The sequence below is a fragment of the Phasianus colchicus genome, chromosome 32 (genome assembly GCF_987193195.1).
Source record: "Phasianus colchicus chromosome 32, bPhaCol1.hap1.1, whole genome shotgun sequence".
Classification (NCBI taxonomy): domain Eukaryota; kingdom Metazoa; phylum Chordata; class Aves; order Galliformes; family Phasianidae; genus Phasianus; species Phasianus colchicus.
In genome coordinates, this window is record NC_143467.1 from 693080 (window position 1) to 809394 (window position 116315).

Sequence of the window (116315 nt, forward strand, 5' to 3'; positions counted from 1 at the left end):
AAGCACCTGAAGCCCTTTTCTTTCTGGATTGCTGAAATATCCTGGGGAGTCTGCAGGGAGAGGAAGGGAAGGAAGAAAAATACAACAAAGAAACAAAAAAAGAAAGAAGAAAGAAAAGAAAAACGCCTATGGAAGACACAGGTAAAGGAATCTGTCAAGTTACCTAGCTCAAATTTTCATTGAGAAGGAAATAAATACTGGGAATAATTTCAGTTTATTTTCTTAGCTTCTATTTGTGCAAAAAGGGAATCCAAGCGTGCATTTGGTTTGCCTGTGCGCTGGAAGCTCTGTTGCTGCTTTTTTGCTTCCAACATAACCTCTGTTCACGTTTCTGGTTGCCCTTCAGAACCTGCTGTGCATAAGTAAAACAGAGCCAGCACGTTGGATTCAGTCTCTAACCAAAGAGGCCTTAAGCTGACCAGAAGCAGCAGTGGAGGCATTTCATGGCGAGTAGCAGCAAAAGCCAAGAGAGTCAAGAAGTCAGTGAAGAGCAGGAAAGGTAAGCTGGGGCTTGGATGGGTATTGGGTGGGAAGGGTTGTTAAAAATAAATAAATACATAATAATGAAAATGAGTTAAGTGAAGAAAGAAATGAGCTGAATAATAACAATTAAAAACAGTGGATTGCAACAAATTCAGGGCAGGCAAATATGAAAGCTTACTGTGTAGCAGTTACCTGAGGCCCCTGACTGATGAGTGATCCTGGGATGGAAGAAGGAGTTCAGCCAGTTTGATGGGGGCTGATAGTTGTAGCTGTAGTCACAAGTAACTGGTTCTGTAGTGAGAGCTGAGCTTGGCAGTTCATCTTGTTGGTGCCAAGACTTGTTTTGCAAGCAGGTTTTCCACTTCGGATGAGTGGGTATGGAGTGGAAAAAACCCTTCAGAGCCAGGTGAGAACCAAAGCAGGAGAGAGGAAAAGTGCCCTTTGCAGCAGGGATGCCGTGGTCCTTCTCTGTCCAAGCACGTGAGCCAAGCACGTGGCCTGGTGCGTGTCCCTCCCTCCTTCCTTGCTCTCCATCCCTCCCCTTATCCATCCCTTCACTTCTGTCCACCCCTCCTTCCACGTTCTCCGTCCATCCTCTTCTCCGTCCATCCTTTCACCCCTCTTCTCCATCCCACTCTCCTCCCCCCCATCCTCCCACCTCCAACCCCTACATGCCCCACTCCAACCCTTCCATCTCCCCATCGCCCATTGCCCCCCATTCCCTCCCCGCCATCTCCTCCTCCTCTGGCTTTAACACAAACTGGGAAAAACAAGGTTGTACCCCCAGAACTTACCGAGATCTTAAATCCTAAATTACTTAGGAGTGTGGCTATCAGGGATGCCTGGCAGAGCCAAAATGCAGCCCCAAAGGAAGTAAAGTTAAAAGCAGGAGCCAGCCCAGTCAGCGTAAAGCAGTGCCCTCTGAGGATACGAGACTGTAGAAGGACAGAAATCATAAATAACTTTTGGAGTTTCGATTGCTAAGTGAATGTGAGTCCAAACACAGCACCCCAATCTTCTGATGAAAAACTGGACGGCAAGAGCTGCAGTTTGGTACAAGACTTGAGGGCAAGTGATAGGACTGCTGAATGTATGCACCCAGCGGTAGCAAATCCATACACTTCATTAACCAACTTATGAATGAGGAGGTGGAGTTTCCCTTCTGGATTTGAAGGATGCCTTTTTATTATTTTATTTTTGCCTGCTTTGACCAAATGCAACCTAAAACCATTTGCCTTGGAAGAGGAGAACCCCAATACGGGGAGAAAAGAGCCAGTTACCCTGGACAGTGTTAGCCAGGGCTGTGAGAACAGCCCAGTGATCTGTGAGAACTGGTCAACTCGTGAGCCTGAGACTTGGGTGCCTCCATCCCAGGGTGGAACCTTACTGCAGTTTGTGGATGACACAGCAACAGAAGAGGACTGTGTGCATGGACTGTGAATTTCCTCCAATTCTTGGTGTAAACGATTATCAGGCTTCTCACCAGACAGCCCGAGTGATCAAAAGGAAGGAAGCAATCTGCTGAATGCCCAGAGTGCTTTTCTCCCACACACATGTGGAGGTGCATGAAAAAGGTAGCTTTTAATTCAGGGCTGACTGACTTGAGTGTGTGTGGTGAGTGAGGCCTTGGTTCTTCTTTTTCTTTGCTTGGGGGTTGGGTAACTGGGTGGGCCTTCCAAAGACAAGGGTTTGCACTCTTGTTTTTCAGGCTGTTTGAGCTCTTGTGGTTCTGAAATGGTAGAAAGTACAACAAACATGCCAGCAGGACAGACATGCAAGAAAATGAACGCAGAATCTGTTTCCTGTGCTTGTGATTCAGTTCTGCTGTCTCATTTAGCTTTTTCAACTGCATATCTAGAGTTCATGATAATCCTATGAAAGTGACAATAAGATGCATTAAGTATTAAACTGGAAAGCATTCTAAGCAGAAATCTGTTCTCACCATTCCTCCCTGTTCCACTGCTGTTACTAGCAACGTTCTGCAGATTCTGAGATGTTTTGCTGGAGAACAAATGCCTATTCAGCAGTGTTGAAACCAGGCTGCAAATTGGCTGACAAAATCCATGAGCATTCCGTGGTTTCCAGGATTACAGCAGCACTTTGGCAGTGTACTGCTATTCCAGTGAACCGATGGGCTGATCCCTAGAGGTGCTGACATGGTGATCAATGAAATGCAGAAAGAGCATTTTCCAGCTGTGTGCAAAGATAGAATCTATTGCTCTTAAATAGACTCCTAGTCAGTGTCCTTCTGCAGTGTTTAGGCTTATGATGTGTTTTCCAAATGCATTTTTGTTGAAGATCTCTAATGTACTGGGAAGTACCTCACCTTCATTGTAACTCGTATTTCTGAGTCAGAAGAAATGCACACCCAGAAAAGTGCAATACAAAACTCAGTAAGAAGCAGAGGCACATCTACTCTCACAGGTCACATTCTGGGCTCTCCTGTTGCCTTCAAGGCACTCAACAACAGGCAGTTTAGAAACTCCCTTTATACTCTGTTTTATGACTTCATTCACCGTGGATCAAAGCGGCTAGATATAAGCAAAAATGCAACTTTCCTTACAGACTTTGCAAAAAATGGTTTAAATTAGGTCGAGCTCCAATTCTCAAATAAAATTGCACAGGAATCAAGGAAGCTAACTGTAGTGAAGTCTTCCTGCTGGTCAGATTAAACAGTAGACTGAAGGTCTTGTAATTGGAATGCTCCATCTCAGAAGAGTGCTGAGATAAGAATATCCGTAATCTGCATTTGTGCAGTCTGTTTTAGCTAGGAGCTCCAAACTGCACGTACAGAGATCCACTGGCTGTGTTTGACAGCGAGTCAGTAAGAAGATAACCATCACACAGGGACCGTTTAAGGCCACTGAAATCAAGTCGTTTCTGAGAGGTGACACATCTGCCTCTTGACCTGACCAGATGTTTGTTCAGAAAGCAATGGTTAGAAGGCAATTAACCAATTAAGGTATCTGTGTTTGGATGGCAAAGATTTGTGTTCACTTGGCATATGTGTGATTAGTGAAGCATCACGAAACAGTGTGAACCTGCAGTACTCAGCCAATGAGGAACCAGGGCAGAAGGAGATCAGCGTTGGGCAGTAGGGGATAAAAGGTGGAACACTGTTTTCTGCGCGCTCCTGCTTGCAGGAGGCCCAACACTGCCATTGTAAATAAAATCTGCTTTATCAGAGATACCGTCCTGGAAAATTATGACAAGCTGGAGCTTTGCAAGGACGTGGAGATCACTTGGTGATCTCTGCTTTCCATGCTGGAGCTGCAGCCAGGTGTACTTAGGTTTCTGAAGTCCCTTTCAGTCTCAGGAGGGAATAAAACAGCCCGAATGGAATGGGTGCAATGGGGCTCTCTCCAGGACACCTGCTGCCTCAGAGGAGTTCCCATCTACTGAACACCTACGGAGCTCCTACAAAAGCACCACGCACAAACGAGGAAGGAAAGAAAAACCCAGGACACGGCAGAGGGGTCCTACCTCTCAGTAGGTGATCCCTGTTCCGTGTACAGAGGATGGACCTAACTGCACCTCATCTGTTCCCCACTTCTTCTCCCCCGCTTCGTACAGGCACTTACAGACATCATGGATGGCAAAGTAAGGCTCGTGGAGAAGACTGGGCGTACAGGAGATCTTTAATTCCTCGGAGCTAGAGCACTGCTGGCCCGTACTTGTCTAGATCATGGGTATTTTCCAACAAGCACCAACCAGGCACAGCAACCCACAACCAAAAGTCATTGCCCCTGCCAAGTAACCAGCCTGGCTAGAGACCTCTCATTAGAGACTTGGAAACAAGACTAGAACCATTATTCCCATTTCACACGTTGTCTTCTCTTCACCACGCATCACGCAGACACAAACAGGTTGGAAGTAAGCATGTTACTACACACCTGAGCATCCTGCTGAGCAAGGCCATCATCCACATACATTCCCTCAACTCAGCTTCCCTGCAAAGACACAAGGATAGAAGACTCAGTTCACCAGAGCATCTACTGGAAACAACTCCTGAGAACTCCCCATTCAGGACCAGCTGCTGGAGATGGATAATGGAGTCTGTCAAAGGGAATACCAGCTTACAAACACAGCGAAACACAGCTCAGGTGTGCTTCGGGCTTCCTTCTGAAACAAGCAGCAACCCACTTTACTGGGATGTTTAAAGAAGGGCCCACACCACTCATGCACACCCAGAGTCAGAGTCTCCTCCCTGCAGAATCTGCATGTGAGGAGCAGGCCATGGGACACACAGGGTCCCATGTGAAAAAGCCAGCCTGGAGATCCTCACCACTGAGTGCAGAGCTGTGCCCACAGCTCTGAAGATTCACCCCCTTCTCCCCTCAGCGTGGCTCACTGCTGCGAGGGACACGAGGACCCTTCGAAACATGGACAATGTGTCAGATACAATGTTATCCTCAAGGGAGCAGCCACATTCTAGCAAGAACACACACACAGCATCTACTAGGAACAGGGCCACCACCTGGGTGCTGCCCACAGCATTTGCCAGCCATAACCTGCTAAGTACAGAACTGGGCCCAGGGCTCTCAGCATCACTGCAGCACTGCAGCCGTCATCAGTAGTGCTACAGCCTCCAATTAAGAAGCGCAGACAGTAAGAAACTGGCAAGAGAGCCACACGTCCTGCTGACAGACAGAATGCTCCTCCCCATTTTATTTACACCAGCTCAGATGCTGGTGAAATGCTAGTCTAGCTTCTCTCTGGACAAACAGCAACACCGAGGCTGGCCAGTGCATCACACCTAAAAGCTCCCCAGACTCCTTCCTCTTCACGTCTGCCTGCACACACACAGACTGACTGTCAGACAGCAGGACAAGGCCTGGCCTTTTGCTCTACTTACAAAGCTTGTAGTTCTCATCAATGCGACGAATCTCTTCCTTGGTGTGAGAAGCCACAATTTCAATCAGGCAACCTTCATCTGTTCCTGCTCCCTAGGGAATCGCCAAGGCAAGATTTAAGGTACCAACAACTGCTCGTGACGTGCAACCAGGTTTCTTTAAGAGTTCATATAAAATAAGAAGACATACATAACAAAGCAGTAAGTCCTTGGCCAGAACTTAAGCAACACGAAAGGAAGACTTCCAAACCTTCACAGCCCTCCTTAGTTCGTGCACATCATACGTGGTGGTGGGAGTCATCACCCCAATGATCACCCTCTCAAAACTCCCACTCAGCTCCGACTTCAAGTCATCAATCAAATCCTAGAAGGCCAAGAGAGGAGAAAGGAGTTGGCAGAAGGTACGGCCTTCGAGGACAGAAGGAACATCTTCATCCGTGCCTGCAAGAAACAAATGGAAGCTAGTCAGGCTGCTTGCACAAGAATCACAAGTGCCCTCTGCTCTTGGGCCACCTCCAGTCCCCTACACAGCCAGCTCTCAACAGCCCCAGGACTACAGCTATGCACACAAAGTGCCACGACCCACACCACCAGAGCAGCTGCATTTCGGGACATCTGTGTTCAGTCCCACCAGGCCCTCTTCCTAGCAGTTCTCCATGTCAATCATAAAGCAGTGTGCTCCCATCATAGCCCCAGTCCTGACTTGTAGCAGGTAAGGACCATTATTCTGCACCATTACTTTTGCTCTGCTCGGCACTGGTGAGGCTGCACCTGGAGAACAGCGTCCAGGTCTGGGCTCCCAGTACAAGAGACAGCTGGACGTACTGGAAAGAGTCCAATGGAGGGCTACCAAGGTGGTGAAGGGACTGAACACCTCTGCCATGACAAGAGGCTGAGAGAGAGGGGGCTGCTCAGCCTGGAGAAGGGCAGCTCAGGGGGATCCCACCCACGGCCATCAAGCCCTGCAGGGAGGGGCAGAGAGGACGGGGCCAGGCTGCATCCAGTGGAGCCCAGTGCCAGAACCAGAGGTTGCCACCAAACATCAGGAGCACTCCTGCACTGTAAGCGCCGCAGCACTGCCACAGGGACCAGAGAGGTTGCGGTGTCTCCTCCTGGAGATCTCCAAACCCATCTGGATGTGTCCCGGCACCAGCTCTGGTGGTCCTGTTGGAGCAGGGCTGGACCAGATGGACCCAGAGGTCCCTTCCATCATCAGCCATCCTGTGCTTCCACAGCGCACCGCGACGTGCTGTGTTTGGCTCAAAACGGCCATTCACAAACGGGTTTCTCCTGCCTCCTGCTCGGCGCATCTCTGTGGGATCGCACTGCCTCCTACGATCCACAGCTGTTCCAACAAAGATAACAGCGAAACAGTGCTGCCTTCACGGCGCCGGGGCTTTGGAAAACAGGCACAGGAATAACCACTGCATGGGCGGAACCCTGTGGGCTGAACCAGGAGGGAGCAGTTCGCCCAGAGAGCTTACCTGGAAAAATCCTTTTTCCAGAGAAGCTGCGCCGAGTTCCTGCAACACGACGACCGCAGGCATCGCCGCGGGCAGCCGCGCCGGGGCCGTCCGGGGCGCGCGGTGATGACGCAATGACGGCGCGGCCGCGGACGGAAAGGACCCCGCGCGCAGCACACGCCCCGCTCGGCACGCCGACCAATGGCAGAGCGGAGGAGGCGGGGCCGAGCGCGGGCTCTCCGCCAATGGCGGCCGCGGCCGCGGGCACCGCCACCGCCCCCGTCCGTCCCCAGCTGTTCTCGGAGGGGGAACCGCGCCGCCCTCCGTCGTGGCGGCGAGGCGCTGCCGGGCTGCGAGAAGCGGCGGCTGACCGCGAGCGGCGGGACCCGCCCGGTGCCCGGGAGCGGCTCCCGGCTGAGCCGGGCGGCCCCGAAAGAGAGGGAGCGATCCCACGGATCGACTCGCGTTCGAGCCCGGCACGGAGTCCGGCGGGCGCCTTCGCTTCTCGCTCGGCTCCGATCGTCGGCAGCGCCGTGCTGAGCTGCTGCCCCGCAGCTGCCGTCTCCAAGCGCCGCTTTCCGTCTGTCCGTCTGTCCCCGCGCGGAGCTCCCGGAGCTGCGTGAAGCCGACGTGGAGCCGCTTCGTGTTGGCCCCGAGGAGGGAAGCTGTGAGGGGGCAACGATCGTTCGGATGGGAGCCGGTTGGGAATGCGGTCATTTCTCTGTTGGTTGCTCTGTGTGTTAAGCGATTCAATGTTTACCGTTCGTTTTGCTACGTTTCTGCCCGCGGTCGTTCCTGCAGCTCCAATTAACCCCCCCGTCCCCGTGCCCACCGCTGGGGAAGGACGGGCAGCACAAACGGCCGTGTCGTAGGACTGCGACCGCCGGCGCCGTTCCTCCCCCCGCGTCCCCTGCCCTCCTCAGCACCGCGTGGGAAATGTTGGGTGGGATTCCGGGAGAGCTGGGGCGGCTCGGCCTGCAGAAGAGGCTCGGGGGGATCCCGGGCGCGGCCATCGGTCCCCGCACGGAGGTGCGGCGAGGACGGAGCCGGGCTGTGCCCGGCGGTGCCCAGCAGAGGACCGGAGGCTCGCGCTGCGGCACAGCGGGTTTCCCCGCAGTGCTGCCACCGCCGCGCCGCTTCCCCCTGCTTGCGCTACGCATGCTGCAGAGCCCGTGCAGACGGTGCATGCCACAATCCCGCAGTTTCCCTGTTCCACCCTTTCTCCAACTCCAGACCCTCTTTCCACCTGATAGAAGCCCCACTCACACCTTTCCCCCCGTAGATTCCCCACAACCCCCCTACCCACCCCCAGACTTTCTTTCCACCCATAGAAGCCTCACTAACTCATTTCTCCCTCCCACAACCTCCCCTGTCCAACCCTGGAGTCATGCAGAAGAATCTGGAGATGTCCTAGAATGATCTGGAGCATGCGGCGGGCCCCCAGGTGGGTCCAGGGAGTGCTTGGATTCATCCAGAAGGGTCTGGAGATGTCCAGGTAGGGTCTTGAGGGCGTCCAGAGGGTCTCCAGGATAGTCCCGGGGATCCCTTGAAGGATCTGGAAGCACCGAGGATGGGCCAGGAGTTCCAAGGAGCCACTGGGATGATCTGGAGATGTCCCACCAGTAGAGTCTGGTAGGTTCCAGAGAATCGTTGTGTGGGGCTGAGTGGTCCTGGAGTCATCCAGAAGGGTCTGGGGATGTCCCAGAGGGGTCTCGGGGTGTCTAGGGGGGTCCTGAACTCATCCAGAAGGGTCTGGAGATGGCCCAGAGTGGTGTCAGGGTGACCAGAGTGTCCCTAGTGGTTCCTGGTGTGCTCCAGAGTTCTCGAGTGGGGATTTTCAGGACAACCTCACATAGTGACACGTTCTCGGGCTGCTCTGTTCCCATGAGATCGCCCCCAAAAACGTCTGTTTCCATTAAAATAAATACTATGTCAATTTTGTTGTATTTTATTGTATTTTGATATGGAACAGCGTCACGGCTGTTCCACATCGAGGTCACCCTGTGTCACGGTGTCACCTGAAGACAGTGATAGTGACACCCAGTGCCATCCAGTGAAGGTGACGCCACCAACCCCATGTCACACCCCACGTGTCCCCCGAATGCCCCCAGCCCCCCTCCCTGAACCCCTCCTCGTCACCTCTTCAATGAGGATGTCACCGCGCTGCAGTTGTGCCACCATGGCAGGGGAGACAGCTGGGGACAGTCATGGACAGCCAGGGTGACAGTGTCACCCAGCTCCAGGAGCTGCAGGATGCTGATGGGGCTCTCGAGGTACGTTGGTACGCCCCGGGTTCCACGGTTACAGTGACAGGGAGAACTTTGGGGACAGGCGGTTGTCCCACTGCTGGCACTGCCAGTGGTTGTGCTGGTGTCACCCGATGGCCTGGGGAGAGTTGTTTCCGTGGTGCCTAGCACAGGGGATTGGCAAGAAACATCCATTTCTGAAAGGAAGTAGGGAAAAAAATACAACAAAATTAACATAGAATTTATTTTAATGGAAACAGACATTTTTGGGGGCGATCTCATGGGGACAAAGTAGCCCGAGAACGTGTCACTACGTGAGGCTATCCTAAAATTCCCCACTCGAGAACTCTGGAGCACATCAGGAACCACTAGGGACACTCTGGTCACCCCGACACCCCTCTGGGACATGGCCAGACCCTTCTGGATGAATCCAAGCACTCCCTGGACCCACCTGGGGACACCCCGCATGCCCCAAACCCCTCTAGGACATCTCCAGATTCTTCTGCATGACTCCAGGGCTGGATAGGGGAGGTTGTGTGGGGGTGAAAGGGGTTAGTGAGGCTTCTATGGGTGGAAAGAAAGTCTGTGGGTGGACAGGGGGGGTGTAGGGAATCTACGGGGGGAAAGGTGTGAGTGAGGCTTCTACCAGGTGGAAAGAGGGTCTGGAGTTGGAGAAAGGGTGGAACAGGGAAACTGGGGGATTGTAGTGAGCCAGAAGCCCTGTGATGTGGAAAGGGGGCCTGGGGGTAGAGAGAGGGGATTTTGAGGGGGAAAGGGGAGAAAGAGGCTTCTGTGAGTGGAAAGGGGGCCTGGGGGTGGAGAGGTACATTGTGGTGGGGAATAGTATGGAGGGGAACTTGAGGGGTTGAAAGGGGAAAAGGGGGCTTTTGTAGGGCAGAAAAGGGGGTCTGGGAGTGGATGGGGGATTGTGAGGGGGAAAGAAAGGTGAGTGGGGTCTCTACTGGGAGGAAAGGGGGTCTAGGAGTGGAGACGGGGTGGCAGGGGAAATCTGGGGAGTTGTGGGGGGCTTCTACGGGTTGGAAGGGGAGTCTGGGGTAGACCTCAGGGGACTATTTGGGGGGAGAAGAGGGGAGTGGGCTGCCTTATGGGGTTGAAAAAGAGTTGGAGGGGGACTTAGTGGGCTGTGGAAGGGAAAGGGGTGAACAGAGCCTCTACAAGGCAGAAAGTGCATCTGAGGCTGGAGGGAGGGGTGGGAAGAGAGAGACAGGGGTTGTGGGGGGCTTCTATTGGGCAGAAAAGGAGTCCGGCTGGGGGGGACTGGAGGTCAAAGTGGGGGAAACAGACTCCAGGGGTCAGGGAGGAGTACACGGGGGGGTACAGGGGACTCTAGGGGTCAGAAAAAGGGGTCAGGAGGTGGGGCGACAACAGAGGACACGGGACCCTGGCGGTGAAAGAGAGGGGAATAGGGGGTGGTAGGAGACTCTGTGGATCAGAATGGGGGAATTGGAGTGGGAGCACCTGGGGGGAGGAGAGGGGATTCTGGGGGTCAGATAGAGGGGACTGGGAAAGTGGGGGGACTCTAGGGGACAGAATGGGGAGACTCGTGAGGGGCTGGGGGGACACTAGGGACCAGAACGGGGGGCTAGGGAGGGATGGGGGGGGGGGAGTGCAGACAGGTGGACCCTGGGGGTCAGAATGGGGGGGGCTCGGAGTGGTGGAAGAGGACTACAGTGATCAGAATGGGGAACTGGAAGGGGGGCAAACGGGGGGGGGAGAGGCGCAACCCCGGGGGTCACACAGAGGGACGGGGGGGTTGTGGGCGACCAGCGGCAGGGGGAGGGGAGGAGGGCAGTGAAACACGCGGGGTGGGGGAGGCGGGGAGGCACAGGGCAGCCGCCCCCGCCGAGCGGAAGCCCCGAGCACCACGGAGACCCCACGGGGCCCCCAACCCCCTTCACCCCGGCCCCGGTGCCCCCCCCGAACACCCACCCGTCGAAGCCGAGGCGGCGCTCGGAGCCCCGCGGTGCCCCGCCCCGCTTCCGCACGGCCGCCTCCGGCTCGGGTCGCGGCGCTGATGACGTCACTCGGCGCGGACGGCGCGGCGCCACGGCAACGGAGCGGCGCAGGCGCGCTGAGGCGCCGTCGCTATGGCGACGCCGCCGCGCATGCGCTGTCGCTTCGCGCGCTGCAACGAGGGAGGGCGCGCCGTCGCCACGGCAACGCGGCGTGAAGCCTGAGTGGGGCTCGAGGGACGGCGGGGGGCGGAGATGAGTGGGGGGGAACGGAGAGCCCTCAGGGATCTCCTGCGGAGCTGGGGGAGGGGAAGGGAGAGGGCGGAGCTCCGCGGATGGCGGCCCGGAGGGAGTGGGGCTGTGGGGTGGGAGATCCGCAGGGAGACGCAGTGGAACGCCGGGATCCGGGCAGAACGTGGAGATATGGGAAAAGGAGCACCGGGATCTGGACAACACGGTGAGAGCTAGGCTGAAAGGGAGCAGGGAAAGGAAGGAAAGAAAGTAAAAAGAGAAGCAAGAAGGGCAAAGAAAGACAAGAAAGGGAGGAAAGAAGAGAAGGGGAGGGGAGGGAAGGGAAGGGAAGGGAGTCGAAGAAAGAAAGGAAGAAAGAAAGGAAGAAAGAAAGAGAGAGAAAGAAGGAAAAGACAGAAGGGAAGGAAGAAAGGAGAACCTTCTCCCCTGTTGGACGCAGGGGGAACGCAGTGAGCAAGGATCAGGATCAGGCTGAGGTACTCAGTGCCTTCTTTGCCTCAGTCTTTCCTAGTAAGGCGGGTTGTTCCCTGGGCACACAGCCCTTTGTGCTGGTAGATGGGGATGGGGAACAGAACAGGCATAACCCACGGTGAGATGGCTTTGGACCTGCTCCGAAAGCTGCACACCCACAAGTCCATGGGGCCGGATGGATTGCACCCTGGGGTGCTGAGGGCGTTGGCAGATGTGGCTGCAAAGCCGCTCTCCATCGTCCTTCAGCAGCCCTGGCTAAGCGGGGATGTGTCCCTGACCGTCCCTGAATGCGTCCAAAAGACGTCTGGCTGTGGTGCTCAGGGACATGATTTAGTGGTGGGTTGTTAGAGGGGGGGAGTATGGTCAGCTTGCGGTTGGACTCGGTGATCTTTAATGTCTTTTCCAACCTGAGCAATTCTATGATTCTGTGCGATTTAACACCACCGCTCTTGTGGGAGCTGCGTTGAGACTTGCAGTGTCTCTGGCTTCCCCAGAATTACTTTCTCCAGGCTGATTCCTGGGTCCTGGCACTTCTCTAAAGCCAAGTACACATCTGCGTCCAGTTTTCTCACCAGCTCCTGCAGTGACATCTCTGACAGCTTTCTCCTCCAGGGAAGAACCAAGCAGTAGCCCGGCTGGGCTTGGTGGATGGGAAGTGAGAAGAGCACAGTCTGAACCAGGACTTGAATAACGAGCTCAACCAAAGGCTGGCACTTGTTCTGTAGTCCCCCAGGTCCTGCAGAGCGGCGCTGGATGCACTGAGCAGCACGGCGTGGTGCAGGGGATGTACCGCCTGTCCGGCGTCGCGTCCAGCATCCACAACCTGCAGTAAGAGGGCTGCGACTGGCACAGCTGTCAGCAGGGCTGGAATGGGGCACGTGCCATGTGCTGTGCGTTCAGAGGCCTGCGCTGTGGGGCAGCTCTGTGCAGGCAGTGTGCACTCAGCGGTGCTGTGCCCGGCTTGCCGCTGTTCCATAGAACACAGGGTGCTCAGTAGACTTGCTGGTACAGGAAGTCCTCCTTCGGGATGGAGCATTGGAAGGCTGTGGGACTGCGGCGTCACCTCTGTCAGCTCTCGTTCCAGTTCCCTCCTGTTTGCAGAGTCCTTCTGAGCAGCCCCTGATTCTCCTTGCTGCTTTGGGATCCGGGGGTGCGATTGTAGACGAGGCGGCCAGTTGTCAGGGTAACTGGAAATGCCTTAGCAAAAAGAAAAGGTCTCCTTTTGGAAACACCTCATCTGGCACGGCTCATGTGGTGTTGGTGCCTAAGTGTTTGTTTTTTCCTGTAAGTCAGGAACCCCTTCCTTTTCTTGACTGTATTTTGTATTTGCTTTTCACTTGTAGTTTTCCTATTTTTCACCCCCTCTGCCCATTGCTGTGTCCTTCTCTCCAGCCCTGGATTCGACTCCGAGCAGATTCCTGACCTAACCCAGCACAGCTCTGTCTTTGACATTTGCAGCGTGAGCTCCCTCTGCAAAATGTACTTCAGGGAGCTCCCAAACCCCCTGCTGACCGTATGAGAAGTTCTCAGTAAGCACAAGGCAATGAAAGCACCTACGTCTTCCCTGGGCCTCTTGGCACGGCCTGTCACGTACACATACATCTGCACAGCTTTTCTGGTCTTCTTTCTGTTTAAATTGGGTTTTTTAGAGAGTTCCAAAGGGTGAATCTGTAAAACAGAATGGTTATTTTGACATCATCTTCCAGTGGCTAGGGTAGCCAAGACTTGGAAAAATACAGCACCTCCCCCACATCTGCCATGGCTGTGCTGCTGCTTGCTGATCCTCCCTCTTATCTGTGGTTTTCCTTTACAGGACACAGTTCTTTATTACGGCCAAGTCCCTGTCTTCTCCTTCCACAAAGCTGCTCACACCGGAGGAGGCACAGGCACGGACACGAGGCCACAGCAGCTCTCCCGTTGTGTCAGACAGCAGAGACACTGAAGTGGAAGAAGGCGCCACGGTTTTACAGGAGAAATTGCACGCAGTCGTTGACTATCTGAAGAGGAGTTTCTTTTGCAGCACCTATCATAATTGTTTGGGTGTTGTTTTTTTTTTCCATTATTGGAAACACAAAACTTGCTGGAACTAAGTTACCCTAATTGTGCCTGGAGTGTTGTAGTGAATTTCCACTCGCTTTGGACTCCGAGGACTCAACTAACAGACATTTGCCCGATGGGCTCAGTTTAGCCACACAGTGGTGCTGTTCCTTCCTGGTTAGGCAGGCAGCCATCTGACTCTATCCTTGCCTGCACTGCCTGCACTGGAACCATCGGGGTTTTCCAGCATTTCAGGACACGTGCCTGAAACAAATTTTGGTTCTCCTCTGAGCAGAGCTGTTGGACAGACCTGTTGGCTCTAGAAGTTAAACATGGCAGTGAGATGAGGTCAATGATGTAAGAGTAAGAGATGCTTTGGAATGCCTTTTATGGCTTTACAGCTCCTCAGGAAGCAGTTACACCTGCCAGCTAAATAAAAGCTGTCCCTTAGATGCTGTGCTGTACCGCTGTGGAGCCACAGTGCTCCACACCAGGTATAATGTGTCCTGATTAAAACATAATGATAATAAAATAAAAATTTGGAAATTGGTACAAAACACAGCAGCGTCACTTTAAAATGCAATTTGTGTTTTCATTGTCAGGGGTATTGCAGCCCAAAGGTTATAATAAAGTTCATATAAAGGAGGGTAAAATACGGATGTTCCATACACAAAAGCAAAGAGGAAAGGTTGTGAGGGGTTTCCCAATGAGAAGTAAGATTCCAGAAAGGGACACGTACAGAGAACCCAGAGGGATACTGAGGCAAAGGTAACAGTGACTGCTACAGAACCAGTGGTACAGAGAGAGAATTCCCTGCCAGGAGTAGCTCACAGTCCAGTGATAAAGATTCACAGCACTGGCTGCAAGGTTGTGTTTTAATTAAAAACGCCTATTAAAAACAACCTGGATTTCTGAGCTATCTGTACTTTTAGTAGGGGGGGATGGCTAAACTGTGCTGCAAAAGAGGGGTGCAACAAGGGGCACAGCGATGGCAGGTTGTGCACAAAGGAAGCGATGCAAAGCCTCGTGCAAACCGGAGGGCTGCGGGGGGTGGCAGGCTATTGGGGCCACAGCAACGAAGCGGGGGGGCACGGGAAGGGAAGCAGGAATGGGAACTGGTGGGGGGAGGAGGAGGAAGGCAACATGGCTGAAGCGTGCAAGATGGGACGGTGTGTTTGCACAGCGGGTGGAAGGGTGGTGGGCTGCACACGTGTGTGTGGCACAGGGGGTGGAGCAGAGCGCAGTGGCCGAGTCCTCCCTGGGCAACATCAGGTGTCAGCAACAGCAGGAGAACTTGGAGCACTGCCTCCAACAAGAGCAGTGCCAGGATGGCAGCTTGGTGGTCCAAAGCTGCGTAGTTTCTACTCCGGACCAGCAGTAGTGCAGCAGCTCACGGAATGCCACTGGACAAATCAGGCCGTGCGCTCTCTGTCAATCTCTAATTGTGGCTGTTTTTTATTGACTACAGCCAAAGTTGGAGCGCCAAGCTGGGCAGCACTCAGAACGCTTCCCTGTAACGCCGCGCACTGCGGCCGCTGCCTTCTGACCAATCAGAGACCAGAGGCGGGCCACAACTGCCGCCGACCAATGAGAGGCACAAACGGACCGGAAGTGCTCCTAACCAATGAGGGGCTGGGGGCGTGGCGGAGAGACTGTGGGGGAGGGGCCTCGGGGTTCTCTCTATTGCCATAGGGGATGGGATTGGGATCGGAATTGGGATCGGGGATGTGGGATTGCGATTGGGATGAGGGATTGAGATTGACGGGTGGGTGATGGGTTTGGGATGAGGGATTGGGAATGAGATTTGGAACTGGGATTGGGATGTGGGCTATAGGATGTGGGACAGGGATGTTGAATGTGGGCTTGGAATGTGAGATTTGGGACTGGGCTGTGGGAATATGGATATGGGATGTCAGGAATGGGAATATGTATGGGATGGGCTCTGGATATGGGACAGACTTGGAATGGATATGGGATCATAGAACCGTACAATCACTCAGGTTGGCGAAGAGCTTCAAGATCACCGAATCCAACCCTACAATCGATCGGGTCTATCCAGGTCCCTCTGCAGTGCCTTTCCCTCCGGCAGATCAGCGCTCCCTCCCAGCCTGGTGCTGTCTGTGAACGCACTGAGGGTGCCCTCAATCCCCTCATCAAGATCATTGGTAAAGGTGCTCAATAGGAGCAGCCCCAGTGCTGAGCCCTGGGGGGCAGCACTCGTGAGCGGCAGCCAGATGGCAAATCCTGCTGTGTGTGTACGGAGTTGGTTGGGTCCCTGTCTGAAGACAAAACTGGCAGGACCCAAACAAGGTGGGGGCAGAAGAGCCATGGCATGGGAGCTATCTTTGTGCCTATCTGCACATCAGGCCCAGCTGCCCCTGCTTCACCCCTCCATGGGAAATGCCCCTGCCGGAGTCTCTTCTGGCACAGTGAGCCAGGGCAATTCCCCTCCATCCGCCCGTGCCTGCTGCCCATCCCCACAGCAATGCATGGTACTGGGCAGCACAGGCGAGCTGTGTGAAACACCCTCTGCATCCTGCTGCACAAAGGAGTGCAGGGAGAGAGGAACGCTGGGGCTGGTGGTGGCAGCTGAGGGACACGGCCATCTGTGGTGCCCCATCCTGCCCCAGAGGCGGGTATGGGGAGCAGGGGGGCTGTGACACAGCACAAATGACTGCAGGCAGAGGGACACAGCAAAGGGAGCACAAAGCTTTTAATAACGTAACATAGAAAACAAGGAGTAACAGTAAGGACGATAACCCTAAAATTCCCATCCCACAAGAGTTCATTGCCAGATGACGTCCCATCCCACTGCCACGATGACTCCGGAGGACAGCTTGGTTCTGGAAAGGAGGGATGGGGCCGCTGGCGGTGCCTCTGGAACGCTGCCACTGCTGCCTGGTGCTGTGGGGCCAGCGAGGAGCGCAGGGTTACGGGTAGCCATACTGGTCGGCTATGGCCATGTCTATCTCCCGCTGCACCAGGAACTGCACGGGGCCGATCTTCATCTGCTGGGCCGCCCGCTGCCGCTCCTCCTGGGCCAGCTTCTTCATGCGCTCCCGCTCGGGCCGCTGCTCGGCTGTGATGGGCAGCGACTCCTCCATCACTATGGGTACCGCACCGCCGCCCGCCCGTGGCCCCACGCAGGGCACAAAGTCCCCGGGGCGCTGCGGCCGAGGCTGCTGCTGGTGCAGCACTGCTGGTGGTGGTGGTGGTGGTGGTGGTGATGGTGGGTCCCTCCGCAGCGGTGAGCTCCTCTGCGGGGACGGGCGCAGGCAGCTCGGCGCCGTCTTCTCGGCAGTGCCCCCCTCTTGCCCCGTGCTGCCTGGAGATGCCGGCGCTGCCTGGTCTGTGCCGCTGTGCTGGGGCCGGAGGGCAGCAGGGCCGGTGCTGGCTGAGGGTTGGGGCTGCACGGAGGGTGGCTGGCGCGCCGGGCCCACCACAGTCACCCTCTGCCCCAGCGGGTGCACGACCTGGATGGATTTACACAAGTGCACGCGCAGCTCGCTGGCAGTGCCCGCTTGCCCGCTGCTGCTGGCTCCTGCGCTGGCTCCAGACAGCTCCGCTTGGCACGGGCCTTTGCGGCCTTTTCTCTCTGTTCTTTCCCTGCGCGGCGGCAGCTTCCTTTTCTTGGCTGGAGCGCTGGTGGTGGGCTGCTCCTGCTGGGAGCTCTCCCGTTTCTGGGGGGTGCCGGCAGGCGCAGGGCGCTTGGCCCGCTTGGTGCTGCCCCTCTTCTTCTTTTCTGCCACCCGGCTGGGGACAGAGCCCGGTGACGGGGGCGAGTGAGCCTCACCCACCTGCGGCTCCCTTTGCTGCACCTCCTCGGTGGGCTGTGCGCTTTGGGCTGAGGGAGGCGTGGTGACAGCCAAGGCGGTCGGCTGTGGACTGAGCCGGGCACTCGCAGGTGCCGTGATGGGGCGCAGCTGCGACAACCCACAGTGCAGCTCAGGCAGGAACCCGGGGGATGGTGGGAGCCCCCAGAAGGGGTCGGCGGGCGTCCCGGAGGCAGCCTGTGTGCTGAGCTCTCTGCTGTCCCTGGGGTTGTCAGGGAGCTCAGCCATGAAGCATCCTGGGGCAGGGCTGCTGGGGTTCTCATGGGGGACCTCAACAGCTCTTGCCACGTCTGAAAATGCAAGAACATCCCCAACAATGGCGATGATAGCCTTCCCACACCCGCTCTGCGCAAACACGCACCTGCAGCTCTGCAGCCCCCAAACTCACCATCGATCCAAGACAGCAAACCCTGGATGTCCGTGATGTCCTCCGGCACATCTGAGCTGGTCGCCACTGCAGGGAAAAGCAAAAAAATCCCAAAGAGTGAATGCCAGCTCTCCCGGACCATGTTCACAGAACGGGATCTAGGACGAACATCGGCTTCCCATTATAAATCAGGACAGGAAAGGTAACTGTAAATCCCAGGGATTAAGACCCCAAGCAACACGCAATGAGAACAGTCCCAGGAAAGAACAGGCAGAAAGCCTAACGAGAAAGACAGTGCACCAAACCCCGATGCCTGCTGTGTGTCCGCACCTCTCTTGGGTGCTGTGCCACACTCCGTGCTCCTGCCCTGGCTTTCCACCTGGCTGCGCTTCAGAGGAAGGCCACTTGCATCAGCTTCTGACAGCAAAGAGACAAGACAGACATGAAGAGCATCTCTTTGGAGGAAGATTGGAGCACTGCCAACCACAAACTTCTGGTCTTCAAGAGCAGTTTTGTCAGTTGGCCATTCTGCTGCTGCAGCCTTGTGCCACTTCTGCAGTCAGCACAGAACTGCAGTGTCCTTTCCTCTCTCCTCCATCACACACAGCCCTGCACGCAGCCCTGTTTAGAGGCAGGTACCCACACCGCAGCTCACAAGAGCTTCTTCCCTGCGGAGGCTTTCCGTTTCCCCCCTTGCCCCGCACCATTCCACAGATGCACTGGTTTTGTCCCTACAACAACAGACCGTATGTTGATTTCACAGACACCAGCAGGCAGAGAAGTATTGTCCAGTAAGCCCACGTCTCCCCCAAAAACAGAAAGATGCTACTTTGATAGCCCAAACACAAACTGACACAAACTCTTCTCACTGCCCCTTCCTGCACTCCAAACGGATGCTTACTTGACATCGCCTACAGCACTGCAACTGCAGTCTTCAGCTGCCTTGATTCCTGAGTTCTCCTTTTGGACAGGAACCCTACACAAAGTATGAACAAGTGAAAAATCATGAGGAAGAAGCGTTTTCCCAGCTTTCTTCTGCCATGCAATGTAGCCTCTGGAGGAGGGCAATGCTTGGACATCAGCTGGCTGCAACAGCTGCCCATCACTAGCTCCAGCTTGTGTCTGACTGCCATGGCTTCTGTCAGCAAGTGCCCCCAGGTCCCCTTTTCCCCCACAGCTGTGCTGATCGTCCACGGCCACAGCTGAGCAGCTGGCTCTCTGCCGTGACTGCAGCGCGGTTTGGGGAAACACCTGCTGGGTATGGCACACCAAGCAATCCATGGAGCAGTGAGCCACAAGTTGCACTCTATGGAGCCTGCGCTCTGCTTCCTTGGAAAGGTCTGACACGAAGGTGGGGGCTCGGCAGCAGTTTTCCAGGGGAGGAATGACGTTTCATCATCCTCACCGAATCGTGGGATGGAATCTCAACAAGAGCCCATTTCCTGTGGGTACAGCCAGAAGGGCACTGTGTGAGCTGGGAAATCCTCCCCAGCCCAGCTTTTCTGCTGAGACACCTCCCGGCAACCAGCCAGCACCCAACCCAGCTCACCTGGTCAGCCTGCTCAGCCTGAGCTGTGCCCAGCTCACACACACGCCGCAGCGGTGCTTCCAGTGGGCTCTCACAGGGTGATCTCTCTCAAGAAAAGCACAGAGCTCAGTCTCCGCGTGCAGCACGCTCACGAGAGCACCAGCTCTGCTCACCAGCTGTGGCACAAACGCTCCCAGCCTGGCAACGACTGTGACCTCAGCGAGTGCCCGCATCACTTCTGTGCTTTCATCACAGGCAAAGGGAGTGGTCACCTCCTAGACCCACATTTTAGGAAACCAACACCAGGGCCGCCCAGTGGGCTGAATGGGGGTAATTGAAGGGGGGTTAATTGAAGTAAAGCAACAGAGAAGTGAAGATGACTCTTGTGCCGCCCAGTAAAAACTCAGTATGGCCTCGTAGTGGTCAGTGGAGTCCCAGAGGAACTAGTGGGAACTGGGAGGAGTGCACAGCAGTATGGACCAGAAAAGTCCAGTATGGCTAAGTAAAAACCAGCGAGGACCAGTATGGCCTCAGAGTGGTCAGTGGAGTCCTATAGCAATCAGTAGAAACCAACAGGAAGGCACATCTGTGTGCCCCAGGGCCGGTGCCGGCCTCTGCCTCTGGCTTTGGGCCCCAGGGCTGGTGCTGGGCTCTCTGGCTGGAGCTTCAGACTTCAGGGCCGGCACCAGCCTCTCAGGCTGTGGCTTCAGGCCTGAAGCTGGTGCTGGCTTCTTGTGTTGTGGCTTCAGGTTTAGGCCCAGGACTCGTGCCAGCCTCTCAGGCTGGGGCTGGGCTTTAAGGGAGGGAATGGCCTCAAGTTGCACCAGGGCAGATTCAGGCTGGACGTTAGGAAATATTACTGCTGCAACAGAGTGGTCGGGTGCTGGAATGGGCTGCACTGGGAGTGGTGGAGTCACCAACCCTGGAGGTGTTCAAGGAACATTGAGACGTTGTGTTGAGGGACGCGGATTAGTGAGAGCTATTGGTGATTTCAACCTGGTGATTGTGTGATTGTGTGATTCTGGATGGGGGATTCAGGGAGTACGCTGGGGGGGAGAGGGAGGAAGGAGGGGAGGAGGAGCATCAGAATGGGAGAATAGGAGGGGTGGGTCGGGGGAAGGGGAGGAGGAAAGGCACCCTGGGGGTCAGAATGGGGAATGGGGAGGGAACTGAGAAGGGGGCAGTGAGGTGGGGGGTGGAGGAGGACTGCAGGGATGAGAATGGGGGAACTGGAGTTGGGAGGGTGCTCCAGTAGTCAGATGGGAAGGGGACCACAGAGGAGGGTGTGACCCTGGAGGTCAGAAAGAGGGACTGCGGGGGTTGCGGGCGAACCATTGGGGGGGACACAGAGCACCTCCTGCCACCGAGCTGAGGCCCTGAGGGACACAGAAGCCCCACGGGGCCAAAGCAGAGCAGCACGTGGCCCCTGGCTCCCTTAGCCCCGGTCCCCATCTCGGTGCATCCTCCCCCAGACACCCACATGTAGAAGCTGAGGCAGCATGTACTCCCCCTCTGGAGTACTGTGTCCAGGTCTAGGGCCCTCAATACAAGGAAGGCAGAGAGATGTTGAGAAGGTGCAGAGGAGTGCCACAAAGATGATCAGAATGCTGCAGCACCTCCCCTACAAAGACAGGCTAAGGGAGCTGGGCTTGTTCCACTTGGAGAAAAGAAGGCTGTGGGGTGAGCGAATGGCAGCCTTTCGGGACCTAAAGGGAGCCTACAAACAGGAGGGAAGTCAACTCTTTGAAAGGGTAAAGAACAGCAGGACAAGGGGAAATGGTTTGAAGCTGAGGCAGGGAAGATTTAGCTTGGATGTCAGGGAGAAATTCTTTACTATGAGAGTGGTGAGGTGCTGGAACAGCTGCCCAGAGAGGCTGTGGATGCCCCATCCATCCCTGGAGGTGTTCAAGGCCAGGTTGGATGGGGCCCTGGGCAGCCTGGTCTGGTATGAAATGGGGAGGTTGGTGGCCCTGCCTGTGGTGGGAGGGTGTTAAAGATGATGCTTAGAGTCCATTCCAACCTGGGCCATTCTGTGTGATTCTGTGATTCTATCCTGCTCCTATCAGCGCTCCAGGCCATCCTGCAGGCTGTTGTGCAGAGCGCAGAGCTGCAGAGCTCTGCTTCCTGGCCCTGTGCTCTCCAGCACTCTCCTGTGAGTTCCGCCTCTTCCAGGAACCTCCACTGCTCCCCTGCACACACATCTGTGTGCACATTCGTGTGCAGAACCACACACCCATGTGCAAAGACTTCCCCGCACACATACTTGTGCATTCACACGCACGTGTAAGCACATCCTTGCACAGCCCTGTGTGCACACTCCATCCACGTGCATGCAAATGTGTGCAAAACCACACGGTCTTGTGCAAAGACCTGGATGCACACAACTGTGTTCATGCACACGTGTGCAAATTCACCCCTTTGCACATCAACATGCATGAAGACACGAGCGCAGCGGCAGCCTTGCACACAGCCATGCACGCACACACACATGGAAAAGTAAAAACCCTGGCCATTCTAGGATTCTACAATCTCTGCACACCCTGTATGCACACATACCTGCACTCACTGCTCTGTAACCAAACGCCACTCACATGGCACAGCCAACGTGCAGAGGATGGGAAATGTCAGGAGGAAAGATGCCCCGTTACGCTCCTTCATTCTCCTCTCTTTAATGAAGGCACTGGGGCACAGCTGCAGCCCATCCTGAGATGCGGGTTGCTGCGGGATTCCTCGTTTGGACGCTGCAGGGTTAACCCGGAGACGCAGCCTGAGGGACGCTCCTCATGTGCTCTGCAGATGGAAGTTGTGCCAGGAGCCAAGACAAGACTTTCACAGACAGCGCAGGGATGGCGCTCCTGGGCCGGGCGGTGACTGCGGAGCAGTGCCCACTGCCCTGGGATCTGCAGCACTGCACAAGGGCTCAGGGTGCAGCACTGCAGCACCGCTCACTGAGGACGCTGGGCTCAGCACCAGAGCCCTGGGTGAGCTATGGGGGTCCTGGGACGGTGATGGGGGTCCTGTCAGGGACTGTGGGAGTCTGTGAGATCCCAAGGGTGAGCTGAGGGGGTAAGGGAGGACAGCAGGAAAAAATAGCTGGGTTCTGGGGGAGCCCAGAGCAGGGACAGGGGGTGTTGATGGAGACTGTGGGTCTCTGTGAGGTCCTCGGCTGGCTGTGGGGGAGATGCACCAGGTCTGAGGAGGTCCTTGAGGAGCTATGGGGCTCTGTGGGGGGGGGGTGGGGGGGATACAGGCACCTGGGATGGATATGGCAACACAACCTGCAGGAGCAGGATGCTGCTCTGGTGAAAACAAGATGACGGCTGCAGGTGGGACACTGGGATATGGGGAGGTCTGGGGACAGTGGGGGTGCAGGAGAATGCGGGGAGTGGTTGGAGTTAGAAGGGGGTTGGGGGGGGTGTGGGGTGCTGTTGGAGTGGTTTTATTTCTTCCTGAGAGGGAACCGGGGGTCCCTGTGGCCCAAAGGTGAGGCCCTGAGCCATGACCCCACAGGAGCCATAACCCAAGATGACCACATAACCCTGTATGTGCGCGATCCCATGGCTGCACGTGAGCCACAGCCCTGTGTGAACCATACCCCCACACGACCCTGGGACTCCCTGACCCTGCCTGCCCCCATCATGCTGTGACCTGACACTGAATGACCTCATCTGGAGAAACAGCAAAGCGGATGCGTGGCATAGACTGTGAGCCTGCAGTCCCCAGCCAAGAGGGAACAGGAGAGCAGGGACTGCCACGGGAGGAGAGCAACAGGAGCAGAAGGAGCTCAGTGAGCAGCTGTGCCTTTTGTCCCTCACCACGAGGAGGGAGAGTGCAGTCATGCCATAGCAACAACAGATGAGCTTTGCTGCTGCACCGAGCTGTGCCAGGTGGAACAGCAGTGATGAGAGCGTTCCTCGCACTCCCCATGGGCACTGGGGGGATCTGCTGGGATGGGGAGAAGCCCTACAAACTTGTGGGACGGCTAAAGGACACCTATGGGAGGACCCCAAAGGAGCACTTTGGAGCAGCTATGGAGCAGAGCCACACCTGGGAGCTGCCTTTAGCCAACACACCGCTGGGGGTGGAACTGCTGCTGGCCACAGGCCGTGGGCAGCGATGGGGCTGTTCTGGGCTGCTCTAGGATGGCTCTGGGGCTGCTATGGGGCAGCTATGAAACACAGCCACAGCTCAGTGGGGTTGATGTTCCCCCACACGGAGCTGGCGGTGAATCCGCTCTGATCATGGAACCTCTCCCATAGCCCCCCATCGCCCCCTGGACGCCCATCTTGCCCAGCAAGATGGGGGAGAGCTGGGGGTCAGCAGATGTTATAGGCAGCTGATCTACAGCGACCCCAGAGCCACCCTAGAGTGTCCCCTGAACGACACAAGAACAGACCCATCACTGTCCACAGCCCCATCTGGGATTATGATGCCCATAGGGTTATGGGTCATGTGGAGCCGAAGATCGCCGCTTCGGAGCTGTTTCAGCCAGAGCCGCAGCGGCTGATCGCGAAGAACACGTGGATCTCGATCGGTTCCCTCTTCCGGGGGTCCCCGAGACAACAGAGAAGCCCGGCAGCTCTCGCGAGAGCGGCTGACGCAGCGGGGGCGTTGCCAGGGCAACAGCGGGGGATTTAAACGGGCGCAAACCCTGAAGAAGCCCTTGATCGCCGAGGATCGCCGCTTCGGAGCTGTTTCAGCCAGAGCCGCAGCGGCTGATCGCGAAGAACACGTGGATCTCGATCGGTTCCCTCTTCCGGGGGTCCCCGAGACAACAGAGAAGCCCGGCAGCTCTCGCGAGAGCGGCTGACGCAGCGGGGGCGTTGCCAGGGCAACGCCTAGAAAAAACCTCGGGAGGGCAGCGACGCGTCGCTGCCCACCAGGGCGGAGAGGAGAGGCGTTATCACTGTGAGGTAAGTGGCAGGTGCGGGGTCACCCATTAACGACCTGGTAAGGGGGCGAGGGCAGAGCCAGCACTATCAGCAGCAGGGTAGGGCTTATCGGTCACGCCCTGTTAAGGCTATTCTAGTTGTGCTAATTAGTCTTCAGGTTCTCCATGGCTCCACCCCGGCGGAAGGCTACTGTCTCTAAAAATAATGTGGGGACCCAGACAGAGGCCCCCTGCACATGTAAAAGAAAGACTGCCAAGAAGAATGCAGAGACGCAGACTGAGGTCCCAAAACAACATGCTAGTGTGCAGGTCACTGGCTGTGATGAGTGCCAGAGCCTGGCCCTTGCAGTGCCAGGCGATGGAGGCAGCACTTGTGTAAGATGTGACCAGCTAAAGGACTTACTTTGCCTTGTGGTCAACCTGAAGGAGGAGGTGGAGAGGCTAAGGACCATAAAGGAATGTGAGAGGGAGATTGATTGGTGGTGCCAGTCCCTGTCAGCTCCGAGATCTTGGCACACAGCTGAGGCTCTGCGTGGAGCGTGTCACCCCCTGCCGCCTTGCAAACAGGTAGTAGAGGGGAACCGGCAGGTAGACTGTGTTCCTGCTGCAGTGCAAGGCAATTTGAGAGCAGAGCAAGGCAATCTAAGGGAGGAGGAGGAGTGGAAAAGGATACCGGCTCGGCGAAGTGGGCGTCCTCCATCCCGACCATCCTCGCCTCCCCAGGTGCCTCTGCAAAATAGGTTTGAGGCCCTGAATCTCGAGGGAGAGGTGAGTGAGGGGGTGGAGGGAGGTCCACCTGTAAGGTTGCCTCGGGCGAAGCGGTCGACCCCACGCCTCAAGACTGCCTCCACCCGGAAGGACAGAAGGGTGGTTGTCATAGGTGACTCCCTGCTGAGAGGAACAGAAGGCCCTATATGTCGGCCTGACCCTACCCGTAGGGAGGTGTGCTGCCTCCCTGGGGCAAGGGTCAGGGACATTGCTAGGAAACTTCCTGGTCTGATTGGCCCTTCTGATTATTACCCATTATTGATAGTTCAGGCTGGCAGTGATGAAGTCGCTGAGAGAAGCCTGAGGTCTATCAAGGAAGACTTCAGGGGACTGGGGCGGGCAGTTGAAGGAACAGGTGTGCAGGTGGTTTTTTCTTCCCTACCTTCAGTGGCAGGGAAGGATGCCGAGAGCATCCAAAAAACCCGCCTCATAAATAAATGGCTAAGAAGTTGGTGCAAGCACAGGAACTTCGGTTTTTTTGACCACGGGGCAATTTACTCTGCGCCTGGCATGATGGGTGCAGATGGAAGTAGCCTGTCTCCAAGGGGTAAGAGGATCCTAGCCCAGGAACTGGCAGGGCTCATTGAAAGGTGTTTAAACTAGGTATGAAGGGGGAAGGGGACAGAATGAGGGCCACTGGGGTTGAGCGGGTAGTTCGTGGCTCAAAATGGAGTTTGATGGGTGAAAAGGGTGGAGTTCAAAGGGATGGAGAGAGGCAGGGGGGTGCTGCTTCCCTAAAGTGTCTATACACTAATGCGCGCAGCATGGGAAATAAACAGGAAGAGTTGGAGATCTGTGTGCGGTCGCAAGGCCATGATCTCATTGCGATCACGGAGACGTGGTGGGACAGCTCGCATGACTGGAATGTTGTCATGGAGGGCTATGTGCTTTTTAGGAAAGATCGGCTGGCGAGGCGGGGTGGTGGAGTTGCTCTTTATGTGAGAGAGCAGCTAGAATGTATTGAACTCCACCTGGGGGAGGGTGATGTAGCAGTGGAGAGCTTGTGGGTGAGAATCAAGGGGCAGGCTGGTATGGGTGACACCGTTGTGGGTGTGTACTACAGGCCCCCTGATCAGGAGGAGGAGGTTGACGAGGCCTTCCACAAGCAACTGAAAGTAGCGTCGCAATCCCAGGCGCTAGTGCTTATGGGGGACTTCAATTATCCAGATATTTGCTGGAAAAGCAACGTGGCCAGGCACGCGCGGTCCAGACGGTTCCTGCAATGTGTCGAAGACAACTTTCTGATGCAGATGGTGGAGGAACCGACGAGGGGAGGGGTGTTACTGGACCTTATTCTCACAAATAAGGACGGGTTTGTTAAGGAAGTAAAAGTTGGGGGTAGCTTGGGTTGTAGTGACCACGAGATGGTGGAGTTCAAGATCTTGAGTGGAAGGAGCAAAGCAAAAAGTAGGATTGCTACCCTGGACTTTAGGAGAGCCAACTTTGATCTCTTCCGGGACCTACTTGGAGCTATCCCGTGGGCTAGGGTGTTAGAAGGTAAGGGGGCCTGTGATAGCTGGTTGGCATTTAAACAGCTCTTCTTCCAAGCCCAGGATCGGTGCGTCCCTGTGAGCAAGAAATCAGGAAAGGGTGGCAGGAGACCTGTGTGGATGAGCAAGGAGCTCATGCACAAACTCAAAGGGAAAAAGAAGGTCCATGAAATGTGGAAAAAGGGTCTGACCACTCGGGAAGAATATAGAAATGTTGTCAGGGCCTGCAGGGATGCGACGAGGAAGGCTAAAGCCCACCTGGAATTGAATCTAGCAAAGGTGGTAAAGGATAATAAAAAAGGCTTTTTTAAGTATGTTAACAGTAAAAGGAAGACTAGGGAGAATGTAGGTCCCCTACTAAGTGAGGGGGGTGTTCTGGTAACGGGGGATGCTGAGAAGGCGGAGATACTGAACGCCTTCTTTGCTTCTGTCTTCAGTGAAAAAGCTCCCCCTCGGGAATCCCAGGCCCTGGTGGTTAGTGAGAAGGTCTGGGGAATGGAAGACTTCCCTTTAGTCAGGGAAGAGGTGGTCCGAGAGCGCCTAGGCAACACCAATGTTCATAAATCCATGGGACCCGATGGGGTGCATCCACGGGTGCTGAGGGAGCTGGCAGAGGTGATTGCTGAACCGCTCTCTATCATCTTTGAGAGGTCTTGGAGAATGGGGGAGGTGCCTGAAGACTGGAGGATAGCCAATGTCACTCCGGTCTTCAAAAAGGGCAAGAAGGAAGATCCAGGTAATTACAGGCCAGTCAGCCTCACCTCTGTCCCTGGAAAGGTGATGGAACAGATTGTGCTGGATGCCATCTCCAGACAACTGGAAGAAAAGGAGGTTATCAGGAGTAGTCAGCACGGGTTCACCAGGGGGAGGTCGTGCTTGACCAACCTGGTAGCCTTCTATGATGTTGTCACTGGCTGGGTGGATGGGGGGAGAGCAGTGGATGTAGTCTACCTTGATTTCAGCAAGGCATTTGACACTGTCTCCCACAACATCCTTATAACGAAGCTGAGGAAGTGCGGGATAGATGAGTGGACAGTGAGGTGGGTTGAGAACTGGCTGACTGGCAGAGCACAGAGGGTTGTCATTGGCGGTGCAGAGTCTGGTTGGAGACCTGTAACCAGCGGTGTTCCCCAGGGGTCGGTGCTGGGACCGGTCCTGTTCAACATCTTCATCAATGACCTTGATGAGGGGGTAGTGGCCACCCTCAGCAAGTTTGCTGATGATACGAAGTTGGGAGGATTGGCTGACACGCCTGAAGGCTGTGCTGCCATTCAGCGAGACCTGGACAAGCTGGAGAGCTGGACAGTAAGGAACCAGATGAGGTTTAACAAAAGCAAGTGTAGAGTCTTGCACCTAGGGAGGAATAATTGCATGCACCGGTACAGGTTGGGGGATGACCTGCTGGAGAGGAGCTCTGCGGAGAGGGACCTGGGTGTCCTGGTGGACGACAGGTTGGCCATGAGCCAGCAGTGTGCCCTTGTGGCCAAAAAGGCCAATGGCATTCTGGGGTGCATTAAAAGGAGCGTGGCCAGCAGGTCGAGGGAGGTGATCCTCCCCCTCTACTCTGCCCTGGTAAGGCCTCATCTGGAGTACTGTGTCCAGTTCTGGGCTCCCCAGTACAAAAAAGACAGGGATATCTTGGAAAGAGTCCAGCGGAGAGCCACAAAGATGGTGAAGGGCCTGGAGCATCTCCCCTATGAGGAAAGGCTAAGTGATCTGGGTCTGTTTAGCCTTGAGAAGAGAAGACTGAGAGGGGACCTGATCCAGGTCTATAAATATCTAAGGTGTGGGGGGCAAAGTGGCGAGGCCAGACTCTTTTCAGCAGTGTGCGGAGACAGGACAAGGGGAAATGGCCAGAAGCTGGAGCATAGGAAGTTCCGCACCAATGTGCGCAAGAACTTCTTTACGGTGAGGGTGACGGAGCACTGGAACAGGCTGCCCAGGGAGGTGGTGGAGTCTCCTTCTCTGGAGATATTCAAGACCCGCCTGGACGCCTGCCTGTGTGACCTGGTGTAGGGAACCTGCTTTGGCAGGGGGGTTGGACTCGATGATCTCTGGAGGTCCCTTCCAACCCCTACGATTCTGTGATTCTGTGATTCTGTGTGAGCCTTGGGGTCACGCCAAGTTATGTGGGGTTATGGGGTCATATGGGGTTTTGGATCAGGACCCCACCTTTGGGCCACAGGGAACCCCAATCCCCTCTCAGGAAGGAATCAATAAATACATTCCAACACCTCCCCACATCCCCCATTCTCACCCAAACCCCTCCCCACGTGCCCCCAGACCCCCTACATCCCCATGCCAACCCACGTCCCCACAGCCACAAGTCCCACCTTTACCTCACATGTTGCCTTCTCCTGCACAGCACTCTGCTCCCACTGCCTGTGGCCCACATCCCCAGTGCCCCCACATCACTTTCACCCACATCTGTGTTGTGTAGGTGCTGCTCCAGCTCCACATTCCTCTCCTGCTGCAGCCACCCCTGCCCCAGTACTATTCGGTTGTTTGGGTGCTGGAGGGAGAAGGGGGTGAGGAGGGGCCCCAAGTGGGCTACTGGGGTCCTGGAATAGTGACGGGGCTCCTGTCAGGGACCTGTGGGTTCTCTGAGGTTGCTAAGGAGCCCTGGAGGTGGTAAGGGAGATCTGAGGGAGGAAATAGTGGTGTTCAGTTGGGGTCTAGTGGGGGATATGCGGTGCTGCTGGGGACTACGGAGGTCTGTGAGGTTTTGGGCCAGCTATGGTGGAGAAGTACCAGGTCTGAGGAGGTCATTAAGGGGCAATGGGGTTCTGTGGTGGGCTGTAGGGTGGCTACTGGGGTCTTGCAGGGAAGGTATTGAGGGAGGTATCAGTGCTCTGAGGGAATTATGGGTGGGCTGTAATGGAAAGGTAATGGGTTACCTTGGGGAAAGCAAGGGGCAGCCAGGGGGATGGAAGGGACACGCACTGGATTGCAAGGGAATCCAGCTGAGGCAAGGGGACAGCTAGGGGAAGAACTGGGGAACGTCCCAGGAACTGAGTTCTTTCCAATCCACATCTTCTGCTTCCTGACGTAGCTGCAAAACTGCCAGAGGAGCTGCAGTACCGCTGCCCGTCTCCTGCCTGTGTCAGAAAGAGCTGCACGTTAGCGGGCTGCAATTGCCATTAAAAAGCCAACTCCATAATATATATATATATATATGTATATATTAAGCGTGATGTAGTGATGTGGAATATTGAAAATCAAATAAGCAAAAACCAAAACCATGACATTCCACCCCTTATTCTACATCACTACATCACGCTTTATATATATATATATATATATATATATATATACACACACACATATATATATATACACATATACAAACAAACAAAATGATTACAAATGCATCACACGCACACGTCTATATACATATACATGGAATTACTGTCTGCACTCCCCCAGCATCAAATTTCCTTGTGGTACACATTGAACATCCCCATTTTCCTGCATTACCCACCAAGTGGATCCAGGTCCCTGGGCAAAAACAGTACCGCGGAGAGGTTTGCCCTTTCCAGAAGCTGGAAGAACCCAAACTGCTTTTCCCAACATGCTCTTTACATGTACAACAGGGACCTTATCTCCCTCTACGGTATGTAGAGAGCTGGATTGGGTAGGACCATCACGATTGATAGATCCTCTGGTATTGACTAACCAGGTGGCTTCTGCCAAATGCTTCTCCCAGTGCTTAAATGTTCCGCCACCCATTGCTTTCAGCATTGTTTTTAACAACCCATTGTATCGTTCGATTTTACCAGAGGCTGGTGCATGGTAGGGAATATGGTAAATCCACTCAATGCCATGATCTTTGGCCCAAGTATTTACAAGAGAATTTTTGAAATGAGTCCCATTATCTGACTCAATTCTTTCTGGGGTGCCATGTCGCCACAGGACTTGTTTCTCAAGACCTAATATGGTGTTTCGGGCGGCAGCATGGGGTACTGCATATGTTTCAAGCCACCCAGTGGTCGCCTCTACCATGGTAAGCACATAACACTTACCACTGCGGGATCGTGGCAAGGTGATAGAATCAACCTGCCATGCCTCCCCATAGTTATTCATTTGCCATCGCCCTTCCTCCCAGAGTGGTTTCATCTTCTTGGCTTGTTTGATTATAGCACATGTTTCACAGTCATGAATAACCTGTGCAATAGCATCCACAGTTAAGTCCACCCCTCGGTCTCTAGCCCACTTATATGTTGCATCTCTCCCCTGATGGCCCGAGGTCTCATGAGCCCACTGAGCTAGAAAAAATTCACCCTTGTTCTGCCAGTCCAGGTCTACCTGAGCCACCTCAATTTTGGCAGCTCGGTCCACCTGGTGGTTATTTTGCTGTTCTTCAGTAGCCCGTCTCTTGGGCACATGAGCATCTACATGGCGCACCTTCACGGCCATATTCTTTATTTGGGCAGCAATATCTTTCCACAGTTCAGCAGCCCAAATAGGTTTACCCCTTCTTTGCCAGTTATTTTGCTCCCACTGCTGTAACCACCCCCACAAAGCATTTGCCACCATCCACGAGTCAGTGTAAAGATAAAGCATTGGCCACCTCTCCCGTTCAGCCACATCCAAGGCCAGTTGGACAGCCTTTACCTCTGCAAATTGGCTTGATTCTCCTTTCCCTTCAGTGGCCTCTGCAACTTGTCGTGTGGGGCTCCACACAGCAGATTTCCATCTGCGATGCTTTCCCACAATACGACACGATCCATCAGTGAACAGGGCATACTTTCTTTCATTTTCTGGTAATTCGTTGTATGGTGGGGCCTCTTTAGCTCGTGATACTTCTTCTGCTGGTGTTCCAAACTTTTTACCTTCAGGCCAGTCCATGATGACCTCTAGGATTCCTGGACAGCTGAGGTTCCCCATCCGCGCTTGTTGCGTAATCAACGCAATCCACTTACTCCAAGTGGCATCAGTTGCGTGATGGGTAGGGGGAACCTTTCCTTTAAACATCCAGTTCAGCACTGGTAGTCGAGGTGCCAGAAGGAGCTGTGTTTCAGTACCGACCACTTCAGAAGCAGCCTGAACCCCCTCATACGCGGCTAAGATCTCCTTTTCAGTTGCCGTGTAGCCCTCTTCCGACCCCCTGTAGGCCTGACTCCAGAATCCCAGGGGTCGGCCTCGGGTCTCTCCTGAGGCTCTCTGCCACAAACTCCAAGTGGGGCCTTTCTCTCCAGCAGCAGTGTAGAGGATGTTCTTTGTATCCTGCCCTGTCCGTACTGGCCCTAAGGCCACGGCACGGGCTATCTCCTGTTTAATCTGTTCAAAAGCCTGCTGCTGCTCAGGGCCCCATGTAAACTCATTCTTCATTCGCGTCACATGATAAAGGGGGCTTACAATGAAGCTATAGTTTGGAACATGCATTCTCCAAAAGCCCACTACACCCAAAAAAGATTGTGTCTCTTTCTTACTAGTGGGTGGAGACATAGTGGTGATTTTGTTGATCACATCTGTTGGGATGTGACGACGGCCATCTTGCCACTTTATACCTAGGAACTGAATCTCCTGAGCAGGTCCTTTCACTTTGCTCCGCTTAACAGCAAAACCAGCACGCAGAAGAATCTGGATTATTCGCTCTCCTTTTGTGAAGACTTCTTCTGCTGTATCGCCCCACACAACGACATCATCAATGTACTGCAAGTGCTCAGGGGCACTGCCCTGTTCTAATGCAGTTTGGATCAACCCGTGGCAAATGGTTGGGCTGTGTTTCCACCCCTGGGGCAAACCCCTGGAGGGGGAACCAAGACGCATGGAGGTCTGACATCTTTGTACAGAACCACGGCCACAAACTCTGAGAACTACAAACACAGGGAAATTCTGCATGCACGCAGATCAAACGGCATTACAGATCAACACCGCTTTACCTCCTCCGCACCAACAGGCTCTGCAGTGCCCCAAACGTCTGTCAGTGGCAGTCTGTGAGGAACGGCCCTGCAGAACACGCAGAGTCACACAGGCTCTCCTCCTCCTGCCCAGCTGCTGCTGCTGCAGGCAGTGCTTTCCTTGCCTCCCCAGCCTAAAGCCAGCAGACAACGTCAGCGGATGCCTGGTGCTCACATACAAGCACATGTGCTGGTGGAAAACCACCGCAAAGCACAGACCGAGTCGCTGGTACCTTGCAGTGAGGAAAGGCTGAGATGCACAACGTCCTCACCTGCTTGCTTGGTGCAAGTGGAGGTTCAGCAGCAGCTCCACTCGTGATTAAGGCCTCCAGAAACCTTCTTCTTTCTTCTTGATCAGGAGACTAAATAGCGAAACCTTCTCCAAAGTCATTATTAAACAATATCTCTACCTGAAGCCCAAGGAGAAAACACGTTTCATATTTAAGACCACAGAACATATTCTATTCCAATACAACTTCAATTGGAATTTAAATTTCATGACTAGCATTTCACCCACCCTGCTACGGAAGGGGGAAAGGGAGGGAGCAAAGGAAGGGAGCAAAGGAAGGGAGAGCCTTTTAGCCCCACATCTGCTTATAGCCCACCCTATAGCCCCGTATCACCCTATGACCCCCACAGTCCCTTATAGATCCAGATTTCCCATACACACTCTATAGCCCCATTTCTCCCTATATCCACCAATAGCTTCCCACAGCCACCCTATATCTGCCCACAGCCCCCCTCACAACACAACCCTTATAGCACAACATCCCTCTCTGTAGCCCCCCCACCCCCTATTGTCCCAGACCCTCCCACAGCCCACCACAACCCCTCATAACTCTATAACCCCCTATAACACCCCCCGATTGCCCCATATCTCCCTATATCCCTCCACAACCCCCTATAGCTCCCCAATAGAATTGTATAGCTCCCTACAGCCCCCATATCCCCCCAGATCCCAAAAGCCCCACAGCCTCCGATTGCCCCCTACAGCCCTAAAACCTTCCCTACAGCCCCCCCAGCCCCACATCGGCCCTATACCTCCACAGCCCCCCACAATCCCCTGTATTACCCCCACAGCCCCCTCTTCTTCCATATCCTCTTATTCCCCTTCTATAGTCCCCCATAGCTTTCTATAGCCCCATATCCCCCCAGAGCCCCCGACAGCCCCCATCATCCCCTCTATTCCCCTCACAACTACCTGTTTCCTCATAGCCCCCACTATCCCCCCAGAGCCCACTGTTACCCCGTATCCTCCAATATCCACCCCTACAGACCCCCCACAGCCCCCCATAGCCCCACATCACCCTATACCCCCCCTGTAGCCCCACATCCCCCCATTTCCCCCCATATCCCCCACCTCCCCTAACCTCCCACATCCCCAAGTTTCTCCCCCCCGCCCCCCGGACCCACAGCCCACCTCAGCCCCGGGGGCACCGGGAGCAGCGCTGGAGGGCTCGGGGGGGCACGGCCCGGACGCGGGCAGCAGCGCTGCGGCGGTGGGGGCCCCGAGTCCTTCAGCCGTCCCAAATCCCCGCATCCCGCGGCGGACGGGAGGGGAGCGGAGGGGAGCGGAGGGCGGGGCGGCTCGGGCCGCGCACGGTTCCTCTCCCCGGCCCCGGCCCGGAGCCGTTCTCCCGCACACCTCCGGCGCCGCTGTCCTCAGCACCGCTCCCGTCGTGCCGCGGTTCCGGCTCGGTGCTGCCCGGAAAGCTCCGGCGCGCAGCGGCTGCAGCGGCGGTGCCGCGCGGGGCTGCCCAGGCTGCGGGACCGGCGTCGTCTGAGGGGAGAGCCGGCTGCCAACGGCCGCTCCCGCGCGCTGCGCCTCGGCCAATCGGAGCCGGCGTCGCTGCCGCTGACCAATGAGAGGCGCGAAAGGGCCGGAACTGCCGCTCACCGATCGGAGACCGGAGGCGGGCCGGAGCCGCCGCTGACCAATGAGAGGACGAGGGGCCGGAAGTGCCCGTGACCAATGAGAGGCCGGGGGCGGGCCGGAGCGGCGCTGGGGGAAGAGGGGGCTGGGGGTGCGCCCTGTTGCTCTAGGGATGGGATTTGGGATCGGGATCGGGGTTAGGGATGTGGGATTGGGATGAGGGATTGGGAATGAGATTTGGAACTGGGGTTGGGATGTGGGATATAGGGTGTGGGGTTGGGACGTGGGGTTGGGGTGTCGGATGTGGGATTGGAATTGAGATGTGGGATTGGGATGTGGGGTGTGGGGATATGGATGTGGGATGGATACGGAATGGGATATCGGGAAATGGGGCATAGATGGGATGGGCTCTGGATATGGGATGGACCTGGAATGGATATGGGATCGTAGAATCGTAGAATCATAGAATGGCTCAGGTTGGAAAGGAGCTTCAAGATCATCGAGTCCAACCACAGCCTGACCATCCTACCCTAACTAACAGCCCTGCGCTAAATCACGTCCCTGAGCACCGCATCCATGAGGTTTTGAAACACAGCCGGGGATGCTGACTCAACCACCTCCCTGGGCAGCCCATTCCAGTGCCTGACAGCCTTTTCTGTAAAGCAGTTTTCCAACCTGGGTATCCGACCTTTACGTCCTCTTTCACAACTCGAGGCCATTTCCCCTCGTCCCGTCATCTGTCACCAGTGAGAAGAGACCAACCCCGCTCTGCTGCAATCACCTTTCAGCTGCTGAAAGAGAGAATAAGGTCTCCCCTCGGCCTCCTCTTCCCCAGACTCTCTGCTCCAAGCAGAGATGAGGGTCCAGTTTCCCTTGTACTGCCTGTCACTGTGGTCTGTCACTGCAGGCTTGGACGCCAGCTCAGCTTCTTCCCCTTGCGGGGACGTCAGACAGAGCAGTCGGTCTGCTGATGTCAGTGTACAGCACCAGGCATTCATCTCTTGCTCAGACTCCTCAGCACTGTGCTGCCTGCTGATTTTCTCTTGCAACCTTAACATTTACTCAAACATGTCACGGAGCTGAGCACACTCGCTCTCACAACAACCAGCTCTGCCCTCAGGCCCCAGCAGGGCTGCCAGATTCCGGAGTTCCTCACAGCCGAAGGTCTGAGCAGCACTTCCACTCCTCAGCAGGTCTGTGGAGGGAAGCTGGTGGCCCCTCTGGTCTCGCTTCCCACCTCAGTCCAGCCCTCGTGGCGAGTGGTCACCATATGTGTTTATTCCTGGAAAAGACAAGATGGGCCCCACTGCCCTCCCTGTGCACCTCTGCATGAACTATTGCAGACATTGGCCTGTGCCAGACCAGAGGCAAAGAGTAAGCCAGGGCATCTGAGGTCTTGGCCCCAAGCTGAACTGTCAGTTCAAGCGTGGAGGACAACCTGCTTCTGTACTTCCCATTTTACTTCTGTGCAAGTGCCCACTCTGCCTTGAGACAGAGCCCGAGGGAACAACACAGTCTGTGCAGAAATTGTGCTGCCCTGCTCAAATCCGTATCTCCTCCTCCATCCTTGCATCTTGAGGTGTTCTCTTCTTGGACTCATCTGTTGCACTTCTTTCTATGTCTGGCCATAAACTGAAAGGTAAAGGAGAAGAAGTCAGTCTTGACTGCTATGTTTTAGATCTGCTTCCTTCTCTGAAATGTTTATTTTGATTTTCAGAAGAGAGTAATTTACCAATGACACCAGAGACTTGAGACTTCAGTAATGAGTTTCATCTATTTCTCCGCAGTGCTTCTGAGAATTTGCTTTCCCCAAGCTCGCTCTCCAGTCAATGGAGACAAGAGAAAGAGCCAGCCTATAGATGCCCTGCAAAATAAAGCTTATCCATTTCTACTCTTCTCTCACTCTGCACTGACTGCATGGGAGGAAGTTAACTTGCTCAGCCTGAAGTGTCTGCACAGCAGTACCTTTTGTGAGCCTCCTCCTAGTTTTTCTAACACGGACCATCCTTAAGGACTTTAAGGTGAATTTTATTTCCCCTCAGAAATGTAAGGCGCTTAGATTGGGATGTTTGGTAGAAATAACAATTAGAAACTCTCTGGAAACTACTGCATTTCTGTGCAGAATAGCAGCAGGTGGGAGCGTGTGACAGATCCACTTCCGCAGTGTCTTTGTCTGTGATGTACAGGAGGCCTGCCAGCAAGGGAGAAGACGAGAAGGGAGGATAAAGTCTTCCATCCAGACTGTGAGATCACTGCACTTCTTTTTGCCGGGTTCTTCTCTCAGGAGGATGAACTGGAGTTGGCCACAGGACAAGGAAATGAAACTGCCGTTCCTGAATTCATCCTCAAGGGTTTCTCAGGGCTGAATCAAAGGCTACAGCTATTCCTCTCTCTGGTCCTTCTGCTCATATACCTGGCGACAGTGATGGGGAATACAGCCATCATTGTCCTCGTGTGTGTGGATAACCGCCTGCAAATCCCTATGTACTTTTTCACTGGCAATCTGGCATTCCTGGGAATCTGGTTTACCTCCTGCACAAGCATCAAATTGCTGGTGATTCCGAGCTCTGGCAGGAGAACAGTCTCTGTAAGCGGCTGCTTTGCCAGTCCTATTTCTGTTTTGCCCTGGGTTGTATGGTGTTGATTCTCCTTGTGCTCATGTCCTTTGAGCACATTTGGAAGCTTCCCTGTTCTCTATTCACAGCCCTCAGAACATGTTTCTTTGGAGAACAACAAAACTGGCTTTACTGAGCACTGTCCTGTACCCGTTCTTAAACCCTTTCATCTACAGCCTTAGAAACAAGCTTGTGGCACTGGTCCTGAAGGATGCCATTGCCCATGCAAGAGCGCAGCTTTTCCCTCAGTCGTGATGCATTTCAGGACAGCAATTTGAATTACCTGCTGTTGTATATAATGCTGCTGGGGGTGTAGGACACACTAGGTAGAGGAGAAGCATTTTTGGATTGCAGAAGAAAACAAGGGGTTAGGAGATGGAAAGTGCTTGTCAAGTATGCATTTATCTGGTACTGCCCTGCACCTGATCTGCAGTTTGTCTTGTCTTCCATTTAACTCCATTCTTCTGTCTTCCATTAACCTCAATTTCTACCTCTTTCCTGAGTGAAGCTCTCTTCTGCATGACGTGTACATGGGAGTGCAGCCATCGGACAGAACAAGGTGGGGACGGAATGAATTTAGGTGTGTGTGTGCCGGGGGTGGTCTGTGCCCACAGCTGGACTGCAGCTATGGCCATGGAGGCTTATAGATCTAGGTGCCCACAACCGGGGCCCAGAGTGGAGCCCTGGGGCAGATCCTGGACAGACTGAGAGTCTGAGCCCAGCTGCTAAAGGTATGAACCCCAGATAGATAGATAGACAGATAGACAAATAAACAGATAGATAGACAGACAGACAACAAATGCCTGTAGCATATATGTATATTCTACATATCTCACTAGCTATTTCTCCATCCTGTTCAGCTAGAGAGGAGACTGTGGTAAGGCTGCTGCTGCTGCTAATTCTGTTTGCCTACAGGAATTATTCCATGGTCCTACGGTAAATGGAGCACTGCCTGTTCTGACTTGTAGTTCCCCTCTCTTGAAAGTCTGCAAAAGAAGACAAAGACCTTTGCATAGAGGAAGGGAAGGGGGAGAGTCCGACATCACTGGTAGAGTTCCAGTCAGGAATATGTCCCTCATACCAGACTGCAATTTCGCTTCTTGCCCCTGATCTACCTGCTGACTGCATTTGCAGTGTCTTCACCACCGCATCTCAGATGGTTTCAGAGCAAGCAGATGTGAATGAGAATAAGAACTGAAGCCCTGCAAAAGTAAAATTGGCTTATGCTGCATTAGTCCATTTCAAAAATTCATCCGGAAGTCCCAGAGTGATCTCTGGCATCACTGTGACCAACTTCTGTCCCATGTCCTTCTTCGAGGCACTGGGCAGAGAAGACGGGCTGCCATGGACAGTAAAAGGACCACAATTCCAACAGGGGAATGTCCTGGTAAATTTGGGTGGGAAGCATCAAGATGCTTTGAAGGCAGGGAAAAGGACAGCCTCCTGCTATGAACAGCACTTCCATTCTCATTTTCCCGTGTGCCGGCACTTCAAGGCAGACCCCAGGGGGACAACCCTACACACTTCTGCTGTGGCCTGACCCAAGCCTGGTTCTCTGCATCCTTACCAGCAGAACTGACAAGGAAGCCCTGTTGGCAACACACTGACAGGTGGGAGTTCCTTTAGTTCCTGCCCGTCTATGCACCTCATATCCAGAAGGTACCCCTATCTCTGCTGGGGCTTATAAGCCCCCCACCAGTTTCATGGCAAAACCAAACACCGGGGTCACTTCCTGAGGCCAAACCTGAGGCCAAGCCCTGTTAAGGAAATCCAGGAGAGGCTGGGTCCTCTATTGTTTTACATTCACCAGTAACAGGGATGAAAGGATAGAGTGCCTGCTCTGTCCAGAAAAGCCCAGAAATTCATTGATTTATAAGGACAAGTGGAGTGTGAGAATGTTAATTTCAGGAGAGCTGTCTGATTGAAGTCTTCAGATTGGCAGATTGGATGAGGCCCTGGGCAGCCTGGTTAGCATTAAATGGGGAGGTTGGTGGCCCTGCATGTGGCAGGGGGTTGGAGATTTGTGATCCTTGGGGTCCCTTCCAACCCTGGCCACTCTGTGATTCTGTGATTCAGAAGTGGCACGATAAGGAAAAACCAGTAAGTAAATACGATGGAACGTCGATCTGAATTCATGAACACGAAGACAGCTCCATATCCTTTGGTCATTAGTGCAGGACATACACAAGAGTGTCTGTCAAACAGTCGGCATAATTCTTGCCAGTGATTGATGCCTTCTGGGTCTGGCTGGGATGGATATCCTCTTCCCCACTGCAGCCCACTGCAGCAGTGCTTTGTTTCCTATAGCATCCCTACAGCCCGCGAGCTCTCAGCATAAGCTGTGCCACATCACTGCCGTTACCCCATGGCCATGTGTCTCAGCGCCGTTGGCCGTTGTGGTCAGTGGGATGTCCCAGGGGTCAGGACCCTGCCCCGTGCCCGTGAGGCCGAAGGAGCAGCCCCGCAGCCCTGGCTGGTGCAGCCGTGGTGAAGGTGGCTCGGGGACACCGCAGTGACGTGCCTGGGCACAGAGCCAGGAGGAAACCACCGTCTTCCTGCCTGAGCGCTGTGACACGGGGCTGTGGTTTGTGCACCTGCAGCGGTGGGTGGGCTCCAACTCCCAGTCCTCTGTGAGGAATAACGGCCCCTGGTGACACGCTGAGTGCTGGGGACGCTTCTGAGCCCCTAGACTCAGTCTGCAGATCCTAGTCTGCTGCCAGGGCAGGACCTGTCCCAGCTCCAGCTCCTTCTGGGGACCCGACACGGGGCCCATCGTGGAAGAATGGCTGAGCCAGCACTTCCAATATGGGAGCCCAAGGACCTTTCCCAGCTGCTGCTCCTGGTACAGCAGGTCTGCAGCAGGCCCAGGGGCTGTTCCCCTGCCTTACGGACACAGCCCTGGTGCAGTCCCAACCCTGTGGTTCCTGCAGCGTGGGGCCAGCTGGACATTCCCATCTTGGTCTGTTGGGCATTCCCGGCACAAGAGATGCTCAGCGCTCCTGCAGAGTGCAAGTGGTGAGATGGTGATAGAGCCACGTCCTCCTACAGCCAACGCGGTGATTCCCATCACAGCGACATGACACCCACAGCGGAGCCGTCCCTCATATATGGTCATGAAGAGCTCTGGAGAAGTTCATTGGAGGGCTGGGCTGCCTTGGAGGGGAGACAACTTCTGAGAAGGTCTAAAAAGGAGACTGCTGCTTTGATTGGCTTCTTCTGCATCTGCGTCATCAGCTGCAGAGATATATTGCTCTCCTGCTGTCATTGTCCCCAAAGCCCCCGGGAGCTGCGGCAGGGAGTTGGGCGCTGCAGGGCTGTGCCAGCAGGACGGGAGGTTCAGGATGGGGACAGAAGGACTCCTATGCCCTCGGGTGCTGTGGCTCCTCCTCTGGCTGCAGCCGTGCAGAGGTAAGTGCCAGCTGCCTTGACCAGCAGTCCAAGCTGACCGAGGGCCAGTGAGCGTCACCGAGATCCCTCTGGGAAGGAGATTTCTTTCTAAGAACCACTGAAACAAGGGCAGTTTAAGTTCTTTACAGAGAGAGTGGTGAGATGCTGGAACAGATGCCCAGAGAGGCTGTGGATCCCCGTCCATCCCTGGAGGTGTTCGAGGCCAGGCTGGATGGGGCCCTGGGCAGCCTGGTCTGGTATGAAATGTGGAGGACGGTGGCCCTGCATGTGGCAGGGGGTTGGCGATTCGTGATCCTTGAGGTCCCTTCCAACCCTGGCCATTCTGTGATTCTGTGATTCTCTGATTCTGTGAATCTGTGGCAGAAGTTGCTGAAGTACATGGATCCTTTGCTTTGTTCTGTGTCTCTCCGGGTGGATGAGTGTATCATAATTTTCCAGGACTACTGAATTTATGGCAGCCCTGGTTATATGCCTGGTTATATTTCCAGACAATGAAGCATCCTTCTGTGACCCCTTGCTCACCAGCACAGTGCTCTTGCTGTGCTGGTGGCCCAGCTGGTAACGGTGGCACACAGAAATCCCCAGAGCACAGCCAGACTCCTCAGGGTCATCCCTGGGGACCCTGGTCAAGAAGGGTCTGATCCACTGGGTTGGGGTGATCCTCAGGATCAGCTCGGTGCTTCCTGGGAACATGGAAAGCCCTGAGGATGGTAGTGAGTCTGGAGATGTAGAGACAGGCAGTGGGAAGTCTCCCACCCCAAATCTTGTGACTGTGCCAGCCTGGGGGTCTAGGATCCCCCAGTTTGGGGCCTGGGCCTCTCCTGACAGATCCTGTGTTGATGTTTGAAGGGGCAGCAGAGGTCAGGCTGGCGGATGGCAGCGGGCACTGCGATGGGAGAGTGGAGGTGAAACACCAGGAGCAGTGGGGGACCGTGTGTGATTACAACTGGGACAAGGAAGATGCAGCAGTGGTTTGTAAGCAGCTGAGATGTGGGTCAGCAATCAGTGCTACACGGAATGAAAGATTTGTGCTAGGATCTGGCCCCATTTGGATGGCTGATGTCCAGTGTCAAGGCACCGAGTCTGCCCTGTCTGACTGCACACACGATGAAGAGATTGTTCAATACTGCGGACACAGTGAGGATGCTGGAGTTACATGTACAGGTGAGGAACTAGCCATTTGCAACCTCCATGGCCAGATTTGGGGGATCAGTAAATAGATATCATACGTGGCCAGTTGTGCTGCCATTGCTGGTCCCTGGGGAATTGCCATTGGGTCCTGCTTGGTCCCCAGCTGAGGAGGAGGTGAGGAGGGACATGGAATTGCCAGAGGGCTCTGGGACCCCACAGGTGCCTTTGTTCACTCCAGGATTTGTCCGTCTGGTCGGAGGGGACAGCCGCTGCTCAGGACGAGTGGAGATCCATGACGGGGATGGGTGGAAATCTGTCTGTGACTCACGCTTTGGTCCCAAAGCTGCTGATGTGGTCTGCAGAGATCTTCAGTGTGGCGCAGCCCTGCCCGTCCCCAGAGCAAGTCCCTTTGGAGAAGGGACCGGTGCCATCTGGGACAGAGAGCTGCGGTGTGTGGGGAACGAATCCAGCCTCTCCTCCTGCCCCACGGGGACGCCTCAGGACCAGCCCTGCACCCAGACAAGCATTGCTGCTGTCACCTGCACACGTAAGGGCTCAGGGAGGGCTGCTGGACACTGACTGTGTGCCAGGGCCAGGGACGGGGCTGTGCCGGGTGTGAGGACAGGAGAGTGATGTGGTATTCTGCAGCCCTAAGGTAGAGCTGAAGGAAGTGGCGTTGTGTTGTCCCTTTGGCTTCTCCTCTCTGTCCTGAGGGAACCAGAGCACAAACCACCCCCCTCCATCCTCCTCTGTCCTCAATCCACAGGGTTCAGGCTGGTGAATGGCAGCACGGCGTGCGAGGGCAGGGTGGAAGTGGAGGTGCAGGGAACATGGGGCAGCCTTTGTGCCTCCCGCTGGGACCTCTTGGACGCCCACGTTCTCTGTCATCACCTGGGCTGCGGGTTTGCGGTGTCCGTTCCTGGAGGAGGGCATTTTGGGAGAGGAAGTGGCCCGGTGTGGAATGACTGGTTCCACTGTGCAGGGACTGAGAGCAGCCCGGATCAGTGCCCGGTGAGCGCCCTGGGGGCCTCTCCGTGCTCCCATGAGAACGACGCTGCCGTCATTTGCTCAGGTGTGCGTCAGGATAACGCTGCAGGAATTGCGCCTCGTGTGCCACACGGCCACCTCCAAGTCCCCTGGGGATCCCACGGCATCACCAGGCTGAACCCGTCCCCGGAGCAGTCCTGCAGCGTGCAGGACTTCTGGCATTTCTGCTCTCCCCAGGCCCGCCTCACAGCGCATCTCTAAGGCTGGTGGGTGGAGGGAGCCGGTGCGACGGGCGCGTGGAGATGTTGCAGCGCGGGACGTGGGGCAGAGTCCTGGATGATCAGTGGGACATGGAGGACGCGAGCGTGGTGTGCTGGCAGCTGCGCTGCGAGGAGGCAGAGGCAGCCTACACTGTGCCGAGGGCCGAGCGAGGGACGGGCCCCGTGGGGCTGCGCGGGGTGCGGTGTGCAGGCCACGAGGCCGGCCTGAGCCTCTGCAACACCTCCCTGCCTGAGGCCGCGGGCATCATGGAGGACGTGGGGGCCGTGTGCCGGGGTGAGCAGCGCGTCCTCTGGATGCGGGATCGGGTGCGCGGCCGGCCTCTGACAGCCCGGGCTTCCCCCCACTGCAGGGAGCCGCCAGGTCCGGCTGGTGGACGGGGCTGGGCGATGTGCAGGGAGAGTGGAGATCTACTACCGGGGGCAGTGGGGCACGGTCTGCGACGATGCCTGGGACACGGCCGACGCCAACGTGGTTTGCCGCCAGCTGAGCTGCGGATGGGCCGTGGAGGCGGCCGGCTCGGCTCACTTTGGGGAGGGCTCCGGGCACATCTGGCTGGATGGCGTCAACTGCTCTGGGGCCGAATCTGCTCTCTGGAACTGCTCTGCTGAGGCCTGGGGACAGCACGACTGCGGGCACAAGGAGGATGCGGGAGTCGTCTGCTCAGGTCTGTGCTGGGAGCCCAGGACAGGGAGGCGGCCGGGGGGCTGAGGCCACCAAAGGCCGCTTCCCGAGCCCGGCCTGGGGACACCCCATCCACCGGTGCGGCTGGGGGCAGTGGGGAGCACGGCCAGCCTAACACTGAGCAGGGAGCACAGGGGGCTTCCTCTCTCCAGCCCCCAACCAGCGACTTCCCCCTGGGGCCTTTCCTCCTGCCAGAATTCATGGCCCTGAGGCTGGAGAACAGCGATGGCTGCTCCGGGCGCCTGCAAGTTTCCTACAATGGCATGTGGGGGAGCGTTTGCTCCAACTCGATGACTCCCTACACGGCGCCACTGGTGTGCAAGGAGCTGGGCTGCGGGGACACAGGGACCCTGGAAACCAGCATCTACTACAGCAGGGTGAATGGCACCGCGTGGCTGGATCGCGTGCAGTGTGGGGAGAGCAACAGCTCCTTCTGGCAGTGTCCCTCTGATCCCTGGCAGCTGCAGTCCTACGATGATGTGCGAGACGAGGCCAGCATCACCTGCAATGGTAAGTGAGCCACCTGGGCACCAGATCCTGCCCCCCTCACCACGACCAAGGTGTCACGGCGAGGTGCAAGCAGAGGCCCGCCCTGCACAGCTTCCTTCACTGCTACGTTTCCCTCCGCAGGGAGAAAGCCGGAAAGGACGCCGGCAGCTGCGTGCCCCAATTCCACGAGCTGCACAGGTGGGAGCTCCTTCTCCGTGTGACTCCTCACCCAGTCGTGCCGGTGCCATGGGAGGTCACTGCCTCTGCAGACAGGGAGAAGATCCGTGCTGTGGGAGGCAAGGACGGGTGCTCGGGCAGAGTGGAGGTGTGGCACCGTGGCTCCTGGGGAACTGTGTGCGACGACTCGTGGGACATGCAGGACGCCCAGGTGGCATGCAGGCAGCTGGGCTGTGGCCCTGCGCTGTCTGCCCTGGCCGAGGCTGCCTTTGGGGAGGGGACAGGACCCATCTGGCTGGAGCAGGTGGAGTGCAGGGGCACGGAGCCATCTCTGCAGGATTGCTGGGCCCGGACTGCGGGTGGCGGTGCCTGCCAGCATAAGGAAGATGCAGCTGTGAACTGCTCGGGTGAGTAGCTGGGGTTACTCAGGCTCTGCTCACAGCCCAGAGCTAAGCAGAGCTCTGGGCTGTGTTCCAGCCTGGAGGAAAGGATAATCTGGGTGGGACGTGTTGGCTGCATCAGCCACTGGTCTGCCTGGTACCGCAAACCCACCTCTCAGCTCAGCTTTTCTCTGCAGCTGCACCCAGGATGACAGCTTCCCCCCCACAAAGAGGTAACATCTCCTCCCACTGGAGCTGGGTCTCCCCCCGACACAGAACTGGGGCTTCTTACTGGGCATTTCATACCCCAGGAAAAAGCACCAGGCTGGGGGATATATGGGGAGGGCCATCATGTACCCAGTAGGGTGGGAGGTTTCCCATCATCCACCCCCTGCCCCTCTACCCCTTACTGCCCCCAACTCTCACGCACGTGCCTGGTGCTGCTCCTGCCACATTTGTTCCCTGCAGACCCCATCCTGGGCTATGCGACCGTCAGCAGGAGAGTCTCGGTGCCTGTCATCATCTGCATCATCCTGGGGCTCCTTATTTGCCTGCTCCTGGCCCTCCTGGCAAGGCAGATGCAAAGCGCCAGAGCTCGGCGCAGAGGTAGGTCCTGACTCAGCGGTGCGTGGGATGTGCCGTGTCACTCCATTGGCATCCAGCAACAAGCAATAGAGAGAGCCCAGTGGTGGGGGAGTTCATGGTGGAGCGAGGGGAGAAGTGGCAGAAGGAGGCTGGGGAAGCACAGCAGGGTCTCGTCTCTGTCCCCAGACTCCAGGAGATCTGGGGAGCCCTTCTCTGAAGCCGTCTATGAGGAGATCGAGTACAGCCCAGTCAGGGAGAAGAAAATGAGATACAGTTTCTCAGGTGGGTGCAGGTCCCTGCAGGAACACATTTGACAACACTTTTTTCCAGCCCCAGCCCACAGCTCACACCACAGCACGTGCTGCGCCTCTTTCCAGGCTCCTATTTGGAGTGCTCCCTGACCAAACTGCAGCCCTACCTCGGGAAATGTGAGGAGGAGGATCTTATCACTGTTATCTGCTCCCCTCTCTCTTACAGACATCCCTGTTGTGCCCGGTGATTCCCCAGTAGAGGGCTATGATGATGCTGGGGAGGTTTCTGACCCTGGAGAGCATCCTGTCCCAGGGCAGGGAGACTGGCAAGAGCCTGGGGCACAGGAGGAGGGAGAGGGACCCAGGGATGCTGCCAGAGGTGAGAAGGAAATGCAGTGCTGCAGCTTGCTGGGTGCCATCCCTGGTGCAGTAATGAGAGCCACACCTCGTGGGTTGAGGAACTTTCCTCGGGAGGTTTCATGGGGAGAAAGGGACTGGGAGAACGGGCTGAATGTCCCACCGAGGAGACAAGTGATGGACCACCCAGGAGGAGCACCCCATGGGGCAAACAGTTGTCTTTGCTGCTGGCAGGAGAGAGTCTGCACTCCTGGAGAAGTGCCGGAGCCCCTGAAGCTGATGGAGACACCTCACCTCTGTCCCTTGCGAGCACGGGCTATGATGATGCTGATGAGATGTCTCTCTCATAACCCCACTGGACACAAAGGCTGTGACACCAGAGCACTGGGATGCCTGAGCTCTGGGACAAGAGACTCTGTCCCTGCCATGAAGTTGGGTGTAGACACAAAGGAGAGGTCAGTGCCGCTGGGAGAGCCGTGAGTGCCAGGAGCTCTTTTCACAGGGGCATCAGAAACAGCCAAGCAATTCCTCGAAGTTTTATCCCTCTGCTTTTATGCTGTGCATCCGTATTGGTTCCTATTAAAAGCCCGTGAGAACTTTGACCCAGAGCTTTTGCTTCCCTGCCCATATTTTGGGACATCTCTCTGAGGCTGACTGGATAAGCAGAGCACAAGGGCACAGTGTTGGGCTGGGGCACTTCTTGGGGACAGTGGGCTTGGGCTCAGGGCCATGGTGCCTGGGAAGTATTCCTGCTGAATCTACTCCAACCAGGGCAGCCAATGTGACCCTCTGCAAAGTCCCACGATGCTCCCCAGTAGGAGGGACTGACTGCTGCTGCCTTGGAGCCTGTGGACTCCAAGCACTTCAAGAATGGGAAGATCTTTCCTTCTAGATTGTTGGAAGCAGAGGACAGAGGGACGGAAATCATCCCCACAAGATGTGGGCTGCGGCCCTAGGTCATGGCAAAGCCCCTGGCCAGCAGAAGGGCCCCACTCCAGTTCTTCTACCAGGTATGCCAGACAGTGGGGTGAATAAAAAAACAAATCACCCAAATGGAAAAAAATGAGCTATAGATATAGGAAGGTCTAAAAACAGTGTGGCTTTATGTAACAGCGAAGGAATAAAACAAAACAGGTTATGCACAATGCAGTTGCTCGCTGCCAGTTTACCAGTACCTGGCCACTCATCGAGCAATGGTAATGCCCTCAGTCACCTCATCCCAGTTTCATTGTTCAGCATGATGCCACAGGGTAGGGAATCAGAGAATCAGAGAATCAGAGAATCACTAAGGTTGGAAAAGGCATGTCCCTTTGGCCAGCTTAAATTTCTGTCCCCTCCCAGCTTCCTGTGCATCCTCAGCACAACACAAAATTTCTTTACTTGAGGGTAAAGGCTTCCAACTGAGTTGGTTCCATGCCTGTTTTAGTTCCAGAGACATTTGCACAATGCCTTCCATAATATGCTTTAGCTTAGGCTATCCCTACAGCAGTGAGACAGTTGGACCAGGTGACCTTTGAAGGCCACTTTCAGCAATTCTCTTCCATTGCATTCCTTTCTATTTTGTTCCATTCTCTTCTTCCTGGTGCAACCAGGGACACAGGAGCCTCTTCCAGGGCAAACAACCACGTCCCACAGCACTCAGGTGCCTTTCTGGGCACCCAAGCAATTGCTTTGGCACACAAGCTACATCAAGCCATGGAAAACAACAGTGTGCCCAGGGTACCCAAGCAGTGACCAGGGGCACCCAGCCACCTTCCAGGAGCACTGAAACAACTCACTGGGTGCTGTGGTTTAACTTGGCAGGCAGCAGAACCCCACACAGTCTTTTGCTCGCTCTCCTCTCTCCCAGTGGGAACAGGGGGAGAGAATTGGAAAAAAAGGTGTAGAACTGATAGGTGAAGATAAAAACTATGCACTAGAATAGAAAAAAAAGAATGGAAGCAATAATGTGATGATAACAGTATCTATCTATCTATCCACAATGCAATGACTTAGCATCGCAGTGAATAGCTTGCAGTGCTGCACCTGTGTCGGGGCAATCCCAGATATGAGGGCAGACTGGGAGAATAACTCTTGGAGAGAATCCCCGCAGAGAAGGACTTGGGGGTCCTGGTAGATGAAAAACTGATCATGAGCCAGCAGCGTGTGCTTGCAGCCTGGCAGGGCAATGGTATTCTGGGTTCCATCAGAAGAGGGAGGGTAGTGGGGTAGCACAGTAGAGGGGGTAGCCAACAATTTACAGCCCTTTGGTTCATCCCCTCACCATCCCATGAGAAGACCCCTCTGTCAGGGGTCTGAATATTTTCACAGACCATCCCTCGTACAGACCTACCTCCACCACCAAGTGCTGCTGCTTTGGCTGCCCTTAGCACTTCAGTTCAAGGTGTGGGAGTCCTGAAGCACAGCATCAAGACTGTCACCTGGCCTGTCCCCATGCCTGAATTTCTGTTGTTCGCAAGGACGCAGTCTTTTAAGGGTCCCTAGTGGTCCCTAAGGAGCCTCAGCTCCTTAGGAGAGGAAAAAGTGAAGGAACTCCAGGCCTCCTTGGGTCAGGAACTTATCTGAGCATCCTGGAGCACACTGAGCCCCTGTTCCACTGGCAGTCATGGTGGTTGTCAGGAAGCTGTACGCTGTGATCAGGTCTCCCCTCAGTCTCCTCCTCCCCACGATGCACAAACCAAGAGACTTCAGCTCATGCTTCTCTTCTGAACGCTTCACTGTTTCCATAGCTCTCCTAGGGAGGCTCTCCAATGGTTTGGTGTCCTTCTTGCATTGTGACACTCAAACTGCACACGACACTGGAGGTGAGGCTGCAGCAGTGCAGGACAGAGCAGGACAATCTCTTGCTTTGCCTGGATGGCAGTGCAGGACCTGGCTCACCCCAGGGCACTGCCGGCCCTTTGGCTTCCAGGGCACGCTGCTGACTCATGTTCAACTTGCCAAGAACCAGAACCCTCAGATCCCTTTCCTTAGTGTCATTTGTGTTCATTATTCTTGAGGTAAGGGATTTTCATTCATTTCAGTTCTATGGAGGAGTGAATCTGCTTTGTTTGTATTTTCAGTGCATAAATGCACGTCTGAATGTAGGCCACTGCAGTCTCTCTCAGCATCTGTTTAATAAGATGGGATTTCCACACTGCGCTGCCTGAAGTTTGCTTGAAGACTGCAGAGAGGCTTTCTATGTGGAGAACGTTCATTCAGCTACATCACACGAGCTACACTTCATGATGTTGAGTTTTCCACGAGGGCCTCTGCTCTCCTTCTCTTGAGGAAGCAATCTTGTCCCCAAGAGTGGATGGGAATATGGGGGTGGTCACGGGGACAGGTTTTCTTTTCAGAATTTCTCAGATTAAACAACTCTGAATGCAGAAGTGCTTGTCACCTTTTGCACTCCAAAACTAAAAATATGTGGATTCCAAATATGTGTTTTTTCTGCACCCCTGCTTCCCCCTCAACATGCCCAAGGAGTGTTCGATGAAGTCAGAATTCCTAAGCACTTCAGTGCCCTCAATGTGAATGGCTGTGAGACCTGAGAATCCAAGGGATTCACTTCAGTTTAGTGCAGATAAGAGGAGCTGGTTGGATTTGTTCCCAGTTGTCTTCAGCTTGCCAATTTTATGGATGGAGGATGACCCCTGAAAAGAAGCCAGACTGCTGAGAGCAGAAGAATCCACTGCCCATCACTGCGTGTCCAACCTAGCTCAAGGTACCTGAGCAAGGTCTCAGCACCACAATTTTAGCCAAGGACACCTTGTAAGAAGCTGGATCGATTTCTGGCTCAAAGCTTGTTCAGTGGCACCCACCCAAGACATAACCTGCTTAACAAGCTTCTGAGGTTAATGGTTACCATGAGCACTGCAGGAAGAGAACAATATGTGGATGGGCAACCAGGAGAAACCCTTTTGGCTGTTGCTTCCTGTGGGCATTCAAGCTGACTTATGGAGGGCGTCTCGGGGCAGAGGACCACCATGCAGTCGAGGTGCATACCTAGCAGCCCACCATGAGACCATCGCGTCATCAGCTGCTGATTTCCCAATGGGAAGGGCGTGTACTGTAGACATGCTGTTGCCCAACGAACAAAACATAACTAGCCCTGGTGACTACTGTCACCCCTGAACCAAACAGAAGCACCCCTGACAACCAGCTGCTGCCCTGGCAAACAAAAGGACGCTATGGAGAAGATAAAAACCCAAGAATTCCGAGGAAGAACGGGTAACCCCTCCACTGAACTGCAGCCGTGCGTGTCAACAAGACGTCGCTGACCGACTCGCTGCCTCCCTACGGACCAACAAGACGTTGCTGGATCCCTGCTGGTGACTATCCGCACTTTGTAAACTGTTTGCTAGGGTTCCTCTCTTTACTATCGCTGACTTCCCCATCTTCCCCACATTCCTCAGTAGCGCCGAATTTGTAATAAATCCATGGGCAGCATTTGGTCTTGTTTGCTGCCTTCATCTCCCTCCAGGTCCATAGATGTCAAACCATCTCCTCCAATAATTGAAATGAGTCACATTCCAGAAGGACTTTGGACAACTCTTGGACTCGGCAAACAAAAACCTCAGAAGTTTTACAAGGAGAAGGAATCCTTTCCTTCCAATCATCTATGGCACCAGAGGGGTAGCAATCTCTACTACATCCATGCAGGCTCCAGCCTGACCGGATGAGGATCAACCTGAAGCAGAATGGCATTATCAAGGGCATGAAGAACGATGCCACAGAAGCCAGAGGCCATAAATATAAACATGGGCATGAGTTTATTGGGCTGCAGTGTGAGAAGTGCAGCCACCCAGGTGAGGGGAGTGACCACGGCCCTTGGTTCAGGACCAGCATGGCAACATTGGTCAGAGTGTGAGCCAGCGTGGGGCTCTTCGCCTTGGAAGAGTGGGAAGGACCTGGGGCAGATCCAACAGAGGTTTGCAACAGGATTGTTTGGGGCCAGGGGTAAGCAAGCAGAGAGGCCTGGGCTTAGGCCTGGTGAAGCAGAAGCTCACATGAGTGCAATTGTAGCCCACGACACTGCGGTGGGAAGCAGGCTTGGTGCCTACATCCTGCAGGGAAACAGGTGCAGACTGCATGGGGCAGTGTAGGACAGCACGTGGTGGAGATGGCTGAGGGGCTGGCAACGCTGAAGGCCCTGACAGAGCCAAGGTCTTTGTCCAGCAGGCTGTGGGTGGTGTCTGTGCTACAGAGAACTGTGAGGGGACACGCTGTCCTCGTGGCACTGGGCTCTCGTGGCCTCCTTGTGCCCCGTGCAAAGGCTCCCACTGCCCCAGGAATAGTCTCGATCCTGCATAGGGGACAGGATCTCCCTTCCAAAGGCCCAGGCATCAGGGCTTGGCCTTTCTGCCTCATAGGGCAAAGGATGCTGTTCTCAGCATCACAGCCACCAGCACAGTGCCTTTGTCTCCCTGCAATCATGGCTTCCAATTATCTGCTCTAACGACTCCCTGGGGGCTGTGTTGGCAATGGCTCTCAGCGGGGCCCATTCATACTCCCGGAAACTTCCTTCCAGCTTTATCTTCCTGAGCACTTTGTGCAATCTTCTCTCAGCACTGGAGGATGATGGACTCAGCACCAAACACCCCAAGGAGACCAGATCAACCCAGAGAGCCCTCAAGTGCTTTGCGCCTTCCTGACATCTTCCTCAAGTCTTCAGAACCTGTACAGATAGCTGGAGAGCTATCAGGAGTGCACGTAAAGAGGAAGAGCCCAAAGTACATTTAATGAGTCAATTTATTATTTATATTTCCCCCGGCATTAATAGCACATGAAGGCAGCACTCTGCAGTCCAGATTCATCCAAGGCGTCTCCTAATGAGGTCTGCTCTTTCACTGTGTGGACAAACTTTCTCCTCAACCTCCCCAAGCCCATTACTGCTCACATTGGCCCCGTGGGATTTTCATCCCTTTTCCTCACATCAGTCGCCTCCTCTGAAATTTGCAGCTCAGTGTTGCTTTTCCTTGGCATCAACTCCCACTTGCTTTCCTCAGAGAACCAGCTGCACATGGGCACACAGGGATTCCTCCTTGTTGCCAACAAACGGGAAGAAACACAATGCAAGTGAATGAACAGTAAAACACTCTCCTCAGCTGGATGCCATGTTCAAGCTGTCTGCCTTCCGGGCGGAATTTCGGTGCCAGAAGAACTTTTGACAGAGAACGGAAGGGGTCCATATAAATACAATGAAGAAGTTGGCTAAAGAGTTCGTGAGACTTTTGAGATGGCACCAATTTCCAACTCCCTGAAGATCTTAGAGTGACCAGATAACCTGGGAGGCATCTGAAAGAACAAAGAGCAAAGGGAGGGGGAAACCTGGAGAGCAGTGGGAAGGGCACAGGTCCACACTGCCTGCAGAAAACACGCCCTTAGCCATGGCCATTCATTCAGGAGAGCTGGAAACATCTGCAGGGAGAGGGAGATGAAATACAGAGATGAGACCAAGCAGGGTAGCAGCTGCCTGTGTCCCAGCACCTGAATGCTTTTGTGTCCTCCAAACACAGTTCTGGGAAACAGTGACACAATCAATCTCCTCAAAGACTAGTATTTCCAATAAGGAGAGAAACCAGGCCCCAAAGCACTATAGAAATTGAAACGTGTGTTGGCACATTTTCTTTGATCTGATCTTTCTCTTCAATTCTTTGTTCCGGTTTTATTGACATTACATAACACCTTTCACACCTACAGCCTCAAAACCAACAAAGAAACAAACAAAACAGAACAACAACAACAAAACCCATCTATTTTGACTTGCATGCTGCCAGGTAGCCCCTGACTGTCCCTGAACAGATTAGCCATGATGTCCCTCAATCTCTGCACTGAATGATTCACATGAGGTTCTGATAACTCTCTTCTTTTTTAAATCTTTTCTTGGATGGTGATCACCACAGGATTTTCCATGCCCCCTAAACATCTGCTCTCTTCCCATCAGCAACAGACCGTGAGGTCGTAGGATCACCAGGTAATCCAGGCTGGAAGGGAACTCTGGGAATGTGTGCTGTCCAACCTGCCAGAACTGGGCCAGAACAGCGTGTTCACATCCTGACCCTGTTGACCTTGGAAAACCTCCATGGGCGCAGATTGTAGAGTTTGTTGGGTGACCTATCCCAACTCACTTTTTGCACAGCTTGACAGTGATAGGCCAAAGGGAAATGGTTACACACCAAAAGAGAAAGTTAGATTAGACTTAAAAGTTAGGAGGAAATTCCTAGTGTTCTTAACATCAGGTTGGGAGGCAATGGAACAGATTGCCCAGAGGAGCTGTGGATGCCCCATGTCCAAGGCAAGGTCCCACGGAGCCCTGCACAGCCTGATTTCCTGGGTGGCAACTCTGACAATGACACAGGGGGTGGAACTTGATGGGCTTGAAGGTCCCGACCAATCCAAGCTATTCAATGATTCCATCACCCGTGTGGTTCCTTTCCAATCAGGATTCCCTGCATCCTGTTTGCTTGAGCATTCCCTGATCACTTCCTCTTCCACCACAGGTACGTTGGAAATATCCAAACTATTTATCAGCACGGTATCTCTGATAAAGCAGCTTTTATTCGCAATTGCAATGGTGGGCCTCCTGCAAGCAGGACAGCACTCAGAAAACAGCATTACATCTTTCATTCCCTATTGCCCGATGCTTCTCTCTTTCTCCCCCACTTCCTCACTGGCTGAGTACTTTAGGTTCCCAATCTTCTCTACGCTTCTCTAAACATACAAACACTGGACAAACAGAGATCTCTGCTGGCTAAGCGTAAACTTCTAATTAATTAATTAACTTCTGACCCTCACTCCACACTTGGTTATTGTTTCTGGATATCTGCTTGACCTCCCTTGCATAGAGATAAGCTCAGAAGGAGGAAAGCTCTTCTTCTTCAACCAGTTGCCCTTCTTAGTATCCAATGCAGAAACAACATTCCATTCCCACAGACACCACAGAGTGACATCCGCTCAGAAATTGTACAAATACAAGTGAGAGTTGGCAACCTACTGCTGGGAACCTGTTTTGGCAGGGGTGGTGGACTTGGGGACCTTCCAACCCCTATGATTCTGGCTTCTACCTTCTGCTCACAAATCCGATACCGTCCAATCCAACGTCCCGCTTTCTCAACTCAGCCGATATCCCCTCTACGTTCCTCTTCCCTTCCTTCAGGTGATCCTGCCCACAGTGTCCACGCGAAATGTTTCATCCCGCTTGGAAGGCTGTGAGGAAAGCGAATCCCTGGGATCCCCCAAACAAAGCCCTCCCTGCCCGGCAGTGACGCAGGGGATCAATGCCGGCTAATTTATGCAGCGTTCTAACAAGGAATCAACGACTTCCAGGCAAAACGAAGCAACTTTCTGACCACAGGTCATCAGCGTTACGGGTAGAGTACTTTGGAACAGTACTTGTTTCTGTATCCCCTACTTGAAGAGCAATTCGGGCAACGGCCACTAAAGGAAAACAAGTAATACTGCATGGAGAGCAAAGAAAAGAGAGAGAAAACAGAGAGGGCTCAGCACCCCCAGCCGGGCCGGGCAGCAGGCTGCTGGTGCCAGCATCACAATGGGCAGCAGCCAGCACCTGCCACACTGTCATCACGTCGCCGTGGCGACGTTTGTGACACGGGCACCCAGGAGGGGTATGAAGGCGGAGCACGGAGGTGGGTCCTGCATCCTGAAGGAGCATCTGGCAGAGAGCAGACGCATCTGAAGGATGAGCTCCGGCATGGCTGTTGCCAACAGGGAGCATCGCGCTGGTGTGAAGCAGACCGAGATGAAATTCTGGGAGGATGGCCCCGCCACACAGCGGGGCTACAGAATGCCAGAGGTCACCGCCAAAGGTACGCGGGCCCACAGCCGGCACGGGGACCGTCTCAGGGCTGCCTCCGTGTGGGGCTGGGGACAGGGACGACATTTTCCATCTGCCACCTCCCTCCTGCCCTGAGCCAGCAGGAGAAGCGGCAGAAGCAGAGCGTGACCTGCTTTTCCTTTGCCCTGCAGAGCAAGTTGCTGTCTGGGATGCGGTGGCCGTCTATGTCCAAGAGCAGCTCCTGCTGCGCAAGGTGGGTCGGCGCCTTCTTCCCACTTGTCTGCTTGCAGGGGTGGGGAGTCCCCTCGCCTTGGGCCACAGAACGCAATGACTCTTCCCCTCCACAGAAAGCAGGTTATTCACCCCCAAAATGCCTCTCGGGTACCAGTGGGCCTCCCGCATGCGTGGTATGACTGCACCAAGTGTGCTGGGGCTGCTCACAAGCTCTGCAAGCTTCTGGATTCCACGAGGCTGCTTCTGCCCTGACTGCTGTGCCGCGTTTTTGGAGGGCGAAGGGAGGGGGAGGAGCGGGCAGCTCCTTCCCAAAGCTCTCCCACCGCCCTGCCTGAGCTTCCGAACAGTGGGAGAGGGCACAGCAGGACCCAAAGCACCGTCCGTGGACGGGGCAACCTTCAGCTCTTCCTCCAGCCTTCACACTTCAGCCCTTCCCTTCTCTTCCACGTGCAGGGAGTCCGAATTCCCACCCTCGGTTCCTTCAGCATTGCCTCCGAGCGGATCGAGGCTGAGGATGGAACCATGACTCTTCAGTGGCCTGCGTTTCACCTGGCCAGGAACCTTGCGGGCATCCGTAACCTCGCGGATAACAAGGATTACCTGCCAGGTACGAGGAGGCTTAAACCCCTTCTTGCTGCACAGACAGGACGAATGGAGCCATCCATTGCAAAAGCAAACCTCACCCACCCTGCATGGAGTCCGTGCAAATATGGGGCTGTCCTGGGTGGTGACTGCAAGAAGCAGCACTTGGGAAGCAGCCGTGGAAGAGCCGCCGCATGACAAACTCTGCCGTGTGATTTTCCAGGCCATAAGGAGGTGGAGGCCCTCAAATACTCTCAGGTGGCCGCGGCCGCATCTGTGAGCCGGCAGACTGCGAAGGCCTGCATATTCGGCACCACGTCCCTCGTCTCCCACTGCCTGAAGAAGGGGGAGAACATCGCCTTTGTCCTGAAGGACATCGGAGTGCTCCTCATCGAGGGAACGAGAGTCCACGTCAAGTTCTACTACGACTTCCTGGAGAGGATCAGCGGGAAGGAGAACCTAGAGAAAGTTGTTTTCAAGGTGAGCTGTAGGTTTCTCCGTGGCCTGGGCAGTCCCACGAGCCCAGAGCTGCCTGCACATGGCTCACCAGGCGCTGGCCGGCTGCTTGGGCCGTGCGAGAGCTGTGCTGCCGTCAGCTCCTCGTGTCCCCAGTGCCTCAGCCGTGACGAGGACGTCCCGCATCCTCCCCTGCTCCTCCCCTGCAGGTCCCCTGGCTGCTGAACATGCTGGAGTCTCGGATGGCAGCTGTAGCCTCGCTGACCTCCTCAGGCCGAGTCATCGTCTTTCCCAGGTGAGGATGTTTGTGGCTGCAGCCCCTGCTTCCCCACTTGCCTACGGCATCCTTCCACCCCCCCGTATTCCTTCTCTCTCATGCCGTTTTATACCACTTCTTACTTTCGGGTAGAGCTTGAGTCTCCCAAGTCAAATATACCTTTGTCCTGCAGAGTGTACTTGAAAACATGTAAGGTGGAAAGCCTTGGCTCAGGGTGGGCCAGGAAAACAGGGTAGCTTATCTGCTCCAATAGCGTCATCAAGTCCCCATCCTTGCAGAGCGGTCATGGAATGTGGCCACGCGAATCCACCCTGCTCCACACTCCATGCTTTCTTAGAGGCAGCGTGCCAGGCTCCCCTGGTGCTCGCTAACACCTCAGGTCACAGGTCACGGTGCTTAGGGAACTCAGGGAAGGCTGACCTTCTCTCGAGAGGTAGATCTGGGGGAAGAGATGAAGGGATGTAGGTGACATTTTCATCCCATTGTGGCCGGGTGACTCCGTTTCCCAGGACAGTCCTTGGTTCTGGGGCTCAGTCGATCCTGGGGAAGGATGGCCTTCAGGCGATGTGAGAATCTGCCTGTGAGCAGGGTGATCCCAGCCAGCAGAAAGGGCCGCCGGAGCCCTGGCTCACACCGCGTCTTCTCCTTTTGTACAGGTTTAAACGGGAGTTTGCGCCCAAACCACCGCCCGGGAAACCCTGCAAGGCCTCAAAAGTCCCTTTGCTACGTCTTGGCCGGGGGAAGAAAGGTAAAGCAGCTGCCAGTCCCTCTCTATACCACACGCAACCAACACGTGATGGCAAAATCCCCATCCCACCATCACCCACAGGATCTGACTTGTGAAACCATTCGCACCAGCTCAGCACTGCCTCTCCTCCCGACCACACGTCGTCCTCATCAAATCTGCGATGCTGGCTGCCACGTTCCCACAAGTGCTCCCATCCCAGGGGATGGCAAGAGCACGGGGGGTCCTCGGCCCTGTCCTTTCCCCCAGGAAATGAGCCCCCAAAAGACACTGTCACCGCACAGGCGCCACCCAGCTCCTCTTTCCCAAAGCAAAGCCCTTAATGCAGTCCCAAAACAGAGCTGCAGCCTGGGGAGGAGGAGCTGGGCACGAGGCACGGAGGGCACAGAGGGAGACTGCATCTGCAAGGGGGGCAGAGCAGCCCTCTCGGGTGCTTTGGGAGAGACCTGAGCACCCCTGTGTGTCACCGGGCCAGCAGGTCCACAGTCAGTCTCCTCTGACGAGATCTGTCCTTCTCAATTGCAGGGAAATTTCCTGAACTGCATCCCCTCCCCAGCTGGATCCACATCACCTCTGTAGTGGAGTCTGAGGAGGGAACAAGCGAGGACAAGAGGAAGGCAAGGTGAGACTGCAGGCTCAGGGTACAGATCTGCACGCTGTGTTTCCCCACCCCAACAAGAGCCCATTCCCCAATGCCAGGCAGGCACTGTCCAGGGCACGTGAATGCAGCAGTGGAGGGGTGGGATGGGGCTGCTGGGAGCCCCCACCTCACAGGACTGGCCCCTCTCCAGCCCTCAGGAAAGCACCAGTGCAACCCGAGAGCTATGTGTAGGGAAGGCTGCGTTGCAGCCAGGGGTCCTGGCTCGGGGTTGCAGGATACGGCCCCAAAGCCATCCCCCACTCAGGCAGACCTCTCCCACTCTGTCCTTTCAGTCAGCTGCCAGCGATCCCGGGGGCATCTTCTGCCCAAGAGGAGCCCCAGGAAGAGAAGGGAACGTGCTCCACCATAAGAAAAGGATCAAAGATGCACAAGAGGACTGGATCTCTGCAGACTCTGCCACCAATCAAAGTGGAGCTCCCCAGGCGGGGGATGTCCTGTCCAGTCCTGCCCACGCTGAGCAGGGCGTGGGGTGCCCAGGAGGAGCAGAGCCCCACCTGAGGCTGACAGACAGGTTTGCAATTCCTGTCTGTGCCATTCCTGGGTGCCTGCCTGAACCCTTCTTTGTTGGTGGCTGAAAGTTTGCTTTCTCAGGCACTTCTTGCAGTAAGACGCTGACTTCTGCAGCAGGTGAGAAGTGTCCATGTGGCAGCAACCAACATCCATTTGTGGACAATTTTACATTTCAAAGCATTTCTTGGGAGCTGTTTGCCTTCAGAAGAGGGCTCAGGAGTGTTTACTGGCAGAGTATCTGGCCTGTGACCAGAAACTCCAGCTTGGTATGGGAGAAGTGGGGAAGGACACCATCGTATCTCATGAAAAACAGGATGCAGGTGGGCACCTCCCTGCTCCATCTGATCTGCTGGCAAGGCCCGGGAGGTGGGAACAAAGGAGTTTCTGCTGAGATCCTAAGGCCAGAAGCTGCCACTCCAAGGAAGGCTGACTCAACCACTTTTGGACTTAGAAATAAGTTTGTGCAGTCGTCAACCAAACAGCAACCCTTCAAGACCCACCACTGAAGATCAACATCTGGAGATCAACATCTGAACCATCTTTTCTATCGCCCGTCTTCCCTTCCCCATCTCCCCAGATGACCAGCATTTGCAATAAACTGGACGGGCTAACATCTACCCTTTGTGTATTAATCTCACCGTCAGGTATACGTAGATTAGCAGCTCCTCTCGCTCTGATAATAGCAGCGAGACAGTGCCATCTCCTTGAAGAGAAGCAGAGGGACGATGGGGACTCTTCCAAGACCCCTTGGCTCTGACAGATGGGGTGGCTACGTTCCTTGGAGCCCTGGGACCCCGAGTTCCTCATTTTCCAATGCGGTGCTCTCTTCCGGTGACACGCAGAGCATAGCAAAGCCCACGGTTTTGCAGCAGCTCAAAGGTGTAGCTAAGTGTGAGGCCAGAGAGGAGACTCTTTCCTTCCAGCTCGCTGCTCCTTTAGATCCCTGGTGGGAAGACAAGGGCTTTTGGGGAGGTGCTGGCATAGCTTAGGAGCAAAACACTGCAGCTGGGCGACTTGTAGGGAAGGGATAAAGAGAGGCAGAGAAATGGCTGCCTCCCCTCAGCGTTCTGACCTGCAGGGGGAAGCAGGCACATCAAGCCAACAAGACCTGCGCCGAGCACCGGGAACCAAACACGTGCGCTTCCTTGATGAAGTGCAGGAAGCAGGAAAAGCCCATCGTGAGCGTGCGGTGCGAAAACTGCAGACAGCCAAGGCCTCACCCCATCACATCACCTTCAGGCCAACAACACCTTTCAGAAGTGAGTCGAGAAGATCTTCCTCGAGGGCTGAGTCTATGGAGCCTCAAGGCAGACCATCCCGGCTCCCACTTCTGGCATGTGACTCAGCGAAACTTCTCAGGCAGAGGGCAAGAAAGATCAGGCCAGTGCTGGACGCACTGAAGCAGATGGCAGCATCACCACTTCGTGGGGAAACCAGCCTGCCTGAGGAGTCTTGCATCAACCGCTCTGGATTGCTGCCACCGATAAGAGAAGAAACGGGGTCTCCCACGTGTCAGCCTCCAAAGACCAAAGCCCCACTCCGCAGGAAGGGCACACACACCCTACCCACGCTGATGCGAGCATGGGGTGCCCAGGACAGACAGAGCAACAATGGAGGCTGCAACACAGATGCATCAATCCCATCTGCATCATATCTACTCCTAAACCAGGCTGCCCAGGGCCCCATCCAACCTGGCCTTGAACACCTCCAGGGACGGGGCATCCACAACTGACATCTCTGGGCATCCGCTTCCAGCATCTCTCCACTCTCTCTGGAAAGAACAAGCCAATCTGACATCCTCAACTCAAAACCGCTTCCCCTTGGCCTGACAGTAGCTACACTATCACAGAGTTGACTCCCCTCCTGTTTGTAGGCTCCCTTTACGTAACGGAAGGCTGCAATGAGGTCACCCCGCTGCCTTCCCTTCCCCAGGCCAAACAAGGAGATCTAGGGTGAAATGTAGAGGGGCAAAACTGTCAATAAAGCCTTACCATGGCCTATCCCTTAAAAATCTCCAGAACGCCTGTGACAGTGTCATTGCGTCTTTTGACGCCAGCTCTTGTGCTGGTGGAGGGAGAAGGAATTGTGAGAGGGCATCAGAGCGTCTCACGGTGCTTTACTTGATGCCAAAGGAAATCCAGCGTCTCTTTTGTCTTATCTGGGCCACAAGCTTATCGGCTTTTGACCCGGCAGGGCCCCCCAGGCCGGCTGGGAGTCTTCTGGCCCCCCGACTGGCCTGCCAGCTTTTAACCTGGCAGGGCCATCTGGCCTTTGGTCTGGTCGGGCCCTTCCGACCACCTAGCCAGTTTATAACAAGGATTCCGGATCTTCCCCAGGGCCGAGTCCACCCTGTACACGGAATCCCAGGGCAGACCATGCAGGCTGAATCTTCCGGCTTCCGAATCACTGAAGCTTTTCAGGCAGAGGGCTAAGGGGATTCGGCCTGGCAGGGCCCACCCAGCCAGCTGGCTTTAGGCCTGGCAGGGCCCCACAGGCCAGCCTGGTGGGTTCTGGCCTGGCAGGGCATCCTGGTCAGCTGGAAGTCTTCTGGCCTGGCAATGCTACCTGGGTCAGTTGGCAGGACGGCTTTTGGCCAGGTGGGTCTTACCCCATTTTGGCTGGCCAACCAGCTATTGGCCTGGTAGGGCACACCCGGGCTGCCAGGATGCTTCTGGCCAGGCAGGATTACCCAGGCCAGCCGATCAACTGTCTTTTAACCCTGCTGGCCCCCCCCGCCCGGCCAGCAGGCGTTTAACCTGGCAGGTACCCCCAGGTTGGCTGGCATGCTCAGGGCCTAGCAGGGCTACCTGGGTCAGTTGGCTTGCCAGCTTTTGGCCTGGCACGGCTTCCTCGGCCAGCTGGCCAGCCAGCTATTGGCCTGGCAGGGTGTCTGGCTGGCCAGCCGTCTTTTTTCCTGGTTGTGTCCCCACGGTTGGCCACCTATTGGCCTGGCCGGGGCTCCCAGGGCTGCAAAACGTGTGAGCTTCCCTGGTGAAGACCAGGGAGCAGAAAAATCCCACTGTGAGGGTGCTGTGCCCAAATTGCAGAAAGCCAAGGCCTCACACCATCACATCACCTTGAGGCAGACAACAACTTTCATAAATGAGTCAAGAAGATCTTCCTCAAGGGCTGAGTCCTGCCTGTCTACGGAGCCTCAAGGCAGACCATCCAGGCTCCCACTGGCTTGCGACTCAGTGAAACTTCTCAGGCAGAGGGTAAGGAAGATCAGGCCAGTGCTGGATGCACTGAAGCAGATGGCAGCATCACCACGTCGTGGGGAAACCAGCCTGCCTGAGGAGACTTGCATCACCCGCTCTGGATTGCTGCCACTGATAAGAGAAGAAACGGGGTCTGCCAAGTGTCAGCCTCTGAAGACCAAAGCCCCAGACCACAGGAAGTACACATCCTACCAACGCCTTGGTCCAGCTTTTGACCTGGCCGGCCAGCTTTTGGCCTGGCAGGGTCTCAAGGGCTAGCCCATTTTAAACCTCACAGGGCCCCCCTGGCCAGCCGGTTGGCCGGCTCTGGGCCTGGCAGCATCTGCTGGGCTGGCTGGCCAGCCTTTGGCCCGGCACGGCCCTCTCAAGCCGCTGGCCTGCTTTTGGCCTGGCTGGGACCCTGGCTGGCCAGCTTTTGGCCTGGTACGTTCTCCCAGCCGGCCGGGATAGCGTGGCAGGACTACCTGGGTCAGTCAGCCTGACATCTTTTGGCCTGGCTGGGCCCCCCTGGCCGACCTGCCAGCTTTTTGCAAGCAGCGCCTGACAGGCCAGCCGGCTTTTGCTTGGCAGGGCCCCCTGGCCGGCCGGGAGTCTTATGGCCTGGCAGTGCAACCCGAGTCAGTCAGCTTGCCAGGTTTTGGCCTGGCAGGGTTCCCCATTTTGGCGGGCCAGCGAGCTATTGGCCTGGCAGGGTCTCAGGCCGACCAGCCGGCTCTTTTCCTGGCAGGGTCCCCCTGGTCGGTTGGCTATTGGCCTGGCCAGGCCTCCCAGGCCAGCTGGTCTGCCAGCTTTTGGCCTGTCAGTGCCTTTCTGACCGGCCAGCCGGCTTTCGGCCTGGCCCAACTGGCCGGCCAGGAGGCTTCAGGCCTCGGAAGGGTTCCCCAGCCAGTCAGCCAGCTTTACCAAAGATTCCGGATCTCCCTCAAGGGCTGAGTGCAGCCGCTCCACGCAGCCCCAAGGCAGACCAGCCAGGGCTGCCACATCTGCCTTGTGGATCACTCAAACTCCTCAGGCAGAGGACTAAGAAGAAAAGATCACATCAGCCCAGCCCAAGCTGCCAATGTAGGTCCCCCTCCCCAGCCAACTGCTCTTTCATCTTCATGAGCCCTTGTTCTGCTGGGGAGGACAGGTGGAAGCAATTCACCTGTCTGGCAAAGGGGTGGAGCCTGGTGCCACCCCTCCCTAACCTCATTTCAGGGCTGGCTGCCCCCTGTAAGGGCTCTCTGCATGGAGGTGTGTTCTTTGTTGTGTTGTGTGTGCCTGGTCTTCAGAATGGGTTCAGCAGTGTTGTCTTTGTGTTCTGGATTGAGTTCTTTTCCTTTTGGGGGTAATACCTTCTGAAAGGGCACTGCAGTTGAGAAATCAGTTAGGTTTGGCAGTGGAAATGCTGTGTTGGAAGGACTGTTGGTGCCATGAGCTGACAGCACAAGCCTTGTATTGGCAACTGTTTTCTGTGACATGGATTAATTGTAGCTCATTTTAGGGGAGGAGCCTGGGATTTGATTGAATCGTGTTGAGGAAGGGGGGAGGGGAGAGCCTCTGTGGGTAAGGAGGTGTTGTGAGCTGCAGTGCTGTAGCACTGTCTGTCTGCCTAGGCTTTCTGTTTGTTCTTTCGTGGGACTTTTGTCTCTTTCCCTCTTCTACTCTTACCTGAAGATCGTTGTGCTGATGACTGCCTGTGTTGTTGTGTAGGCTAAAATAGTTAAAGCAAACTGGGGCTGGAAGTGCAGCAGGCAGCTCCGTGCTGTTTAATGACTATGTGAGTAAATAAATGCATTGCTGATTCTGCCTAAAGATGCCATAAATGAAGAGGGTATGTTTTATTATTGTTCTTAATTTTATGTTGTTGGAGTTGGTAATAACCTGAAGAGTCTGGGAACCTCTGGGTGGAATAGTTTGTTGTTGTGTTTAGCTTGCTGGCTGTTGTTGGAGAGCGAATTCACACAAGGAGCCAAGTAGAAAGGACTGTGTACTGCTGGGCCCTGCACTGTCATGATCCCTCTTGCTTGGAGCTGCTGTGAACCAATGAGGGAGTCTGACTTTGAAGTAAACGAAGTCATATACCTCTAAGAAAGTATAAGCGGGGAATGTTTAAAAAGAAAAGGTTATTTAAGAGGATTTCAGTGATGTAAGTCATGCTGGAGGCCATGAATGACAGGAGTTCCTGAGAGGTCAGTAGTGGGTCCTGTTCTAATATCTTCCCTCAGGATCTGGATAGCAGGGCAGAGTGAACCCTCCGGAGGTGCCAGCTGTCCCAAAAGTGGGGGCAGTGACTGACTGAGCAGAGGCCATGCAGCCATCCAGAGTGCACTCAGCAGGCTGTGAGGTGGCTGACACAGGATCACGGAATCGTAGAACTGTAGGGGCTGGAAAGAACCTCTGGAGATCGCCTAGTCCAACCCCCCTGCTAAAACAGGATCCCTCCAGGGGTAACTTCATTATAGAGAGTCTCATGGAGTTCCTTGAGAAGTGCAGAGTCCTGCATCTGGGGCGAAACCAGCCCAGGCACCAGTGTATGCTGGTGGCACTCGGCTGGAGAGCAGCTCTGCAGGAAAGAGCCTGGGGCTCCTGGTGGACACCAAGTGGAACGTGAGCTAGCACTGTGTCCTTGCCGCTAAGAAGGCTGATGGCTTCCTGGCTGCATTAGGCAGAATATTGCCTGTGAGTGCTGGGAGGTGATTCTTCCCCTATGCTCAGTGTTGGTGAGTCTGCACCTGAAGCACTGGGTCCAATTCTGACTCCCCAGTATAAAAGACACGTGAACGAAGAAGAAAGACTCCAAAACAGGGCTACCAAGGTGATGAAAGCCCTGGAGCGCCCCTTGTAGGAGGCAAGGCTGAGAGAGTTGGGATGTCTCCGTGTGGAATGTCTATAGAGGCCTGAAGAGAGCGTGCAGAGAGGTCAGAGACAGGCTCATTTGGGTGGTGCCCAGTGCCAGGACAAGAGGCAGTAGGCACAACCTGGAACACAGGTTCTGTCTGACCAGCAGGAAGCACTTCTGTGCTGTGCAGATGTCAGAGCAGTGGCAAAGGCTGCCTGGAGAGGTTGTGGGGTGGATCCGTGGGGATCTCCAAAAGCAGTCTAGACGTGGTCCCAGGAACCCTGCCCTGAGTCTGCTGAGCACAAGGATCCAGAGGTGTCTCCAACCTCAACCATTCTGTGATTTAGTTATTTTTATTGAGTACTCCAAAACCCATATGTTTGTTGGCAGAGTTGGTTTTCACAGCCGTGTTTAAAGCTTTGTGTCTCTATGTGGTCAGCTCTTTAGAAACCAGTTGTACAATTTCAAATTCACTCATCCTCGAGCTTTCAAAGATAAGCACCTGAAGCCCTTTTCTTTCCGGACTGCTGAAATATCCTGGGGAGTCTGCAGGGAGAGGAAGGGAAGGAAGAAAAATGCAACAAAGAAACAAAAAAAGAAAGAAGAAAGAAAAGAAAAACACCTGTGGAAGACACAGGTAAAGGAATCTGTCAAGTTACCTAGCTCAAATTTTCATTGAGAAGGAAATAAATACTGGGAATAATTTCAGTTTATTTTCTTAGCTTCTATTTGTGCAAAAAGGGAATCCAAGCGTGCATTTGGTTTGCCTGTGCGCTGGAAGCTCTGTTGCTGCTTTTTTGCTTCCAACATAACCTCTGTTCACGTTTCTGGTTGCCCTTCAGAACCTGCTGTGCATAAGTAAAACAGAGCCAGCACGTTGGATTCAGTCTCTAACCAAAGAGGCCTTAAGCTGACCAGAAGCAGCAGTGGAGGCATTTCATGGTGAGTAGGCACAGAAGTACAATTCTGTGCCCAGGTGTTAAGGGCACGTAACAACTCTTCAGAAGTTACATACCTTAAGTGTGAATGAAGAGCTTTGCACTGCTTCTGGATTTTGCTGCGTGATTCAGGAACTTGTGTCTGATGGCAAACTCCTGCATGTTAGATTCCATGGTCGTTAGGTACCGTGTCTGTTTGCCAGGTACTGTACTCTCCTTCAAATCCCTCTCTAAAACCCACGTCTGTCAGAAAGCTCTAGAAGTAAACTAATTGAAATGCTACTGTGAAATAATCCTGCTCCTGATTAAACAGAGGCAGGAAATTCTTGTATCAGTACGATACTGCAGCATTTTAAGCCCGGCTGTCCATCATCTCAGCTTCGCTGGGCTCTTGAATAGAGTTCAGAACTACAGTGCACAAATCTTAGGTGCCTTTCAGATCCCTAGGGCAGCTGTGGTCCAGACGTGATCTCTAGTACCAACTAATGGAAATGTAGTTGAGTATTTCAAAAGTGAATGTCCCTTTATTAATATCAGTCAATTAATATAATGTGTGTTACATTTAGCTTCATCACTTTTGTACTTATTTGACGTATAGAAGATGAATGCTTCTATTTATTTTCTCACAGTCTCTCAGCTCTCAAACTGCTATTGTAAACTTTAATCCATTTGGCAGAGCAGCGAGCAGAGCAGGCAAGTGTTGAGATTGGGCATCAAGGTAGCAGCAAAAGCCAAGAGCATCAAGGAGGAGGAAGTGAGGAGAAGGTAAGTGAAAGGCAGGGAAGGTAATGGTAGGCTAAGGCAGGGGGAAGGGGAGGAGCAAGGGAGGTAAGGGTAAGGGAGAAAAGAGGGGAGGGGATGGGAGAAGAGGAAATGAAGGGGGGCTTAAAGGAAAACCTATGATTTAAAAAAAAAAAAAAAAACAGGAAAAAAATGAGAAAAAAAATGGAAAAAAAATGAGAAAAAAAAAAGAAAAAGAGAAAAAAGAGAAAAGAAGAAAAAGAAAAATAATATATGAAAAAAGACAAAAAGGAAAACCAAATAAAGCAAAGAGACAAAAGGTAAAGCGAAAAGACAAAAGAAGTCAAGTAAGAAGTAAAGAACACCACCGAAGAAAAGAATGGGTGGCAACAAATAGAGAGAGAGCAATGCATGGCACTGCAAAGGAAAGCAAGGTGAGAGTAGCAGCAAAAGCCAAGAGAGTCAAGAAGTCAGTGAAGAGCAGGAAAGGTAAGCTGGGGCTTGGATGGGTATTGGGTGGGAAGGGTTGTTAAAAATAAATAAATACATAATAATGAAAATGAGTTAAGTGAAGAAAGAAATGAGCTGAATAATAACAATTAAAAACAGTGGATTGCAACAAATTCAGGGCAGGCAAATATGAAAGCTTACTGTGTAGCAGTTACCTGAGGCCCCTGACTGATGAGTGATCCTGGGATGGAAGAAGCAGTTTAGCCAGTTTGATGGGGGCTGATAGTTGTAGCTGTAGTCACAAGTAACTGGTTCTGTAGTGAGAGCTGAGCTTGGCAGTTCATCTTGTTGGTGCCAAGACTTGTTTTGCAAGCAGGTTTTCCACGTTGGCTCTGCATGACGCTTTGGATGAGCGGGTATGGAGTGGAAGAAACCCTGCAGAGCCAGGTGAGAACCAAAGCAGGAGAGAGGAAAAGTGCCCTTTGCAGCAGGGATGCCGTGGTCCTTCTCTGTCCAAGCACGTGAGCCAAGCACGTGGCCTGGTGCGTGTCCCTCCCTCCTTCCTTGCTCTCCATCCCTCCCCTTATCCATCCCTTCACTTCTGTCCACCCCTCCTTCCACGTTCTCCATCCATCCTCTTCTCCGTCCATCCTTTCACCTCTCTTCTTCATCCCACTCTCCTCCCCCCCATCCTCCCACCTCCAACCCCTACATGCCCCACTCCAACCCTTCCATCTCCCCATCGCCCATTGCCCCCCATTCCCTCCCCGCCATCTCCTCCTCCTCTGGCTTTAACACAAACTGGGAAAAACAAGGTTGTACCCCCAGAAGTTACCGAGATCTTAAATCCTAATTACTTAGGAGTGTGGCTATCAGGGATGCCTGGCAGAGCCAAAATGCAGCCCCAGAGGAAGTGAAGTTAAAAGCAGGAGCCAGCCCAGTCAGCGTAAAGCAGTGCCCTCTGAGGATACGAGACTGTAGAAGGACAGAAATCATAAATAACTTTTGGAGTTAGGATTGCTAACTGAATGTGAGTCCAAACACAGCACCCCAATCCTGCCGATGAAAAACTGGATGGCAAGAGCTGCAGTTTGGTACAAGACTTGAGGGCAAGTGATAGGACTGCTGAATGTATGCACCCAGCGGTAGCAAATCCATACACTTCATTAACCAACTTATGAATGAGGAGGTGGAGTTTCCCTTCTGGATTTGAAGGATGCCTTTTTATTATTTTATTTTTGCCTGCTTTGACCAAATGCAACCTAAAACCATTTGCCTTGGAAGAGGAGAACCCCAATACGGGGAGAAAAGAGCCAGTTACCCTGGACAGTGTTAGCCAGGGCTGTGAGAACAGCCCAGTGATCTGTGAGAACTGGTCAACTCGTGAGCCTGAGACTTGGGTGCCTCCATCCCAGGGTGGAACCTTACTGCAGTTTGTGGATGCCACGGCAACAGAAGAGGACTGTGTGCATGGACTGTGAATTTGCTCCATTTCTTGGTGTAAACGATTATCAGGCTTCTCACCAGACAGCCCGAGTGATCAAAAGGAAGGAAGCAATCTGCTGAATGCCCAGAGTGCTTTTCTCCCACACACATGTGGAGGTGCATGAAAAAGGTAGCTTTTAGTTCAGGGCTGACTGACTTGAGTGTGTGTGGTGAGTGAGGCCTTGGTTCTTCTTTTTCTTTGCTTGGGGGTTGGGTAACTGGGTGGGCCTTCCAAAGACAAGGGTTTGGACTCTTGTTTTTCAGGCTGTTGGAGTTCCTGTGGTTCTGAAATGGTAGAAAGTACAACGAACATGCCAGCAGGACAGACATGCAAGAAAATGAACGCAGAACCTGTTTCCTGTGCTTGTGATTCAGTTCTGCTGTCTCATTTAGCTTTTTCAACTGCATATCTAGAGTTCATGATAATCCTATGAAAGTGACAATAAGATGCATTAAGTATTAAATTGGAAAGCATTCTAAGCAGAAATCTGTTCTCACCATTCCTCCCTGTTCCACTGCTGTTACTAGCAACGTTCTGCAGATTCTGAGATGTTTTGCTGGAGAACAAATGCCTATTCAGCAGTGTTGAAACCAGGCTGTAAATTGGCTGACAAAATCCATGAGCATTCCGTGGTTTCCAGGATTACAGCAGCACTTTGGCAGTGTACTGCTATTCCAGTGAACTGATGGGCTGATCCCTAGAGGTGCTGACATGGTGATCAATGAAATGCAGAAAGAGCATTTTCCAGCTGTGTGCAAAGATAGAATCTATTGCTCTTAAATAGACTCCTAGTCAGTGTCCTTCTGCAGTGTTTAGGCTTATGATGTGTTTTCCAAATGCATTTTTGTTGAAGATCTCTAATGTACTGGGAAGTACCTCACCTTCATTGTAACTCGTATTTCTGAGTCAGAAGAAATGCACACCCAGAAAAGTGCAATACAAAACTCAGTAAGAAGCAGAGGCACATCTACTCTCACAGGTCACATTCTGGGCTCTCCTGTTGCCTTCAATGCACTCAACAACAGGCAGTTTAGAAACTCCCTTTATACTCTGTTTTATGATTTCCACTCACCGTGGATCAAAGCAGCAAGATATAAGCAAAAATGCAACTTTCCTTACAGACTTTGCAAAAAATGGTTTAAATTAGGTCGAGCTCCAATTCTCAAATAAAATTGCACAGGAATCAAGGAAAATAACTGTAGTGAAGTCTTCCTGCTGGTCAGATTAAACAGTAGACTGAAGGTCTTGTAATTGGAATGCTCATCTCAGAAGAGTGCTGAGATAAGAATATCCGTAATCTGCATTTGTGCAGTCTGTTTTAGCTAGGAGCTCCAAACTGCACGTACAGAGATCCACTGGCTGTGTTTGACAGCGAGTCAGTAAGAAGATAACCATCACACAGGGACCGTTTAAGGCCACTGAAATCAAGTCGTTTCTGAGAGGTGACACATCTGCCTCTTGACCTGACCAGATGTTTGTTCAGAAAGCAATGGTTAGAAGGCAATTAACCAATTAAGGTATCTGTGTTTGGATGGCAAAGATTTGTGTTCACTTGGCATATGTGTGATTAGTGAAGCATCACGAAACAGTGTGAACCTGCAGTACTCAGCCAATGAGGAACCAGGGCAGAAAGAGATCAGCGTTGGGCAGTAGGGGATAAAAGGTGGAACACTGTTTTCTGCGCGCTCCTGCTTGCAGGAGGCCCAACACTGCCATTGTAAAGAAAATCTGCTTTATCAGAGATACCGTCCTGGAAAATTATGACAAGCTGGAGCTTTGCAAGGACGTGGAGATCACTTGGTGATCTCTGCTTTCCATGCTGGAGCTGCAGCCAGGTGTACTTAGGTTTCTGAAGTCCCTTTCAGTCTCAGGAGGGAATAAAACAGCCCGAATGGAATGGGTGCAATGGGGCTCTCTCCAGGACACCTGCTGCCTCAGAGGAGTTTCCATCTACTGAACACCTACGGAGCTCCTACAAAAGCACCACGCACAAACGAGGAAGGAAAGAAAAACCCAGGACACGGCGGAGGGGTCCTACCTCTCAGTAGGTGATCCCTGTTCCGTGTACAGAGGATGGACCTAACTGCACCTCATCTGTTCCCCACTTCTTCTCCCCCGCTTCGTACAGGCACTTACAGACATCATGGATGGCAAAGTAAGGCTCGTGGAGAAGACTGGGTGTACAGGAGATCTTTAATTCCTCGGAGCTAGAGCACTGCTGGCCCGTACTTGTCTAGATCATGGATATTTTCCAACAAGCACCAACCAGGCACAGCAACCCACAACCAAAAGTCATTGCCCCTGCCAAGGAACCAGCCTGGCTAAAGACCTCTCATTAGAGACTTGGAAACAAGGCTAGAACCATTATTCCCATTTCACACGTTGTCTTCTCTTCACTATGCATCATGCAGACACAAACAGGTTGGAAGTAAGCATGTTACTACACACCTGAGTATCCTGCTGAGCAAGGCCATCATCCACATACATTAACTCAACTCAGTTTCCCTGCAAAGACACAAGGATAGAAGACTCAGTTCACCAGAGCATCTACTGGAAACAACTCCTGAGAACTCCCCATTCAGGACCAGCTGCTGGAGATGGATAATGGAGTCTGTCAAAGGGAATACCAGCTTACAAACACAGCGAAACACAGCTCAGGTGTGCTTCGGGCTTCCTTCTGAAACAAGCAGCAACCCACTTTACTGGGATGTTTAAAGAAGGGCCCACACCACTCATGCACACCCAGAGTCAGAGTCTCCTCCCTGCAGAAGCTGGGTTAGAGGAGCAGGCCATGGGACACACAGGGTCCCATGTGGAAAAGCCAGCCTGGAGCTCCTCACCACTGAGTGCAGAGCTGTGCCCACAGCTCTGAAGATTCACCCCCTTCTCCCCTCAACGTGGCTCACTGCTGCGAGGGACACGAGGACCCTTCGAAACATGGACAATGTGTCAGATACAATGTCATCCTCAAGGGAGCAGCCACATTCTAGCAAGAACACACACACAGCATCTGCTAGGAGCAGGGCCACCACCTGGGTGCTGCCCACAGCATTTGCCAGCCATAACCTGCTAAGTACAGAACTGAGCCCAGGGCTCTCAGCATCACTGCAGCACTCCAGCCATCATCAGTAGTGCTACAGCCTCCAATTAAGAAGCGCAGACAGTAAGAAACTGGCAAGAGAGCCACACGTCCTGCTGACAGACAGAATGCTCTTCCCCATTTTATTTACACCAGCTCAGATGCTGGTGAAATTCTAGTCTAGCTTCTCTCTGGACAAACAGCAACACCCAGGTTGGCCAGTGCATCACACCTAAAAGCTCCCCAGACTCCTTCCTCTTCACGTCTGCCTGCACACACACAGACTGACTGTCAGACAGCAGGACAAGGCCTGGCCTTTTGCTCTACTTACAAAGCTTGTAGTTCTCATCAATGCGACGAATCTCTTCCTTGGTGTGAGAAGCCACAATTTCAATCAGGCAGCCTTCATCTGTTCCTGCTCCCTAGGGAATCGCCAAGGCAAGACTTAAGATACCAACAACTGCTCGTGACGTGCAACCAGGTTTCTTTAAGAGTTAATGTAAAATAAGAAGACATACATAACAAAGCAGTAAGTCCTTGGCCAGAACTTAAGCAACACGAAAGGAAGACTTCCAAACCTTCACAGCCCTCCTTAGTTCGTGCACATCATACGTGGTGGTGGGAGTCATCATTCCAGTGATCACCCTCTCAAAACTCCCACTCAGCTCCGACTTCAAGTCATCAGTCAAATCCTAGAAGGCCAAGAGAGGAGAAAGGAGTTGGCAGAAGGTACGGCCTTTGAGGACAGAAGGAACTGAGCTGTTCACCACTTCCCTTCAGGCTCCAACCCTCCTTGCATCAACAACTGCTCTGAACTGAACAAGAACCAAACAGCCTTGGTCAGGCAAAGTCTCTGCTGACCTTTCTCTTATGGAGATGGCGTCGTTTTTCGCTTTTCACCCAAGTGACACAACCACGTTCACACATCTCTGCAGACCACCTACCCTGCCACTGGTGCTCTTATAGGTGATCAGAACTCGCTGACCTTGGGAAACATTTAGTTTGGTCAAGACATCAATGCTGGCATCTTCATCCGTGCCTGCAAGAAACAAATAAAAGCTAGTCAGGCTGCTTGCACAAGAATCAGAAGTGCCCTCTGCTCTTGGGCCACCTCCAGTCCCCTACACAGCCAGCTCTCAACAGCCCCAGGACTACAGCTATGCACACAAAGTGCCACGACCCACACCACCAGAGCAGCTGCATTTCGGGACATGAAGGGCAGTTCTGTTTCCACTCTCCAATGATTTTTAGGGCAGTTGTGCAGCAGAGCAATGCAAGCAGCTACGCTTCCCTCTAACAAACCACCAGAGCAGCCCTTCCCAGTGCTGGGGAAAAAATAAAAGTTGACCTGAGGAGGGAGGGAGATCAACTTGGCAAAGCCCTTCATGGCTTTCCTGAGTGCCTGCGCTTCTTGTTCAGCACTAAAAACTTGAGACCCCCTTGATTGTTGCCTAAGGCCACAAGAAAAGGATTGAGCAAGGGCAGACTCGCACCGATGCACACATACATAGAGTTGAAATGAAACAAACAAACATAAAAGATGGACAAGGAGATAGTAAAACTCCACCCACACAAGTGATGCTGTATCAGGCCTCTGTCTCATGCAGCAGCCTATTCCAGTGGGAGTTTCCACACACATCAGAAAGAAGCCACAGGGGAACAACTGCAAGGAGAACATATCTCCACATTGTTGCCCATGGAGTATCTGGTTTCCAGTGAAACAAAAGCTGGACCACCTGCCATCTTGTTCAGTCCCACCAGGCCCTCTTCCTAGCAGTTCTCCATGTCAATCATAAAGCAGTGTGCTCCCATCATAGCCCCAGTCCTGACTTGTAGCAGGTAAGGATCATTATTCTGCACCATTACTTTTGCTCTGCTCGGCACTGGTGAGGCTGCACCTGGAGAACAGCGTCCAGGTCTGGGCTCCCAGTACAAGAGACAGCTGGACGTACTGGAAAGAGTCCAATGGAGGGCTACCAAGGTGGTGAAGGGACTGAACACCTCTGCCATGACAGGAGGCTGAGAGAGAGGGAGCTGCTCAGCCTGGAGAAGGGCAGCTCAGGGGGATCCCACCCACGGCCATCAAGCCCTGCAGGGAGGGGTAGAGAGGACGGGGCCAGGCTGCATCCAGTGGAGCCCAGTGCCAGGACCAGAGGTTGCCACCAAACATCAGGAGCACTCCTGCACTGTAAGCGCCGCAGCACTGCCACAGGGACCAGAGAGGTTGCGGTGTCTCCTCCTGGAGATCTCCAAACCCATCTGGATGTGTCCCGGCACCAGCTCTGGTGGTCCTGTTGGAGCAGGGCTGGACCAGATGGACCCAGAGGTCCCTTCCATCATCAGCCATCCTGTGCTTCCACAGCGCACCGCGACGTGCTGTGTTTGGCTCAAAACGGCCATTCACAAACGGGTTTCTCCTGCCTCCTGCTCGGCGCATCTCTGTGGGATCACACTGCCTCCTGCAATCCATCTTTCTAGTCACTCTCTTATCGTTCAGGTCCACCAGCAGCTGGCAACTGCAATAAAAAACAGAGAGAGCATTGGTTTTCTAGCAAACAGTTCTGAGAACGTACCACCCCTGCCATTTCACGGTGCTGGTGAAGAGATTGGGACTGTAAAGCACGACGAGAAGCAGGAAGCAGGGCTATTAAACAAGCAGATCGCAGCACAAAAGAAAGGTCAGTGCAAAAGGGAGAGGGAGGCAGAAGTGTTCTGAGTGCAAAGGAGCCGGCAGAAAGAAAACCAAACGCAGGGCCATCTGTCTGTGCTGCGGCCGGACTGACTGCGGCCGCCTCACGGCGCCTTCGTGCTGCCTCCAGTCACTGCCCCTCAGTCAGCGCCATCCCCTCCATCTCTGCTACAGCAGGAGACACGCACACCTCCACGCAGCTACAAACACGTGGAGATGTTTCCTGGTACCACCTGAGGAGCCCACGGCCGCACACTGCCCTCACCACCCCCATCATCCCAGTCCCCAGTCCTGCCCTGTGCTGGTGCTCTGCAAAGAACAGCAATCCAACACACAGCGTCCCCGCAGAACCACAGAGTCACTCAGGTAGGAAAAGACCTTCAAGATCATCGAGTCCACCCACGACCTAAGCATACCCTAACTCTAACAACCGAATCACAGAATGGCCAGGGTTGGAAGGGCCCTCAAGGATCACGGATCTCCAACCCCCTGCCACACGCAGGGCCACCAACCTCCCCATTTCATACCAGACCAGCAGCCCAGGGCCCCATCCAGCCTGGCCTCGAGCACCTCCAGGGATGGACGGGGATCCACAGCCTCTCTGGGCAGCTGTTCCAGCACCTCACCGCTCTCTCTGTAAAGAATTTCCCCTGACATCCAACCTAAATCTCCCCGCCCTCAACGTCAAACCATTTCCCCTCGTCCTGCTGTTATCTCCCCTTTCAAAGAGTTGATTCCCCTGCTGCTTGCAGGCTCCCTTCAGGTACTGAAGGCTGCAATGAGCTCACCCCGCAGCCTTCTTTTCTCCAGGCGGAACGAGCCCAGCTCCCTCAGCCTGTCTTCGTAGGGGAGGCGCTGCAGTCCGCCGATCATCTTCGTGGCTCTCCTCTGGACCCTCTCCAGCAGCTCTCTGTCTTTCTTCTTCTGGGGGCTGCAGACCCGGACACAGTGCTGCCGGACCGCTCCGTGCAGGGCTGCGCTGAGCTCCTGCTGCTGCAGCCAGAACCGCAGCTCCCGTGCTGCCGGATGGCGGAGCGGGCGCACGGCGACAGGCATCGGCGCGGGCAGCCGGGCCGGGGCCACGAGGGCCGCGCGCGGCGATGACGCAACGACGGCGCGACCGCGGGCGGAAAGGACCCCCCGCCCCGCAGCGCCCGCCCCGTTCCGCCGGCCGACCAATGGCAGCGCGGCGGAGGCGGGGCCGAGCGCGGGCTCTCCGCCGATGGCGGCCGCGGCCGCGGGGCTCCGTGCGGGGCGAGCGGCGCTCCGCCGCCCCGCGTCCCCGCCGCCGCCCGCCCCGTGCCTCGGGGACGCCGGGCGGTCAGGGGAAGGCGGCGCGGCGGCCCGTCCGTCCCCCGTCGGCGCCGAGCCGTCCTCCGGAGTCGCCGTTCGGCCGGGAGCCGGTTGGGAACGCGCTCGTTTCCCCGTTCGTTGCTCCGCGCGCTCGTTGATGACACGCTTAGCGTTCGTTTCTCGGCGCTTCTGCCCGCGGTCGTTTCCGCAGCTCCAGCAGCCCGCCCCGTCCCCGTGCCCACCGCTGGGGAAGGACGGGCAGCACAAACGGCCGTGTCGTAGGACTGCGACCGCCGGCGCCGTTCCTCCCCCCGCGTCCCCTGCCCTCCTCAGCACCGCGTGGGAAATGTTGGGTGGGATTCCGGGAGAGCTGGGGCGGCTCGGCCTGCAGAAGAGGCTCGGGGGGATCCCGGGCGCGGCCATCGGTCCCCGCACGGAGGTGCGGCGAGGACGGAGCCGGGCTGCGCCCGGCGGTGCCCAGCAGAGGACCGGAGGCTCGCGCTGCGGCACAGCGGGTTTCCCCGCAGTGCTGCCACCGCCGCGCCGCTTCCCCCTGCTTGCGCTAGGCAGGCTGCGCAGCCCGTGCAGACGGTGCGCACCCAGAGGCGCCCGTCCCGTGCAGCACGTCCGGCAGCTGGGGGACGTTGGGGTGGTTGCTGCGAGCCTGTGGAAAGTGAAAGTGTTGTTTCTGCAGTGAACAATGGAGAAGGGCAATTGATCTAAAGAATTAAGTTGTAGCATATTCTTAGAAATAATTAGTACGAAAAGTAAGAATAATATACACATATTGGTAACATTTTTAGAAACTTAATTACTGAATTACCTAACAAATTCGTTCTCACAGCAGATTTTGAATGTTCTAAACAATGTGTGTATAGTGTTTGGAACTAGAGAATATATTGTAACGTTGTTCATTAGACCGGCAGAAGTGAAATACATTTAACAAACTTACAAAGAGTCAGGGCCTTTACACAAAGCAAAACTGTCACACTCTGTGGGAATGTCAGGATGCCATAAGCAGGCTCCAGGATACTCCCTTCTATCCTCCTTCCGAGCTTATCTCTATGGAAGGACAGATGAATGACCAGAACAATGACTTAGTGTAAAGGGGTACAAATGTTAAAGGGGGGGTCATAAAACAATCAAGGGGCTATGTTTATGTTATAAAACAGATATCCAAAAACCGTGACCAAATGTCTGTTGAGAAAACAACTGTTAGAAGGTAATTAAACAATTAAGATATATGTTTAGGCGTCAGGAGATTTGTATTTACTCGGTATTTGTATAACTAGTGGAGCGTCGCGAAGAGCGTGAACCTACAGTACTCAGCCAATGAGGAACCAGGGCAGAAGGAGGTAAGTGTCGGGCAGTAGGGGATAAAAAGATGTAACCCTGTTTTCTCGGGGCTCTCCTGCTTGCAGGAGGCCCGCCATTGCAATTGCGAATAAAACCTGCTTTATCAGAGATACCGTCCTAGAAAATTATTTGGATATTTCCTACAAGCCGAGAGCTGCAGCTCGTCCAGCTCAGGTTTCCCTGTATGTCACCGCTGAGCCCCCAGCTCGGGTCAGCGCCGTTGGATATTTCTGCCGATGATCACGGCGCAGGAGATGAGTGCATCCTCGTGAAATCCAGCGGGCATCCTAAGGCACGAGGTGCTGCTGGCACTCCCGAGGTTTTTAAGGGGCAGCAGGGAACACCGGAGGGCTCAGGGCAGTAGCTGGGGGCTCCTGAAGGTGCTGCGGGTTCAGAATTGCGTTTTTAACTCAAGTTTCACACGGAAGGTGGCAGTTTGGCTCAGCACCTCGAGGTGGCAGCAGGACCCCCAGCAACAGAAACGCCCGCTGCCCAGAGCCCCGTGGATGGCTGTGGGAAAGATGGAGGGTGGAATAAACGTAGAACGTGCACAGGAGGTTATCAGATGAATTCAGTGTTGGCACCAAGCTTCTCCCAGCAGCCCTTTGCAGGCAGCTCAGTCATCGTGTTTTATTCTCTCCTCACCTCGGTCCCAAAGCATTTTCCTCCTCTGCCAGCAGGTGTTACCTCCGACCTTGTCACTGGGCAGTGCTTCAACAGCACCAAGTTGCCCCTGTGGCAACACCTCATTCACCTCGCTGCGTTAGCACTCAAATGTTGTTCTCATTAAACTACATTCTCTCTTTCCTCCTCCGAGTAAAGTATTTGTCAGACCAGAGAAATAGAAGGCTGAATCTGGGACAGCCACAGTCTGCAAAATGGTTTGCCCAAGGAAACAATGCTGCAGGCCGAGAGGGGTCTGTGCCAAGGAGCGCATCTGCAAGCCACAAGAGAAATATCACCCTGCAGCCCTTCTCCTCTGAAACAGAAGGGAACACCTCAGAAAGACAGAGCACGCTTCAAAAGCTCAAAATCCAACACGTGAAGCTGGCAAGAGAGGACTCTGAGCTGCCATCCTTTACGCTTCCCTCCACATGGGGTCCGTCACGCAGAGGACCTCACTGGCACTGGCAGGGCCCTTTCTTGCAGCACTCGTGATACTTAGGATTAAATGTACACAGAAATCATAACAGAAGTTCACTGTGAAAACTACACATAACGTTGTTCCTTCCACAAGCAAACAAGCCCAATACATGCTGGTAAAGATACCTGCACAATAAGAAACAAAGATGGCACGGCAGGACAGAAACAGGTAGTGTGCGTGTTTAAAGGCATTTCAGAGCCTGATGGTTCTTGCTGCAGCACACCTGACTCGTGTTAAAAGCTGAACAGTCACAAGAATACCTGTTGCCATCAGCTGCCATCATCCAGAAAAGCCAGACTTCTGAGGTCACCTGGCCCAGACATTCTTTTTGCTCAGCACTTTATTCCCGCAAGAGAGATTTGATCACAGCACGTGCATCAGTCTTCAAACAGCCCATCCTAGCAGCAAGGAGCAAGGAGTGGCACTAATACTTCTTCACTGGTGGGAATCTCAACAGAAGGTGTTGTGCTAAAGGTGTGAGGTGAAGGGAACATCCCTATCAAGGTATAAGCCTTAGTATGGAAGGTTTAGTTATGGCATGCTGACTAGAAGAAAAAAACACGACTATTACCTTGTACTTTTTCTTTTTGTAGAGATTGCTGTATTCAACCAAGCACGCTCTCCTGTCTCTGTCCCAGTTCTAGAAATACCCAGAAGAGCTCAGTGCTCTCCTGCTTTCATTTACTGACATGAACTATTTTGAAATGCACGTTGTTATAGGCTGGCACAAGCTTTAGTGCCTAAAGCCAGAGCTTGAGAGGCCAACACCAGTCGTGGGGCCTGAGAGACTGGCACTGGCCCCAGGACCTGAAGGCACAGCCACAGCCAGTGAGGCCGGCACAGGCCCTGGGGTGAAGAGACACAGCCACAGCCTGAGAGGCTGGAAGGGTCCCGGGGCCTAAAGCCACAGAGAGGCCGGCACCAGCCCTGGGCTTAAAGCTCCAACCACAGCCAGCCAGACAGCACCAGCCCTGGGCCTAAAGCCACAGTCAGAGGCCAGCACCGGCCCTGGGGCATCCAGATGTGCGTTCCTGTTGCTTCCTGCTAGTTCCCCTGGGACTCCATCGACCACGGGAGGCCGTACTGGCCTTTCCCGGTTTTTATTGGGCTGCGCAGAAGTCATCCTCACTTCTCCGTTATTTTACGTCCCATAGCCCCACTGGGTGACCAGGGTGTTGGTTTCCTAGAATTTGGATCTGGGAGGCGTCCATCTCCTTCACTTACGATGAAGGCACAGAAGCGATGCGGGCACTCGCTGAGGTCACAGTGGCTGCTGGGCTGGGAGCGTTTGTGCCACAGCTGGTGAGCAGAGCTGGTGCTCTGGTGAGCGTGCTGCACGCAGAGACTGAGCTGTTATTGAGCCTTCCTTGAGAGAGATCACCCTGCGAGAGCCCGTCGGAAGCAGCGCTGCGGCGTGTGTGTGAGCTGGGCACAGCTCGGGCTGAGCAGTGAGCAGGTGAGCTGGGTTTGCTGCTGGCTGGTTGCCGGGAGGTGTCTCAGCAGAAAAGCTGGGCTGGGGAGGAGTTCCCAGCTCCAGCGGTGCCCCTCAGCACGGCTGTTTCCGGGGGAAATGGGTTCTTGCTGAGATTCCATCCCACCATGCGATGAGGGCGATGAAATGTCATTACTGCCTTGGAAATCCACTGCTGGGCACAGAGGGACGCGATGGGGACGGGCCGTCCTTACTGCCATGCAAAAGTGAGTTTCTTCAGTCCTGTGTCATGGAGTATGTAGGAATGAATGTTGAGTATTACTTCTGGGCAGGTGCAGTGCTGTAGGGGATGTCAAGTGACCATTGTTACTTTACATTAGAGACGCCAACAGTGGCAGTGGATGGCAGTAGTGAGACAGATGTTTGTGCATAAACCGTGGTGCTCAGAGCTGGGTGAATTCCTTTTAGGGCCAAAAAATACCTTCCTCAGCTTCTGCACCTTCTGTTTGCTGGTGCCCCTTTGCTCTGCAGAATGCAGAGCTGCCAGGCAGACCGGGGTTCCTCTGCTGCCCTCTGAGCAGGAATGAGAGCAGTAATGCTTTGTGTGAGCGCACTGCAGTTTAAACATCAGTTTCTGTTTTGGCTGTAGAACAGTGTCCTTTGGTTTTTGCGGGGTGGACGTGGGCTCACAGGACAATGCTGCTCCTGGTGTCTGTGAAATCGACACACGATCTGTTGTTGTAGGGACGGAGCCTGCGTGTCCGTGGAATGGTGCTGGGCATGGGGGGAAACGGAAAGCCTCCGCAGGTAAGAAGCTCTTGTGAGCTGTGGTGTGGGTACCTGCCTCTAAATAGGGCAGCATGAAGGGCAGTGTGTGATGGAGGAGAGAAGAAAGGGCAGTTCTGTGCAGTTCTGTGCTGACTGCAGAAGTGGCACAACGCTGTAGCAGCGGAAAGGCCAATTGAAGAAACTACGCTTGAGGACCAGAAGTTTGTGGCGACTGTGCTGAAGTCTTCCTCCAAGGAGATGCTCTTCATGTCTTCCTTGTTTTCTTTCTGTCAGAAGCTGATGCCAGTGGCCTTCCTCTGAAGCGCAGCCATGCGGAAAGGCAGAGGGGGAGCACCGAGTGTGACATGGCACCCAAGAGAGGTCCAGGCACACAACAGGCATCGGGGTTTGGTGCACCGTCTTTCTAGTTAGGCTTTCTGTCTGTCCCTTGCTGGGACTGTTTTTGTCGTGTGTTGGCTGTGGTCATAATCACATTAGCATTCCTGTACTGATTAGAAATGTGAACCACGGTTCACCCGAGATCCTAAGATCCATGACCGTGAACACTCCAGATGAGATGTCCTAGCATTGTGGCCCATTTTGCAGACTGAAAGTAGCGTTGGGCTCTTGCTAAATCTTGTTGCTTCTCCTTTCTTAACAGAGATTGGTGCTGAGCCAAATGGCAATATCTCTGTGAAAGTGGTGCAGCAGGTGCGTTCTGAGAGAGCTTGTCACCAAACAGCAGCTGAAGCTCCTCTCCGGGCTGGAGGGCTTCCTAGAAGAGCAGGTCCAGCACAGGGGGAAGACCTTCCCCTGCTGTGTGCCCCCGCTCCGTCTCCAAGGCCCAGGCTGGATGTAAACGCAAGGGCTTGGAAGAAGGGAGACCAACAGCAGCGCAGCTGCCTGCCAAAAAGAGAGCGAGGGGTCAGAGCGGAGACAGCGTGCCGGCTCCAGCAGCACAGCCTGGGCCTGCCGCAGCGCGGAGCTCCAGGCGAAGAGGTGAGCAGGTGCTGTGGTACCGCCGTGCTGAGCTGCTTCCCTTTTCAAGCACCCCGAGTTTGCTTAGGGTTTGCTTTGCTTTTTCCTTCTCTGTATGGGGGCAATGGGTTGAAGGCTACAAAGTCCAAGGGCAGTGAGGTGCCAGAATGCGCAAGCCCGCCTCTTTCCGTTAGCTCCATGGTGGTGGTCTGCACGTCCCATGGAAATGTCATTCACTGAGAGGCTTCCTAGTCCAACTCCCTTTGTCTTTTTTCTGCCATCTGCTTTTACGGTACCCATGTTTCTGCAGTTTTGCTGTCGACAAAACAAATTCATCTTTTCTCTTGCCTTACAGCAAGAAGACAGCGACGAAAAGAGAGGAGCGTGGAACTGAAGAAGGCTTCTCAGAGAGCTGCTGCTGCACGAGCAGAGGTGAGTCCTTGGTGAGCACAGACACGGCTCCTGTTGTTCCCAGGGCCTCCGTCTGTCGGACACGGAAGAGATTTCCCGAGGGAAGTGGTGTCCTCTTCCTACACTCGCCTTGTTTCTTTCCAGTCCTGTGCAACGAAAAGCCTTGTGGAGATGATGCAGAAGCTGCAGCTGAAGGACCGAGAGGAGGAGCGTCAGAAGGCAGCGGCTGCCTTCCAATCAGACAATGGCTCCCATTTCACCGCAGAGGTGTAGGAGAATGGGCCAGAGAGGAAGGCATTCGTTGGATCTTTCACATCCCCTGCTACAGCCAAGCTAGTGGCATTGTGGAATGATCCAACGTCCTCCTTCAGAAATTCCTGAGACTGGAAGAACCCCATTGGACCACCAGCACCTCTGAGGCAGTCAGAAGAATTAACGATTGCTGGGGAATTAATGGCTGTCCTCGATTTAATGCCTTCTGTCCCAAGGCCCCACCACTCTTGCCCGTCACTCTCGATCCAGATGCAGATAAGCCAGGGAAGCCCTCTTATCTCCCTGGCCAGCCTGTGTTGGTTGACTTGCCTAGTGTGGGGCCAGTCCCCCTGACCCTAACGGAATAATAAATATGCTTGCAAGGCTAACGATGTCCAGGAACAGGAATATAAAATTAACACTCGCTGGATTATTCCCTCATTTTAACCGTATTAACAAAGCTCAAAAGGGCAAGCCGATGTCTGTTTTATTTTACAGAAGACTCCTGAGGGACCGTGACTGAACACAGGGAGGCCGACAGCTGACTTTAATCATTGGTGCTTTGGTGATTAGTCTTGCAACGTTTGACCAAAATGTCATTTTTGTTATTTTGCTGGATAGTATGTGTTGCAACTCCTGTCACAGTTGGTCATCTTCCCCAAAACTTCAGGGATGGGAAGGGGTGGGATAGAAAAAACCCTTTTTCTTCCAACTGGCTGAGCAAATAGCAAATGTCTATAGGCTGAGTAACTGTTGGGTCTGCGGAGGACCCATGGGACTTGAAACCTGACCCTGGGTTTCAACTCCTATCGCCCCTAAATGGCTGGCAAGCAGCTACAGCAGAATCAACCGCGCTACCCGCTGGGAAGAATCCATCTCCATGGCCAATGCAAAATCCCACTGTGGGGTTTTTTTGTCTGAATCGTACTCAGCCAGGTGGTATCTACGTTGGGACAAGCAATTGCACTTGGGTTTATCGTAAAATGGGTTTTGAAAAGGGACCTCGAGCAGGAAGCCCCACTGTGCATCAATGGGGGTGGTACATACAATCAGTTGGGACTGGGACAAGGGTTCTCTCACTTCTAGTCCTCCGCCAACAACACCCTGTTGACTGAAGCTGGAGGTATGAGATGCTCCTGGAGGCCTGACGCCTCCAGGGAGCTTGGAGGTGAAAGTGGAGCAGGAATGAGAGTGATACTGGTCATGGCTGGAACTGCAATGTGGCAGGACGTCCTTTTGGACCTCTCACCACCACATACTTTCAAGCTCATAAACTGGCTGATGAATGGGATGGACCCTTTGATCAGTAGCACTAAAGGGACCTGATTGGATTTGTGGCCATTGTGCACACAAAGAACTGCCAGCAAATTGTGGATGTGGCTCTGGGCAGCCTGGTCTGGTGGTTGGCGACCCTGCAAGGGTGGAAACGAGATGATCTTTGAGGTCCTTTTCAACCCAGGCCATTCTATGGTTCTGTGATGATTCTGTGAAATACATCCATCACACGTGCCAATGGCCAAGGGGTTTTGGAGGAGTCTGCAGGAACGGTTGGTCCTGGTCTCTTCTCCCAGAAGCCATACCTTCAGCCTCCTGCTACCAAAACCTTGGCATAAACCCAACCGACCCTGTTTCTTTGTGTGTGCTTCCTGTCCTTTGGATTCTGTATGAGAATAATGTCGATGCTTTGGCTGTTGCTGGGCAGTTCTTCCACTCAGCCAAGGCGTCTTCAGCTCTTCAGACTGCCTTGCCAGTGAGGAGCTGGGGAGGCACGAGGAGCTGGGAGGGGACAGAACCAGGACTGCCGACCCAGAAGGGCCAAAGCAATATTCCACACCACATGGCACCAGGCTGAACAGTAGAACGGGGCTCATGAACTGGCTGGGCAGTTCAGCAGATGGTGAGCAATGGCACTGTGCATCTCTTGTTCCCAATATTATTCTTTCATCATTCTTACTCTTCTTGCAATGATGATCACCCTCCTTGTTTTTCTTACTATTAATTATCTGCCTTTTCTCTCATAATGAACTCTCTTCATCTCAGCCCACGGGTTTTTACACATTTAATTTGGATTCTGTCCCCCATCTCACTGTGGAGAGCGGGTGAATGGCTGCGTGGTGCTGAGCTGCCTGCTTCTCCCTAATAAACCGAATGAATGAGAGGGTGAGTGTCCAGAACCAAAGGCTTTATGCTAAAGCTGAAGGCAAGACGGCTGGGGAGCCGTGTCATAAAACCACGACACTTTAGTGATTAACTTTTGCGTTGTTATGCTAACAGCATTCACTGAGATAACCTCCCAAACTCACCTATGAAAAGAGTAAAGGTTTCCTATGCGATCACAAGAAATTCATTGGCTGGGGGAAAATAGTTCTAACTGTAAAATTGCAGGTCTTATTCTTTGAGCTTATTCTTTGAGAGCTACTGCATATTCTATTGAGAGGGAAGAAACAGATGAAGATTGTGAACACCTTTGTGAAGGAATTAAAGAACCTTTAAGAAAAGAGAGGTGTTTCAGGTGGGATGTTAGGAAAAACTTCTCCGAGAGAGTGGTCAGGGGCTGGAACGGGCTGCCCAGGGAGGAATTGGAGTCAGCATCTTTGGAGGTGGTCAAGAAGAGTTTAGATGCCGTGCTGAGGGACGTGGTTTAGTGGTGAATATTGGTGATAGGGGGGTGGTTGGACCGGATGGTCTTGGAGGTCTTTTCCAACCGTGGTGATTCCATCATTCTATGCATTTTGATGCCAAGGATTTTGCCTCTGTGTTCCTAACCAAAAGCACAAAAATCACAGAATCACAGAATGGCCAGGGTTGGAAGGGACCTCAAGGATCACGAATCTCCAACCCCCTGCCACACACAGGGCCACCAACCTCCCCATTTCATACCAGACCAGCAGCCCAGGGCCCCATCCAGCCTGGCCTCGAGCACCTCCAGGGATGGACGGGGATCCACAGCCTCTCTGGGCAGCTGTTCCAGCACCTCACCGCTCTCTCTGTAAAGAATTTCCCCTGACATCCAACCTAAATCTCCCCTCCCTCAACTTCAAACCATTTCCCCTTGTCCTGCAGTTATCTCCCCTTCCAAAGAGTTGATTCCCGTCCTGTTTGCAGGCTCCCTTTAGGTACTGAAAGGCTGCAATCCTTGCTATCTGTTCTTCATTACAAGGTTGCAGCTCTTCACAGTGCACTCCGTGCTACTTCTACGTGATGCCAAAGCCGACATCTACTGTTTTGTCTCCGTGAACATCAGTGAAGGTCAGTGGGTGCCATTTTTTCTGCACGAAGGAGCTCAGGTCCACACCTTTGCTCCACACACACTTCCATGCCAGGTGCCAGTTTGTCAGATTGCCCCATCTGTCGCATGGCAACACCATGGAACGGGGCACTGGTGGGAAGGCGCAGGCTCCCTGACACGCAGGCTCCATGGAGAATAACTGCACTTTAGCACTTAATAGAAGCGTTTGCATTTTTCTCTTCTAAACTGTATTGTGACCAAAAACTAGTCCCACGTCCAAACTGGTTTTCAAGGTATCGCATTTCCTGTGAAGCGCTCTTTGAGATGAAATTTCCTTCCTCTTGCTCTTAGAGAAGCTCACTTTAGAAGGAAAACAGAGAACAGGCGCCTGCTGCCAAGCTCCCTGGAAATGCTGGTTCTCTCTCCCCCACTCTCCAGGCATTCAGCTGGCCATCTCTAAGAGGGCGCGGGTGTTCCGGGGCGGTCTGCTGCCTGAAAAGCATCCAGCCAAACTAACGTGGAACCCAAGGCCAAGCAGCAGACCTGCACTGAGTAAAGGCAGCCAAACCCACCCCGTGGTCTTTGTGGAGCTCGAAGGCCAGCCTGCCCTCGGTGCCCAGAGGGAGCAAGCGAGCGCTGCAGCCACCGAGCTCCAGCTCAGCCAAATGCCTGAAGTTTAGGGCGAAGGAGTTCAGGCCAGCACAGGGAGAACCTCCGAAGATTGCAGACTCAGCATCTGACGGTGAGGCCAGCCTGCCCGAGGGGCCGCCGGCAACACCTCTGGTGTGGTGCTGCTGGCACACCAGGGCTCCGGGTCTGGGCAGTGCCAGCCACCAAGGCGCAGAGCTGGGCTCCTGCCGCGGCAGGGCGGGCAGCAGGCTGCTGTGCCAGCATCATAATGGGCAGCAGGCAGCACCGGCCACACTGTAATCACGTCACTGTGGCAACGTTTGTGACACGGGCACCCAGGAGGCGTATGAAGGCGGAGCACGGAGGTGGGTCCTGCATCCTGAAGGAGCATCTGGCAGAGAGCAGACGCATCTGAAGGATGAGCTCCGGCATGGCTGTTGCCAACAGGGAGCATCGCGGTGGTGTGAAGCAGACCGAGATGAAATTCTGGGAGGATGGCCCCGCCACACAGCGGGGCTACAGAATGCCAGAGGTCACCGCCAAAGGTACGCGGGCCCACAGCCGGCACGGGGACCGTCTCAGAGCTGCCTCCGTGTGGGGCTGGGGACAGGGACGACATTTTCCATCTGCCACCTCCCTCCTGCCCTGAGCCAGCAGGAGAAGCGGCAGAAGCAGAGCGTGACCTGCTTTTCCTTTGCCCTGCAGAGCAAGTTGCTGTCTGGGATGCGGTGGCCGTCTATGTCCAAGAGCAGCTCCTGCTGCGCAAGGTGGGTCGGCGCCTTCTTCCCACTTGTCTGCTTGCAGGGGTGGGGAGTCCCCTCGCCTTGGGCCACAGAACGCAATGACTCTTCCCCTCCACGGAAAGCAGGCTATTCACCCCCAAAATGCCTCTCGGGTACCAGTGGGCCTCCCGCATGCGTGGTATGACTGCACCAAGTGTGCTGGGGCTGATCACAAGCTCTGCAAGCTTCTGGATTCCACGAGGCTGCTTCTGCCCTGACTGCTGTGCCGCGTTTTTGGAGGGCGAAGGGAGGGGGAGGAGCGGGCAGCTCCTTCCCAAAGCTCTCCCACTGCCCTGCCTGAGCTTCCGAACAGTGGGAGAGGGCACAGCAGGACCCAAAGCACCGTCCGTGGACGGGGCAACCTTCAGCTCTTCCTCCAGCCTTCACACTTCAGCCCTTCCCTTCTCTTCCACGTGCAGGGAGTCCGAATTCCCACCCTCGGCTCCTTCAGCATTGCCTCCGAGCAGATCGAGGCTGAGGATGGAACCATGACTCTTCAGTGGCCTGCGTTTCACCTGGCCAGGAACCTTGCGGGCATCCGTAACCTCGCGGATAACAAGGATTACCTGCCAGGTACGAGGAGGCTTAAACCCCTTCTTGCTGCACAGACAGGACGAATGGAGCCATCCATTGCAAAAGCAAACCTCACCCTCCCTGCATGGAGTCCGTGCAAATATGGGGCTGTCCTGGGTGGTGACTGCAAGAAGCAGCACTTGGGAAGCAGCCGTGGAAGAGCCGCCGCATGACAAACTCTGCCGTGTGATTTTCCAGGCCATAAGGAGGTGGAGGCCCTCAAATACTCTCAGGTGGCCACGGCCGCATCTGTGAGCCGGCAGACTGCGAAGGCCTGCATATTCGGCACCACGTCCCTCGTCTCCCACTGCCTGAAGAAGGGGGAGAACATCGCCTTTGTCCTGAAGGACATCGGAGTGCTCCTCATCGAGGGAACGAGAGTCCACGTCAAGTTCTACTATGACTTCCTGGAGAGGATCAGCGGGAAGGAGAACCTAGAGAAAGTTGTTTTCAAGGTGAGCTGTAGGTTTCTCCGTGGCCTGGGCAGTCCCACGAGCCCAGAGCTGCCTGCACATGGCTCACCAGGCGCTGGCCGGCTGCTTGGGCCGTGCGAGAGCTGTGCTGCCGTCAGCTCCTCGTGTCCCCAGTGCCTCAGCCGTGACGAGGACGTCCCGCATCCTCCCCTGCTCCTCCCCTGCAGGTCCCCTGGCTGCTGAACATGCTGGTGTCCCGGATGGCAGCTGTAGCCTCGCTGACCTCCTCAGGCCGAGTCATCGTCTTTCCCAGGTGAGGATGTTTGTGGCTGCAGCCCCTGCTTCCCCACTTGCCTACGGCATCCTTCCACCCCCCCGTATTCCTTCTCTCTCATGCCGTTTTATACCACTTCTTACTTTCGGGTAGAGCTTGAGTCTCCCAAGTCAAATATACCTTTGTCCTGCAGAGTGTACTTGAAAACATGTAAGGTGGAAAGCCTTGGCTCAGGGTGGGCCAGGAAAACAGGGTAGCTTATCTGCTCCAATAGTGTCATCAAGTCCCCATCCTTGCAGGGCGGTCATGGAATGTGGCCACGCAAATCCACCCTGCTCCACACTCCATGCTTTCTTAGAGGCAGCGTGCCAGGCTCCCCTGGTGCTCGCTAACACCTCAGGTCACAGGTCACGGTGCTTAGGGAACTCAGGGAAGGCTGACCTTCTCTCGAGAGGTAGATCTGGGGGAAGAGATGAAGGGATGTAGGTGACATTTTCATCCCATCGTGGCCGGGTGACTCCGTTTCCCAGGACAGTCCTTGGTACTGGGGCTCAGTCGATCCTGGGGAAGGATGGCCTTCAGGCGATGTGAGAATCTGCCTGTGAGCAGGGTGATCCCAGCCAGCAGAAAGGGCAGCCGGAGCCCTGGCTCACACCGCGTCTTCTCCTTTTGTACAGGTTTAAACGGGAGTTTGCGCCCAAACCACCGCCCGGGAAACCCTGCAAGGCCTCAAAAGTCCCTTTGCTACGTCTTGGCCGGGGGAAGAAAGGTAAAGCAGCTGCCAGTCCCTCTCCATACCACACGCAACCAACACGTGATGGCAAAATCCCCATCCCACCATCACCCAATGGCTCTGACTTGTGAAACCATTCGCACCAGCTCAGCACTGCCTCTCCTCCCAACCACACGTCTTCCTCATCAAATCTGAGATGCTGGCTGCCACGTTCCCACAAGTGCTCCCATCCCAGGGGATGGCAAGAGCAGGGGGGGTCCTCGTCCCTGTCCTTTCCCCCAGGAAATGAGCCCCCAAAAGACACTGTCACCGCACAGGCGCCACCCAGCTCCTCTTTCCCAAAGCAAAGCCATTAATGCAGAGCTGCAGCCTGGGGAGGAGGAGCTGGGCATGAGGCACGGAGGGCACAGAGGGAGACTGCATCTGCAAGGGGGGCAGAGCAGCCCTCTTGGGTGCTCTGGGAGACCTGAGCACCCCTGCGTGTCACCGGGCCAGCAGGTCCACAGTCAGTCTCCTCTGACGAGATCTGTCCTTCTCAATTGCAGGGAAATTTCCTGAACTGCATCCCCTCCCCAGCTGGATCCACGTCACCTCTGTAGTGGAGTCTGAGGAGGGAACAAGCGAGGACAAGAGGAAGGCAAGGTGAGACTGCAGGCTCAGGGTACAGATCTGCACGCTGTGTTTCCCCACCCCAACAAGAGCCCATTCCCCAATGCCAGGCAGGCACTGTTCAGGGCACGTGAATGCAGCAGTGGAGGGGTGGGATGGGGCTGCTGGGAGCCCCCAGCTCACAGGGCTGGCCCCTCTCCAGCCCTCAGGAAAGCACCAGTGCAACCCGAGAGCTATGTGTAGGCAAGGCTGCGTTGCAGCCAGGGGTCCTGCCTCGGGGTTGCAGGATACGGCCCCAAAGCCGTCCCCCACTCAGGCAGACCTCTCCCACTCTGTCCTTTCAGTCAGCTGCCAGCGATCCCGGGGGCATCTTCTGCCCAAGAGGAGCCCCAGGAAGAGAAGGGAACGTGCTCCACCGTAAGAAGAGGAGCAAAGATGCACAAGAGGACTGGATCTCTGCAGACTCTGCCACCAATCAAAGTGGAGCTCCCCAGGCGGGGGATGTCCTGTCCAGTCCTGCCCACGCTGAGCAGGGCGTGGGGTGCCCAGGAGGAGCAGAGCCCCACCTGAGGCTGACAGACAGGTTTGCAATTCCTGTCTGTGCCATTCCTGGGTGCCTGCCTGAACCCTTCTTTGTTGGTGGCTGAAAGTTTGCTTTCTCAGGCACTTCTTGCAGTAAGACGCTGACTTCTGCAGCAGGTGAGAAGTGTCCATGTGGCAGCAACCAACATCCATTTGTGGACAATTTTACATTTCAAAGCATTTCTTGGGAGCTGTTTGCCTTCAGAAGAGGGCTCAGGAGTGTTTACTGGCAGAGTATCTGGCCTGTGACCAGAAACTCCAGCTTGGTATGGGAGAAGTGGGGAAGGACACCATCGTATCTCATGAAAAACAGGATGCAGGTGGGCACCTCCCTGCTCCATCTGATCTGCTGGCAAGGCCCGGGAGGTGGGAACAAAGGAGTTTCTGCTGAGATCCTAAGGCCAGAAGCTGCCACTCCAAGGAAGGCTGACTCAACCACTTTTGGACTTAGAAATAAGTTTGTGCAGTCGTCAACCAAACAGCAACCCTTCAAGACCCACCACTGAAGATCAACATCTGGAGATCAACATCTGAACCATCTTTTCTATCGCCCGTCTTCCCTTCCCCATCTCCCCAGATGACCAGCATTTGCAATAAACTGGACGGGCTAACATCTACCCTTTGTGTATTAATCTCACCGTCAGGTATACGTAGATTAGCAGCTCCTCTCGCTCTGATAATAGCAGCGAGACAGTGCCATCTCCTTGAAGAGAAGCAGAGGGACGATGGGGACTCTTCCAAGACCCCTTGGCTCTGACAGATGGGGTGGCTACGTTCCTTGGAGCCCTGGGACCCCGAGTTCCTCATTTTCCAATGCGGTGCTCTCTTCCGGTGACACGCAGAGCATAGCAAAGCCCACGGTTTTGCAGCAGCTCAAAGGTGTAGCTAAGTGTGAGGCCAGAGAGGAGACTCTTTCCTTCCAGCTCGCTGCTCCTTTAGATCCCTGGTGGGAAGACAAGGGCTTTTGGGGAGGTGCTGGCATAGCTTAGGAGCAAAACACTGCAGCTGGGCGACTTGTAGGGAAGGGATAAAGAGAGGCAGAGAAATGGCTGCCTCCCCTCAGCGTTCTGACCTGCAGGGGGAAGCAGGCACATCAAGCCAACAAGACCTGCGCCGAGCACCGGGAACCAAACACGTGCGCTTCCTTGATGAAGTGCAGGAAGCAGGAAAAGCCCATCGTGAGCGTGCGGTGCGAAAACTGCAGACAGCCAAGGCCTCACCCCATCACATCACCTTCAGGCCAACAACACCTTTCAGAAGTGAGTCGAGAAGATCTTCCTCGAGGGCTGAGTCTATGGAGCCTCAAGGCAGACCATCCCGGCTCCCACTTCTGGCATGTGACTCAGCGAAACTTCTCAGGCAGAGGGCAAGAAAGATCAGGCCAGTGCTGGACGCACTGAAGCAGATGGCAGCATCACCACTTCGTGGGGAAACCAGCCTGCCTGAGGAGTCTTGCATCAACCGCTCTGGATTGCTGCCACCGATAAGAGAAGAAACGGGGTCTCCCACGTGTCAGCCTCCAAAGACCAAAGCCCCACTCCGCAGGAAGGGCACACACACCCTACCCACGCTGATGCGAGCATGGGGTGCCCAGGACAGACAGAGCAACAATGGAGGCTGCAACACAGATGCATCAATCCCATCTGCATCATATCTACTCCTAAACCAGGCTGCCCAGGGCCCCATCCAACCTGGCCTTGAACACCTCCAGGGACGGGGCATCCACAACTGACATCTCTGGGCATCCGCTTCCAGCATCTCTCCACTCTCTCTGGAAAGAACAAGCCAATCTGACATCCTCAACTCAAAACCGCTTCCCCTTGGCCTGACAGTAGCTACACTATCACAGAGTTGACTCCCCTCCTGTTTGTAGGCTCCCTTTACGTAACGGAAGGCTGCAATGAGGTCACCCCGCTGCCTTCCCTTCCCCAGGCCAAACAAGGAGATCTAGGGTGAAATGTAGAGGGGCAAAACTGTCAATAAAGCCTTACCATGGCCTATCCCTTAAAAATCTCCAGAACGCCTGTGACAGTGTCATTGCGTCTTTTGACGCCAGCTCTTGTGCTGGTGGAGGGAGAAGGAATTGTGAGAGGGCATCAGAGCGTCTCACGGTGCTTTACTTGATGCCAAAGGAAATCCAGCGTCTCTTTTGTCCTATCTGGGCCACAAGCTTATCGGCTTTTGACCCGGCAGGGCCCCCCAGGCCGGCTGGGAGTCTTCTGGCCCCCCGACTGGCCTGCCAGCTTTTAACCTGGCAGGGCCATCTGGGCCAGCCAGCTGGCCTTTGGTCTGGTCGGGCCCTTCCGACCACCTAGCCAGTTTATAACAAGGATTCCGGATCTTCCCCAGGGCCGAGTCCACCCTGTACACGGAATCCCAGGGCAGACCATGCAGGCTGAATCTTCCGGCTTCCGAATCACTGAAGCTTTTCAGGCAGAGGGCTAAGGGGATTCGGCCTGGCAGGGCCCCACAGGCCAGCCTGGTGGGTTCTGGCCTGGCAGGGCATCCTGGTCAGCTGGAAGTCTTCTGGCCTGGCAATGCTACCTGGGTCAGTTGGCAGGACGGCTTTTGGCCAGGTGGGTCTTACCCCATTTTGGCTGGCCAACCAGCTATTGGCCTGGTAGGGCACACCCGGGCTGCCAGGATGCTTCTGGCCAGGCAGGATTACCCAGGCCAGCCGATCAACTCTCTTTTAACCCTGCTGGCCCCCCCCGCCCGGCCAGCAGGCGTTTAACCTGGCAGGTACCCCCAGGTTGGCTGGCATGCTCAGGGCCTAGCAGGGCTACCTGGGTCAGTTGGCTTGCCAGCTTTTGGCCTGGCACGGCTTCCTCGGCCAGCTGGCCAGCCAGCTATTGGCCTGGCAGGGTGTCTGGCTGGCCAGCCGTCTTTTTTCCTGGTAGTGTCTCCACGGTTGGCCAACTATTGGCCTGGCCGGGGCTCCCAGGGCTGCAAAACGTGTGAGCTTCCCTGGTGAAGACCAGGGAGCAGAAAAATCCCACTGTGAGGGTGCTGTGCCCAAATTGCAGATAGCCAAGGCCTCACACCATCACATCACCTTGAGGCAGACAACAGCTTTCATAAATGAGTCAAGAAGATCTTCCTCAAGGGCTGAGTCCTGCCTGTCTACGGAGCCTCAAGGCAAACCATCCCGGCTCCCACTTCTGGCTTTCGGCCTGGCCCAACTGGCCGGCCAGGAGGCTTCAGGCCTCGGAAGGGTTCCCCAGCCAGTCAGCCAGCTTTACCAAAGATTCCGGATCTCCCTCAAGGGCTGAGTGCAGCCGCTCCACGCAGCCCCAAGGCAGACCAGCCAGGGCTGCCACATCTGCCTTGTGGATCACTCAAACTCCTCAGGCAGAGGACTAAGAAGAAAAGATCACATCAGCCCAGCCCAAGCTGCCAATGTAGGTCCCCCTCCCCAGCCAACTGCTCTTTCATCTTCATGAGCCCTTGTTCTGCTGGGGAGGACAGGTGGAAGCAATTCACCTGTCTGGCAAAGGGGTGGAGCCTGGTGCCACCCCTCCCTAACCTCATTTCAGGGCTGGCTGCCCCCTGTAAGGGCTCTCTGCATGGAGGTGTGTTCTTTGTTGTGTTGTGTGTGCCTGGTCTTCAGAATGGGTTCAGCAGTGTTGTCTTTGTGTTCTGGATTGAGTTCTTTTCCTTTTGGGGGTAATACCTTCTGAAAGGGCACTGCAGTTGAGAAATCAGTTAGGTTTGGCAGTGGAAATGCTGTGTTGGAGGGACTGTTGGTGCCATGAGCTGACAGCACAAGCCTTGTATTGGCAACTGTTTTCTGTGACATGGATTAATTGTAGCTCATTTTAGGGGAGGAGCCTGGGATTTGATTGAATCGTGTTGAGGAAGGGGGGGAGGGGAGAGCCTCTGTGGGTAAGGAGGTGTTGTGAGCTGCAGTGCTGTAGCACTGTCTGTCTGCCTAGGCTTTCTGTTTGTTCTTTCGTGGGACTTTTGTCTCTTTCCCTCTTCTACTCTTACCTGAAGATCGTTGTGCTGATGACTGCCTGTGTTGTTGTGTAGGCTAAAATAGTTAAAGCAAACTGGGGCTGGAAGTGCAGCAGGCAGCTCCGTGCTGTTTAATGACTATGTGAGTAAATAAATGCATTGCTGATTCTGCCTAAAGATGCCATAAATGAAGAGGGTATGTTTTATTATTGTTCTTAATTTTATGTTGTTGGAGTTGGTAATAACCTGAAGAGTCTGGGAACCTCTGGGTGGAATAGTTTGTTGTTGTGTTTAGCTTGCTGGCTGTTGTTGGAGAGCGAATTCACACAAGGAGCCAAGTAGAAAGGACTGTGTACTGCTGGGCCCTGCACTGTCATGATCCCTCTTGCTTGGAGCTGCTGTGAACCAATGAGGGAGTCTGACTTTGAAGTAAACGAAGTCATATACCTCTAAGAAAGTATAAGCGGGGAATGTTTAAAAAGAAAAGGTTATTTAAGAGGATTTCAGTGATGTAAGTCATGCTGGAGGCCATGAATGACAGGAGTTCCTGAGAGGTCAGTAGTGGGTCCTGTTCTAATATCTTCCCTCAGGATCTGGATAGCAGGGCAGAGTGAACCCTCCGGAGGTGCCAGCTGTCCCAAAAGTGGGGGCAGTGACTGACTGAGCAGAGGCCATGCAGCCATCCAGAGTGCACTCAGCAGGCTGTGAGGTGGCTGACACAGGATCACGGAATCGTAGAACTGTAGGGGCTGGAAAGAACCTCTGGAGATCGCCTAGTCCAACCCCCCTGCTAAAACAGGATCCCTCCAGGGGTAACTTCATTATAGAGAGTCTCATGGAGTTCCTTGAGAAGTGCAGAGTCCTGCATCTGGGGCGAAACCAGCCCAGGCACCAGTGTATGCTGGTGGCACTCGGCTGGAGAGCAGCTCTGCAGGAAAGAGCCTGGGGCTCCTGGTGGACACCAAGTGGAACGTGAGCTAGCACTGTGTCCTTGCCGCTAAGAAGGCTGATGGCTTCCTGGCTGCATTAGGCAGAATATTGCCTGTGAGTGCTGGGAGGTGATTCTTCCCCTATGCTCAGTGTTGGTGAGTCTGCACCTGAAGCACTGGGTCCAATTCTGACTCCCCAGTATAAAAGACACGTGAACGAAGAAGAAAGACTCCAAAACAGGGCTACCAAGGTGATGAAAGCCCTGGAGCGCCCCTTGTAGGAGGCAAGGCTGAGAGAGTTGGGATGTCTCCGTGTGGAATGTCTATAGAGGCCTGAAGAGAGCGTGCAGAGAGGTCAGAGACAGGCTCATTTGGGTGGTGCCCAGTGCCAGGACAAGAGGCAGTAGGCACAACCTGGAACACAGGTTCTGTCTGACCAGCAGGAAGCACTTCTGTGCTGTGCAGATGTCAGAGCAGTGGCAAAGGCTGCCTGGAGAGGTTGTGGGGTGGATCCGTGGGGATCTCCAAAAGCAGTCTAGACGTGGTCCCAGGAACCCTGCCCTGAGTCTGCTGAGCACAAGGATCCAGAGGTGTCTCCAACCTCAACCATTCTGTGATTTAGTTATTTTTATTGAGTACTCCAAAACCCATATGTTTGTTGGCAGAGTTGGTTTTCACAGCCGTGTTTAAAGCTTTGTGTCTCTATGTGGTCAGCTCTTTAGAAACCAGTTGTACAATTTCAAATTCACTCATCCTCGAGCTTTCAAAGATAAGCACCTGAAGCCCTTTTCTTTCCGGACTGCTGAAATATCCTGGGGAGTCTGCAGGGAGAGGAAGGGAAGGAAGAAAAATGCAACAAAGAAACAAAAAAAGAAAGAAGAAAGAAAAGAAAAACACCTGTGGAAGACACAGGTAAAGGAATCTGTCAAGTTACCTAGCTCAAATTTTCATTGAGAAGGAAATAAATACTGGGAATAATTTCAGTTTATTTTCTTAGCTTCTATTTGTGCAAAAAGGGAATCCAAGCGTGCATTTGGTTTGCCTGTGCGCTGGAAGCTCTGTTGCTGCTTTTTTGCTTCCAACATAACCTCTGTTCACGTTTCTGGTTGCCCTTCAGAACCTGCTGTGCATAAGTAAAACAGAGCCAGCACGTTGGATTCAGTCTCTAACCAAAGAGGCCTTAAGCTGACCAGAAGCAGCAGTGGAGGCATTTCATGGTGAGTAGGCACAGAAGTACAATTCTGTGCCCAGGTGTTAAGGGCACGTAACAACTCTTCAGAAGTTACATACCTTAAGTGTGAATGAAGAGCTTCGCACTGCTTCTGGATTTTGCTGCGTGATTCAGGAACTTGTGTCTGATGGCAAACTCCTGCATGTTAGATTCCATGGTCGTTAGGTACCGTGTCTGTTTGCCAGGTACTGTACTCTCCTTCAAATCCCTCTCTAAAACCCACGTCTGTCAGAAAGCTCTAGAAGTAAACTAATTGAAATGCTACTGTGAAATAATCCTGCTCCTGATTAAACAGAGGCAGGAAATTCTTGTATCAGTACGATACTGCAGCATTTTAAGCCCGGCTGTCCATCATCTCAGCTTCGCTGGGCTCTTGAATAGAGTTCAGAACTACAGTGCACAAATCTTAGGTGCCTTTCAGATCCCTAGGGCAGCTGTGGTCCAGACGTGATCTCTAGTACCAACTAATGGAAATGTAGTTGAGTATTTCAAAAGTGAATGTCCCTTTATTAATATCAGTCAATTAATATAATGTGTGTTACATTTAGCTTCATCACTTTTGTACTTATTTGACGTATAGAAGATGAATGCTTCTATTTATTTTCTCACAGTCTCTCAGCTCTCAAACTGCTATTGTAAACTTTAATCCATTTGGCAGAGCAGCGAGCAGAGCAGGCAAGTGTTGAGATTGGGCATCAAGGTAGCAGCAAAAGCCAAGAGCATCAAGGAGGAGGAAGTGAGGAGAAGGTAAGTGAAAGGCAGGGAAGGTAATGGTAGGCTAAGGCAGGGGGAAGGGGAGGAGCAAGGGAGGTGAGGGTAAGGGAGAAAAGAGGGGAGGGGATGGGAGAAGAGGAAATGAAGGGGGGCTTAAAGGAAAACCTATGATTAAAAAAAAAAAAAAAAAACAGGAAAAAAATGAGAAAAAAAATGGAAAAAAATGAGAAAAAAAAAAGAAAAAGAGAAAAAAGAGAAAAGAAGAAAAAGAAAAATAATATATGAAAAAAGACAAAAAGGAAAACCAAATAAAGCAAAGAGACAAAAGGTAAAGCGAAAAGAAAAAAGAAGTCAAGTAAGAAGTAAAGAACACCACCGAAGAAAAGAATGGGTGGCAACAAATAGAGAGAGAGCAATGCATGGCACTGCAAAGGAAAGCAAGGCGAGAGTAGCAGCAAAAGCCAAGAGAGTCAAGAAGTCAGTGAAGAGCAGGAAAGGTAAGCTGGGGCTTGGATGGGTATTGGGTGGGAAAGGTTGTTTAAAAAAAAAAAAAAAAAAAAACAGAAAAAATAATGAAAGAAGCACAAAGTGAGGAAAGAAATGTTGCAATCCATTGTTTTTAATTATTTAGCTCAAGTACAGGGCAGGCAAATATGAAAGCTTACTGTGTAGCAGTTACCTGAGGCCCCTGACTGATGAGTGATCCTGGGATGGAAGAAGGAGTTTTGCCAGTTTGATGGGGGCTGATAGTTGTAGCTGTAGTCACAAATAACTGGTTCTGTAGTGAGAGCTGAGCCTGGCAGTTCATCTTGTTGGTGACAAGACTTGTTTTGCAAGCAGGTTTTCCACGTTGGCTCTGCATGACGCTTTGGATGAGCGGGTATGGAGTGGAAGAAACCCTGCAGAGCCAGGTGAGAACCAAAGCAGGAGAGAGGAAAAGTGCCCTTTGCAGCAGGGATGCCGTGGTCCTTCTCTGTCCAAGCACGTGAGCCAAGCACGTGGCCTGGTGCGTGTCCCTCCCCCCTTCCTTGCTCTCCATCCCTCCCCTTATCCATCCTTTCACTTCTGTCCACCCCTCCTTCCACGTTCTCCGTCCATCCTTTCACCTCTCTTCTCCATCCCACTCTCCTCCCCCCCATCCTCCCACCTCCAACCCCTATTTGCCCCACTCCAACCCTTCCATCTCCTCATTGCCCATTGCCCCCCATTCCCTCCCCGCCATCTCCTCCTCCTCTGGCTTTAACAGAAGCTGGGGAAAAACAAGGTTGTACCCGCAGAAGTTGGTGCTGATAGCTTCTTAGGGTGGCTGCAGGCATTCCCTTGTAGAATTAATAAGGCACAGGAGGTAACTGAAGTATTGCTACAGGAGGTTACTCCAAGATGCCTGGGAACTACTTGCACTGTCAAGGAAAGTGCAGGACTGAAAGTTCAACTCCTAAAGAAAAGATGAGTCCGTGACTCGTTTGCTTTTTCTCAATGTAGGTGGGAGGGGTTTTAGCCTGGGAAGAGACCTCCTTTTACAGTGTAACTCGTTTGACATGTTCAGGGTTCTGTAGCAGCCCAGGGAGTGGCTTCTGACAATGGGTCGTGGCTCCTGTACCCCCAGGGCCACCCCCACTGGTGCACATGGAGGGAGTGGGGCCTGGGGGCACACTGCTCTTTGAGGCAGAAATCATATTTTCCTGTTGATCCCTCCATCCACCTGTATTTGCATCCATCCTTTCATCCAACAATCGTTCCATCCATCCAATGATTCTTCAATCCCTTTTTCCATCCATCCCTCCTCCATTGGTCCCTCTGTCCATCTGTTCCTCGCTCCCAGCAGCCTCCCCCTGTTACCCACCAGAACCTCCTCTGGAGCTTTGGGGGATCTCCCCATAGTGGTGCCTTCAGGCATTTCCTTGCCACCCTGCAAGTGCTCATTTTCTGTTGCTTGTCCCTTGCATCACCCCATCCCTTTGCTCAGCAGCCCTCCCAATTCTTAGTTTAAAGCCTCCCTTGCAAGGCTGCCATCCTACTGACAAAAATATCCTCACCTCCCTTAAGGAGGTGGGTCCCATCCCTTCCAAGCAGACACCAATCCACAAATAGGTGCTGCAGACACAGAACCCAAGGCCCTGCCACCAGCACCAGTCCTGCAGCCAAGGACTGGCACGCACCACCAGTGCCCTCCTTTCACTCCTGTCCCACAGCACCACCTGGGCCCCCCCAGCCTGGACTACCAGCCCGAGAGCTCTGCAGTCACTCTGGATGCAGTGTGACCTGTGCCCACCCTTCTTCCTGCTGGCCTTGCACGGTGAACCACACGAGCTGGAAGGTTGGGTGGACCGCATCCATCGCTTGGAGGCACCTCAGCCTCCTCTCCAGCACTGAGGGCACCGGAGCTGCGATGGAGCCGCGAGCCCTTCTGTGGGGCAGGAGCGTCCTCTGCTGCCAGGCTTCTCCAGCTTCAGTCCGTCACCAGCTGTGAGGCTGTGCCGTGGGGCTGAACAGTAGAACGGGGCTCATGAACTGGCTGGGCAGTTCAGCAGATGGTGAGCAATGGCACCGTGCATCTCTTGTTCCATATATTATTCTTTCATCATTCTTACTCTCCTTGCATGATGATGATCACCCTCCTTGTTTTTCTTACTATTAGTTATCTGCCTTTTCTCTCATGATGAACTCTCTTCATCTCAGCCCATGGGTTTTTACACATTCAATTTGGATTCTGTCCCCCATCTCACTGTGGAGAGCGGGTGAATGGCTGCGTGGTGCTGAGCTGCCTGCTTCTCCCTAATAAACCGAATGAATGAGAGGGTGAGTGTCCAGAACCAAAGGCTTTATGCTAAAGCTGAAGGCAAGACGGCTGGGGAGCCGTGTCATAAAACCACGACACTTTAGTGATTAACTTTTGCGTTGTTATGCTAACAGCATTCACTGAGATAACCTCCCAAACTCACCTATGAAAAGAGTAAAGGTTTCCTATGCGATCACAAGAAATTCATTGGCTGGGGGAAAATAGTTCTAACTGTAAAATTGCAGGTCTTATTCTTTGAGCTTATTCTTTGAGAGCTACTGCATATTCTATTGAGAGGGAAGAAACAGATGAAGATTGTGAACACCTTTGTGAAGGAATTAAAGAACCTTTAAGAAAAGAGAGGTGTTTCAGGTGGGATGTTAGGAAAACCTTCTCCGAGAGAGTGGTCAGGGGCTGGAACGGGCTGCCCAGGGAGGAATTGGAGTCAGCATCTTTGGAGGTGGTCAAGAAGAGTTTAGATGCCGTGCTGAGGGACGTGGTTTAGTGGTGAATATTGGTGACAGGGGGGTGGTTGGGTCGGATGGTCTTGGAGGTCTTTTCCAACCGTGGTGATTCCATCATTCTATGCATTTTGATGCCAAGGATTTTGCCTCTGTGTTCCTAACCAAAAGCACAAAAATCACAGAATCACAGAATGGCCAGGGTTGGAAGGGACCTCAAGGATCACGAATCTCCAGCCCCCTGCCACACGCAGGGCCACCAACCTCCCCATTTCATACCAGACCAGGCTGCCCAGGGCCCCATCCAGCCTGGCCTCGAACACCTCCAGGGATGGACGGGGATCCACAGCCTCTCTGGGCAGCTGTTCCAGCACCTCACCACTCTCATAGTAAAGAATTTCCCCTGACATCCAACCTAAATCTCCCCTCCCTCAACTTCAAACCATTTCCCCTCGTCCTGCAGTTATCTCCCCTTCCAAAGAGTTGATTCCCGTCCTGTTTGCAGGCTCCCTTCAGGTACTGAAAGGCTGCAATCCTTGCTATCTGTTCTTCATTACAAGGTTGCAGCTCTTCACAGTGCACTCCGTGCTACTTCTACGTGATGCCAAAGCCGACATCTACTGTTTTGTCTCCGTGAACATCAGTGAAGGTCAGTGGGTGCCATTTTTTCTGCACGAAGGAGCTCAGGTCCACACCTTTGCTCCACACACACTTCCATGCCAGGTGCCAGTTTGTCAGATTGCCCCATCTGTCGCATGGCAACACCATGGAACGGGGCACTGGTGGGAAGGCGCAGGCTCCCTGACACGCAGGCTCCATGGAGAATAACTGCACTTTAGCACTTAATAGAAGCGTTTGCATTTTTCTCTTCTAAACTGTATTGTGACCAAAAACTAGTCCCACGTCCAAACTGGTTTTCAAGGTATCGCATTTCCTGTGAAGCGCTCTTTGAGATGAAATTTCCTTCCTCTTGCTCTTAGAGAAGCTCACTTTAGAAGGAAAACAGAGAACAGGCGCCTGCTGCCAAGCTCCCTGGAAATGCTGGTTCTCTCTCGCCCCCTCTCCAGGCATTCAGCTGGCCATCTCTAAGAGGGCGCGGGTGTTCCGGGGCGGTCTGCTGCCTGAAAAGCATCCAGCCAAACTAACGTGGAACCCAAGGCCAAGCAGCAGACCTGCACTGAGTAAAGGCAGCCAAACCCACCCCGTGGTCTTTATGGAGCTCGAAGGCCAGCCTGCCCTCGGTGCCCAGAGGGAGCAAGCGAGCGCTGCAGCCACCGAGCTCCAGCTCAGCCAAATGCCTGAAGTTTAGGGCGAAGGAGTTCAGGCCAGCACAGGGAGAACCTTCGAAGATTGCAGACTCAGCATCTGACTGTGAGGCCAGCCTGCCCGAGGGGCCGCCGGCAACACCTCTGGTGTGGTGCTGCTGGCACACCAGGGCTCCGGGTCTGGGCATTGCCAGCCACCAAGGCGCAGAGCTGGGCTCCTGCCGCGGCAGGGCGGGCAGCAGGCTGCTGTGCCAGCGTCATAATGGGCAGCAGGCAGCACCGGCCACGCTGTCACCGTGTCACCACGGCGACGTTTGTGACACGGCCGCCTGGGAGGAGTATGAAGGCGGAGCACGGAGGTGGGTCCTGCATCCTGAAGGAGCATCTGGCAGAGAGCAGACGCATCTGAAGGATGAGCTCCGGCATGGCTGTTGCCAACAGGGAGCATCGCGCTGGTGTGAAGCAGACCGAGATGAAATTCTGGGAGGATGGCCCCGCCACACAGCGGGGCTACAGAATGCCAGAGGTCACCGCCAAAGGTACGCAGGCCCACAGCCGACACGGGGACCGTCTCAGGACTGCCTCCATGTGGGGCTGGGGACAGGGACGACATTTTCCATCTGCCACCTCCCTCCTGCCCTGAGCCAGCAGGAGAAGCGGCAGAAGCAGAGCGTGACCTGCTTTTCCTTTGCCCTGCAGAGCAAGTTGCTGTCTGGGATGCGGTGGCCGTCTATGTCCAAGAGCAGCTCCTGCTGCGCAAGGTGGGTCGGCGCCTTCTTCCCACTTGTCTGCTTGCAGGGGTGGGGAGTCCCCTCGCCTTGGGCCACAGAACGCAATGACTCTTCCCCTCCACGGAAAGCAGGCTATTCACCCCCAAAATGCCTCTCGGGTACCAGTGGGCCTCCCACATGCGTGGTATGGCTGCACCAAGTGTGCTGGGGCTGCTCACAAGCTCTGCAAGCTTCTGGATTCCACGAGGCTGCTTCTGCCCTGACTGCTGTGCCGCGTTTTTGGAGGGCGAAGGGAGGGGGAGGAGCGGGCAGCTCCTTCCCAAAGCTCTCCCACCGCCCTGCCTGAGCTTCCGAACAGTGGGAGAGGGCACAGCAGGACCCAAAGCACCGTCCGTGGACGGGGCAACCTTCAGCTCTTCCTCCAGCCTTCACACTTCAGCCCTTCCCTTCTCTTCCACGTGCAGGGAGTCCGAATTCCCACCCTCGGTTCCTTCAGCATTGCCTCCGAGCGGATCGAGGCTGAGGATGGAACCATGACTCTTCAGTGGCCTGCGTTTCACCTGGCCAGGAACCTTGCGGGCATCCGTAACCTCGCGGATAACAAGGATTACCTGCCAGGTACGAGGAGGCTTAAACCCCTTCTTGCTGCACAGACAGGACGAATGGAGCCATCCATTGCAAAAGCAAACCTCACCCTCCCTGCATGGAGTCCGTGCAAATATGGGGCTGTCCTGGGTGGTGACTGCAAGAAGCAGCACTTGGGAAGCAGCCGTGGAAGAGCCGCCGCATGACAAACTCTGCCGTGTGATTTTCCAGGCCATAAGGAGGTGGAGGCCCTCAAATACTCTCAGGTGGCCGCGGCCGCATCTGTGAGCCGGCAGACTGCGAAGGCCTGCATATTCGGCACCACGTCCCTCGTCTCCCACTGCCTGAAGAAGGGGGAGAACATCGCCTTTGTCCTGAAGGACATCGGAGTGCTCCTCATCGAGGGAACGAGAGTCCACGTCAAGTTCTACTACGACTTCCTGGAGAGGATCAGCGGGAAGGAGAACCTAGAGAAAGTTGTTTTCAAGGTGAGCTGTAGGTTTCTCCGTGGCCTGGGCAGTCCCACGAGCCCAGAGCTGCCTGCACATGGCTCACCAGGCGCTGGCCAGCTGCTTGGGCCGTGCGAGAGCTGTGCTGCGGTCAGCTCCTCGTGTCCCCAGTGCCTCAGCCCTGATGAGGACGTCCCGCATCCTCCCTGCTCCTCCCCTGCAGGTCCCCTGGCTGCTGAACATGCTGGTGTCCCGGATGGCAGCTGTAGCCTCGCTGACCTCCTCAGGCCGAGTCATCGTCTTTCCCAGGTGAGGATGTTTGTGGCTGCAGCCCCTGCTTCCCCACTTGCCTACGGCATCCTTCCACCCCCCCTTGTTCCTTCTCTCTCATGCCGTTTTATACCACTTCTTACTTTCGGGTAGAGCTTGAGTCTCCCAAGTCAAATATACCTTTGTCCTGCAGAGTGTACTTGAAAACATGTAAGGTGGAAAGCCTTGGCTCAGGGTGGGCCAGGAAAACAGGGTAGCTTATCTGCTCCAATAGCGTCATCAAGTCCCCATCCTTGCAGGGCGGTCATGGAATGTGGCCACGCAAATCCACCCTGCTCCACACTCCACGCTTTCTTAGAGGCAGCGTGCCAGGCTCCCCTGGTGCTCGCTAACACCTCAGGTCACAGGTCACGGTGCTTAGGGAACTCAGGGAAGGCTGACCTTCTCTCGAGAGGTAGATCTGGGGGAAGAGATGAAGGGATGTAGGTGACATTTTCATCCCATCGTGGCCGGGTGACTCCGTTTCCCAGGACAGTCCTTGGTTCTGGGGCTCAGTCGATCCTGGGGAAGGATGGCCTTCAGGCGATGTGAGAATCTGCCTGTGAGCAGGGTGATCCCAGCCAGCAGAAAGGGCCGCCGGAGCCCTGGCTCACACCGCGTCTTCTCCTTTTGTACAGGTTTAAACGGGAGTTTGCGCCCAAACCACCGCCCGGGAAACCCAGCAAGGCCTCAAAAGTCCCTTTGCTACGTCTTGGCCGGGGGAAGGAAGGTAAAGCAGCTGCCAGTCCCTCTCTATACCACACGCAACCAACACGTGATGGCAAAATCCCCATCCCACCATCACCCAAAGGCTCTGACTTGTGAAACCATTCGCACCAGCTCAGCACTGCCTCTCCTCCCGACCACACGTCGTCCTCATCAAATCTGAGATGCTGGCTGCCACGTTCCCACAAGTGCTCCCATCCCAGGGGATGGCAAGAGCACGGGGGGTCCTCGGCCCTGTCCTTTCCCCCAGGAAATGAGCCCCCAAAAGACACTGTCACCGCACAGGCGCCACCCAGCTCCTCTTTCCCAAAGCAAAGCCCTTAATGCAGTCCCAAAACAGAGCTGCAGCCTGGGGAGGAGGAGCTGGGCACGAGGCACGGAGGGCACAGAGGGAGACTGCATCTGCAAGGGGGGCAGAGCAGCCCTCTTGGGTGCTTTGGGACACTGAGCACCCCTGCGTGTCACCGGGCCAGCAGGTCCACAGTCAGTCTCCTCTGACGAGATCTGTCCTTCTCAATTGCAGGGAAATTTCCTGAACTGCATCCCCTCCCCAGCTGGATCCACATCACCTCTGTAGTGGAGTCTGAGGAGGGAACAAGCGAGGACAAGAGGAAGGCAAGGTGAGACTGCAGGCTCAGGGTACAGATCTGCACGCTGTGTTTCCCCACCCCAACAAGAGCCCATTCCCCAATGCCAGGCAGGCACTGTTCAGGGCACGTGAATGCAGCAGTGGAGGGGTGGGATGGGGCTGCTGGGAGCCCCCAGCTCACAGGGCTGGCCCCTCTCCAGCCCTCAGGAAAGCACCAGCGCAACCCGAGAGCTATGTGTAGGGAAGGCTGCGTTGCAGCCAGGGGTCCTGCCTCGGGGTTGCAGGATACGGCCCCAAAGCCGTCCCCCACTCAGGCAGACCTCTCCCACTCTGTCCTTTCAGTCAGCTGCCAGCGATCCCGGGGGCATCTTCTGCCCAAGAGGAGCCCCAGGAAGAGAAGGGAACGTGCTCCACCATAAGAAAAGGATCAAAGATGCACAAGAGGACTGGATCTCTGCAGACTCTGCCACCAATCAAAGTGGAGCTCCCCAGGCGGGGGATGTCCTGTCCAGTCCTGCCCACGCTGAGCAGGGCGTGGGGTGCCCAGGAGGAGCAGAGCCCCACCTGAGGCTGACAGACAGGTTTGCAATTCCTGTCTGTGCCATTCCTGGGTGCCTGCCTGAACCCTTCTTTGTTGGTGGCTGAAAGTTTGCTTTCTCAGGCACTTCTTGCAGTAAGACGCTGACTTCTGCAGCAGGTGAGAAGTGTCTGTGTGGCAGCAACCAACATCCATTTGTGGACAATTTTACCTTTCAAAGCATTTCTTGGGAGCTGTTTCCTTCAGAAGAGGGCTCAGGAGTGTTTACTGGCAGAATATCTGGCCTGTGACCAGAAACTCCAGCTTGGTATGGGAGAAGTGGGGAAGGACACCATCGTATCTCATGAAAAACAGGATGCAGGTGGGCACCTCCCTGCTCCATCTGATCTGCTGGCAAGGCCCGGGAGGTGGGAACAAAGGAGTTTCTGCTGAGATCCTAAGGCCAGAAGCTGCCACTCCAAGGAAGGCTGACTCAACCACTTTTGGACTTAGAAATAAGTTTGTGCAGTCGTCAACCAAACAGCAACCCTTCAAGACCCACCACTGAAGATCAACATCTGGAGATCAACATCTGAACCATCTTTTCTATCGCCCGTCTTCCCTTCCCCATCTCCCCAGATGACCAGCATTTGCAATAAACTGGACGGGCTAACATCTACCCTTTGTGTATTAATCTCACCGTCAGGTATACGTAGATTAGCAGCTCCTCTCGCTCTGATAATAGCAGCGAGACAGTGCCATCTCCTTGAAGAGAAGCAGAGGGACGATGGGGACTCTTCCAAGACCCCTTGGCTCTGACAGATGGGGTGGCTACGTTCCTTGGAGCCCTGGGACCCCGAGTTCCTCATTTTCCAATGCGGTGCTCTCTTCCGGTGACACGCAGAGCATAGCAAAGCCCACGGTTTTGCAGCAGCTCAAAGGTGTAGCTAAGTGTGAGGCCAGAGAGGAGACTCTTTCCTTCCAGCTCGCTGCTCCTTTAGATCCCTGGTGGGAAGACAAGGGCTTTTGGGGAGGTGCTGGCATAGCTTAGGAGCAAAACACTGCAGCTGGGCGACTTGTAGGGAAGGGATAAAGAGAGGCAGAGAAATGGCTGCCTCCCCTCAGCGTTCTGACCTGCAGGGGGAAGCAGGCACATCAAGCCAACAAGACCTGCGCCGAGCACCGGGAACCAAACACGTGCGCTTCCTTGATGAAGTGCAGGAAGCAGGAAAAGCCCATCGTGAGCGTGCGGTGCGAAAACTGCAGACAGCCAAGGCCTCACCCCATCACATCACCTTCAGGCCAACAACACCTTTCAGAAGTGAGTCGAGAAGATCTTCCTCGAGGGCTGAGTCTATGGAGCCTCAAGGCAGACCATCCCGGCTCCCACTTCTGGCATGTGACTCAGCGAAACTTCTCAGGCAGAGGGCAAGAAAGATCAGGCCAGTGCTGGACGCACTGAAGCAGATGGCAGCATCACCACTTCGTGGGGAAACCAGCCTGCCTGAGGAGTCTTGCATCAACCGCTCTGGATTGCTGCCACCGATAAGAGAAGAAACGGGGTCTCCCACGTGTCAGCCTCCAAAGACCAAAGCCCCACTCCGCAGGAAGGGCACACACACCCTACCCACGCTGATGCGAGCATGGGGTGCCCAGGACAGACAGAGCAACAATGGAGGCTGCAACACAGATGCATCAATCCCATCTGCATCATATCTACTCCTAAACCAGGCTGCCCAGGGCCCCATCCAACCTGGCCTTGAACACCTCCAGGGACGGGGCATCCACAACTGACATCTCTGGGCATCCGCTTCCAGCATCTCTCCACTCTCTCTGGAAAGAACAAGCCAATCTGACATCCTCAACTCAAAACCGCTTCCCCTTGGCCTGACAGTAGCTACACTATCACAGAGTTGACTCCCCTCCTGTTTGTAGGCTCCCTTTACGTAACGGAAGGCTGCAATGAGGTCACCCCGCTGCCTTCCCTTCCCCAGGCCAAACAAGGAGATCTAGGGTGAAATGTAGAGGGGCAAAACTGTCAATAAAGCCTTACCATGGCCTATCCCTTAAAAATCTCCAGAACGCCTGTGACAGTGTCATTGCGTCTTTTGACGCCAGCTCTTGTGCTGGTGGAGGGAGAAGGAATTGTGAGAGGGCATCAGAGCGTCTCACGGTGCTTTACTTGATGCCAAAGGAAATCCAGCGTCTCTTTTGTCCTATCTGGGCCACAAGCTTATCGGCTTTTGACCCGGCAGGGCCCCCCAGGCCGGCTGGGAGTCTTCTGGCCCCCCGACTGGCCTGCCAGCTTTTAACCTGGCAGGGCCATCTGGGCCAGCCAGCTGGCCTTTGGTCTGGTCGGGCCCTTCCGACCACCTAGCCAGTTTATAACAAGGATTCCGGATCTTCCCCAGGGCCGAGTCCACCCTGTACACGGAATCCCAGGGCAGACCATGCAGGCTGAATCTTCCGGCTTCCGAATCACTGAAGCTTTTCAGGCAGAGGGCTAAGGGGATTCGGCCTGGCAGGGCCCACCCAGCCAGCTGGCTTTAGGCCTGGCAGGGCCCCACAGGCCAGCCTGGTGGGTTCTGGCCTGGCAGGGCATCCTGGTCAGCTGGAAGTCTTCTGGCCTGGCAATGCTACCTGGGTCAGTTGGCAGGACGGCTTTTGGCCAGGTGGGTCTTACCCCATTTTGGCTGGCCAACCAGCTATTGGCCTGGTAGGGCACACCCGGGCTGCCAGGATGCTTCTGGCCAGGCAGGATTACCCAGGCCAGCCGATCAACTGTCTTTTAACCCTGCTGGCCCCCCCCGCCCGGCCAGCAGGCGTTTAACCTGGCAGGTACCCCCAGGTTGGCTGGCATGCTCAGGGCCTAGCAGGGCTACCTGGGTCAGTTGGCTTGCCAGCTTTTGGCCTGGCACGGCTTCCTCGGCCGGCTGGCCAGCCAGCTATTGGCCTGGCAGGGTGTCTGGCTGGCCAGCCGTCTTTTTTCCTGGTAGTGTCTCCACGGTTGGCCAGCTATTGGCCTGGCCGGGGCTCCCAGGGCTGCAAAACGTGTGAGCTTCCCTGGTGAAGACCAGGGAGCAGAAAAATCCCACTGTGAGGGTGCTGTGCCCAAATTGCAGAAAGCCAAGGCCTCACACCATCACATCACCTTGAGGCAGACAACAGCTTTCATAAATGAGTCAAGAAGATCTTCCTCAAGGGCTGAGTCCTGCCTGTCTATGGAGCCTCAAGGCCGACCATCCAGGCTCCCACTGGCTTGCGACTCAGTGAAACTTCTCAGGCAGAGGGTAAGGAAGATCAGGCCAGTGCTGGATGCACTGAAGCAGATGGCAGCATCACCACGTCGTGGGGAAACCAGCCTGCCTGAGGAGACTTGCACCACCCGCTCTGGATTGCTGCCACTGATAAGAGAAGAAACGGGGTCTGCCAAGTGTCAGCCTCTGAAGACCAAAGCCCCAGACCACAGGAAGGACACATCCTACCAACGCCTTGGTCCAGCTTTTGACCTGGCCGGCCAGCTTTTGGCCTGGCAGGGTCTCAAGGGCTAGCCCATTTTAAACCTCACAGGGCCCCCCTGGCCAGCCGGTTGGCCGGCTCTGGGCCTGGCAGCATCTGCTGGGCTGGCTGGCCAGCCTTTGGCCCGGCACGGCCCTCTCAAGCCGCTGGCCTGCTTTTGGCCTGGCTGGGACCCTGGCTGGCCAGCTTTTGGCCTGGTACGTTCTCCCAGCCGGCCGGGATAGCGTGGCAGGACTACCTGGGTCAGTCAGCCTGACATCTTTTGGCCTGGCTGAGCCCCCCTGGCCGACCTGCCAGCTTTTTGCAAGCAGCGCCTGACAGGCCAGCCGGCTTTTGGCTTGGCAGGGCCCCCTGGCCGGCCGGGAGTCTTATGGCCTGGCAGTGCAACCCGAGTCAGTCAGCTTGCCAGGTTTTGGCCTGGCAGGGTTCCCCATTTTGGCTGGCCAGCCAGCTTTTGGCCTGGCAGTGCCCCTTTGGCTGGCTTGGAGAGGTCTGGAAATGCAGAGCTCCATGGGCCAGCCGGCCGGCCACCTTTCGCCTGGCAGTGCTCCCCTGAACGGCCAGCCGGCTTTCGGCCTGGCCCAACTGGCCGGCCAGGAGGCTTCAGGCCTCGGAAGGCTTCCCCAGCCAGTCAGCCAGCTTTACCAAAGATTCCGGATCTCCCTCAAGGGCTGAGTGCAGCCGCTCCACGCAGCCCCAAGGCAGACCAGCCAGGGCTGCCACATCTGCCTTGTGGATCACTCAAACTCCTCAGGCAGAGGACTAAGAAGAAAAGATCACATCAGCCCAGCCCAAGCTGCCAATGTAGGTCCCCCTCCCCAGCCAACTGCTCTTTCATCTTCATGAGCCCTTGTTCTGCTGGGGAGGACAGGTGGAAGCAATTCACCTGTCTGGCAAAGGGGTGGAGCCTGGTGCCACCCCTCCCTAACCTCATTTCAGGGCTGGCTGCCCCCTGTAAGGGCTCTCTGCATGGAGGTGTGTTCTTTGTTGTGTTGTGTGTGCCTGGTCTTCAGAATGGGTTCAGCAGTGTTGTCTTTGTGTTCTGGATTGAGTTCTTTTCCTTTTGGGGGTAATACCTTCTGAAAGGGCACTGCAGTTGAGAAATCAGTTAGGTTTGGCAGTGGAAATGCTGTGTTGGAGGGACTGTTGGTGCCGTGAGCTGACAGCACAAGCCTTGTATTGGCAACTGTTTTCTGTGACATGGATTAATTGTAGCTCATTTTAGGGGAGGAGCCTGGGATTTGATTGAATCGTGTTGAGGAAGGGGGGGAGGGGAGAGCCTCTGTGGGTAAGGAGGTGTTGTGAGCTGCAGTGCTGTAGCACTGTCTGTCTGCCTAGGCTTTCTGTTTGTTCTTTCGTGGGACTTTTGTCTCTTTCCCTCTTCTACTCTTACCTGAAGATCGTTGTGCTGATGACTGCCTGTGTTGTTGTGTAGGCTAAAATAGTTAAAGCAAACTGGGGCTGGAAGTGCAGCAGGCAGCTCCGTGCTGTTTAATGACTATGTGAGTAAATAAATGCATTGCTGATTCTGCCTAAAGATGCCATAAATGAAGAGGGTATGTTTTATTATTGTTCTTAATTTTATGTTGTTGGAGTTGGTAATAACCTGAAGAGTCTGGGAACCTCTGGGTGGAATAGTTTGTTGTTGTGTTTAGCTTGCTGGCTGTTGTTGGAGAGTGAATTCACACAAGGAGCCAAGTAGAAAGGACTGTGTACTGCTGGGCCCTGCACTGTCATGATCCCTCTTGCTTGGAGCTGCTGTGAACCAATGAGGGAGTCTGACTTTGAAGTAAACGAAGTCATATACCTCTAAGAAATTATAAGCGGGGAATGTTTAAAAAGAAAAGGTTATTTAAGAGGATTTCAGTGATGTAAGTCATGCTGGAGGCCATGAATGACAGGAGTTCCTGAGAGGTCAGTAGTGGGTCCTGTTCTAATATCTTCCCTCAGGATCTGGATAGCAGGGCAGAGTGAACCCTCCGGAGGTGCCAGCTGTCCCAAAAGTGGGGGCAGTGACTGACTGAGCAGAGGCCATGCAGCCATCCAGAGTGCACTCAGCAGGCTGTGAGGTGGCTGACACAGGATCACGGAATCGTAGAACTGTAGGGGCTGGAAAGAACCTCTGGAGATCGCCTAGTCCAACCCCCCTGCTAAAACAGGATCCCTCCAGGGGTAACTTCATTATAGAGAGTCTCATGGAGTTCCTTGAGAAGTGCAGAGTCCTGCATCTGGGGAGAAACCAGCCCAGGCACCAGTGTATGCTGGTGGCACTCGGCTGGAGAGCAGCTCTGCAGGAAAGAGCCTGGGGCTCCTGGTGGACACCAAGTGGAACGTGAGCTAGCACTGTGTCCTTGCCGCTAAGAAGGCTGATGGCTTCCTGGCTGCATTAGGCAGAATATTGCCTGTGAGTGCTGGGAGGTGATTCTTCCCCTATGCTCAGTGTTGGTGAGTCTGCACCTGAAGCACTGGGTCCAATTCTGACTCCCCAGTATAAAAGACACGTGAACGAAGAAGAAAGACTCCAAAACAGGGCTACCAAGGTGATGAAAGCCCTGGAGCGCCCCTTGTAGGAGGCAAGGCTGAGAGAGTTGGGATGTCTCCGTGTGGAATGTCTATAGAGGCCTGAAGAGAGCGTGCAGAGAGGTCAGAGACAGGCTCATTTGGGTGGTGCCCAGTGCCAGGACAAGAGGCAGTAGGCACAACCTGGAACACAGGTTCTGTCTGACCAGCAGGAAGCACTTCTGTGCTGTGCAGATGTCAGAGCAGTGGCAAAGGCTGCCTGGAGAGGTTGTGGGGTGGATCCGTGGGGATCTCCAAAAGCAGTCTAGACGTGGTCCCAGGAACCCTGCCCTGAGTCTGCTGAGCACAAGGATCCAGAGGTGTCTCCAACCTCAACCATTCTGTGATTTAGTTATTTTTATTGAGTACTCCAAAACCCATATGTTTGTTGGCAGAGTTGGTTTTCACAGCCGTGTTTAAAGCTTTGTGTCTCTATGTGGTCAGCTCTTTAGAAACCAGTTGTACAATTTCAAATTCACTCATCCTCGAGCTTTCAAAGATAAGCACCTGAAGCCCTTTTCTTTCCGGACTGCTGAAATATCCTGGGGAGTCTGCAGGGAGAGGAAGGGAAGGAAGAAAAATGCAACAAAGAAACAAAAAAAGAAAGAAGAAAGAAAAGAAAAACACCTGTGGAAGACACAGGTAAAGGAATCTGTCAAGTTACCTAGCTCAAATTTTCATTGAGAAGGAAATAAATACTGGGAATAATTTCAGTTTATTTTCTTAGCTTCTATTTGTGCAAAAAGGGAATCCAAGCGTGCATTTGGTTTGCCTGTGCGCTGGAAGCTCTGTTGCTGCTTTTTTGCTTCCAACATAACCTCTGTTCACGTTTCTGGTTGCCCTTCAGAACCTGCTGTGCATAAGTAAAACAGAGCCAGCACGTTGGATTCAGTCTCTAACCAAAGAGGCCTTAAGCTGACCAGAAGCAGCAGTGGAGGCATTTCATGGTGAGTAGGCACAGAAGTACAATTCTGTGCCCAGGTGTTAAGGGCACGTAACAACTCTTCAGAAGTTACATACCTTAAGTGTGAATGAAGAGCTTCGCACTGCTTCTGGATTTTGCTGCGTGATTCAGGAACTAGTGTCTGATGGCAAACTCCTGCATGTTAGATTCCATGGTCGTTAGGTACCGTGTCTGTTTGCCAGGTACTGTACTCTCCTTCAAATCCCTCTCTAAAACCCACGTCTGTCAGAAAGCTCTAGAAGTAAACTAATTGAAATGCTACTGTGAAATAATCCTGCTCCTGATTAAACAGAGGCAGGAAATTCTTGTATCAGTACGATACTGCAGCATTTTAAGCCCGGCTGTCCATCATCTCAGCTTCGCTGGGCTCTTGAATAGAGTTCAGAACTACAGTGCACAAATCTTAGGTGCCTTTCAGATCCCTAGGGCAGCTGTGGTCCAGACGTGATCTCTAGTACCAACTAATGGAAATGTAGTTGAGTATTTCAAAAGTGAATGTCCCTTTATTAATATCAGTCAATTAATATAATGTGTGTTACATTTAGCTTCATCACTTTTGTACTTATTTGACGTATAGAAGATGAATGCTTCTATTTATTTTCTCACAGTCTCTCAGCTCTCAAACTGCTATTGTAAACTTTAATCCATTTGGCAGAGCAGCGAGCAGAGCAGGCAAGTGTTGAGATTGGGCATCAAGGTAGCAGCAAAAGCCAAGAGCATCAAGGAGGAGGAAGTGAGGAGAAGGTAAGTGAAAGGCAGGGAAGGTAATGGTAGGCTAAGGCAGGGGGAAGGGGAGGAGCAAGGGAGGTGAGGGTAAGGGAGAAAAGAGGGGAGGGGATGGGAGAAGAGGAAATGAAGGGGGGCTTAAAGGAAAACCTATGATTAAAAAAAAAAAAAAAAAAAAAACAGGAAAAAAATGAGAAAAAAATGGAAAAAAATGAGAAAAAAAAAAGAAAAAGAGAAAAAAGAGAAAAGAAGAAAAAGAAAAATAATATATGAAAAAAGACAAAAAGGAAAACCAAATAAAGCAAAGAGACAAAAGGTAAAGCGAAAAGAAAAAAGAAGTCAAGTAAGAAGTAAAGAACACCACCGAAGAAAAGAATGGGTGGCAACAAATAGAGAGAGAGCAATGCATGGCACTGCAAAGGAAAGCAAGGCGAGAGTAGCAGCAAAAGCCAAGAGAGTCAAGAAGTCAGTGAAGAGCAGGAAAGGTAAGCTGGGGCTTGGATGGGTATTGGGTGGGAAAGGTTGTTTAAAAAAAAAAAAAAAAAAAAAACAGAAAAAATAATGAAAGAAGCACAAAGTGAGGAAAGAAATGTTGCAATCCATTGTTTTTAATTATTTAGCTCAAGTACAGGGCAGGCAAATATGAAAGCTTACTGTGTAGCAGTTACCTGAGGCCCCTGACTGATGAGTGATCCTGGGATGGAAGAAGGAGTTTTGCCAGTTTGATGGGGGCTGATAGTTGTAGCTGTAGTCACAAATAACTGGTTCTGTAGTGAGAGCTGAGCCTGGCAGTTCATCTTGTTGGTGACAAGACTTGTTTTGCAAGCAGGTTTTCCACGTTGGCTCTGCATGACGCTTTGGATGAGCGGGTATGGAGTGGAAGAAACCCTGCAGAGCCAGGTGAGAACCAAAGCAGGAGAGAGGAAAAGTGCCCTTTGCAGCAGGGATGCCGTGGTCCTTCTCTGTCCAAGCACGTGAGCCAAGCACGTGGCCTGGTGCGTGTCCCTCCCCCCTTCCTTGCTCTCCATCCCTCCCCTTATCCATCCTTTCACTTCTGTCCACCCCTCCTTCCACGTTCTCCGTCCATCCTTTCACCTCTCTTCTCCATCCCACTCTCCTCCCCCCCATCCTCCCACCTCCAACCCCTATTTGCCCCACTCCAACCCTTCCATCTCCTCATTGCCCATTGCCCCCCATTCCCTCCCCGCCATCTCCTCCTCCTCTGGCTTTAACAGAAGCTGGGGAAAAACAAGGTTGTACCCGCAGAAGTTGGTGCTGATAGCTTCTTAGGGTGGCTGCAGGCATTCCCTTGTAGAATTAATAAGGCACAGGAGGTAACTGAAGTATTGCTACAGGAGGTTACTCCAAGATGCCTGGGAACTACTTGCACTGTCAAGGAAAGTGCAGGACTGAAAGTTCAACTCCTAAAGAAAAGATGAGTCCGTGACTCGTTTGCTTTTTCTCAATGTAGGTGGGAGGGGTTTTAGCCTGGGAAGAGACCTCCTTTTACAGTGTAACTCGTTTGACATGTTCAGGGTTCTGTAGCAGCCCAGGGAGTGGCTTCTGACAATGGGTCGTGGCTCCTGTACCCCCAGGGCCACCCCCACTGGTGCACATGGAGGGAGTGGGGCCTGGGGGCACACTGCTCTTTGAGGCAGAAATCATATTTTCCTGTTGATCCCTCCATCCACCTGTATTTGCATCCATCCTTTCATCCAACAATCGTTCCATCCATCCAATGATTCTTCAATCCCTTTTTCCATCCATCCCTCCTCCATTGGTCCCTCTGTCCATCTGTTCCTCGCTCCCAGCAGCCTCCCCCTGTTACCCACCAGAACCTCCTCTGGAGCTTTGGGGGATCTCCCCATAGTGGTGCCTTCAGGCATTTCCTTGCCACCCTGCAAGTGCTCATTTTCTGTTGCTTGTCCCTTGCATCACCCCATCCCTTTGCTCAGCAGCCCTCCCAATTCTTAGTTTAAAGCCTCCCTTGCAAGGCTGCCATCCTACTGACAAAAATATCCTCACCTCCCTTAAGGAGGTGGGTCCCATCCCTTCCAAGCAGGCACCAATCCGCAAATAGGTGCTGCAGACACAGAACCCAAGGCCCTGCCACCAGCACCAGTCCTGCAGCCAAGGACTGGCACGCAGCACCAGTGCCCTCCTTTCACTCCTGCCCCACAGCCTGGACTACCAGCCCGAGAGCTCTGCAGTCACTCTGGATGCAGTGTGACCTGTGCCCACCCTTCTTCCTGCTGGCCTTGCACGGTGAACCACACGAGCTGGAAGGTTGGGTGGACCGCATCCATCGCTTGGAGGCACCTCAGCCTCCTCTCCAGCACTGAGGGCACCGGAGCTGCGATGGAGCCGCGAGCCCTTCTGTGGGGCAGGAGCGTCCTCTGCTGCCAGGCTTCTCCAGCTTCAGTCCGTCACCAGCTGTGAGGCTGTGCCGTGGGGCTGAACAGTAGAACGGGGCTCATGAACTGGCTGGGCAGTTCAGCAGATGGTGAGCAATGGCACCGTGCATCTCTTGTTCCATATATTATTCTTTCATCATTCTTACTCTCCTTGCATGATGATGATCACCCTCCTTGTTTTTCTTACTATTAGTTATCTGCCTTTTCTCTCATGATGAACTCTCTTCATCTCAGCCCACGGGTTTTTACACATTCAATTTGGATTCTGTCCCCCATCTCACTGTGGAGAGCGGGTGAATGGCTGCGTGGTGCTGAGCTGCCTGCTTCTCCCTAATAAACCGAATGAATGAGAGGGTGAGTGTCCAGAACCAAAGGCTTTATGCTAAAGCTGAAGGCAAGACGGCTGGGGAGCCGTGTCATAAAACCACGACACTTTAGTGATTAACTTTTGCGTTGTTATGCTAACAGCATTCACTGAGATAACCTCCCAAACTCACCTATGAAAAGAGTAAAGGTTTCCTATGCGATCACAAGAAATTCATTGGCTGGGGGAAAATAGTTCTAACTGTAAAATTGCAGGTCTTATTCTTTGAGCTTATTCTTTGAGAGCTACTGCATATTCTATTGAGAGGGAAGAAACAGATGAAGATTGTGAACACCTTTGTGAAGGAATTAAAGAACCTTTAAGAAAAGAGAGGTGTTTCAGGTGGGATGTTAGGAAAAACTTCTCCGAGAGAGTGGTCAGGGGCTGGAACGGGCTGCCCAGGAAGGAATTGGAGTCAGCATCTTTGGAGGTGGTCAAGAAGAGTTTAGATGCCGTGCTGAGGGACGTGGTTTAGTGGTGAATATTGGTGACAGGGGGGTGGTTGGGTCGGATGGTCTTGGAGGTCTTTTCCAACCGTGGTGATTCCATCATTCTATGCATTTTGATGCCAAGGATTTTGCCTCTGTGTTCCTAACCAAAAGCACAAAAATCACAGAATCACAGAATGGCCAGGGTTGGAAGGGACCTCAAGGATCACGAATCTCCAGCCCCCTGCCACACGCAGGGCCACCAACCTCCCCATTTCATACCAGACCAGGCTGCCCAGGGCCCCATCCAGCCTGGCCTCGAACACCTCCAGGGATGGACGGGGATCCACAGCCTCTCTGGGCAGCTGTTCCAGCACCTCACCACTCTCATAGTAAAGAATTTCCCCTGACATCCAACCTAAATCTCCCCTCCCTCAACTTCAAACCATTTCCCCTCGTCCTGCAGTTATCTCCCCTTCCAAAGAGTTGATTCCCGTCCTGTTTGCAGGCTCCCTTCAGGTACTGAAAGGCTGCAATCCTTGCTATCTGTTCTTCATTACAAGGTTGCAGCTCTTCACAGTGCACTCCGTGCTACTTCTACGTGATGCCAAAGCCGACATCTACTGTTTTGTCTCCGTGAACATCAGTGAAGGTCAGTGGGTGCCATTTTTTCTGCACGAAGGAGCTCAGGTCCACACCTTTGCTCCACACACACTTCCATGCCAGGTGCCAGTTTGTCAGATTGCCCCATCTGTCGCATGGCAACACCATGGAACGGGGCACTGGTGGGAAGGCGCAGGCTCCCTGACACGCAGGCTCCATGGAGAATAACTGCACTTTAGCACTTAATAGAAGCGTTTGCATTTTTCTCTTCTAAACTGTATTGTGACCAAAAACTAGTCCCACGTCCAAACTGGTTTTCAGGGTATCGCATTTCCTGTGAAGCGCTCTTTGAGATGAAATTTCCTTCCTCTTGCTCTTAGAGAAGCTCACTTTAGAAGGAAAACAGAGAACAGGCGCCTGCTGCCAAGCTCCCTGGAAATGCTGGTTCTCTCTCGCCCCCTCTCCAGGCATTCAGCTGGCCATCTCTAAGAGGGCGCGGGTGTTCCGGGGCGGTCTGCTGCCTGAAAAGCATCCAGCCAAACTAACGTGGAACCCAAGGCCAAGCAGCAGACCTGCACTGAGTAAAGGCAGCCAAACC

The 116315-nt window shown here is 54.0% G+C and overlaps 7 protein-coding genes and 1 long non-coding RNA gene across 29 annotated transcripts; 5 read left to right on the top strand and 3 right to left on the bottom strand.

Moving 5' to 3' along the window:
- Positions 1–2667: 2667 nt before the first annotated feature.
- On the bottom strand, positions 2668–74558 carry LOC149913972 (annexin A4-like). Of its 8 annotated transcripts, none has more exons than XM_090128012.1 (5): positions 74228–74558; positions 71695–71789; positions 5586–5699; positions 5339–5429; positions 2668–4433 (listed from the first exon to the last, which is right to left on the bottom strand). In XM_090128012.1, the coding sequence occupies exons 1-5, from the start codon at positions 74493–74495 to the stop codon at positions 4420–4422; spliced, it is 582 nt and encodes a 193-aa protein (XP_089984138.1). In that variant the 5' UTR covers positions 74496–74558; the 3' UTR covers positions 2668–4419. The 8 variants fall into 8 exon arrangements, 7 of the variants coding, with proteins under 7 accessions (XP_089984138.1, XP_089984140.1, XP_089984144.1 ...); XM_090128011.1 differs by lacking the exons at positions 2668–4433; positions 5339–5429; positions 5586–5699 and adding exons at positions 70142–70176; positions 71082–71172; positions 71329–71442 and having other exon boundaries at positions 74228–74556; XM_090128014.1 differs by lacking the exon at positions 2668–4433 and having other exon boundaries at positions 5344–5492; positions 74228–74557.
- LOC149913973 (rho GTPase-activating protein 33-like) lies at positions 7861–13736 on the top strand. 13 transcript variants are annotated; one of them, XM_090128033.1, is made up of 4 exons: positions 7861–8242; positions 12353–12568; positions 13133–13253; positions 13554–13736. In XM_090128033.1, the coding sequence occupies exons 2-4, from the start codon at positions 12525–12527 to the stop codon at positions 13680–13682; spliced, it is 294 nt and encodes a 97-aa protein (XP_089984159.1). In that variant the 5' UTR covers positions 7861–8242; positions 12353–12524; the 3' UTR covers positions 13683–13736. The 13 variants fall into 13 exon arrangements, 6 of the variants coding, with proteins under 6 accessions (XP_089984159.1, XP_089984155.1, XP_089984157.1 ...); XM_090128029.1 differs by lacking the exon at positions 7861–8242 and adding an exon at positions 10989–11474 and having other exon boundaries at positions 12466–12568; XM_090128031.1 differs by lacking the exon at positions 7861–8242 and adding an exon at positions 10993–11474.
- Positions 16677–21424, bottom strand: LOC116237735 (uncharacterized). Of its 2 annotated transcripts, XM_090127982.1 has the most exons (5): positions 19527–21424; positions 18879–18953; positions 18308–18394; positions 17999–18064; positions 16677–17900 (listed from the first exon to the last, which is right to left on the bottom strand). In XM_090127982.1, the coding sequence occupies exons 2-5, from the start codon at positions 18883–18885 to the stop codon at positions 16708–16710; spliced, it is 1353 nt and encodes a 450-aa protein (XP_089984108.1). In that variant the 5' UTR covers positions 18886–18953; positions 19527–21424; the 3' UTR covers positions 16677–16707. The 2 variants fall into 2 exon arrangements, with proteins under 2 accessions (XP_089984108.1, XP_089984109.1); XM_090127983.1 differs by lacking the exon at positions 18308–18394 and having other exon boundaries at positions 19527–21422.
- LOC149913974 (uncharacterized) lies at positions 29205–34379 on the bottom strand. The gene is made up of 4 exons (XM_090128043.1): positions 33978–34379; positions 32830–32967; positions 30677–32691; positions 29205–29296 (listed from the first exon to the last, which is right to left on the bottom strand). Exons 3-4 carry the CDS (start codon positions 32496–32498, stop codon positions 29205–29207), a joined length of 1914 nt encoding a protein of 637 aa, XP_089984169.1. The 5' UTR covers positions 32499–32691; positions 32830–32967; positions 33978–34379.
- Positions 36724–37517, top strand: LOC149913975 (olfactory receptor 8I2-like; the record flags this gene model as incomplete). The annotated part of the gene is given in 3 exon segments (XM_090128044.1): positions 36724–37067; positions 37113–37166; positions 37168–37517. Coding segments are annotated over 3 exon segments (531 nt in total), but the record flags the coding sequence as incomplete, so codon positions are not given.
- LOC116241742 (antigen WC1.1-like) lies at positions 40372–46548 on the top strand. Its single transcript, XM_090127969.1, has 14 exons — positions 40372–40453; positions 41303–41617; positions 41823–42131; positions 42351–42656; positions 42809–43126; positions 43203–43517; positions 43730–44044; positions 44165–44221; positions 44293–44607; positions 44778–44813; positions 45049–45186; positions 45352–45447; positions 45643–45795; positions 46008–46548. The coding sequence occupies exons 1-14, from the start codon at positions 40387–40389 to the stop codon at positions 46121–46123; spliced, it is 2856 nt and encodes a 951-aa protein (XP_089984095.1). The 5' UTR covers positions 40372–40386; the 3' UTR covers positions 46124–46548.
- A 2648-nt stretch (positions 74559–77206) lies between the features above and the next one.
- Positions 77207–89025, top strand: LOC149913976 (coiled-coil domain-containing protein 81-like). Its single transcript, XM_090128000.1, has 13 exons — positions 77207–78688; positions 79409–79471; positions 79727–79838; positions 80094–80431; positions 80766–80842; positions 80966–85477; positions 85638–85699; positions 86134–86287; positions 86486–86742; positions 86928–87013; positions 87652–87743; positions 88253–88349; positions 88661–89025. Exons 6-13 carry the CDS (start codon positions 85351–85353, stop codon positions 88884–88886), a joined length of 1101 nt encoding a protein of 366 aa, XP_089984126.1. The 5' UTR covers positions 77207–78688; positions 79409–79471; positions 79727–79838; positions 80094–80431; positions 80766–80842; positions 80966–85350; the 3' UTR covers positions 88887–89025.
- A 7361-nt stretch (positions 89026–96386) lies between these two features.
- LOC149913977 (uncharacterized) lies at positions 96387–100710 on the top strand. 2 transcript variants are annotated; one of them, XR_016460741.1, is made up of 3 exons: positions 96387–96735; positions 97942–98263; positions 99530–100710. It is a non-coding gene; the product is annotated as an uncharacterized LOC149913977 (long non-coding RNA). The 2 variants fall into 2 exon arrangements; XR_016460742.1 differs by having other exon boundaries at positions 96387–96640.
- Positions 100711–116315: the final 15605 nt, after the last annotated feature.

Excerpts from the sequence above, each read along its gene's own strand:
- LOC116237735 (XM_090127982.1), bottom strand. Across the intron at positions 18,065-18,307 it reads TGGCACAGCACCCAAGAGAG|TGGCGACCAGCTCAGATGTG; the intron begins GTGCGGACACAC and ends TTTTCCCTGCAG. Across the intron at positions 17,901-17,998 it reads TTTGCTGTCTTGGATCGATG|ACGTGGCAAGAGCTGTTGAG; the intron begins GTGAGTTTGGGG and ends TTGCATTTTCAG.
- LOC149913976 (XM_090128000.1), top strand. The coding sequence starts at position 85,351 with ATGAGCTCCGGCATGGCTGTTGCCAACAGGGAGCATCGCGGTGGTGTG. Across the intron at positions 85,478-85,637 it reads GCCAGAGGTCACCGCCAAAG|AGCAAGTTGCTGTCTGGGAT; the intron begins GTACGCGGGCCC and ends TTTGCCCTGCAG. Across the intron at positions 87,744-88,252 it reads TCTTGGCCGGGGGAAGAAAG|GGAAATTTCCTGAACTGCAT; the intron begins GTAAAGCAGCTG and ends TCTCAATTGCAG.
- LOC116241742 (XM_090127969.1), top strand. The coding sequence starts at position 40,387 with ATGGGGACAGAAGGACTCCTATGCCCTCGGGTGCTGTGGCTCCTCCTC. Across the intron at positions 41,618-41,822 it reads TGCTGGAGTTACATGTACAG|GATTTGTCCGTCTGGTCGGA; the intron begins GTGAGGAACTAG and ends TGTTCACTCCAG. Across the intron at positions 45,187-45,351 it reads CGCCAGAGCTCGGCGCAGAG|ACTCCAGGAGATCTGGGGAG; the intron begins GTAGGTCCTGAC and ends CTCTGTCCCCAG.
- LOC149913973 (XM_090128029.1), top strand. The coding sequence starts at position 11,273 with ATGAGTGGGGGGGAACGGAGAGCCCTCAGGGATCTCCTGCGGAGCTGG. Across the intron at positions 12,569-13,132 it reads TCCAGCATCCACAACCTGCA|CCCTGGATTCGACTCCGAGC; the intron begins GTAAGAGGGCTG and ends CCTTCTCTCCAG. Across the intron at positions 13,254-13,553 it reads TCCCAAACCCCCTGCTGACC|GACACAGTTCTTTATTACGG; the intron begins GTATGAGAAGTT and ends TTTCCTTTACAG.
- LOC149913972 (XM_090128012.1), bottom strand. The coding sequence starts at position 74,495 with ATGCCTGTCGCCGTGCGCCCGCTCCGCCATCCGGCAGCACGGGAGCTG. Across the intron at positions 71,790-74,227 it reads GGAGAAAAGAAGGCTGCGGG|GCACGGATGAAGATGCCAGC; the intron begins GTGAGCTCATTG and ends TGTTTCTTGCAG. Across the intron at positions 5,700-71,694 it reads ATAAGAGCACCAGTGGCAGG|GATTTGATTGATGACTTGAA; the intron begins GTAGGTGGTCTG and ends TTGGCCTTCTAG.
- LOC149913974 (XM_090128043.1), bottom strand. The coding sequence starts at position 32,498 with ATGCAGAATTTCCCTGTGTTTGTAGTTCTCAGAGTTTGTGGCCGTGGT. Across the intron at positions 29,297-30,676 it reads CTTGCCACGATCCCGCAGTG|ATCTCCCTTACCACCTCCAG; the intron begins GTAAGTGTTATG and ends TTCCTCCCTCAG.